At 52.1% G+C, this 137,392-nt stretch overlaps 7 protein-coding genes and 4 long non-coding RNA genes across 21 annotated transcripts in view; 7 read left to right on the forward strand and 4 right to left on the reverse strand.

Moving 5' to 3' along the window:
* HOXC11 (homeobox C11) overlaps positions 1-1,762 on the forward strand; it is a gene marked incomplete at its 5' end in the record, with an annotated part of 2,186 nt that extends 424 nt beyond the window's left edge. The window contains 2 exons of the mRNA XM_082739599.1: positions 1-258; positions 1,501-1,762. The exon at positions 1-258 is cut by the window's left edge and continues 424 nt beyond it. Coding sequence (XP_082595725.1) covers positions 1-258; positions 1,501-1,733 — 491 coding nt within the window. The 3' untranslated portion in view covers positions 1,734-1,762. The remainder of the gene's footprint in view (positions 259-1,500) is intronic.
* A 9,801-nt stretch (positions 1,763-11,563) lies between these two features.
* On the forward strand, positions 11,564-16,784 carry HOXC10 (homeobox C10). Its single transcript, XM_082738827.1, has 2 exons — positions 11,564-12,415; positions 15,663-16,784. The coding sequence occupies exons 1-2, from the start codon at positions 11,668-11,670 to the stop codon at positions 15,938-15,940; spliced, it is 1,026 nt and encodes a 341-aa protein (XP_082594953.1). The 5' UTR covers positions 11,564-11,667; the 3' UTR covers positions 15,941-16,784.
* A 4,705-nt stretch (positions 16,785-21,489) lies between these two features.
* LOC309869607 lies at positions 21,490-26,333 on the reverse strand. Its single transcript, XR_014314284.1, has 3 exons — positions 26,244-26,333; positions 22,394-25,807; positions 21,490-21,574 (listed from the first exon to the last, which is right to left on the reverse strand). It is a non-coding gene; the product is annotated as an uncharacterized lncRNA (long non-coding RNA).
* On the forward strand, positions 21,503-82,076 carry HOXC4 (homeobox C4). Of its 4 annotated transcripts, none has more exons than XM_082740994.1 (5): positions 21,503-21,590; positions 78,906-79,032; positions 79,202-79,318; positions 79,467-80,407; positions 80,901-82,076. In XM_082740994.1, the coding sequence occupies exons 4-5, from the start codon at positions 79,969-79,971 to the stop codon at positions 81,254-81,256; spliced, it is 795 nt and encodes a 264-aa protein (XP_082597120.1). In that variant the 5' UTR covers positions 21,503-21,590; positions 78,906-79,032; positions 79,202-79,318; positions 79,467-79,968; the 3' UTR covers positions 81,257-82,076. The 4 variants fall into 4 exon arrangements, with proteins under 4 accessions (XP_082597120.1, XP_082597123.1, XP_082597121.1 ...); XM_082740997.1 differs by having other exon boundaries at positions 79,963-80,407; XM_082740995.1 differs by lacking the exon at positions 21,503-21,590 and adding an exon at positions 43,908-43,991.
* Positions 21,506-57,222, forward strand: HOXC6 (homeobox C6). Of its 8 annotated transcripts, none has more exons than XM_082741003.1 (3): positions 21,506-21,590; positions 54,976-55,321; positions 56,048-57,222. In XM_082741003.1, exons 2-3 carry the CDS (start codon positions 55,168-55,170, stop codon positions 56,353-56,355), a joined length of 462 nt encoding a protein of 153 aa, XP_082597129.1. In that variant the 5' UTR covers positions 21,506-21,590; positions 54,976-55,167; the 3' UTR covers positions 56,356-57,222. The 8 variants fall into 8 exon arrangements, with proteins under 8 accessions (XP_082597129.1, XP_082597130.1, XP_082597128.1 ...); XM_082741004.1 differs by having other exon boundaries at positions 21,513-21,590; positions 55,096-55,321; XM_082741002.1 differs by lacking the exon at positions 21,506-21,590 and adding an exon at positions 43,869-43,991.
* On the forward strand, positions 26,263-29,935 carry HOXC9 (homeobox C9). Its single transcript, XM_082740998.1, has 2 exons — positions 26,263-27,285; positions 29,029-29,935. The coding sequence occupies exons 1-2, from the start codon at positions 26,748-26,750 to the stop codon at positions 29,271-29,273; spliced, it is 783 nt and encodes a 260-aa protein (XP_082597124.1). The 5' UTR covers positions 26,263-26,747; the 3' UTR covers positions 29,274-29,935.
* LOC309869608 lies at positions 32,457-35,771 on the reverse strand. Its single transcript, XR_014314285.1, has 3 exons — positions 35,721-35,771; positions 32,759-33,263; positions 32,457-32,595 (listed from the first exon to the last, which is right to left on the reverse strand). It is a non-coding gene; the product is annotated as an uncharacterized lncRNA (long non-coding RNA).
* HOXC8 (homeobox C8) lies at positions 35,863-39,967 on the forward strand. The gene is made up of 2 exons (XM_082740999.1): positions 35,863-36,403; positions 37,780-39,967. Exons 1-2 carry the CDS (start codon positions 35,968-35,970, stop codon positions 38,070-38,072), a joined length of 729 nt encoding a protein of 242 aa, XP_082597125.1. The 5' UTR covers positions 35,863-35,967; the 3' UTR covers positions 38,073-39,967.
* Positions 50,507-64,240, reverse strand: LOC309869609. The gene is made up of 2 exons (XR_014314286.1): positions 63,940-64,240; positions 50,507-50,943 (listed from the first exon to the last, which is right to left on the reverse strand). It is a non-coding gene; the product is annotated as an uncharacterized lncRNA (long non-coding RNA).
* HOXC5 (homeobox C5) lies at positions 59,444-61,861 on the forward strand. Its single transcript, XM_082741008.1, has 2 exons — positions 59,444-59,996; positions 60,713-61,861. The coding sequence occupies exons 1-2, from the start codon at positions 59,543-59,545 to the stop codon at positions 60,925-60,927; spliced, it is 669 nt and encodes a 222-aa protein (XP_082597134.1). The 5' UTR covers positions 59,444-59,542; the 3' UTR covers positions 60,928-61,861.
* Positions 82,077-104,397: 22,321 nt separating the features above from the next.
* On the reverse strand, positions 104,398-105,969 carry LOC309868743. Its single transcript, XR_014313827.1, has 2 exons — positions 105,660-105,969; positions 104,398-104,852 (listed from the first exon to the last, which is right to left on the reverse strand). It is a non-coding gene; the product is annotated as an uncharacterized lncRNA (long non-coding RNA).
* Between the last annotated feature and the right edge of the window lie 31,423 nt (positions 105,970-137,392).

The raw sequence follows: 137,392 nt of genomic DNA on the forward strand, positions 1-137,392 counted from the left end.
ACAAGAACAGCGTCCTGCCTCAAGCCTTCGACCGTTTCTTCGACAACGCCTACTGCGGTGGCGGCGACGCGCCTACCGAGCCCCCCTGCCCAGGCAAGGGAGAGGCCAAGGGGGAGCCTGAGACGACCCCGGCCTCGGGACTGGCGTCCCGGGCTGAGGCGGGGGCCGAGGCGGAGGCCGAGGAGGAAAACACGAATCCCAGCTCGTCCGGTTCAGCCCACTCCGCGGCCAAGGAGCCGGCCAAGGGAGCCGCCCCCAGTAGGTAGCAGCGGCCGGGATACAGGCGGGCAGCGAGGGAGGGAGCGGGAGAGGGAGGGCGAGAGCAGGGGGGAGGCGAGGGGAGCGGGGACAGCCTCGTGTTTTGGGTCAGTCCGATTTTATGTGGAGTTTTATAAGCATTCAAAGGATTTTATTATAACCTACAAAGCCCTCTCTCCCAACGACTCGACTTTTTACGATGGAGAAGGGGTGGGGAGGGAGGGGAAAGGGCTCTTTGGAAAAGCCGGGTGAACCCCCCTCCCCGTTATCTCCCTCGGTCTGTGAAATTTTTAAAAGCGCCACCATCGCGAGCGATATTAACTTTGATCGTGAACTTAGAAGAGCATTTAAGGAAGGATGGGGAGCCGGGCTGCCGGGGGGTGGGACGGGAGGAGGGGTGGAGGGGGAGTAAGGGGAGGGCGAGGGAAAGACAGGGAGAAACTCAGAGAGGGGGAGTGGTGGGGGAGAGGCAATGGAGCAGAACCTGAGACCGGAGAGGCCGGCCAGGACTGCTCTGTTTCTTTAAAAAACTATTTTTTGAAATGTTCAAACTATGTGTTCACGGGTCCTTGAGCAGAACCCCAGCAAGCCGGGGGTCATGGCGACAAAGGGTGGGGAGAGCCAGCTCAGGGCTCCACGCGGCTCCAGGGCCGGGGTCTCACTGTCTCCCTGCGGTCCGCGGCCTCGGCGCCGGCCTAGCCCGGTAGCTTGGAAGGCACGGCCCGCCGGGCGTCCTGGGGCGCCAGGGCCCCCGGAAGCGGCTCTCGGGTGTCTTTGGTGCCTACTCGCTTGCTTCCTTCCCGTCTCCCCAATGCTCTCGCCCGCTCTCACTTCTTCGTGCCTGTTCTCCGCGGTCCCCCCAGATTTCTGGAGGAGGGGTGGGTGGGTGCTCAGAGCCACCGGGAGGGCAGTGCAGGAAGGGGCCGAGGACGGCGGCTGAGCCCGCGGGTCCCCGGGACGCACTTGGCCCACCCGACTACCTTCTCCCCCAGACTCCAGTAGCTGAGGGGAGGGGCGGCGACCCCGCGGTGGCCCGGGAGCTGCCGAGCCAGACCTGGCAGGGGGTCCCGGGCTTGCCCCAGCACTGTGGCCCGAGCGAGGAAAGCAGGCCGGCCTGGCGGGAGGGCTGCCTGGCGGTGGGGCTGGTAGAAGGGCCGCTGAGAGCTCGGCGGGCTGGGGTCGCCCGGGTCTCACGTGTCTCTCTCCCCTCTCCTCGCACTTGCCCCCTCCCCTCCCCTCCAGACGCCCCCCGCACCCGCAAGAAGCGCTGCCCTTATTCGAAATTCCAGATCCGGGAACTGGAGAGAGAGTTTTTCTTCAACGTGTATATCAACAAAGAGAAGCGGCTGCAGCTGTCCCGCATGCTGAACCTGACGGACCGACAAGTGAAAATTTGGTTTCAGAACAGAAGGATGAAAGAAAAAAAACTAAGCAGAGACCGACTGCAGTATTTCTCCGGAAATCCTCTGCTGTAACTGCAGACCGGGCCCTTCACGGGGAGGGGGGGGAGGGGAAAATTATTTTATTTTTATTTTTATTTTTTATTTTCTAACTCGCCTTCTTTCCGCGGGTGGAAAACTGGACTGTGGCCAGGGCTGGCCCCCACTGCCGATGCCCGCACTTCTTTCTGGAACCTCCTTCACCTTCCGTCTGACTCGCTGTGGGACAGGGACCGGGCCTGGAAAGAGGGTGAAGGGAAGTGTCTAACCCACAGCGAGTGGACTTCGTTGGCGCCAAGGCCAAGACTCTATTTAAAAGAAAACACACCTCGCGACACTGTCTTGCTGCTCCGATTGGGTGGGGGAGGGGCGAGAGTAGTGGGCGCCTAAGTGAACAATCCTTGAACTAAAAGCCTTCCCTTGCCCCAGTGATAAGATCTGCTAAGACACCGTGTCTTCGAGGGGAGACTTCTTGCGCTCCCCACCCCTACCCCACCTCGCCCCACTGCTAGGGGGCAGCTAAATGTGATCCTGCCTTGCTGTGAAATTTCTGTACCTTCGACCTGGTGTTAGGTGTGCAAAGTCCGTGTCCTACCTCCGTCGGCGCCCAGGCCCCGCCTGAGCCTAGTTGTTCTCCCCGTGACTGTGTAGAGCCCTTCTTTTGAAATTTCTTAACTGGTGCATTGAGGTTTCCTAACCTATTTCCCAGCCGTGCCCCACTCCATGGATTTATAGCTATAGTCTATGCAGTTGTTATCTCCCTTTAAAAAAAAAAAGAAAAAAAAAGATTAGGGTGGAGGAGGCAGGAGGGAGGTGGGATTGGACGCCTCCCCCATGCTGGGGCCTGAATTTTTGTAAATAAATTTCACAAGCGTTTCTTTTTACCCAGAGGGGATGGGGTGGGGAGGGGGAGGACTCTCCTGGAATGAGATTCAAATCACCCATCTCTCTCCATGAGCGTGAGTGCGCGTGTATGTGTGCAATCCCCACCCGGCTTCCATCCCAGAGGGATTGCTGTGAATTTTTTTTTTGTGTGTGGCAAATAAAGATATTTCATTCTGTTCAATATTATGATTTTATTTGACCCTTTTATTAGCCCCTCTCCTCTTAAAATCCTCAGTGCTCCCAAGGCGGAGGAGGAGGCTGGAGGGTAGGGCCCAGCTGGTGAGGACAGGCAAGGGAAGGTGAGGTAGGCCGGGGCTGGTGGGCCTGCCGGCTCTCCCCGCTGGCAGGGGAAAGAGCGTGGCGGTAGCTTCCTCCTGCTCTCGAGCTGAGGACATTCCACGGCGACTCTTAAAGCTCTCCTTTCTCACGTGCAGTTCGAGCTGCGTCCAAACGCCCAGCACCGCTTTCCGTTTAAGTACACGTTTGTTGTGGAGTTAATTGTAACCATCATCGAATTTAAATTTATAGGAATTTTCTTGGCTCCACCACCCTCCCGCCAGATGTCTCCGTCTGTCGCAGTTAAATGTGCAGGGTTGAGGGTAGGGCTTTCGGGTTTTTACCCCCCCTCTATGAGAAGACTGTATTGGAATTTTTATATACAGTTTTGAAGGAGGGAGGGGAGAGGAGGGGAAGCCAGCCCCCTCCCTTTCCTCACCGAGGCTGGGCCCCTTCCCCTCAAGCACAAATGGCAAGGCTCCTCCAGACACAACAAGACCCTATATTGGGGCACCCTGATGTTTGTACATTGGGTCTCCCAGAGTAGAAAGCCCCAGAGATTTGTCTTGTAAGGGGTGGGGAGGCGGTGGGGCACTGAGTAATGGGGTGATCCATGGGGACATTCGCCATACCCATCTATATTTCCTGCATGCTTTTTTCCCCCCCTCTGTAAAAAGATAACCATAGTCCTCTCAAGCAAAAAGCAAGGGCGCTCGGCAGTCTTGGTTCCAAATTCGTTATTTAGGGGCAAAGATTTGGAAACAGTCTCTCTTCTCTTTTCCCCCTCTTTGGAACTGTTCTTACAGAAATCAAAGAAAATGGTGTTGCCAATATGATTCTGTGGAATGACGGGCAAAACGCCCTGATAATGGACAGTCACAACCAGGCTCCGCCGTTGTTTTCGATGACAGGGACCTGTGCGGCTTAGCTATCTGTAATTTGTCAATGTGAGTCTTGAGATAAAATCCGAAAGCCAAAGTGTGCATACAGCCCCACAATTCCCTTGTGTGTCCCCACCCAGGTATTTTAAGTTGGTGTGCCTGTGTGTACAGAAGAAGGAATCTTATATGTACATTTCTGCCCGTGCTGTGGAGTAAGCCTCACCTCACGCACATCCAATGCTTGTGTTCTCTGTGGTGTATAAGCCTTGGCAGTGTTTATGAGTGTCAGCAAGAATGAAGCTGAGGGTGCTCTGTGGGTGTGTATGTGTGTGTGGACGCTCAAGACCTCATTTATGCCCTAGTCATATCAAGGAATATTGACATGCTGGCCATGTTTCCTATAAAATAAGGTGGGGCTAACTCTATTGAGCAAACCTGTTTATAGAGCAAAATGTTGATCTCCAAATGGATTCCGATTTTGGAGAAAAATATTTGAAACCTATAGCTATCCCTTGCCTGCAATATGCAGCCCAAAAAGCTCCCCGGCCCCAGAAGGGATTTCGGAAGGCCGGGGGGATCATAGTGAAAGAAAAACAAAGGCTTTTGTGACCCAGGCCCAGAAACCTGCCTGTCCTTGGCAACCCTCTAAAAAGAGAAAAAAGGGGTCTCTGTCCCCCAAACGAACCCATCTTCTGGCCCCTGGGATGTCCAACCCCCCTTGTGGGTCAGGAGCACTCTGGGCTCAGCCTTTCTGGGTAATCCCCTCCAGCCGAGGCGCTGCCAGGGAACAAAAGATCTTCGTCTAGACGCCGCCATAAAGCACCCCCCGTGCCTCTAAACCCAGTTTCATTTCGCCCTTAACGACCCAGTCTGGCCTGTGTTAGAAAATGCTTCCGCTCTAAATAGTAAACAAACCCACAGCGGATGGTCTTGGCTCCCCCAACACACCCCAGACCCCCATGCCATTACCCTCTTGCTCCACATCTTCCCCCTCTTCTCCTCCAGCTTTTCTCAGCTCCCAGCTCCCCAACCCCCCCCCCCCCCAGTAAATAAACCCGAGGCCGAGTTCAAAGTTTCTTGGAGCTAAGGAGGAATGTTGGTTGTAAAAATCCAAGTTTATAGCGCACGTGGGAGTTTACAAGGGTATTAAGTGGTGTGGGCTGAGAGAGAGCACTCTGGGCCCCTCCCCCTCTCGCTATGGGCTTTAGGGGTACAGAGAGAACCTTGGGGACTTGAAAGGAGAAATGGCTTGGGGCCAGCCTTGTGTTTGGGGTTTCTTTGTCCCTCAGACCCCTGGGTTGCTGAGGAATGGGGATGCAAGGGCCTCTTAGAAGACAGCTCACACAGGCACCTCTGAAAGCAAGCCCACAGGTTTCAAATGTCCCAGATGGAGAGGATGGGCAGCTCTGCTTTGAGAAAGCAAAAAAGTGACAGATCAGGTGTCTGAAAGGTACACAGACATGGGGATACCTAGAGCCCCTTCTCAACCAGAGGGAGAAAAACTAGCTGGGGCTAATTTCTTGAGTGGGCTGAAGGCAGAGGGGGATTTTCTCACCAGAGCAAAGAAGAACTTTGAACTTCAAGAAGTCAAGGGCGCCACCCCTTCCCTTTCCCCGCCCCCTCTCAGGAATCTGTAGGGCAATTCGTTTCTGGGCCACTATTCCTTCAAGGGGGCAGTCCCTGGGGTTTCCTGGTGCCCCAGGGCTGGATAACACTGTTTGCTGAAACTTCTCTGCTTGGAGCCCGCCAGAACCGTGTGCACGCGACTACACTCTTTATTATTCGTATAAACCTTTGGAAAAGGCAACGCCCGGGAAGTTTTTATAACTTTGTTTGGCATAAAAGTTTTACAAGATTCCTCCTCCCCTTTTTAAAAACTTTTAAGTTTTGGTCTTTCCACAGAATGAAAACTCAGGATCTTTAGGAGGTTGTGGGGAGAGAGGTTCTGGGGCCCCGGTGGGGGAAGTGGGGGCTTCTGAAGCGGACTCCGTCTGCCTATGGCAGAATAAGGCTGAAGACTGTCGCCAGTCTTTGCCTGAGGCCCAACTTAGACCGAGCTTTGGGGGCTAGCGGCTCACAGCCACTACAGGCCTGCAAGACAGTGCTGGCCGCTCCGCTCTCTAAGCACGCTCTTGCAGACTCCCAAAGCTGGGCCAGACCTTTCTCTTCATTCCCTCTGTTCTCCTGCAGGAACCATTCTCTCTGTCTCTCTGTCTCTATACACAACACACACACACACACACACACACGCACACACACACACACACGCACAAACCAAACACTCCTTCAACCCACTACACAAAGTGGAAACCCATAACCTTGACTCAGACTGCGGATTTGGGAGAGTTACACACACGGCCTTGCATCTCTGTTTCTTGCAAATTCTCCAGTGGGTCAGAAGAAAGACAGAATTCAAAACACCGAGGAATTCCTGTCCAGAGGTTCCAGAGATTGCAAGACTGACAGAGGAGGGCTGGCGGGCTGCAGTCCGGAAGCTCGGAGAACAAAGGTGCCCATGTGCGGACATGGCTTTGGGTTGCTAAGCCCGCGGGTGGCCCCTCGGATCTTGACCCCCATCTGGGACTGACAGAGCCCCACTCCTTCATTTCCCCTGACTCCAGCCTTGGGGACTCCAGTTCAGCTCAAACTGAGGCTATTTTAATGTTCAGCTCTGGAGGTCAGGACAAAGATTGAGCGACTTCTCCAAAGAGGCGTCTTGGAGGCAGTGGGACCAAAGGTACCTGAGCCCCGGGACCAGGCATGTCAGGGAACCATCAGAGCCAGTAAGAACGTGCCCCCGCGCCAGCTTTTCCTTCCCTCTAATGGCGACTGCTGAGGCCTGGCCGCTGGCCGCTGGCCGCTGGCCGCTGGCCGCTGGCAGCTGTACACTTCGCCTTGTGAGGAGCCGAGTTATTAAGGCTGAAGGCCCGAGAAGGTCAACTCCAAGCCTGAGTAGTAAGGCTGGGAAGAGACGCACCCGAGCCTGGGGCTTTCTCCTCCCTGAGCTATGCATCAGAGAGAAAAACAAGAAAGGCTGGGGAGACCGAAAGTCAAGGGGGAACGAAAGCACTGAGGAGAAAAGAAAAGAGCAAAGAATAAATTGTGTCCTAAAGAAAAAAGGAAGAAGGAAATAAAGAAAACAATGAATTAAGAAAGAGAAAAGGTCAGGAAAAAATGAAGGGAAAAATGTCCTGCAGGAAAAAAGAGAAGGAAAGAAAAAGAGAAAGAGAAAGAAACAAATAAAGAGAAAGGAGGAAGAAGAAAAAGGAAAAAAGGAAAGCAGGAAGAAAGGAAGAAACAGAGAAAGAGGAAAAAAAGATGCAAAATGGATCTTCGGAAAGGAATTTAGCCGGTAAGGGAGGGGGGGTGGTTTCTTCTCCGGAGCCAGTCGGCCCAACTACAGCCCTGACTCCCCACTGGAAACCCAATCTACTGGGGCAACTTGGGAGCAAATCCCTGAAGTGGGGGGCCAGGCTTCCCCCAACCAAGACATCCTCCCATCTGTGTCCTTCTCTCAAAGCTTCTTTCCGAAGTGTTTGCTGTCTGGTTTCGATTCAGGAGGCAAAGTTAAATAACTGGCCGCCTTCGGCAGGGCAAAAGGGCCGTTGTGTTGGCTCAGGTTTATCGGACTTCAGGATGCGGGGATCCTGGGGTGCATGTCTCTTAGGTAGAGGTGAATATTTGTTGCCGTGTGTGCACAATGCAGCACGAGTTAGACAAGTTCGTAAACGGTAAATTCCGTAGCATCTGGGTGCAATCGTGTAGTGTGCAGTGTCCAGATGTGAGAGGGATTCTGATGGCCGGGCTGCCAGGGTGGCTTCAAGATCCTGAGTAGACCAGAGGCACCTCCAAGGGTCCTGGGTCTCCCATGTCTCTCTTGTACCTTTTTGAAAATCTCTATCTTGGGCTTCTGAGCATTCTGCAGTTTGCCTGGTAGTTCAATGTTCCCCACTCAGCCTGGGCAGAGCCCCGTGTTTGTGAAGGAGAAAAGAAAAATTTTCCTTCAAGTTTTGGGATGAGAATGATTTATCTGGGTCTCCAAAACAAGAGGAAAAATGCCTGCAACTTTACTCCCTTGTGTGATTTTGTTTTTCATTTCACTTGGAGAGATTTCAATACACCAACTTTACTATTTTATTTTATTATTTTACCCCAAAGGAAGAGACGCTCTTCCTTTTTTCACTCCACCTTTGGAATTTTCCAGATGATTTCCTTAAACTGTTGGGGAAACTCTCCTCATTTTCCTTGGAAAAATCGGGGTGTTTCTGGGGCACGTTGAGGGCTGGCACCAGGGAAACAGCCCGGTTCCTTTCTGTTCGTTGAGCACTACATTTTCCTTCTTCTGTTTTCACACGGGGACCCCTAGTGCCCCAGCCCTCGGCCTGCCCTCTGGAACCACAGGTCTTCCTAGAATATACTAGGATTGAGCAAGGGGCACCCTCCTCCTCTCCCTGGCTCACAATCCCACAGGCAGCAGGAGGCTCAGTCCCCTGTCCCTGCTGCCCTTCCAGGTTCAGGGTACCAGGAAGAAGCGACCAGAGTGAGAGGGCTCTCGGGGTGGGTGGGATTGGTCAAGATGTACGTGCAGCCTGAGCCCTGCTCTGGCCAGCCACCCCTGGATTTTCACAGCCCCAAGTTGAGGCAAGAAGGGGGAGCTCTGAAGTCTCTCAGCACTCCCAGAAAGTTGGGGAAATGGTTTAACTGGCTGAGCGAAACCACACTGATTTTTCTTGACCCCAATCCAGTTCCCCAGGGGTGCAGGCCTGAGGGTCTTGGCTCTGTTGGGCAGGACCTGTGGGTGCCTGGCAGCGGCAGCAGGCGGGACGGCCGTGGCAGCCCGAGTGCCTTTGAACGCCAGGCCCGGACAATAGGACTGAAACGGCCTTTGCTCCTGGCCTCCGGAAAGACCGAGCCCAAGGGGGCAGGGCTGGAACACACATCCAACCGTACTTTCCTGGACCCGCTCAAATGCTCCCCTTGCCTCGTCCTCACCCTCACGTCTTCCTCTCTTTCGCCTCCACTGGGGCAGAATCCCAAAGTCTGCAAAAAACCAACAAGTTATTCGAGTCTGCGTCCGCGCTTGGGGTCTTGTTTAACAGCTCCGGGGTTGCGTTTATCCTGCGTAATTAGAGGCAAACATTTGTCCCACCGGGGGTCCCACTTAGGCTGATGAATTTGATTTCTTTTTTCATTAATGGGCCGTGTTTATCATACTTCTAATTATTTCAACTTTAAACACTATTCGTTCTAGTGAGGAGGTGAGAGCTGAGGCGGGAGGCTCCTTCTCCCGGGGGGATTATGTCCATTAATAATGGCAAGAATTCTGAAGCAGCTCCAACCCCTCCTGGGGCTGAGGTAAGGAGTGAGTTTGGGATGGAGGTCGGGCTGGTAGGGAGAGACAGGTCCTGAGGCGGAGTGACTCTTCCTCTCCCGTTGGTTCCCCAGCTTAAGTCTTAGGGCTTGCTGTGTTTTGAGAGGTAATCTGGAGTTCGTCTTCTTCACCCTCCGCTACCTCCCTCGCCCCTCCCAGCCTGAACTCAGATCCTTCCCCTGTGAGCCTCTTGGCAACCTTCCACCACCCCAGCCAGATCCCAGCCTGGCTGGGCAGAGGCTCAAGGAGCCCTATCCCAGCTCCTAGCTGCTAACACCGACAGAAAAGCCAGGAAAAGTTAGGGTTGACCAAGCGGTACCTGGGTGTGGAGGAGAGGGCCCAGTAGACCCCCAAACGGGGGGCAAGGGCAGGGGACTGTGACGCCAAACTCCATGGACAGGCACACCAGGCGGGAAAATAAAGGAGATGTGAAAGAGCGGGGGAGGGAACCCCCCCCCAAGGCCATATAATTCTCAATTGCTTTGGTCTTTAATTTCATCGCCCCATAAATGAGGAAATATCAGTTCCCATACTAAATTTTTATCCCCGGCTGATAAATATGACGGGGAATTTTCGTTGGGTCCTCATAAAAGCGAACAGTTTCGATCAAACTGGTGGGGAAAGACTTATGCAGATCATACAAACAGAGTGGCCATAAAGTCTCCGCCGTTTCCCGCGGGGTGGGAGGTGGGACAAATGGTTCCCTGGATTGACGGCTGCCCAGGCTGTCCCAAGTCTCGTCTGGGGCCTAAACAGCCTAACCTTGCCCCAGCCAACCCCTGTGCCGAGCCCACTGCGACCCCTGCAAATGAAAACACAAAACCATTTCTAATCTCCCCTGGCTGGTCCTGCAAGCGAGTCACACATTACACATTTTCTACCAGTGTTCCCGGGGTCCATGGACCCCTGTGGTCTCCTCTCTTGTGCCCTGGCTGAGGGAGTTCCGTGGATTTCTTTCCGAAGTCCTTTTCTAGCAGCCGCGGGCTTGGGCCTCTCTAGAAGCGATCCAGCCTCCGCACTCTTCCACGCCAGGGCGCCCGGAGCACCGGTCCTTTCCCGGCCAGGCTTCAGCCCTTTGGAAAATCGAAACCTGAGGCTTCATCCAGGGGAAAATGTGGGGCGACCGGAAAGACAAGTTATTTTCCAGATTCCGTTTCCTGAGGAAGGGGTGGAGAGTTTAGTTCGCTTTGGGAGAAAGGCGATGGAGAAACGGAAAGAACTATTTAAAACATACCTTGTCCCTTATTTCTCGTTTTCCTTTATTAAAAAAATAAAAACCACACAAAGACGCTGGTTCCTCTTTTCTGTTAAAAAATGCCCCCCAGCTCATTCGTTCTATAAAGGACACTTCCCTGGGTTGAATTTTGTCGCATCTGGTGTCCTAGTTTCCCGTGTGATACGTGACTCCCACAAACCATCCGAGGCCCTGCAGGTTCCCTCTTCCTCTCTGGCAATATTCCTTGTTTTAGTGGGGGCAAGGTCAATTGGAAAGCGAGGAACGCCAAGGCCTGGAGCAAAGCACCCGAAGGGACTCCAAGGCCAAAGCCTTCCAACCCCTGAGATGGTGATCCAGGGGCCGCCCACTCTGCCAGGCCCGGACTGCATTCCGTGGTCGGGGAGCTGGCGCCTCTGGTCTCTGGCTTCCTCCTCTCTGGACCCCTAGATCCACTGGAAACCTCCTTTACCCTCCTGGAGCAGCCCTGAAGTGATGATGACCCCCTCCCTGGTCCACTCCATACTCTGGGGATTCCCCCGTCAACCCGCACAGGGAACTTATAACTCAACCAGCTTCCATTTAGCGAGGTCCCCAAACTGAGCTCCCAGGCCAAGCCCCGAGAACCCGGACGAAGGAGAGCAGAAAGTTTAGTTCTGTTTGGGATTCCTTAACTTTTTCTCCCTTTCTCTGCCCACTGGAGCCCTCCCTCCAAACATCACCCCACACCCCTCCCAAGGGAAGAAACGGGGAAAGGGCACAAAGAGAGGAAAAGAAGAGGTAAAAGACAAGGGAAAAAGTACCTGGATCGTGTCTTGACCTTTTAATTTGAATTTGACTGTTTTGAGCCCCGAGTTGCCTTGCTCTCTCCCTCTCTCCTGCATGTCCCCCCTCTCCGCCCCACTCTCCCCAAGAGTTACAGGCTGGTTCCCGGTTAAACAAACCCCGTTCTCTCTAGAACCCCCCACCCACCCTCCTCCACCCCTCTCCTGCCCCTGCCGCCCCGGGGGCGCTTCCTTTGTTCGCGGGGAAGGGCTCCGGCGCCCCTACCCCGAGGCGGCTGCTAGGTGGCGCTGTTACTCCACGCTGCGCGCTCCGCCTGCCGACAACTTGACCCCGCTGACGTCACGGCCGTCTGAATCATCAAGGCCATTTTCAAATCCCATTGGTCTAGCCGTCACATGGTGAGGACCGAATGCGCGGATAATTATGGAGCTGATATTTCCCCCCCTCCCCTTCTTTTTCCTCCCGCCCCTCCAACCGCCCCCCCTCCCGGATGGGGAAAAAAAAAGATGTCAGCTCCTCCGCTGTAGTATTGCTCCTTAAAAACCCCTCTCTCTGAAAATGACATGCCCTCGCAATGTAACTCCGAACTCGTACGCTGAGCCCTTGGCTGCGCCGGGCGGAGGAGAGCGCTATAGCCGGAGCGCAGGCATGTATATGCAATCTGGGAGTGACTTCAACTGCGGGGTGATGAGGGGCTGTGGGCTCGCACCCTCGCTCTCCAAGAGGGACGAGGGCAGCAGTCCCAACCTCGCCCTCAACACCTACCCGTCCTACCTCTCGCAGCTGGACTCCTGGGGCGACCCCAAAGCCACCTACCGCCTGGAACAACCTGTTGGCAGGCCGCTGTCCTCCTGCTCCTACCCACCTAGTGTCAAGGAGGAGAATGTCTGCTGTATGTACAGCGCAGAGAAGCGGGCGAAAAGTGGCCCCGAGGCAGCTCTCTACTCCCACCCCCTGGAGTCCTGTCTCGGGGAGCACGAGGTGCCGGTGCCCAGCTACTACCGCGCCAGCCCGAGCTACTCAGCGCTGGACAAGCCGCCCCACTGTGCCGGGGCCAACGACTTCGAAGCCCCCTTTGAGCAGCGGGCCAATCTCAACCCGCGCGCCGAACATCTGGAGTCGCCCCAGCTCGGGGGCAAAGTGAGTTTCCCTGAGACCCCCAAGTCCGACAGCCAGACCCCTAGCCCCAATGAAATCAAGACCGAGCAGAGCCTGGCGGGCCCAAAAGGTAGCCCCTTGGAGAGCGAAAAGGAGCGGGCCAAAACCGCGGACTCCAGCCCAGACACCTCGGATAACGAAGCGAAAGGTAAGGCTGCCTGGGCAGCGGCGGCCGGGCTGGGACGCTCGGGTACTTGGTCTTCGTGGCCGGGGCTGGGGTAGGGGGAGGGTTGGGCCGAGGAATGCGATCCCGGCTTGCGACTCGTGTCCGCTGAGCGCCAGGCTGGTGGCGCTTCATTTGGCTAAGGAAGGTAAGCGGCAGAGTGGAAAGGCCGGGCCGCCAGCGGCCGTGGGCGCCGAGACCCGGGAGTGGTGCGCACCGCGGGCAGCCTGCGGGCGACTTGTGCTGCCCAGGGCTGATGACGGCTCCCGGGTGCTTGCTGGCTTTGGTTTGCTTGCTTTACGGCGGTTGCTTGGGGGGCTGAGGTCCCTCGTTCAGGTCAGAAGCTTGCAAAAAGCTTAAAATGGCGATCTTGGGCCAGGGACTGGGGAAGGCTTAGGTGAAGGGGGATTTCGCTTTACTGCGCTTTCCCAGTTGAAAATTGTTTCCTTCGAAGCGCGATTTGTTATTGTTTGTGGATCTGATTTGTGTGTGTGATATGGGCTCCTGCGGTTTGAGCTCGGCCGGGGGGCCTCGGGCAGCGGGGGTTGGGGCAGAAAGAGGTGGAGGTGTAGGGCTAATCTCCACGTTCCTCCCTCCCCAGACGCCTGGCTAGGGGATGGCGTTGGAACAGGGCATTTGGAATGTTGTTAGTTTCTTGTCTTCCCTGTAAAATTTCTTTTTCTTTTTCTAGTTAAATTTAAAAACATTTTTTTTCGTTCTTTTCCAAAAACAGTTTACAAATGAGTGGTTGGGAATTTTCTGTTCGCGTGGCAAGTGGTTTTCTCCTGAAAGGGAGTGTTGCTTTAGTTGAATTTCATTGTGATTTCGGCTGGAGAGAGAAAGCCTAGCCAGAGTTCAAGCTCAGGGTTCAAGATTCACTTCTGCTGCTGGAACTGGGGTCCTCCAGGACCTTTCTCTGACACCTGGAGAAAGAATGTGGAGGAAACGGGAGCAGTGGAGGGAACCTGAGGGGACCTACTTTCCTTGAAAAGTTGGAGCAAAAATCATCCAGAAAGGCCCAACTGGGAGGAGAGGAATAAACCTGTGTCTCCTGCCACTAACTACTGGAGGCTGTGTATAAGTGGGGCTCCTTGGATGCAGAGGCAGATGAGATCCTGAGAGCTGAGCAGCCTGGGGGCGGCCTGGATCTTGTGGTGCTTTGTATATGGATATGGTGCACACGCATGCCTGGCGGCGACCTGTGTCACACTCACACTCACACACACGCGCCTCTCTCATGCTTCGCGCACACTCACGCATGCCCCTGTGCGCGCGCGCACGTGTGCGCGCGCGCGCACACACACACACACACACATGCGAGCGTGTGTGCGCGCGTACTCACACTGTTTTGGCGGGCAAGGGCAAAAGCCTTGCCTTCTTGGGTCTCCTCTGCAAAGGTAGCCTTGGCAAATCAGCCCATAGAGACCCCAGCAGAAGATGTGCACCGGTGTGTTCATGAGGCTGAGGGAGAGAGTGAGGTACCCACACCCAGATAGTCTTCCCTGTGACACATGTGCTGCAGGAAAGCTTAATTTTGTGCCCTCTCCCCAGATCCTGAGCTTTGTTGGGAAAGAATTTTAGGGTAGGAAAAGTTGCATCCTAGCCCCACCAAAAGCAAAGTCAAGGTTAACAAGTCCACCTCCTAACTCAAACTGCCCCCATTCCGGTAGGCTCCCTTTCTCTCTTGCCCTCCCTACAACTTAAGCCCTTCCATCCCACCCAATTCCTCTCAGTCTGCACTTTGCCTGTGCCCTTCTTGCCTCTACTCCCCCCCATATGGTGTCTCCACCAGCCCAGAGGCAAGAGGGTTTTTAGCCAGACTTCCCCATTTTTAATTCCTCCCTTCCCCCAAAACCCAACAATCCCAATGAGAAAATAAATAGGGCAGAGTTAGATGTGGAGAACATTTAAACAATTTGGCAAGAGACTGCAGGTGCAGAGGTGGGAGCAGAAGTAAGGACATTCAGATGTCTTAAACTATAGCCTTAAGTTTGCCTTTTTTTTTTTTTTTCCTGGTGCCTCTCAGTTCCCCAAGGACCCCTGCCTCACTCCCCATCAAAAGAGGATCTAGGAATCTGGCAGTTCCATTTGGCAAAGCAGGGGGGCGGGGGGTGAGAGTACAGAGCCATCAGCAGCCACCTTTGCTGGGTGCCCTTGTTGGGTCTCTGGACTCTGGGCTTTTTCCCTAGAAAGGATGACCAAGGGCTCTCATGCTGCTTGAGGAGCAAGGCTGGTCCATTTCAGCAAGAATGTGTACCAAGGAAAGAAGCTGTCAGTAAGATAATGGGAATTACACACTCTATCTATATCATCTCCTTCTATCAGTAGACACATGTGTACTTATCTGTGTGTGGACATTGTGTAGGAGTGTGCACCTCTACAGGAATACACATGCACACACAGGCATTCACATCTATATAGACTAGATGGAGACTTCCAGGAGGCTGCATTTCCTCAGGATATCTCTCTCCCTTGACCTTAGGTCCTATGGCTAGGGCAGTTGTCTGAGGACCCCTCAGCATGCCCCAGAGCGGTTGCCCCTGACCTCTGCTGCCTTCACAAGCAACCCTGCTTCAGCTATTCACACCAGGGGGAAATGGCCAGGAGAGGAAGAGCTGGCAACGGGATATTGAAAGGGGCAGAGTTGCTCTGTGGCACTTCAGGTGGGAACAAGGGCTGGGGGTCTGGTACAGGGACAACTGCAAGGGCCTGTGGCCACAGGGACTCTAAGGCAAATGTCCCTCTGTCCCTCCACTGAGTTGAAGGGGGTCAAAGCTCTCTGGGAATTGCTCTGGGCAGCAGGGTGGACTCTGCAACTCCGTCTGGGGCCTGGGAAGCACTTTTCCTTCCACTTAGATTTTTCCAGAACTGGAATGGAACCTAGAGGAGGGAGGGCCTGGTGAGGTTGAGCACACGCCCGCCCGGGTCAGTCAGAAAGCTGAGGGAGAGTGGGAGTACTCAGAATCTGCCAGGTCAAGGTGGATTGGGGTCACGTAATTAATAAATGCTCCAGAGGCAAGAGCTTTTTGTCTTTCCCCACGGAAGTCTAGACCCCAACGAAATTCTAAGAGCCCTGAGCCCAAGAACACCCCGCCAGCCAGGCCTGTGGGGTGAGAACAGCTCCCCTCTGCTCCCTCAGCCGCCCCCCACAGCAGACTGGCAAAGGCTGCAGTGGGCTGCGAGGGTCTGCCTCTTCAAGGGATACTTATGTAAATAATGTTATTTTTAACAGAGGAGATAAAGGCAGAAAACACCACAGGAAATTGGCTGACAGCAAAGAGCGGAAGGAAGAAGCGGTGCCCCTATACTAAACACCAGACGCTGGAATTGGAGAAAGAATTTCTGTTCAATATGTATTTGACGCGAGAGCGCCGCCTGGAGATTAGCAAGACCATTAACCTTACAGACAGACAAGTCAAAATCTGGTTTCAAAATCGCAGAATGAAACTCAAGAAAATGAACCGAGAGAATCGGATCCGGGAACTGACCTCCAATTTTAATTTCACCTGAGCGCGTGGCCTCCCCTCCCCCTCCCCTTTCTCCCTGCTCCTTCCTTTCCCCGCCCCCTCCTCCCTTTGTGCCTGGTGCTATATATTTTTTTTTCCTCCCTGAGTATAAATGCAACGCGCCTGCCAAAAAGGCAAAGACCTCAGACTCTCCTTCTAAGGGACCTGTGGTTCGTGCTGCGAAGATGCCTCCACCTAAAGCATGAGAGAAACGGGGTGCCGGGGTGTGGGGTGTGGTGTGCCCGCATAGATGAGGGTGGGAGTGTGGCTGGTGTGTGTGTCAACCCCTCACTCACCCACTCACTCACACACACCATCCTGTCCTCCATGCAAAGTTAAGGTCGAACCCACCCGATCACAGGGGGAAAAAATCAACCAGAGAAGGTCTGTAATCTAGCAGAGCACAGTCAGAATCGCTCCTTCCTTGCTGCATTTCCTCCTTAGGATAATAGACGTTTTGGAAAGTTCGGCTAGTGTTTGTGTGTTTGTCGTAGCGCCCAGCGCCTCCACGAAACCCTCTCCATGTCTTTACCTCCCAGTCGCTCTGAGAATCTGCTTGAAGTCTCGTATTTGTACTGCTTTCTGCTTTTCTTCCATTCTCCCAGCACCCCCCACATAGCCCCCGCCACTGACACCTCAGAAATTCCATCCAGAGGAATACAAAAAAATTTAAAAATTAAAAATAGAACATAGTGAAGCAAAGACAGACTGCCCCCCCCTTAAATATTGCCCTGTCCCTGTCTGGGAGTTGTGTTATTTAAAGATATTCTGTATGTTGTATCTTTTGCATGTCGCTTCCTTAATGGAGAAGAAAATCCTAATAAATTTCCAGAATCGTAATCCTCAAATGGGTGGTTTTTTGTTTTTAAGTGTTTTTTTTTAGCAACACCCCCCACCCCCAAAAGAGGCTGAGTGTGTGGATGTGTGTGTTTTGTGTTTGACTCATCTCCTAGAGCCTTTCTAGAATGTCTCTTGGCGGGTTTAATGTAAGTGAGAGACCATAACGTTGATTTAAATATTATCCAGGTGACCACAATAAGTCAAGGTCATAAAACAGTAATGTCAGGACGGTCTTGGTGCGCGCGAGAGGTGGATTTTATGATCTGCAAATATAATGTGGTGCTGCAGTAAAAGATGCATTTAAAGGTGACTGGAGGAGGGAAAGAGGCAGAGAGCAAACTGCAATCTTGAGGAGCAGACGGATCTGATTGCCTGGGGTGCTGGGCCAGGCGCACCCCACCGCTGCTGGGGGAACCCCAAGAGCCCCCCACCTATCCAAAGAGAGGAATAAACTTAACCACCGGAGGGGGACGAGGAGATCAGCCAACCCCCCCCCCCTCGACAGCAGCAGCAGAAGCACGGGCAGAGGCAGGAGGAGGAGGCGGCGACAAGGTAAGAGAAGCGGTTTCTTGTTCTTCTCTTGGCGGCGGAGTAGGGACCAGCGGTGTCCCCAGGTGCCTGGCGTGCAGCGGGCACAACAGGGAGGAAGGTGTTTCGGGCATCCGAGCTTGCTGAGAGCCCAGGCTTGTCTTGTGGCCGTACTCACAGCGGAGGGCAGTGGCCGGGAGCTCCCTCTCCACCCCTCCCAGACCCGTTGCCGTGGGGTTCGGTGGGTAAAGGGGTAAATTGGTGGTTTTTGGCTTCTTTCTCTGCGCGGGCACTTAGGGTCGCCTCGAGGTCGACACATGGATGTAGATGTCGCTCCGTCTGGTCTGGTCGTCTGCTGGGGGAAGAAGAGGGAGGGTGGGCGAGAGAGGGCTGGAGCTTGAAGCTTAGGTTTCCTGCTTTCTGCTGGTTTGGATCCGAGCCTTATTCAAGCTCTCGGTCCCCACGCTCTCTGGCCGTGGGGTTTTGCCAGGCAAGTGGCCTGATTGGAAGAGGCTCTGGAGCACAAGCGCCTTGGTTTGGCCACCCATAGAGGCAGGGAAGCAAAGCAGAGCTGAGACAGGGAGAAGACCAAAGGGAACCTAGGAGGAGAGCCAGATGGACAAGACAGGGGACCCAGCTCAAGAGTGGAAGGACACTCCAGCTTCCCTCAGGGCCAGGGCCAGAGGCAGGGGAATAGCTCCACGGCTATGCTGGGGGCGGGGCGGGGGTTTGGCGGCTGGAGGTCCCATTTCACCAGAGTTTCCCTGAGCAATTTGCTTAGACCAGAGGCTGTTGAGGCAGTCAGACCCCCTACCCACCCAGCCACCCAAAGTCTACTCTCTAGTCCTTAGGGAGGTTGTGGGGGCGGAAAGGGGGACGGGGCTGAATTTCTTCCTTCCCCAACCCCCTTCCCTTCTCCTCCCGATAGATGCAAAGCCGATCCCGCCCTGCTCGCTCAGCTGATCTGTGGCTTAGGTAGTTTCATGTTGTTGGGATTGAGTTTTGAACTCGGCAACAAGAAACTGCCTGAGTTACATCAGTCGGTTTTCGTCGAGGGCCCCAATCCACCTACCCTGCTCCTTCCCTCCCCAGTGGGACTGCCCTACAGCCCCCTCCCAGGTAGGGCAAAATGGGTACAGACTGAGGAGGACAAGCTGTGACTGGGACTGCAGGACAAGTCTGGGGAGCCCCGCTTCATACTGTCCACTCCTCAGCCTGTCCCAATCCCTGTGACTGAGGGAGAGGAGTTTTCCCAGCAGCTATTGTTTCCTGGGCCCAGCTGATGGAGACAGACAAAGAAAGTCTAGCCAATTCCAAGGAAATTGAGGAATTTGAGTAAGAGGTGGCCTGGTGGGCCCTCGCAGTTGGGCAGCAGGGTGGGCAGGATCAGAAGGAGAGAAAAGAGCACAGAAAGAGAAGGGAGTCTCTGGAAGGGCTAGCTTCTCTCACCTGCCAGCCTCCAAAGACAAAAATCTACCTCCAGTCGGCTGGGGCTGGAGCTTCTCCCTAGACAAGTGGGGTGTCTGGGGGGGCCCCAAGAGTTGGGGAACTCTGAGCTCCAGCTCAGCCACCTCCCCTTCCTTTTCTATAGCTCCATACCCATGAGAAGGGGATATTTAGGGTGTTAGTAGGTTAGAGAAAAGGCATCAAGTCCAAGTAGAAACACTCCCCCCCCACACACACCCTACTGGGAAACATCAGGGCAGGAACCTGGCTCTAGTTTCGGTCTAGCTGTCTGTGGCCCATAGGCCTTGGTCTGTTGTGTCTGTGGCTATCAGGCAGCTGCTTGTCTTTGCGCTTTGTGAAAATGTCTGGGTGAACGGAGGCTGCCAGCGCCCACCATTACCATATTGTTGGGAAGGTTGTTGGCTGATGCCAGGGGGAGGAGGGGAGGATAATGGAGTAGAGGAGAACCCGAGCAAAGTGAAACTTTGCAAAGCTTCTTCCCTTCCTTTCCCTACCTGGCTCCTCAATTCTGGCCCTGGTTGCTAGAGAGAAGGCTCTCAAAAGAGGCTTCTCTGCCTGTGGAGAAAAATGGGAGGGGGGTCAGGGAGAATGGGGAGATACACCCCTGTTCTCAGAGAGACTGGGGAAGAGGAAGCCAAGAGGAGAAGGATAGGCTCCTGGTTCTCTCACTTTGGAATTATTATGATTATTAAAGTATTATGAACTTTGAGACAGGGGACTAAAATTACATCCCTGTAACAGAGTATATACATGGAGTTCTATTTTCTCACAGCGGGCTGCTGGAGGGATATATCTAACCTTGTATATGAGTGTGGGTCCCTTTTTCTATATGTCTGTCTTCTCCAGACTCTCAAAGCCCTAGTATATTTTTACATGCATACTTCGTGTATTTCTCTCTGTCTCTACAAAGAGATGTCTTTTGACCCCAGGGAGGCTAGAGGATTAAATGGGAATAGAGCCTTTCTTCTCCCTGAGTTTGTTAGTCTTTCTGTCTATCCCCCAGCCCTTTGTGGGGGAAAATAATCTCTTTCCTTGAAGGAAAGTGCTCAAATCTCTCTATGGCTCCCGGGGAAATAGGAGGTTTTCAGAGAGCAAGGCCAGCTGGTGCGAGGCAGGCAGGGGCTCCCCTGGTTTGGGAGCCCCTAGCAGTCTCTGAGTTTTCAAGCTGTCAGAAGCACAGGACCAGTTGGAGTGAAGGGAGTCCCAGGCAGGGGCGGGGTGCTCAGGAGTGCCTGGCTAGGAGAGAGTGTCCCTGATGGGCCGAAATTCACCAATGAACGACTTTTGCGCTTTGGGTCTCTCTCTGCCCCCATTTCCATTTCAGAGTCCGCGGGCTTATGGGGGGTTGGCCACAGAGCCATGAGTCTGGGTTGTCCCCCTTCCCAGATCCTGGGGAATGGGGCGAGTCCTCACCCGGCCAAGGTGAGGGCCAGCCTGGTGGCCAGAGTCCACCCCCACGGCCCTGGGACGTAGATTATGGCTAAGGCGATGGTGATTATTTATTCGCTTCGCTGGAAGGGAGTCTTCAGAAGAAACAGCGTGAAGAGGAGGGAAAAAATTATCTCTCTCGTCTGCGGATATTAAGATGGATTTTTATTTCTTAAAGGACCCTCCCCGCCGAGAGCGCATAAGCGTAAACTTAATATATGCTCCGCAGCCCAACTCCAGAAATCGCAATAAAAGTTAAAACCTCCCCTACTGGTTTTTTTTAATTATGATATGGGAAAGAGGAGCAGGATTTATAGAGCTGAACTCCCGGCGTGTGAGTGTTTAAGACTTGCGGGAGACGGAGGAAAAGGCAAGAGCTCGTCAAGGAGAGCCTTGGTCTCTGAGATATCTTGCTGGCTGCTGGGGCTCCGGCTTAGCCCGGCCGATCCTCTGTGGCCTCCCTGGGACCTCGGCTCCCCGGCTCCCCGGCACCCTCCGCCCAGGCCCACGGCCTTGCCTCGGCTCGGATATGCAGCCTTTCTCGGGAACAGGTGAAGGGCAGCGGCGGCTGGGGACGGGGGGCGGGGGGGGGGCTGCGGGTGGGCACTGGGCTTTGTGTAGGTCCCGTGCGGGGAAGAAGGTTTGCAGTCCGGGGGAGGGTCGCGGCCCGAGGGTGGCCCGGCGGACGCCTTGGCTAGGAGGGGTGTCCGGCCCGGCGCGAGAGCTCGGACAAGGTGGATTGTGTGTGGACTTTGGCCGCAGACGGAGCAGAGCGGGCTCCCGGGCGGAGGCCAGCCGCGAGGCGGGCAACCGGATGTTGAGTCTGTAGGAAGGACCTTGAGGTCTGTTTGGTGTTTGGGCTGCCGGAGGGCGGCGGCCCAGAGTGTGGAGCGCGCAGTGCGCGGGGCGCGGCGGTCAGCGTGGGCGAGGCAGCAGGCCCCGCACACCTCTGCAGCTGCCCGGCCGTGTCCAGGGCGTCTTCACAGAGGCCGGCCAGTGGTCAGAGCATGGAAAATAAACGCGGTTAAAGGTCTTTCTTTCTTTTTCACATAAGAGGTCCTTTTCTCTCTCTCTCTCTCTCTCTCTCTCTTTCGGAGATACCTGGATTTGGTCCAGAACAGGTTGCCCGCGGGAGGGCCCCGCGAGCGGCAGCGCGCGAGGGAGGGAGAGAGGGAGGGAGGGCAAGAAAGAGGGAGGGAGGGAAGGAGGGCGGGCAGCGGCGGCTGCGGTGGCCGGGGCTTCCCTCCCCCGGCGGGAGGCGGCTGCCCTGCATCTGTGGCCGTGGGGAGCCGAGGAGCAGGTAACGAAGGCGCTTCCCGAGGCGGGATTGGACCAAGCCAGAGGGACCGAGTCTTCCGGGTCTCTGCCCAACGCCCTGGAGGGGAGAGAAGGTAGGGAGATCGGCGCCCGCCCGGCCTGGCGGAGAGGCCTCGGGAATGTTGAACCTGTATTTGATTTTAGGCTCACACTCATGTTGTGAGTCTGTCTGCCTCCGGAGATGCGGTTTGTCTGTCTGTATGTCTGAGACGTTCCAAACCCTAGGCTCTCCTTCCAAAGGCTGAAAAAAATCGGGAAATTTCGTCGGAATGTACACTTTCATTCATTGGATTCTCTGCAACTCTGCGGGGCTGGCTGCTGCGCCCCCAAGTTGGAAGGGAGCTTTCGTCCAGCTTTCTGGATGCCGGATCCTCTGGTTCCCTCCGCCATGGGCTGAGTTTCCGGCTCCAGGTTCGCGGGTTGCCCTGAGGTCTGAGGCCAGACAGCTCCTAGTCTGGCAGGGAGGGCGGGGGAGAGATTAGCGGCTCTGGCCCCTTAATTGTACTTCGGACCCGTATTGTCTCTCCTTTCGCCACCTCGGCTTCCTCAGTCTGGGCTCCAAAGTCACTGCAAATTTCCTTGCGACACACACATCACACAAAGATCAGGTAACAAGGCTCCCCGAGCCACGGGGGTTTCAGGCAAAGAGCACCCCCAGTTCTGGGGCCGCTCCTCCCTCAGCCACTCCCCAGGCTGGGAAACTAGACCCGGTTGGGGGAGCCGGAAATAGCCCCGTTTGCTGCGGGGCAGCAGGGCGGGGGGCGGGCGGGGATGCAGGCCGTGGCGTTGAGAGGGCCACGTTCACAGGCCCTGGGGGTTTCACTCCTGCTGGGCTTAGGGGCCTGACTCCTGGCGTGTAGGGATCCCGGATACCCACCTGGGGTGGGGGCAGGACGCGGTCTCTCCTCGCGGCGGGCCAGGAGAATTCAGTTTCTGCTTCCAGCGCAGGCCTTAGCTAGGAGGAGTTGTGTGTGGGTGTGTTTTTCCCAACAAAGAGGGATCAGGAGCGAGAAGGGGGGAAAGTAGAGGGGAACCGAGGAGGGGGCGGGGAGGGGGAGAGGGCAGCCGAGAGGTGAAATGAGCCCATTTCAGGGGGAGAAGGAAAATGAAAGCAAATGGAGCACGGCCTCCTCCGCGCGGGCGGGTGCTGACGAGCCGGGGAGCGGGCTCCCTGCCTGCGGCGGCTGGGGACCGGGAAAAGCCTGTTTTAAATTTAATCCGAACTTGACGGTGTGGATTGAACCAGAGGGAATTTAAATCACTAAGAGGGAGGCGCAGGGCGAGGGGAGGGGATGACTCTAACCTGTCTGTCTTTCTGTCTGTCTGTCCTTCCCATGGTGGTGCTATCTTGGTTGTGGCTGCAGCTGTGCAGGTCTGAGGTGATGGAGTCAGGGTGCCCCTCCCCCTTAGGGGGGTCTTCTCTGCCCAGTGAATTCCTTTGGGGTCCGAGGCAAGCTCTAAGAACCAGAGTGAATGCAGAGCTGCTGGCTAAAGCTGGGGTTCCCCCCACCAACAGGGACTCCCAGTGTCCTCAAGTCCCTCGGGTTTGCCCCATCCCTGCTGAGGAAAATTGAAGGGAGTGGTGGGGGTTGAGAGGGAGTGTGGGAATCTGGCAGGAGATTCAGCAGGAGTAGGTGAACCTGGAAAGACAAGCCCCTCTATCAGTGCCCCCACAGCCTTTGTGCCCCCACATCCACAGGCTGGGATTGGGGGGGGCTCAATTTCTGCTTCAGAGCCCTGACCTGCCATCCCACCTCCAAATGCAGAGACTATGGGTACAGCCCACAGATAATTGTGGAACCCGAGGGACCTCGGCCTGGTGAACTCAGGGACTCCCAGCCTCTTCCAGCCCCCCTCCTCCTGGCTGCTGCTGTCTGCAAGGCCTAGGCAAACTGGGGCATTGGTGGGGAGGGGGCTGTGGGCGAGGCCTGCTTCCTGATCCACAGCTGTGTCTGTGCCTGAGTGGGGAGGGTCTGAGTTCACGCTCTCAAACGAAGGCAACATCTCCCATCAGTTTCACGGGGAATTTGACGGCAGCAGGGAGCCCTGGCTGGGTGATCAGGTCTGCCCTGCTGTCGCTGCCTCTGCTGGGTGGGCAAGCAGAGTGGGCAGGCAGCTCCAGAGTTGAAAAGAAGGTAGTGGCCAAAGGGGGTAGGACAGAAAGGGGCATCTGTTTACAGCCACTGTGTCTGACGGGCTCTCCCAAATAGTAGAGGCCCATAGGAAGAGGTCTTTAGGGATGCCTTTCTTCTAGGAAAACTGAGGTGGGGGCACATGGGCCCTGTCGGCTGGCGAAGACGCACAGGGAGGAGTGGTGCATGAGACCTCCTTCCTCATGTCTTCTTTGCTCCTTGACTGGAGCGTGGCTCAGCCCCCAGATGCCTGGGGGGCTGCCTGGGCTGAGATGGGGTTCTACATCCTCCAGAGGCCTAGAGTACCCACCCCAGCAGGTCACCCGGGAGGGGCAGGAGAGGAGGCCTCTTCCTCCTTTGTGTCCGGACAGAAGTGGCCGCGGCGCCCGGAGCCGGTCCCGCGGCAAAGGCCCTGTGAGCAAGCGGACAGCACAATGCCACGGCTGCTCCCAGCTCGCGCCCTGCCTGTCCCGCCTGCCTATCGCCGCCCTTCCTCCCTCCAGCTCTCTGCACGCCTTCCTCTCCCTGCTCTCCCATCTCTTTTCATCTTGCCCCCCCTTTCCTTTAATTCTCCCCTCTCCTTTTCTTTTTATCTCAGTCCTCCGTTTTCTTCTCTCTCTTTCCTTCCTTCCTCTCCATGGGCCTGGCGCCGTGTTGCAGTTGTTATGTCTCGGGCTCAGTCTTTCTCAGGCTCTGTCCCCTGATGTCCTCTAGGTCTCTGTCTGGCCCCGGGCCCGCTGAAGGCTAGCTACACGTCTCTGCTCAGTGCTGCCAGCAGCCGCCCCAGAGCCGGGCAGGGTCCCCAGCCTCCAGGGCTGGGGGAGGTGCTGACGGTGCTGGGGATTTGGAGAAAGCCTCGGCAAGGGGACGGGAGGGAACCTCCTGTCTTTTCCTTGAACTAGTGAGGGAGAATTTTTGATTGACAGCTAACCGGACTCCATCAAGGCCAAAGAGATATTCTGTTTCTTGATGTAATTTGGATTTCCCACGCCAGTCCAGTCCGGGGGAGGGGAAGACAATCAGAGCTGAAGGCGAGGAGGCTGAGGCCCCGGGTTGTCTCTCCCTAGCCAGGCACTTCTCACATACCCCCGTGGGTCGAAATCCCAGCCCCGATAGACCGAAAAGGAAAGAACCGGAGAGGGGGAGGAGCAGGGACGGGGAGGGGACTTGGAAAGCTGGGGTCAGTGCTGTGGGCTGCAGATCTACCCTTCCCCCCTCAACTTTCCTCCCCCCCTTCCACAACACACATGCTACACTCTCTGGGACACCTCTCTCCAGCCCTTCTCCACCCCAGAGGAGACAGGTCGACAGAGATACAGGAGAAAACCATCCTCCACCCCCACCCCCAGCGTTTGGTCCCCTCCTGGGGACAAGAGTGGGAAAGAAGGGCAGGCGTCTCCTGTCTGGGAATCCTTGTCCTTCCCTGCTGCCTCAGAACCTGTGTCTCAGCCTCAGCTCCTGCCTATTTCCCATAGCACAAACTGGGACTCCTCTCTTCTGACCCTGAAATTGCACTCCTCCTTCAAACTCACTCTGCTTTGCCTAGGGTGCATCGTGTCTCTGGGGGACATCACCTGCCCTTCTCTCTACACCCCCCCAGCCAAACTCCCTGCTCCCTCTCTTGCTCCCACAGAGAATTTCCTGTTTGCTAAAAACCCACCTTTACCAAACCACCATGGGACAGTCTGATGGAAAGCCCAGGGCTGGGCGACAAACCCCAAATTCAAGGAGGAGGGTAGCAGCCAACTTATTGGGGGGAGGAATCCAAGTTGTCTGATCTTCCTTACAATCTCACTGCCCCCTCCAGAATTCCTGCGTCCGACCCTGAAGAAATTGCTTTCTCCCATCCCTCCGTTGCTTTTTTCTCGTTCCAAAAACAGCCTACAATTTTATTTAATGAAAGACACATTTATGAACAATCAAATGATCCTCATAAAAATTTTATTGAAGGACGTAAAAACAAGCTACTTGCCCACGACCGAGGTCGCTCTCTCTCGCCTTGCCCGCTCTCACCCTGGCTCTCTGCAGACAGAGCCCTGGAGTGACTTCTTTTGGGGGGGCAGCTTGTCGCAGAGATGGAGTTGGGGGCAAAGGAGGGTGAGCAGGAAGACGGGACGGGTATGCCCCACTTGTGCTGATCTCTCCTCCACTTCTTCAAGCTGGCAAAGAAAGATAAATAGATATAGACAATAAATTTAAAATAAAGGAGCTTGCATATCTGTGCCAAAGCAAAGAGAGGACTTCTGATGATAAAGGTGTATGAGGTCCGGAGGTCCTACCCCTCCCACAAGCAGACCACTTTCCCCAAGCTACCCTACCCCAGATTTGGGGGGCTGAGTTGGCCAGTGGCAGAAGGACGCTCCCCCTTTCCCTCCTTCCCTCCCTCCACCCCAGCTTCCCCAGTCCCCTCCCACCCTCCCTCCCTCGCTGCTGCTGCTCCTCCTGAAAGAAATACATACATACACACTATTTAAAAACGCATTTTTAAAAGCCACGTTCCGAACTGACAATCGCTGATCTCGGCTCGCGCAGAGACTGCGGGAGCGTCGGGGCCGACAGAGACGGATTACGTCAAGAAATAGTTCCTCCACCTACCTCGGCCGGCCTCTCCGCCCCTGCGGGGCTCCTGCGCCCAGCTCGGCCCTAGGGGTCCGGGAACCCTGGCTTCGGGGACTGGCATTTTCACCCCATTAAGAAATCCTCCAGGGTGTGGGGGGGGGGTGCGGGAGGCCATCAGCTTATGGTTGGACATGGGCAAGGGGGTGTGCTGATGAGATACGAGTTGTCCTGAGGGGGTGGCCGGTGCCTTGGATCCAGAGTTCCGGATCCCCAGGAAAACGCAGGTCGCGGGGATCAGCCGAGCGAAGGGGGTGGGAGAAGGGGGGAAAAAAAAAAAAGGCAAGAAAAAAAAAAAAAAAGCCCCTGCGCATTGATCCGCGCCGTATTTTTGGGTAAATACGATCACGTGGGGGCCGGGGAACCAATGAGCTGCGGGGAAAAGGCTGGAAAAATAATTACCTGCCTTGATTGTTCTGTGAGCAGATAAAAAGTACATATACAGTTCATACAATAATCTTATGTATGTAAAACCCTGTTACGATGTCGGCGACGGGGCCCATCAGTAACTATTACGTGGACTCGCTCATCTCTCACGACAATGAAGACCTCCTAGCGTCCAGGTTTCCGGCCACGGGGGCTCACCCCGCCGCCGCCAGACCCAGCGGTTTGGTGCCGGACTGTAGCGATTTTCCGTCCTGTAGCTTCGCGCCCAAGCCGGCAGTGTTCAGCACGTCGTGGGCGCCCGTGCCCTCGCAGTCGTCCGTGGTATACCACCCGTACGGCCCCCAGCCCCACCTCGGCGCCGACACGCGCTACATGCGGACTTGGCTCGAGCCGCTGTCCGGCGCCGTCTCCTTCCCCAGCTTCCCGGCCGGGGGCCGTCACTACGCCCTCAAGCCGGATGCCTACCCCGGGCGCCGCGCCGACTGCGGCCCGGGTGACGGCCGCAGCTACCCGGACTACATGTATGGCTCGCCCGGGGAGCTGCGCGACCGCGCCCCGCAGACACTGCCCTCGCCCGAGGCGGACGCACTCGCAGGCAGCAAGCACAAAGAGGAGAAGGCCGACTTGGACCCCAGTAAGTTGGGAGCAATTTTCCTTTACAACCGGCGCGGGAGGGGAGGGGAGGCAGGGCGGGGGGGGGGAGCCGGATTACAGCCCCTCGGAGCAGCGCAGGGAGCGCGGGAGAGGGGCGAGGGTGAGGGGGCGAGGACTCAATAAAAGCGAATTACCTTGGGGAGCTTTCAGGGGCAGGAAGGTCTGAGAAGGGAGCCCAGGGAGCCAGGTTGGGAGAGGGCTGAGGGGGGCTCCACTCTCCCTGGAGCTGGCTTTGATGAGACACCCCCCACCCCCACCCCACCCCCAGCCCAGGCTTTTTTGGCTCAGTCGCTACTTTCCAAGAAATGCACACAGGGCCAAGGGATGGGGTGGGGGTGAGGTTCATTTTATGGTTTGAGGTGGGATAGGGGAAGAGACAAGGAGGACACTGCGGACAGAGAGGAAATACCCCAGGGAGAAATATCACCCCTACCTCCCAGCCAGCATGGGGGTCCTCACCCCATCAGGGATTCATTGAACAGAAGGTGGCTGGACTTCTCCCCTCCAGGAGCACTAGGTGAGGGGTCTGGGGGATTTCACAACCTGGGAACTTGGAGAAATCAGGACTTCCAGAGTTGGGGAAGAGAAGTGGGGTCCCAGTCTCCTTAAACTTGAGAGCTCTCTTCTGAAGGTCTGCAGGAAAGAGGGTTGAGAACAGGGCTCAGGAATGAGGAATGGAGGGGGAGGCATCTCCCCAGACTGAGAATTATACCCCCCCAACACACACACACACACACACACACACACACACACACACACACTCCCATCAAGGAGACTGGAGCCTTAGAGTATTGCAAAGAAGGGCAGGGGTAGGTTGGGGGGGGCAGGTGGGAGCTTCTGGGCCAGAGAAAGGGGAAAGAAGGGGAAACAGCAGGGGAGGGGGTGCAGCCCCTGGGTGTGAGGAAGTGTCTGGGGAGTCCCAGGAGGGGGCTGCAGGAAATCCTTTCCTCCAGCTCCATAAGGGGCCAGGGGCTAATTATACCCCTCTGAAGGCTTCCCTCCTTGCCCTCAGCTACTCCCATAAACCTGAAATTGGAGGCTTGGCTCCTGCAGAGCCTGTCCTGGGGCTGGCGGGAGGGGGGCACTGGAAGCCTAACAGGGAGGCTAAGATATGGAGAGCCTGTCCCAAGGCTAGCAGCTCTCTGGGGAGAGGAGAAAGTCTTTCCCCATTCTAGCATCACTCTGAGAATTCGCCTCAGCAGGGTTGAACTCGGAGAGAGAGCCGAGCCGGGCACTGAAGAGGGTAGTGAGGGGCTTAGGGACTCTCAGGGTCAGGAAACAGAACTGCTGAAATTTCAGGACTTGGTCGTGGGCTGGGAGGATGGGAGGGGGCAGAGGAGGAGGGAAGTGGGGAGGAGAGAGACCTCACTATAAAAATAAAAAACAAGAGAGAGAAGCGTTTATGGGCCTATGAAACGGTTGGGAATTTGGACTTTTTATGAGCATATTCTCGAATTACTACTCTTGAAGCTGAGGACCAGACTGTAGGGGCTTTGATAGCCTTGATTTCCTCTAGTTTCAGGTGCTAGAAATTGAAGAGGGGGACGATGGGGAGAGGGCAACATGCAAAAGGAGACAGGGCGAAAATTCCCAAAGCAAAACGTGTCCAAATTCAGGTTCAATTATTGCATTGGGGGAGCCTGGCTAAGCCTGGGGGTAGGGTGGCAGGGGTCCTGGGCTAGAAAGGGGCTCCACTGACCCCTGCCTGTGTTTGGCCCTCCAGGCAACCCCGTGGCTAACTGGATCCACGCCCGCTCCACGAGGAAAAAGCGGTGCCCCTACACCAAGTACCAGACGCTGGAACTGGAGAAGGAGTTTCTCTTCAATATGTATTTAACCAGGGACCGTCGGTACGAGGTGGCCCGGGTTCTCAACCTCACCGAGCGGCAGGTCAAAATCTGGTTTCAGAACCGCAGGATGAAGATGAAAAAGATGAATAAAGAGAAAACCGACAAGGAGCAATCCTAAACCTTGCCCCAGCCTGCTGCCTCGGCACAGCCAAGGGAAAAACAAAAAAACCCCGCAAAAATACCCCAACCCAGGCGGGAGAGAGCACGAAAAGAAAAGGAAAGAGCAAGATAGAGAAAAGCCAATCAGCTTAAAAAGAAAAAAAAGGAAGGGGAAAAGGAAAACTCTTGCGATTTGGGAGGGTTCAGTGTTGAGAAATTGGTGTTTTAGAGTTAGTTCTACCCAGCGAGGAGGAGGAGGCGGGGAGAGAAGCCGCGTTCTCTTCTCCTAGCGCAACTGAAATAAATGACACACACAAATGTGATTTTTCCCCTCCTTTCTCCAGAGAAGCCAGTACTTGAATCGCTATATTTCTATTTTTTTTCTGTATCGTATTTGGTCCGGGCCATTCCTCCCCGGCCTGGGGTGCTCTGCGTGCAGATTTTGTACAAAATAAGACGCACACACATACACAGTAACAATTCCCAGCCCAGGAGCTGAGGGGCGAGGGCCCAGACCGTGCTGTAGGCTGGGTCCAGCGGCGCAGGCCGACGCCTCGGGCGTGTGTACATAGCAGTGTTTCTCCTCATCCCCAGCGTCCGTCCTGTAATGTGCTTCTGTTTGTTATGGTAGAACAGCTCTGTGTTAATATATCGAAGTCACTTAAAAAACCAGAAACCCAACCGCATCCAGTTCTCGTTATTTCTCCTCCCTGTGGCTCCCAGGCTGCTGTCGTGGAGGAGGCAAGTGCTCGGTGCCTTTGGGGCCAGCCGGAGCCAGGGAAGGGGCTCCCTCTACTTCGGAAGGGCAAGTGCCTGCTGCTGCTCTCAGGGCAGGGTGGGGTGGGCGTGAGAGCTCCAGGAGTGGAGTGGAGGCTGCTGAGGCCCTGGCCCAGCTTGTGCCTGCCCTGCCGGCGGCCTGTGAGTTTCCTGGTAGCTCCTTGGAGTCCTGGGGTGGGGGGTGGGGGTGGCATGGCATGAATGGTTTACCCTGGCTGTAATTAATTGTAATAATTTATGAGTACACGAGATCGGAGGGAAGAGATAGGTGAAGATGAAAGTTGGGTGCTGGGTGAGGGCCCGGGCTGGATTCTTGCCTGTCTGTCTTGGTGCTTCGAGGGATGGCTGGGAGGGAGGGAGGGTGTGCGGGGAGCAGTGAGGGAGAAGGCTGAGCAGGCCTCAGGGAGCAGAATAGGCACTGGGGATTGCGTTGAGAGTAAAAGAAGGGGGCGAGAAGAGGAAGGGAGAGAGGGAGAGAAGGAAGGAGAAAGAGGAAGTAGAGAGGGAAGAAAGAATGGGAAGGAAGGGGAGAGAAGGAGGAAAGAAAGATAGCAAAACAAATACAATCAGAATTAGATTTAGTTTCAAATTCCCAATTCATTCTCAGCTTCTGTCTCTCTCTTCCTCTCCCAGTCCTCTTTTCTTCTCAGTCTCTCTCTCTGTCTCTGGTGGTTTAGTTTGAATGTTGGTATGGGGGCGACAGGGTTATGCTGAGTGGCTGCAGTGTTTCTGGGGAATGACGTGGCCAAGGCCTGAGGAAGCTGGTCAGGGAGTAGCCAGGAGCGGGGTGTTCCCTGATGATGGGGGTACCCCAGGCACAAGGGTAGAGGCCCGCCTGTACAACAGCCTATTGGGGCTGGTCAGTTGCACTGCACCCAGAGCGCCTTCCTCAGCACCGGTCGTTTTCATGTGCTAATCAGAAGCAGACACGAGCTGCTGGGTATGCCTCGGCCCGGCGCCCCCTTTCTCGGAAATCCCCCAATCTGGAAACTATTAAACTCAGACGTCTTGAAATATAGCGCTTTAATATCTCAGGCTGCCCATTCTGGCGAGGGTGCAGGGTGTTGTTCTGAGTACTTGGGGAATACCACCATAAAAGAAAATCATTGGGGATCCCAGTCCTTCTGCAGCTTCCTCCATCGCTTGGCCTTACAGGATTGGTGAGGTCCTTGGAGGGACCAGCCCCTTCCCCATCATTTGAATCTCCTACCCCCTCCTTCCATTCAACACTCCAATTTCGGGGGCTAGAGGAAGGTAGGATCCTGGTACAAACATTTTGTTTGGATGATATTTTGAGGGGGGCAATCAAAAGTCGCAAACACTGGTTTTCCCAGTGGCTGAAGCACCCTCTCTTTCCCACTGAAGAAACCTCCACCCTAATTCCAGAAGCACTTGTTTTCTTGGTCCTTTTGAAGGGTGCTTTGCCTGTCGTTTATCCTCTTTTCTCAATCCAAACTTCCCCCTTTGGCCAAATATTTCACTGTTCTGGGACCCTGGCCTCAGTTTTGCACTGGGCGGAGGCCAGGGCACCCGTGTCCCTGGGTCCTGACTGCCGGTCCTGACTGCGGAGACTCGGGCTTTTCTCAGCCCAGGCTCCGCGGCCTTTCCGGGCCTCCACCCCGCCCCTGCTCCAAGGCCCTGTCGCCTCCCCTCGTCCGTCAGCGCGGCCTGCTTCCTGCAGCCCGCTGGATCCGGCCTTACTCCGGACAGGAAGGAGGGCCGCAGGGCTCAGGGCTCCGAGGGCCCTGGCGAGAGCGTGGGATCCAGAGCAGGCCCACCCGGCCCAGCCCACTGTTGAGTTCCAGCTCAACCTTCAGCCTGCAGGTTAGGATTGGATTCAATTTTTTTTTAAATTTATTACAATTTGTGAATTAAAATCACAACACAAGATACATCTAGGGAAAGAAACGAAAGCTTGGGGGGGGGCGGGAAGAGGGGCTAGCAAACGCTCTCCTGCCCTAATCTTCCCCTCCCACCTCTCCTCTGCTCCTTTGTCAGAATCACAAAACCCTAAAGGTTGTTCCACTTGGGAAGGCAGCGGATAGGTACATTTCCGCAGCCCCGAAATGCCACTTTTATGGCGCTGTTTGTCTCCCTGCGCTGGATTCTGAATGGGGCTGAACAAAACAGCAGCGCGGAGCTGGCTAGACGTCTGGGCTTAATTGTTTTATGGTTTAAATAAGGTGGACACTCTTTCCTTTGAAATCGGATTATAGGAATGTTTTGTCTATGGCCCACGGAGAACAGGACCTCACTGGCTGGGAGGGAGAGGTGGGGAGAGAGCGCGCGTAAGGGGGGTGGGGGCGGGTTGGGCTACAAACCAGGGGGCAAACAGTCGGGAGAAGGGAGAAGTCAGCGTCCCACCCCAAAGTCCTGCGGGCGGCAGCGGAGTAGGCGGTGCGGAACCAGCGGCAGGGTAAGAAGATCGAGCAGTTTGGGGCGCGCGCCGCGGGCAGGAGGTCTCTGGAGCCTCGGAGCGTGCATCTGCGTGAGCTGAGGTGTTCCGAGCCCAGAAATGCGCCTGAATAGGGGGGAGATCCCGGCAGGTCCTTTGCGCAGCGTCTCTTAATGCGGCAAGGGAGGGTGAAAGAAGAAAATAGTGCGAAACCTTTGAGAAGGTTATTTGGAGAGTTTGGAAAACAAAAGAACAGCGGTCTCGGGGGAACTCCCTTCCAGGGACCCCTCGCTCTCGCACCCATTTGTAAACTCCTTCCTCTCACTTCCCACCTTTGGGCCAAGGCAGGGACCTGCTGGCTCTGTTGGCATTTTCCCGGCAGGACTGCATTGGAGCAAGTGGACGCGAGGTGGCGCTGTTGCTCAATGTTAGAGGCGGCGGCGGTGCCCCTGGCTGGCCTGGCCGCACTGACATTTGAGGCACGGCCCGGAGGAGCGGCGGGGAGAAGGCCCCGCGCCCCGGCCCAGACCGGCCCCGCTGGCTCTGAGCAAATCAATCCTCTCACCTGCGAGGTGTAAATAAATCGCGAGTGGCGGCGGGAGATGGGCCCTCGCTCTGGCGGCAGGCTCGGGAGGCTCAGGAGGGCGGGCGTCGAAAATAATCGCTTTGCGAAGGAGATAAGCACCAAGCAGGCAGCGCGTAATTAACACAAAAAGGCAGAATGACCCGGACAAACGAACATAAATCCGTGGTACCTAGGAGGGCGGTGTAGGCCTCGGGGCGAGGGGCAGAGACGCCCCAGCGAGGATGGCTGCTTGTGGTTCCTTTATTTCCAAGCTCCGGGGGCGAAATCAACCAGATAAGTGTAAAAGAAAAAAAGACAATCCAGTGGGGGGGGGGGGGGAGAAAAAAAAAGAAAGAAAGAAAGAAAGAAAAGGTGAGGGACCCCCCAAAGGGGAAATCGAGTCCAGCCAGGGTTTTTGGGACTGGTGGGCTCTCAGAGCAGACAGTGGTGGCGGCACACTCGGGACAGTCGCATTCCAAGACACAAAGGCCTGGAAGAATAGCTCTGTGGCAGGGTTTTCGCTGGACCATAAAATGTCGAGATATCCCCCCACCCTCTAAAAGATAAGGCGCAGGCCCCAAAGCGGATCTGGCCTGCCGAGCCTCCTCTTTCCAGGCAGGAAAGGGAAAATATTTATGACAGTCCCCCGTGACCCAGATGCTGGGAACCCAGAGCCCATCTCCTTCAGCCTGGTACTCTGAGCAGAGGAGGCTCAGAGAAGGCAGGGCTGAAACCAAGGCTAGAGCTTGCTCTAGCAGTGGAGGAGACCCCTGTCATGTCCCCAACTGTCCTGGACCCTAGGGAGACCTGCGGTGCTGGCACAGCCCTCCTCTGATCCTCCCCTCCTGCTGCTCCAGGGCCAGAGTTCTGAAAGCTGCAGAGTCTGGGCAGTAATTAATTCAGGTGGAGGTGGGTCCCTCCATATTCAAGGGATCCTGAAAGTGTCTTTGGCTGAGGCACCAGTGACTCTTCTTTGGGAATTTGGCTGAAAGTGGCCATTTTTTCCCAGCAATTATTTAGATATTAGAGGGACTTGGGGGCTGGTGTTATTCTACTCCATCCTTTCCTGCACTGCTGTTCCTTCATCCATCTCCAGAGCTGGGCTCTGGCTGGGGAAGAAAAAGATCTGGTTTTCCAACAGCCTCCTTCCTCATCCAATCCTGAGACCCCAGGATGTGGAAAGAAAATAGGGAGCAAATTTTTTCCTGATGCAAACAGCTAGAGATGCACGTGTATTTGTCAGGCTTTGGTTCCCTGTGTGCCTGGGCGAACAGTGTCTGTGAGGTGACAGGGGTGCTTCCAGGCATGATAGTTGAGGGAGCGTGCGTTCGATGCGTTTTGGGGTGGGAGGTGACATATCCAGTGTGTGTGTGTATCCTGAGTGTGCTCCACTGTTGCCCTGTGTGCACCAACCTCACACACTGTGGAAGGGGAGGGCTGGAAAAATCCTTCTAATTCCTCTTCCTAATTCGTATGCACACAGCACACATATTCACAGCTCTCTCACTTTCTCTCTTTTCTCTCTGTCTGTGTTAAGCCCCACATAGCTGTACACGCTTATGGTGTGAGAAGGGTGCTGATGGACTAAGGTTCTTTTATCCATTGAATTACCTTGAATTTACCTAGTCTTGGGGATGGGGGAGGAACCCTCTAGAGAAACTATGGGTAAATATTTAAAGAGTGTCTGTTGACAGTTCCCATCCACATCCTGGCCTGGGCAGCCTGCCTGGGGAAGTAAGGGGTGTAGTGAGGCCAGGAGGCCCCTCCAGGTCGAGCTGGCATGTCCTATAGGGCTAGAGTGTGTGGGTACAAGTAAGAGGCCTGCTCCGGTCCCATCCGACCCAGATACAAATAGTCTCCTGAGAAGAAACATCTTGGATCAGCCCATCCAGAAGTCAGAGACCCGCCAGCTGCCCTGCCCTCTGTCCCCATAAACTGCTTTGCTCTCAGAGCCCCCAGCCAAGCTTCAGGCAGGAGCTGGTGTCTGAAGGGGCCAGTGCAGCCCTGCCTGGGTCTATGCAGTGTGCCCTACCTCCACCCCTCTCCTCTACCCACAGCAGCCAGGCAAAAGGTTCTTAGGGATAGGGGAAGATGGGGCGGCTTCCCACCCTGAGGAGGGGCACATGGAGGGTTGGGGTTCCTGAAGTACTGGGGGATATGCTGTACTGATGTGCTTGCCCCTTCTGAGTCCCAGGCTTACAGACCCCCTGGGGAACCCATCTTTTGGGTTAGGAGACCTACTCTCTCACGCTGGCATTCAACACCCCTGAGGGGGAGGGTCTTATACCTGTTGAGGTAACCTGGATTGACCTGCTGGCTCAGGTATCTCTGTCTGAGAGGAAGGAAAGGGGAAGAGGGGGAGAGGCACCTTCAAATCGGAATGCGCACCTTGGAGAAGCTGGCCCCAGCCATTAGCTGGGGCTGGCTCACCCCCCACCACACACACATATACCACACCCCCCTCCCTCCCCCTTCCTCTCCTCCCCTTCCTCCAGGTCCCCCCAGCCCTGAACCCCTCAACCCCCCGCCATCCCTCCTTCTCTCTCTCTCTCTCTCTCTCTCTCTCCCTCTCCCTCTCTCTCTCTCTCTCTCTCTCTCTCTCGCCTGTCTTCATGTCGTGGATTGATGAACGCGAATCGCGTGTAAGCGCCGCCACCGCCGGGAGTCTGAGGAATTCGCCTGGGCTGTTAAAGGAAAGAGCTAAGTGCGAGAGCGCGAGCTCTACCTACCGACAGTGAAGAGAGCCGCCGCCGCCGCCGCCGCCCGCGCCCGCCGCCGCCGCCCGCCCGCGCCCAGCCCCGGGAGCCGCGCCGAGCCGGCCGGGCCCGGCACCCAGGCGCCCCCCCACCTGCCCAGCCCAGCCCCGGGGAGCCGGCCGGCCCGGGGTTCGCTCCCGGGGGAGGGGACTTTCGGGGGTACCGGGCGGGGGAGTCGCGAGCCAGAGGGGAGGGGGCGGCGGGTTTTCATGTGCCCAGCATGAGCTCCTACTTCGTCAACCCCCTGTTCTCCAAATACAAAGGCGGCGAGTCCCTGGAACCGGCCTATTATGACTGCCGGTTCCCCCAGAGCGTGGGCCGGAGCCATGCGCTGGTGTACGGGCCCGGCGGCTCGGCGCCCGGCTTCCAGCACGCCTCGCACCACGTCCAAGACTTCTTCCACCACGGCACCTCGGGCATCTCCAACTCTGGCTACCAGCAGAACCCGTGCTCGCTGAGCTGCCACGGAGACGCCTCCAAATTCTATGGCTACGAGGCGCTCCCCAGACAGTCCCTTTATGGGGCTCAGCAAGAGGCGAGCGTGGTGCAATATCCCGACTGTAAATCCTCCGCCAACACTAACAGTAGCGAAGGACAAGGCCACTTAAATCAAAACTCGTCTCCCAGCCTCATGTTTCCATGGATGAGACCCCACGGTGAGAAGCCTTTTCTCTTTCCCCCTTGGTCTCCCGCGCTCCGGGGTCTTCCCCCCCTCCCTTGCCTCCTTTTTGTCTGCCCTCGCTTTCCCTCCTGGCTTTGGGGTCTCTGCGGCCCCACCCCCCGTGCCTGAGTGGGTTTCTGGAGGTTGGGAGGTTCAGCTGGGGGTGGGGCACGGGGATCGCCTGGGATATTTGGGGAACTGGGGTGAAGGTGGTGTCTGGGAGCAAAGGGTTAAAAATCGTTTTCTCTACCACTGTCTGTCTGCCTCTCTCTCTCTCTCTGTCTATCTCTTCTTGCTATCCCTCAAGTCAAAGTTGGGGAGATGGCTGGGCAGGGGCCCCAAGGACCCTGAGGTTATCAGCCTTTAGAGCAAACCAGTCTTTCCAAAAGGCAGAAAGCCTCAGTCCAGAACAGTGGCCAGGCTGTCTTGGGGTGAAGTGAGACCCCTGTTTCCCTCCCCTACTTGGACCAGAAGGGTGACAAGACCCCAAGGACAAGTGTCCTGACTCTCTGGGGTACCCACTGCCTCCTCTCAGAGAACTAGCCTTAAGGCTACTACCCCAACTTTGCTTTAGTTCCCTCAGCTGGAGAGAAGAGAGGGAGTCAGAGAGAAGAGAAAAGAGTGCAGGAAAGGAGAGGGGCCATGCAGATTAGAGGGCTCTGGGGTCCAGAGGACCCAAGCCCGAGCTACCCCCAGTCAAAGGTTTGTGGGCTTTCCCTGAGACCTTCAGAGTGGCTCAGGCCATGAGCCCCTCCAAGGGTGGCCCCTCATGGCCCAATTTCGAAGTAAAAGGGGAAGCGAGAAAGCGACAAGTTCCAGCGGGGATGGCCCGTGATTTATTTGCTGGTCTCCAGTTAGCAATCAGGCCAAGCAGTGATACATTCCAGGAGATCAATTATTTTTCTTCCTGGCAAGGCATTAGGCAGAGAGATTCAAGGAGGGGCCAGTGAGCAGAGCCCCCTTCTTTACCCCCAGATCTTTCTCCTTTCTTTTGGGAAACAGACTCTATCCCCAGCTCTGCTCACCAAATGCCACTCTGCACTTGTAAACAAAGCTGCAAGGGCCAGTTTCCTGAGACTGAAGGCCTGGGGTGGGGGGGACTCTGCAGTGCTCCCCCTGGCCCCTGCCATCCCCCAGTTTCTCGATAGACCCCAGTCCCTGCCCCCACCCCCACCCCACCTCCCAAGGTGAAGCCAAACCAAAGCAAGCCCCCAAACTTTCCTGCCCTTGTCAGCTCCCTGCTCCTGCCTGGTCTTCAGGAGGGAGGGGAACTGGGGAGATCACAGGGGGAACTTTAGGGGAGGAAGAATGGCGAGGGGAAAGCCGAGCCCCCACCCAAACATAACCAGACTGGGCTTCTATTCTGTCCAGCTCCGGGGCGGCGCAGCGGAAGGCAAACTTACAGCCGGTATCAGACCTTGGAACTAGAAAAGGAGTTTCTCTTTAATCCTTATTTGACACGAAAGCGCCGGATTGAAGTCTCTCACGCCCTGGGACTGACTGAGAGACAAGTGAAGATCTGGTTCCAGAACCGAAGGATGAAGTGGAAAAAGGAGAACAACAAGGATAAACTGCCCGGAGCCCGAGATGAAGAGAAGGTGGAGGAAGAAGGAAACGAGGAAGAGGAGAAAGAAGAGGAGGAAAAGGAAGAAAACAAGGACTAAGCAAAAAAGAAAGCCCCCCCTCCCTTAGCAACTCCCTTGAAGTTTCGTTTTATGGTAGCGGATAAATTGAGAAGTTTACGACTGTCATTTGCTTTTATAGAGAATAGAATGACACTCACAACTCTAACTACCTGTCAGATACTTGCAGCTCTGGTTTTATTACCTTTGGACTTCCCCCGATCTTTATTTGTTTGGGGGCTGGAGGGGGGGAGACTGAGACACAGCGAAAAGTTCGGACTCTGTCTCAGTCCTTGCCCCAACACACACACTTGTCCCTACCCCCACCCTTTGGAGTCTTGCCTGGATTTTAAGGTCTGAGACCTGGCCTCTTCGCCCCCTCTCACCCCTTCTTGTCACACTCCCACCTCCCTGCTTCTCCGGTATTTATTTTAGAGGGGAGCCCTCTCAAAATGCGGAAGAAGACTTCTGGCTTTGCTTTTATGCTAGGATTAGTGTATTAGATTTACTTCCTTTCAAAAGAAAGGAAACAAAAGTGAAGGAAGGAAGGAAGGGAAGGAAGATGTTTAAAGAAATTTTTAAAATGATAGCAAGGACTATCCCTTCTCCCTCTCTGGGGCTCCCCTACTTAGAAAGACCCCCTTGACTTTCTGTAGAAACCTGACGGAAACCTGAAGGAGATGCGGGTCTCTCCCCTCCCCCCCCCATGGGGTAGATAGGAGCCTGCAATCCCGGCTAAAATCCTACCTAGCCATCCCATGGTCACTTGGGCCCATGCCTTCCTCCCCTTCGCTGTCTGATTTCTGTTGTTGGGCCCAGCTTCCTCTGAGCTGCACTAGTATTAGCGCTCAGAAATCACCATAATCATGAAAATAATAAGAATGATAATAATAATAATAATACTGATAATAAATCTTTAACATACTACCTAAAGGGAACCTGCAATAATCTTGAAAAAATAAAAAGAAATTTTAAAAAATCCTAATATGCAAGAAAAAAAGAGAAAAAGATGAAAATTTAAAAAAAAAGAAAGAAACCTCCAACGTATTTTATCACTACCTATAGAAAGAAATCCTGCTTTGAGAGTATTCGTAATGCGGTTTTGTTGTCGTTTGTTGCTGCTTATTTCACTAAGAAAAACCCAACAACTGAGACTGCCTAGCCCGCCGGTCCTGTGCGCTTTTATTGTGCTTCTAACCCCAGTAGAGTAGAACTAAATTGCACTGAATGTATAGTTAACTCTGTCTTGAATTCTCTGTTTATGCAATGTGCTCGAAAGAAAAAAAAAAAACGTTAAAATATATCTATAATAATAATTTTGGGTCATTTGTCTTTATGTCCAGCTATGAATGTAGATTTTGTGTCCCAGCAGCCCTGTTCCTGGTCCAAGTACTTTGTATTGTATACGTGAGTCATAATAAAAAAAAAAAAGGAGAAAAAATATTTGAAGCTGGAATGACTTGCTTTTTCTCCAACGCCCCCCTCCCCCTCTCCATTCTCTACTCTTCCTTCCCTCCTTATCCTTCTTTCCCAGCCCCGTGGAAAAGGTCTCCGTCACTGATCTGAGTTTGAGGTGGGGGAACTCACTAGGAATTGAGAGGGCAGTCTGGGCAGGGAAGGCAGGTGAAAGGTGGGGGAGGTGCAGAGGTGGGGCAAGAAGAGCAGTGTGCTCTAAGCATGCTCTCGGAAGAACCTTGGCTCCAAACTAAATGGGTTTCTAAATACCAGGATCCCAATGGGAAGGAAGAGTCTCCCCACTTATTCACCTTCCTCCTCTTCAGCCTCGGGCTGGGCCCAGAAAAGAATCTGCCCCCGTACCTCTCCCACAACCAGGCCTTTTTCCTCCAGGGACTGAGGATGAGACCATGGGGGGCTTTCTGGTCTCCACATGCCCCTCATGGTCAACCCTGAGCACCCAGCACAGAGTGGGGAGAATGTGAGGCCCCCGTGCAGCCTGGAGGACTTGGCTGGAGGGAAGATGGCTAGGAGTGGGGGTTAAGGAAGCTTCAGCCTGGGGGAAAGGAAAGGAGAAGGGGAAGGTGAGTGAGTTGCACACCAAGCAGCCTGGGTCCATGTTCTGAAATTCAGATGCCATCAGCACAGGGCCATCCCTGTCACCCAGGCCGCTAGCATCAAACCTAGCCTCTGTTCTGGTGGTTACAAGCGGGCCTGGCTTCACCTTGGCAATTGGGCAGCCCGCCTGCCCTCATGGTGTGGGCCATTGGCCTGGGGGTGAGGACATGGGCCTGCTGAGTGGACAGTCCTCCATCCCAGCCACAGCAGGGTAAAGAGAATCTTCACTGGACTCCTCATTCCCCAAAATAAGGGATTGAAGGCTCAGGGACTCAGGGGGCAAAGGGGTGTCTTACTCCTCCCTGGACATCCTAGGCAGAGCAATCTGTTCATGCCTGTAAAATTCTGGTCAAATAATACCAAATTCCAGAGATACAAGTCATCTGGCTCAGTCAGGAGAAGGGGAAAGGGAAGGAGATGGGATCTTCTGAAGGTCCTTAAAACCAGATCCCCCAAAGACTGAAATATTTTTGAGGCCAGTTCTCTCTCTCTCTCCCCCTGGTCAATGATTTTCACAATCTTAGGCCCAGGCTGACTCTTATTTTGTGTAATTTTACCAGCATCTGGGTCCCTGGCTCCTACGCAAAGTGGTAGTGAATACAGGATTGGGTCAGGCATCCTTGATAAGGGACTCCTGCGGCCTGAGAGAGAGGCTGGCTATTGGAAGCCCAGGCTGCAGGCAACCGGGAACAGCTTTGAACAGCTCTGGGGGAAATATTTAGATAACTGGGGTCCCTGTTGTGAGCCGCTGAGCCAGCCAGGTAACTCTGTTTGCTGCGGGAGGCACTTGCTACCCGCCGCTGGGGAGGCCCGAAAAGAGAGCATTTCGCTCCGACCTCAGGCCTTCCCACGGGCATCCCTTCCAGACTCCGAGGGCCGGCCGCGGGTCGTTTCATTTTTTAACGTGGAATTATGATTGCTATTAATAAACATCGCCGACCTCTAGCCAAGTTGCTTGAACCCTACACTACGTGGCTCCGAAGGACCTCGCTGAATTTCCCTCACACCCAATGCCCCATTCATCCCTGGTCCTGCTCAGCAATGCCCGTGGCCCCAAGCCGGGCGTCGGAGGGCGGGGTGCGTCTGGCGCCCGGCATCGCTTGAGATGCAAAGCCTCGGGTGGGCCAGACCAAGACAGCTCCAGCCGCCCCTTCTTGCAGCACCCGCTCCCCCACCCCTCTGCCCACCGACTCTTTTTTCTCGTTTGGAGAGAAAAGGAGGTAAAACCCGTTTTATGGGGGAACTTAATTGCGAACGGGATGCGCTCTCTTTAGAAACGCGTCCTCCCAAATGCTCCCGCCGTCCCATTACCGGAATGGGGACCATTCGGCGGCAGCAGATAGGACTTTCTCCCATTCTTTACTTTTTTATTAGCCAATCAAAGTGGCTTCCGAAAGCTATTTGTGATTTGTGAAAAATAGTATCTTTCAAAATGCTGAGTTGAAGCATCTCGCTCATTTCGCCTTGAATTTATTATTCTAATCTCAACCGTAGAGATGGGATAATGTAGCTATTAAGTTGGGGGGCAAATTCGTTTCTTTGTGTGTTTTTTTTTTTAAATTTCGGCATTTCTATCTCCCTCCCCACTTCATCGCAGAGGCCAAGGGAGGTGCGGGCCTGCAGGGGACCTGTGGGTGAGGGAGGTAGTGAGTCGTCTAAAGGGCTTTGGGGGGGACCCTAGGATGGGAGAGTAGATTGGCTTCCCCCCAGCCTCATCTTCCTCAAGTGAGATCTCCCACCGGCTGCCTGCCGGCTCCAGAAAGTTACCTCATCCCAATTACACCGAACTCAGGACAGGTTGTGCCACAGACGAGAAGTAAAATTTCCGGTGAGCAGCCCGCAGTGCCGTCCCATTCTCCCAGCAGCCCATTGTGAAAAGCTGGGCCAGAGCTTCCTTGTCGTAATTTTTAACTACCTGTTATAAAATTTATGGGTGGGTTTGTAAAAGAAACTAGGTCTCTGCATCCGGCTGAGGAAACTGCTTCGCTTACTGAAGGAGGAAGTTTGGGGAGGGAATGAGGGACCCCCTATGGCTTGGGGTGGGGCACCCAGCCAGGATGTCCCCACGCAGGCCAGCTCCGTGCGGGATCAAGGGGAGTGCTTTGGGCTTTCAAATCTTCAGCTAATGGGGAGTGTTGGACTGTGACTAGGCTGGGCTGTGACTGGTTGGCAAATAGTCTCTATGGGGGAATTTATTCTGGTCTCCCCCACATTGGATTCATCGCCAAAGTTAGGGGTCTAGAGAAAGGTGGGGGACACCTCAGGTGCTCAGAGTTTGCTATAGAAGGTGAAATTTGGGGAAGGTATGGTAAATTTCTTTTTGTGGGGAGGGCCTCCAAGGTGTTTCCCAGCTGCCCGGGAGGCCAGAATTTTTCTGAAAAAGACAGGTGGGTGTGGGTCACCTGACAAGATAGAAAAGGCTTCAAACTGCCTCACATCCAAATGGGGTGGGGGGAGTAGGAACCAAGATCTTGGGCCTTCATTTTATTTTTAATTCGAAAAAAAGAATTGGGAGTTATCTGCCATCTAAACCTAGGAATTGAGGAGACTTGACACTAGGGATGGTCTTGGAGAAGGATAAATGTAATTTTCTCTGAGAAAGGAGCCTGAGGATGATGGGTACTTTGGGGGTTCTGGAGGCTGCCCCCAACTCCGGTCCTGCTGCCTCCGCAGGGTTACTCAGTAGGGGTCTAAGCGTTTTCAGTTCTTCAGACCGCGGCCAGGTCTGGCTTGGTTATGAGGCTTCCAGCAGCGTGTCCCTCCTGTTCCTGTCTAGGGCTGAGTGGGGGGCTGCCAGGGCTCCCCACTGGGAAAGATGTGGTTCTTTTCCTAGAAAAAAAGGTGGGAGTAGGGAGAGCATCCTTTTTCAGTCCCTTCACCCCTCCAGCCTTCACTGCACCAACCAGTGCCACAAACCTTTGCAAAGCCTCGCTTCCCCCAGATTCAATCTTAATACCCCATTTATTAAGAAAAATATTTAAAATTCGGTATGGCAGAGGGAGGGGGCCGACTCGGGGCCAAAATCCTTCCTTTCCTCCTCTTGCGTCCCCCCTTTGCCCTTTCTGAGCTAGCTTGGAGCAGCCTGGCCCGTTGGGAGTGGGCGGTGGGTGAGGGTGGGGTGGGGGTCGGGGGATGCTCCCTCTCCGAGAGAATTGGGTAAACATGGCGACCGCGGCGCCCATTTGCACACGCTACACAAATGCATCGCATTCCCGGTTGTTTGCAGAAAATTTACAGCTGAGTAATAAAAGTTTACGATCGACTCACAAGTTGGATTGGCCACAAGAAGTCATGTGGATTCCATCCATGAACGTGAACTTTTTATTGTGGTTTGTCCGTTCGGAGCGCTCCGCAGAACAGTCCTCCCTGTAAGAGCCTAACCATTGCCAGGGAAACCTGCGCTGGGCGCTCCCTTCATTACCAGTATTTTTTTTTATTAATCTGATTAATAATTATTTTCTCCCCCCATTTAATTTTTTTCCTCCCAGGTGGAGTTGCCGGAAGCTGGGGGCACCTGGGGAGGGGGGATGTGGGGGAAGGGGCAGGAGTTGAGGGCACCCCTCTCTCCCTTCCCGATCCTCTAGCCCCCCAAGGGGCAGGAGGAATGCGGGAGCAGGAGTTGAGATAGGGAGCTGCAGATGCCTCCGCCCCTCCCCTCTCCCAGCCTCTCCCTCCTGCCCCTTTCTTGCAACTCTCCTTAATTTTATTTGGCTTTTTGATCATTGGGATTATTCTTTTTTATTTTTAAATTTATATAAAGTGTATATGTGTGTGTGAAGCTGAGACAGGCTCGGCAGCGGCACAGAATAAGGGAAGACGAGAAAGAGAGAGTGGGAGAGAGAGAGAGGCAGAGAGAGAGAGGGAGAGGGAGAGTGACAGCAGCGCCCGGTAAGTGTTTCCTTATTGGTTCAAATATGTAACTAATGGTCCGTAGCTGGGTGGCGGTTTCAAGATAAGGACAGCAGCGGCTTGTCTTGGTTAGAGAGGAGAGGGGGGCTGGCGAGAGGGTGGGCGTGCGGGCAATTAGGGGGAGAAAAAGTGGGCGGGGGGGAGGATTGGGTTAAGCTGTGGTAGTGTGGGAAGAGTGTTGTCCTGATGTCACTGTGCGCCGAAGTTGGGGGTCGGGGGGCAAAAGGACTGCGCCTGTGGGGCTCAAGGCCGGGGTCTAGTGCGCTGACGCGCTGCCTGATGCCCATCCTGTCCTTACCTATTAAGAGATCTGTGGCCTCTTGGCTAATGGGACTGGGACGGAGGGGGCCGGGGAAGCTCAAACTCCAGGGCAGGAGACAAAACTGTAGACTGTAACTATTGCCCCCTGAGCAAAGTCAGCCCCCCAACCCCCAAACAAACTTTCCAGAGCCCCCTCCTTGCCCGCAGCCCCCTCCCTCCCAGAGAGCGCCACCGCGAGAGCTCACACATGCGCAGTGCGGGCCCAGAGCCGGGCGGCGGAGCAGGAAGAGAGCGCAGCTACGAGGGCGGCGGGGCCTGTTAATTGGCAATTAGGGGGGAGGCTGTTGGCTGGTGCGCGTCAGCAGAGGAGAGTGCGTTTGCCCACCCCCAGCTCCCGCCCCCACTCGAGCGGACGGAAAGATGGGAGGTGCCCAGCACTGCGGGTGGATGAGTGGGGGTGGGGGACGAGGTACTCAAAAGCCATCTTGTGCTTGGAGAAAAGGGGCAAATCTGCCTTCTCTCACCGGCCCAGAGTCCTTCACCCCCAGCCGCGGCCACTGTACCCGGGACACCCATTGGGCTGCTTCACCCGCCTCGCCTGGCCGCTCTGAGCTAGGATCTGCCTTGTCTGAGGCGGAGGTGGGAATTGGGGAGGCCCCAGGCTGGCTGGAGAGAGGCCCAGGCCTCGCTGGCGGGGCCTCTTGGGTGAGTGGAGGCAGTGAGGACTCAAGGCGCGGCTGGCTCCTAGGGTAGGGACGTCAGAATCAGGCGGCCCGGAGGGTCCTGGGCGCTCGGGATCTTCCTAATAATTGGTGCTAATGGCGTGTTGTATGGTCTTAACCCGACACATATGGTTTCATAACACAGTGGCTTAATTTCTTCCAAATGTACGTGGCCCTGAATGTGTTGCAGTTTGATATATGACCCCGCCCTGCTCCCTGGCCTGGGTCCGAGGCGGCCCCTATATGTGTGAGCTTCTGTTTGTAAAGGGCGATGCACACACAAGCGCTTACACACCCAGGCAGACACACCCCAGAGCTGGGGGAGGGGAGAGCATATTCCTGGAGAGGTCTGTGAGTCTGGGGGCCAGACTCACCTTCAATCCGAGCAAAGAGCTGCCCCCCACCTCCAGTCTTCTCTGGAGGCGCGACTAGGCTTCTCCGCCAAGCCCGAGTGGGGGAGGGGAACGCTCCTCGATTTCCTGTTTAAACCCTGACCCGTCGCCTGGGGGTCGGGGTTGGAGGGTTGGGAGGGAGAACCTGTTTTTATCAAATTCTCAAAAACGTAATTCGACTGCGTTCAAATCAAACCCCATTGGGTCCGAGTTGATGGTGAATCTTCTCTCCCCTCCCCCACAATCCCCTTCCCTTCCTCTCCTGCCCCCCCAAAATTCCCGTTTCATATCCGACATAAAGGCCTCTGAGGTATTCTCCCGGGGGAAGAAATGGCATTTTCTCTCCCTCTTCCACTCCCCCCCCCCCATAGGACTTGTGTGTCGGCAGAGGCGTCTGCCGAGGGGCTAATTTCGCGTTCCTTGTTTACGATCGAGAAAAGCGCTTGGCTCTCCCCAAATGGGCCCAGCCCGCCGCCTGCTCAGGCTGCCGCGCGCTCTCCCGCAGCTCCAGCGCGGCCCAGGGTCTGACGCCCCGGGTGGGTAGCCACGCGGCTGCCGCCAAGACCTCGAGTCTGTACGACCTGAGCAAGGCAAGGGGAGTGCAGTGGGCCAGTGGAGGGGCCCCCGGAGGCCTGAAAATGGGAGCCTTTCTCCTGGCGTTTTGTGGGAACCGCCGACCGGTGAGGTCTCTATTTCTCTTTCGCCTGTATTTTGTCTGCGCCCCCCCCTTTGTCTGCCACCGCCCCCCCTCCCCCGCCGCCAGCCCTGCAGATGGCCGCACTGACTTGGTTGGGGGTGGGGGGACAAGTCTCCTTTGTTCGTCCACCCCCGGAAGAGTTTCCAGAGAAGGCCACTCAGGACAGTGGGTATTCACCTGGAATATTAGAGGGTGCCCCCTCCCTTCGGAGGGGTGGGCCTGGGGAAAGCTCCAGTATTTATCTCGGCCTCCAGGGATCTAAACAGATACGCAGCCGGCGAGATTTCAGGGTGCTCTCTTCATGAGTGACCGGATAACGGCACCATCCTGAGGTGTTCTTATATAATATTTTTATCAATTGATTTTCTGTCCCTTCCTGGCGAGGGTCCTGCAGGCCCCCACGTCCTTCACCCCTTAGATCCTCCTCATGAGACAGAGGGATGCAGAGAAAGTACAGCAGGAGTGACTGATCCTGGTTTTCCAGTTTTCTAGCCTGGCCAGGGGATACACCCAGCCCCAAACGCCAGCCCTTTCCTTCCTTCCTTACTTTCGATTTTCACTCCCTTCTTCCTCTCCCACTCTGGTGCTCAATTAGAAGCACAAGAGGGGCCACCAGGGGCAACCCTCAGCCTCCTTGTAGGCCAGTGTCTCTGTAAACGTGGTCCTCAGTTCAGGATAGCCCTGGCGTGTGTATCTAATAATAGCCAGGGCAGCTGAGAATAGAATCTGGCCTTGGGACTCTGCACGCCTAGGGCTAAATCTGGGCAGATGCACCAAATGTGTCCGTGGGGTTCTGGCAACTCTCCCTGGAGCGCAGGGCCCCCAGGGTTCCCCTCTGAGTCCACTCTTTGGGCACCTCGGCCCTGCCCCTTACAGGCTTTGTCAGTCCTGCCACGGACTGTATTCCGCGCGCCAGTTCCTAGCTAAGGAGAAAATGGGCAGAGCAAGCCCTTTCTCTCCCTGGTCTGACAGTTGTGATCCCTACGAAGAATGCGCCCTTGTTTGGAGAAGGCGGCCTTGTTGGGTTGGCTGTTGTGTTCCAAAACCAGGCTTGGTAGCTTTATACACTTATTATATACGGGCTCAAATGTACAGACTCCGACCTATGCATGAATATATACAGACTCGGATTTCCTCGGTGGTTAAGTGTATATTACCATGCTTGTACTCGCTCAAACACCGTTTTATGTGCATGCAAAATTTTGTTAGATGGAATTGGGCTCAAGGAGGCACTCGGTGCACCAAGAAGGCCCTCTGTGCATGCTCTCCTGCAAACGTGTGCGTGCTGAAATCGGACTACGCGGGTTCCAGGAACCGACTGATGCCACAGTCTTTCTCAAGATCTTATTGCCTTTACTGTTCAGCCAGCTGGGCTGGGGAAATATTGAATCCCTTCTGCTTTCTCTCCACACCTCCCCCCTAGACTTCCCCAGCTCCGAGGCTGTTTACCAGGGGAACACTGTGGTGTTGAAAGTGAGTTTTGTGGGAGACTCTTTTTGTGGGTAAGGTGGACCTTTGGGCAGTTCTGAGCAGTTGGCGAGGCCTGGTGCTTGCCTCCTTGCTGGGACAGTGAAGGAGATCTGAGTGGTTAATAAGGTGGCCTCTGGGCCGTGGTCTGAGGCAGCTGTTTGAAGAGGCTGGTGGAGAAGGCGAGACAAAATGGGTAGGGGTGTGCAGTGAATATCTATCCCCGACTCCGGGCCCTGCTTACCACGAAGCCCAGCTTTGCCTGCGTCGTCCTCTGTGGGGCCGATTAGGGCCTCTCTAGGCTCGCCAACCACCCAGATCTGGTTACTGGTATGACTTTGTTTTAATTCTCTCTGCTACCGAAGAAGCTGGGGAGAAAGCTGACAGGCAGGACCGGAGAAGAGTCTGGGTCTAGCTGCCTGTGGGCCTAGAACCCTGAATGTGAGCCGGGGCTGGGAATTCCCAGCCTCCCTTCCTAGTCTTTCTCCCATCCGGAGCCACGAAAAGCCAGAGCAGGGGAGAGTGTACATATCCTTGAACCGCTCCTGAAAGAAAGTAAGGACAGGAAAGGGGCTACTGGGGTTTTCCTCAACTCCTTAGGCAATCAGGTTCCTCCCAAGACTTTCCTGTCCAGACACGCTGCGGGTGCCGGGACGTGCAGCTTTCTTCCAGCTTTTCCCTCGGGCACTGGGGGCAGCCTCGGGCTTTTGGACCTGGGCCACGCCCGGGTGCTGGGGTGACATTACCCCCAAATTGTGCTCCTCACCCAGCCCACGGCCTCTGCCACGGCGGCTGCGGCCGCCCCTGTTTATTGTGTCTGTGAGTTGTTTACTTGTTTTGTCTGCTGCCACCCTGCGTCAGAAACCCGCCAAACCAGCAAACTCACCCAGGAGAACAAAGTGCGGCGCTCTCCTGTGCTCCCTCCCCTTTCCGGCACCCTGCTCCCGCCATTACCTCCTCCTTCACTCTCCTTTTCCCAGGGGAGGAAGCAGAAATTGTCCTAAAATAGGGCAGCTGTTTATGGGGTTGGGGGAATTATGGGGACACCATAAACCTCCGGGTGTCCGGGTGGTAGAGAGACTTAGAGCTGCCCTCCCCTTGCCTTGGTCTTTTCTTCCTTCCCCCCTGGCAACTGCTTGCTTAAGGGGGCCACAGTCATTGAGAAAGCTGAGTCCCCCTCACCCTACTCCTCCATTCCTTTCTGCAGGAGTTTTCCCTGAGACACAGGTTGTTGGGTTTTAAATCAGAGTAATGTTGGCAGATTCATAAAACTAGATAAAGCATGTCGTTCTCCCCTCGCCCTCCCTTCTCCTCAGCCCCCCAAAATAGCAGTGAATTTAAGCAAATCCTACAAAATTAAATTGCCCCTTCGCTAAAGATCCTATAAATCTCCAATCCCGCCAGGTGTAGAATCGAAGAGGCCGCTGTTCGCCTCTAATTTTGCTCCTGGCTATCAAATCTAAAAGAGTATCATCGAAGTAAGTAATATTCTTGTTTCTGAAATTAATTCCCCCCTCCCCGTCTCTCTCTCTTTTCGCCAGTGCAGATTAAATGGTTCTCTCAGATCCGCAAACAATAAAGGACGAAATTATTTATAGGGAAATGAAGATGGTGTTTCATTGTTGGCTTATTATTCCAGAACATAATAACATTTTATTTTCAAGGGGGAGAACGTAGGCTAGAGGAAGAAATGGGGAAAGGAAAAAGTGTGAGGAGAGGCAGGGCACCCCCACCCCAAACTCCTACTGTATATGACTTAATATGACATTTACAATTCCCTCATGACAACTCTCTGTGACGTCATAAATGCCCTGCACTTGAATTTTAAAATTCTCTTAAACCTCCAAAGTAGGGCCAAGCAGTGCTTAGTGTGGAGGGGTAAAAGAAAAGCCAGGAAGCTGGGGGTCCTTTGGCCCCATTTTGGGGGGCCAAAAATATTCTAAATATTTTAGATTTTCAGTTTTTTCCTCCTGGGCCAACCAGGGCCACTTGCTTTTCCTCCCTGAAATGTCACTCGGCATCTGAGTTTCCCTCCCCATTTCCAGTGGGGATGAGATACTCTGTCCAAAGGCTCTCTTGCATGGCCTCTCCTCAGCTGATATTCAGCTGTTTGGGACAGAGGTGGGATGCTTAGGGGCCCGGTCTCCAAAAGCCAGAAATGATTTCTTCCAGAGATGAGCCCAAGGATCTCAGGGCTGAGTGGGATGGTGGGACAGAAATGCTTGGGATCTATTTTACTTTTTAACCTTCAGTTAGTGAAGTGAATTGAGAAGCTAATCAAATGCCATTGTGGGAGTTTGTGTCTGCTGGTGGTAATAGCATCAACTGTAGAAAGGTCAGGCAGAAGTCTGGAAAGAGAGAGGGAGGAGAGAAGATATGAGGGGAGTGAGCAGAGCCTCACCGTGCACCTTTCTTCTCTGTTTAATTGCATATAAAGCAAAAACAGCTTGGGTAGCCTCTCAACCTCTTAGCTAAAGAGAGAATTTGCCAGCCCAGGCCTCAGAGGTGTTTGGGTATTTGGGGGCAGTTCTCAGGCACTTGACATGCCCCATCTGGCCTCGTCCTCCTTCCCCCCCTCCCTGCTGAGCCCCAACCCCATTCAGCTGGCCAGCCTGGGCCCTATCCCCAGAATATAAGCACCCCCAAATGGGATCCATTTCCGGGTTGAATGTGTCAAATTTCACCTTTCTCCAAGTGTCTCCATGCCTGAACTTTGAAAGGAGGAGGAACATTCTGTTTTGGAATGCAATGAGTATGGGGAGGTATGTGCTCAGACAACTTCCCCCACCGTATCTATAAGAAACTGGAGGCTCCTTGGGTGAGCCATGCTTTGGTGTTCCCAGGCAGACCCAGTTCCCCGCATTCAGGTTCTCTGGCGGACTTGGAGACTCTCTTTGCAATCCTTTGACTCTGGATTCTGTGGAGATCAAAGGAACTCCTACACAAAACACTGGGCATTTGGAGTAGGATTTATTTTTTAATTTTTAAGTTAAAAAATTCTAATCAGAAGCCAGTTGGGCCAACTGAGCAGTCGCCCTAGAACAGCAAAACCTTAACCAAACAGTGGGATTGTAAGGTGAGCTGAACAATTATTGAAACTGCAAGAGGGATTTCAGCCTTTGCCCAGTGGCACAAAAGGGGCTGGTGGGGCCACCGCTCTCCCCCTGCTCTTGAAATCAAGAATTGGCAGGGGTGAGTGGGGCAGCTGCAGTGGCTGCCGGGCAGCCAAGCGCCCAGGCCGAGCGCTGAGTCCTGCGGCTCCCGTGTCCAGGTCCTTGAGCAGCCTCCGGAGGCGCCGAGCTGTGGTTGGTGGCGCCGGCAGCCAGAAATGGAGTGTGTATCTGTGTGCAAGGCTGGGTGGGTCACAGATGTCTGCACAGAGTTGGGGGAATCTAGGAAAAGAAAGAAGATTGGCAGAACACAAACTAGCTAGGACTCCTAGAAAAGATTGTCCCCCAATAAATATTCCAGATCTCAGCCCTCTCACTTCAGATACCCTTCCCCAAGCAATTAGTATATTTCCTAGAGCAAAGTGGAAAGCAAAGGCAAGAGGAGGCCTGCCCAGGAACCCCTTCCCAGCCAGAGTCCAGTCACACCCACCCTCTCCCCAAATGAGAGCTGCACAGGCTCCCAGCCCCTGGCCTGGAGCAGGTTAAGGCTGGGGCAAGCGCGCTTGACTCATTCTGAGAAACCTTCAAGTGCCCAGCCTCCAAAGCACCCCTTAGCCTTGGGGACTCCTGGCCAGGGACTGCCCCCCATGCAGGCCCATGGCGTCTGCAGTTAAGTTCCTCTCCTATAATTAGCGCTCATGAGAAGCATGTGTTTTGGACTGGGGACATAGGGGGACTGGAGCAGCAAGAAACAACTTTCCCCCTTTATTCCTTTTCTGTGTTTTTTTGAATTCTCTTTTCGAATCCCCTAATTACAGCTCCGAAAGCGAAAATCTGCTCTTGCCGCCAAACCCCCTCGGAATGCCTGATTCCAGAGGCCCAAGGGGCAGAGCGACTCGGAGACCTGCGGGCCTGATGGGGGTGTTCTCTGACTGCTCTAGGCTTGTTTTATAGAAACAAAGAACAAGTCCCCCCCTTCCCAAGACTTGTGCATATTTACAGAGCTCAACTGCAGTTTTAATAAAACATCTGTTCTTGCTTCTGCTGATGAGTTTCCATAATTGTTTTCAGACAAATTTAACAGGAAAATATAAATATATTTAGAAAAACCCAAGTCCCATCTATCCCCCCATTGACATTCGTTGTTTCACCCAAAAAATAAAATTAACATAAAATGAGAAGAGGAAAATATAATCCAGTGGAGGGAAGATCGGGCTCATCTGACCTGCTCTCCCCCCTTGGAGCGAATCCTTCCAGCAATTTCAGCTGCATAATTAAAGATCTGACTGAAAGAAGGTGGCTTCTTTTTTCAGGAATAGAAGGTGATGGGGGAGAGTATGTTGGAAATTAATTTTGCCAAAAATCTTTAAGCAGTGGGGGAATTTATTTGTATTTCTGCTTCCCCTTTTCTCCCCCTTCCAGCATTTCTGCCTTTTTCCCCCAGCAGCTGGTTTCTGTTCATTATAAATCGGCGAGACCTTTCAGTCTCTGCCCTCTGTTTAGGGACGTAATAAAACACTTAACTTTCCGGGGCTGAGACTTACATTCTGCTCCTCAGGTCGCCCACCCCCCGCGCCCACTACTTTCAGGACCCAAAGGAGACTATCCCCAACTTTGGGGCCCCTTTCCCCTCCAGACTTTGTTTAGGAGGGGCTCAAGGAAACCCAGGCATCCTTGCTGGGGGGCTGCAGCACACGCTTCCCCAGAAGCCCCTTCTTTCTCCCAAGGTCCTTCCTTCCCCCACCTCCCATAAAAGAGATTTAAAAATACATAGAAAATCAACACTCATTGAAAGTGAAACCTCATTAAGACATCCTATCTTCCATCATTCAATTTGTTGTACATTGCAACAATTTAATATCTTGAAGGAAATATCACTGACATGATTTATCCCTCTAGCAATCTCTCTGAAATGGGGGGGGGGTGGTGGAGGGAATTTACTCTCTCTTCCGGCCTGTTCTATGTGTTACACTGCTACCCTTAGGGCAGAAATGAGGCTGGGAACTCTGAGAGCGGCTGCTAGTGTCCAGGGGTGCGCTGACTTGTTTCTTAGCTCAGCCCCCTGGGTCTCCCCCCAACCCCCAGTTCTTTCTCGATCTACCTCTTGCCCTCCAGGGGGCCTGGAGCCCCAGCCAGCTGTTGAAAACCTCTGTCCAGGCATGCCATGAATTGGAGGACAGCTGGATTCTAGAGCAAAAAGCAAGTCACGCTGGTGTCTGTGTTTAGGTACCTGCCATGTTACCCCAAACCAGACAGCTCATCCCCAGATTTCTTTCTTAATTTGGAACCCTCCTCTACCCTTTCACTTTTATCTCCTTGAGCAGAAGAAAGTATGGTCCAAGAGGGGGAACCTTTATAGTGATAGGGGTCTTTCTCCCACCCTTTTAAATACCAACAAATTTCCCTCCTTTCTGAAGGAGTGGGGCTGTATTTTTAAAAACCAACACAAATTGCCCGGCAGGAAGACTCTTCAATCCCCCAAAGAAGCTCATGTATTAGCTAACATGTTGTCTCCACCAGCTCCTACACACTGTCTGCTTTTGGGTTCGAAACTTTATTTTTCCCCCCTAGCGACACTCCAGGGAAACCTTAACGTTACAGAAGATGAATAAACGAGTTTTTTCCCAGCGTAGTCCCGTTTATGGCTTTATTGCTACCCATTGATTACTCCGCTTTGTTACACAGAAGGAAAAGATCATAAAATCCGGCGACATCCGGGTTCTTGTTATAGCCAGCCCCCCCCCAAAATTGGTGAAGAAAAAATATGAGCTTCCACTGCTCCCTTCGCTAGCCCCACTGCCCCCTCTTTGTCAGCTCAAAGCATTTTCAGCCTATATCACGATATCAAATTAAGTTTGGATTAATCAGGAGAAAAACCCCATCTGCACACCTTCCGCTGTTTCACTTCACCCACTGCAGCTCCCTCAGAAGCCTGGAACTCAGCTGCCTTTTCCTAATCTTCTCTTCCTTTTTCTCAGCCTCAAGGTGGAGAGAAAATGGGGGTAGGGGTTGCTGGGAGGCCCCACTCAGCCAGGTGTGGCTTGTCCTTGAGTGAGAGCTCCCCAGAAGACCTTTGCTGGAATATCCCAAGCCTCAGAGCTCAGGTCCAGGGATGCCTCCTTTGGCAGGGCAGGGCTTCTGACTTGTGCAGGGGCTTGAGCCTGCCAGACGCTAACTGTCCTTCAGAGCTCCACCAGCCTTCTCTTTCTGCCTGGAACCTATGTGAATTACCCCACTGGCCCTCGCTGGCTCCAAATCATAAATTCTCACCAACATAAACAGGAGTTGATGTGTCTAGAAAGACTCTCAGAGTTCTTTCTTCTTCCTTTCTTTCTTCTTTTTTCTCTCTCTCTCCCACCTTTTACTTCCTTCTCTCTTTTTTCTGTTGTATTTTTATATTTTCCCTTTTAGGGAAAAATGCTGCAGGATTTTCCCCCAAAAAGGGTGTTCTGAGAGGCAGAAGGGGGCTGAGAGGAAGAGGAAGCCCATGCATAGCCCCGTTCACTTCAGCTCTGCCACCGTGTCCTGAAGTCTCATCCTTACCCCTTTAGACCTCCTTGCTCCCTATATCCCCCTTCCACCTAAGACTCTCAGCCACACTTTCCTTCCTCTGAGCACTATGTTTTATGCAGTTTCTTCCTACTTTTGATTTTTTTTTAATTATCGGGGAAAAAAATATTGGTTTAGTGATGAGGACTCAGTCCATGGAGGGTCAAACTAGGATTTCCTGTAGGCTTTCTGGGGATTCCCCCCTGAGCTGGGCGGTGGGGGTGGGGAAGCTCATCCCATAAAGAAATCAGGATGTAATTTTAGAAGGGGGGAGATATAAAAGATGAAATCAGATAGAAAATAGAGGGATTTCTCCAGACCTGTCTCTGCACAGCACAACAAAGTTAGCTGGGGCTGAGAGATTTCCTAGCAGGGCAGCTCTTCTTCCCTGGGCCTCAAGGCCCTGCTAATGCCAATTCACCCTTCTTCACCTCCAAATCAGTTCCCTAACATATATATTTTTAAAAGAAATCCAAGTCTTACTTTCAAAGCACACACTTAGTCTCAACTAGGGAATCAACAGAAGCAGAAGCGATTTTTTTCCCCCTTCTTGACATCTGGCTTGCGATTGGCTGGAAGAGGGTCAGCTGACTTTGTCATTTTGTCTGTCCTGGATTGGAGCCGTCCCTATAACCATCTAGTTCCGAGTACAAACTGGAGACAGAAATAAATATTAAAGAAATCATAGCCCGACCAGGTAAAGGCAAAGGGATGAATTCCTACTTCACTAACCCTTCCTTATCCTGCCACCTCGCCGGGGGCCAGGACGTCCTCCCCAACGTCGCCCTCAATTCCACCGCCTATGATCCAGTGAGGCATTTCTCGACCTATGGAGCAGCCGTTGCCCAGAACCGGATCTACTCGACTCCCTTTTATTCGCCACAGGAGAATGTCGTGTTCAGTTCCAGCCGGGGGCCGTATGACTATGGATCTAATTCCTTTTACCAGGAGAAAGACATGCTCTCAAACTGCAGACAAAACACCTTAGGACATAACACACAGACCTCAATCGCTCAGGATTTTAGTTCTGAGCAGGGCAGGACTGCGCCCCAGGACCAGAAAGCCAGTATCCAGATTTACCCCTGGATGCAGCGAATGAATTCGCACAGTGGTGAGTTTTACAGCTCCGAGATATAAATTAAATAAACTGAACTGGCTTTATGACCGGCTTCCCTAGAAGAACGGGCGGAGAGAGTTTTTTATGGCCCCATAAAAACAATCACGCTCGTCTCCTCGCCGACGCCGAGACAGGGCCCCCTCTTCTGCCCCCTCTGCTCGCCTCCCGCTTGCTCGCAGGGGCCTGGCCCCCTCGGCCCCTGACGGGTTGGAGGGCTCCAAGGCAAGCTGAGGGGGCAGGAACAGGGCAGGGTATGAGGGGAGGGGGTAGGAGATGGGGGAGCCCCCCAAAGTCGAGTCAGGCTGAGGAGAAGGGAGGGGGGAGAGTAGCGGGCAGAGAAGTGGGGAGAAGTTTTCAAGGAGCTAGGGTGCTTGGGGGAGGTGGGGGAGCCCAGTTGTTGAGAAATAGGGCCCTCATCCCCAGTGTTTGGGATTTTTCAAAAACCAGTTTTTACACTTACAGCTTTCTGCTTGGTTCTTGCCCCCCCCCCACCATTCTTTGGGACACTCACCTACCAGCACATGGTGGGGAACTGAATGAAGTTGGGATCCTGGCTGTACCCCCAGTGGGGGTGGGGCAGGGCAAAAGGGAGAAGGCTGGAGTCCGAGGGGGCCGTGAGCTGCTGGCCAAGTTGGGAGGGTCAGGACTTTGCTAGGCTAAATCGTCTGTGGAGGATGCCTCGCTGATTGTTTTTAGTGTGTTTTGTGCCCGGATCTCTAGGGGTCGGCTATGGAGCGGACCGGAGGCGCGGTCGCCAGATCTACTCGCGGTACCAGACCCTGGAACTGGAGAAGGAATTCCACTTCAACCGCTACCTAACGCGGCGCCGGCGCATCGAGATCGCCAACGCGCTCTGCCTGACCGAGCGACAGATCAAAATCTGGTTCCAGAACCGCCGGATGAAGTGGAAAAAAGAATCTAATCTCACGTCCACGCTCTCAGGGGGCGGCGGAGGGGCCGCGGCCGACAGCCTGGCCGGAAAAGAGGAAAAGCGGGAAGAGACAGAAGAGGAGAAGCAGAAAGAGTGACCAGGACTGTCCCTGCCACCCCTCTCTCTCTTTCTCCCTTGCTACTCCCCCAATTCCCTCCTAATCACACACTCTATATTTATCACTGGCACAATTGATATGTTTTGACTCCCTAAAACTAAATTAGGGAGTCAAATATGGACCTGAAAGTCAACTCTGGACCCCCTCCCTCACCGCACAAACTCTCTTTCACCACGCGCCTCCTCCTCCTTGCTCCCTCGCTAGTTCGTTCTCGGCTCGTCTGCAGGCCCTTTCCCTTGCCCAGGCCTTGGGGGCTCCGTCCCTGAACCTCGCTTCAGACTCCACAGATTTCCCTCCAAATGAGGACTTGGCCTCCCACCCCCTCGGCGCCTCCACCCCCGCCCCTGCGCAGAGAGCCGGCTCCCGGGCCGGGGCCTCCGCTCCGGGGCCTCAGGGCCCGGCCTGGCAGCCGCGGAGGGCGGGAGGCCCAAGGAGGGCGCGTTGTGGCCCCACAGCAACCCCCAGGGCCTCCCCGCAGTCCCACACCCGGCCCCTCTGCCCCAGCAAATGCCCAGCCCAGGCAAATTGTATTTAAAGAATCCTGGGGGTCATTATGGCATATTACAAACTGTGACCGTTTCTGTGTGAATATTTTTAGCTGTATTTGTGGTCTCTGTATTTATATTTATGTTTAGCACCGTCCGTGTTCCGCTCCCATCTTAAAAGGGGAAAAAAAAAGAGGGAAAATTACAAAAAGAGAGAAAAAAAAGTGAATGACGTTTGTTTAGCCAGTAGGAGAAAAAAAATAAATTAAAAAATCCCCTCCTTGTGTTACCCTCCTGTATAAATCCGACCTCTGGATCCGTTCTCGAATATTTAATAAAACTGATATTATTTTTAAAAGTTTATATCGGGATTTCTGTTAATTCGCTCGTGCGCCGGCCTGGGATAAAAGTTGGAGCCGGCTCCGAGCGCTCTTGCGTCTTCCCGCCGCCTGCAAGACCCCTGCGCTCGCCTTTCCCGGGAGCCGGGCGCAGAGCCGGGGCCTCCCTGTCCTCTTAGTGAACGCGCTAAGGGGCCTGGGAGGGCTCTCTGGGCTTCCCAGCGGAGCAACACACTCACCCCGCAAAAAAAGGCCGCATAGGATCTCGTTGGGGGTGTGGGAGGGGAAGCCTGAGGTCGCTCGAATTGGTCTCCAAACCCACAGAGGCCTTTCTTCTTGCCTGTGGTAGCCTGGGGTCCTCGGCTTCTGAACCCCGAGCCCCCAAGGGCCAGAAAAGAAGCCTTGGCCAGGCACCAGGGTCTCCCCCGTCCACTACCCGGAGTGAGGAAGGGGGCGCCGCGGGAGCAGCCCCCAGCCAGCGCCAGGCCCAGGCCGAATGTTGCGAAACGTGGCGGAGGCGGAGAGCCGAAGGGAAAGAGAAGACCGCGGGATTTGAGCCTTTCCGCAGGGACTGAGCGATTCAAGGACATCTCGAAAAAGAAAGCCTGGAAACTGAGCCTGCTCTGGGACTCCTGACGGGGCTGGGACAAAATTCCTTCTTCCTCACAGCCCCAGTCGCAGTCTGGTTCCTTACTCCTTGGCCTCTAAAACTCGGCGGGTGAGGAGCGCAGCCAGACCCTAACCCTGCCCCTGCTCAGGCCTTCTCTCCTGAAGCCCAGCCAGAGAAACCTGAGTGGACCTAGGGAGTGAGGTAGTTAGGGGGTCTCCCGGAGGGAAAAAAATCCGCCAGAGTTTTCCAGACCTTCCAGATCCCCGCCAGCGCCCCCTCCAGCGCCTCCGCCGGCGGGGGGGGGGGCACAGGAGGGGGGTTTCTCCTGGCAGGGGCGGGGATTTCCTGGGGAGAGGCAGGCAAGGAAGAATAAGACCTGGGGCTAGGGGAGGGGGTTCGGAAAGGGGCCGAATGGCTGCGGAGCCCCTGGCCACAGGCTGTGAAGGTTGCCCAGGCGTCTGCCCTGCCCACCTCCTCCATCCCCCACCCCCAGCCAATCTTTTCCACGCCTCCAGATAGCTGAGGAATTGCTCTCCTGTGGACCTTCTGTATCTAGGTCCCTGAAAACCTGTTCCAGAGGCCTTTTCCAAAAAGGGCACAAATTAGGCCTTTTCCTCTGTCTTGCTCATATAATATTTGTGGAGGCTTCAATCTTGCTTCTCCATGCCCTCAATTAACATCTATTTTCTGTCCCAAATATCTGCCATCAGGGTCATACACAGGGATGCAGAGCAGTCCTCCAAGCCCATTGTGTCTGGTTCTACACACACACACACACACACACACACACACACACAGAAAATTGCCTAGTTGCCACTCTGGGGTCCCAGTATGGTGAGGTTTACTCAACTCCCCCAGGATCCTCACCTCCAGGCCCATCCCAGAGTTCCCAGTACTTTCAGCTTCCTGACTCTCCCCCCTATCTAGTTCTGTCCACCCAGGACCCCCTTCCTCATAGCATCCTGTCCACCTCTCCAGGGTCTGGGTTCACTTCCCCATGCTAACAGTCACCTCCTCAGCAGTAGCAGGGCCTTGGGGCCTCTAAGGAGAGCGACCTCGATGCTTGGTGTAGAGAACCTGAGGTAAATCCTTTGGGATCTCCTACTTGGCCAGGGGCCTCCCTACCCAAATCTCCTTTCCTCAGCCATTTTTGAAGATTGAAAGGTTCTGGGGGTGGAGAGACAGGGCTATCCGTTAGTTTTTGTATCCTAAGCAAGACCTCGTCTTTCCTTAAAATTAAATACAGTTTAAAAGGCCGTTTCAAGGGTTTGTTGCAGCCGCAACCAGCGTCTCTACAGGGTAGAAAATCCAGCGGTCTGAAGGCGACAAGCCAGGCTGCAATTCCTCAAAGTAGGCACCAGGTGTCGCTGTGGGCTCGTTGTCCCGGCTACCCCCCAATTCCAAGAACCATTTTTTTTTCTCCCCCTCTCTCTCTCTTTCTCTCTCACTCCCTCTTCCCCTTGGTTGGGCTTTGCCAACATATCAAGATGCGTTTCGCCGGCTTCCATCACTAACCTCCCGGAGGTCATCAAGCCAAATTTATGAGTGGCCGCTCCAGTCACGTGACTCTATTTAAGGCTCCCTTATTTGGGAAGAGCGCATAGGATAAAGAAAGAGATATCTCCACCTATAAATTGTGCACTTTGGAGAACAAAAAACCCCTCAACTTCAAAGAGTCACAAATCACCCTTAATCAAAAAGGGTGCAGAAATTTTTTTTGGGCCCTCCCCGCCATGAGCTCCTACGTAGCCAATTCATTCTATAAGCAGAGCCCCAATATCCCTGCCTATAACATGCAAACTTGTGGGAACTATGGATCGGCCTCAGAGGTGCAGGCATCCAGGTACTGCTACGGTGGATTGGACTTAAGCATCACTTTCCCACCGCCTGCGCCTTCCAACTCTCTCCACGGGGTAGACATGGCTGCCAACCCCCGGGCTCACCCCGACCGCCCCGCCTGCAGCGCCGCGGCCGCTCCGGGACACGCTCTGGGCAGAGATGAAGCGGCTCCTCTGAACCCCGGGATGTACAGTCAGAAGGCGGCTCGCCCAGCGCTGGAGGAGCGAGCTAAGAGCAGTGGGGAGATCAAAGAGGAGCAGGCGCAGACAGGGCAGCCCGCCGGACTGAGCCAGCCACCGGCCCCGCCACAGATTTACCCGTGGATGACCAAACTGCACATGAGCCACGGTAAACTTTAGGACTTCATTTTGCGCGCTCGGGTCCGCCTGGGTTTTATAGGCCATGCGGGGCAAATAAAGAAAAAAAACCTGCGGCCATAAATTTTACGATCCAGGCATCAATGGCTCGTAAAACTGTCCACTAAAAGGCTTAGAGGCTGTGTGCGCCCAAATTTACGACGACATAATTGGATCATAGGAACAAAACGTGTATAAAAGGCAATATTCAATTTTTGGGGGAGAGGGAGGGAGTTAAAAAAATAGAGGGATCTGAAGGGTGAGGAGCGCGGGGCTCCAGAGCGGGGATCCCCCCGCGGCTCCCTCCCTCCCTCCCCTGTGGAGCCGGCTCAGCCGGCGCTGGCCGCTCCGGAGGATTCCAGCGACTCGGGAGGGGCGGGAGGGGGGTCCCCGGTGCTCGGATCTCGAGGGTGCTTATTGTTCGGTCCGAGCCTGGGTCTCCCTCTCCCCCCAACCCCCTCAGTCCCTCCGGCTGCTGAGTGAAAGCTGCGGCGGAAAGTTTTCTGCCTGGGCAGAGGCGCCTCTCCGGGGGCTAGACTGGGCTTGGCTGGGCTGGGCCGGGCCCGCCTGCGGCCCGCTGGGCCTGCCCTGCCCTGCTCGCCTCCTCTCCCTCCGGCGGCGGGTGGGGGCCTGGGCCGCGGTCGGGGCGCTGGGGCGCTGCACGCTATTCACCCCTTCCTGGCTTGGGGGGGGCGCTTATATTTCCAGAGACGGACGGCAAGCGGTCCCGAACCAGTTACACGCGCTACCAGACTCTGGAACTGGAAAAAGAATTCCACTTTAACCGCTACCTCACTCGCCGCAGGCGCATAGAGATCGCCAACAACTTGTGTCTCAACGAGAGACAGATCAAGATCTGGTTCCAGAACCGCAGGATGAAGTGGAAGAAGGATTCCAAAATGAAAAGCAAAGAGGCTCTTTAGAGGCAGCGGGGAGGCCCGCAGATAGCACCCCGAGCCCGCTTTGGTCCCCGCGCCTTTCCTTTTCGGTTTTCCTCTCTATATTTTGGGAGCAAGGACGGGGGCGGCAGCACCGGCTCCGGGGCCTCACAGACAAAAGCTCTTTTCCTTAGCATTCCGCATCCCCACCGACCCCAGTTTCCCGAGGGGCTATCCGCGCTGCCCAGACTCCCTCCAGTTCTGCTCAGCACCGGGGGAGGGTGGCGGGCAGGGCAAGCTCCGCGGGGGTTCCCCAAAGGGCTGCGGGAGCCGAGCTGGTGCTGAACGAACCCGGGCCTGGGCCTCCTCTTGGGCTTTCAGTCCCATCGCGGCCCTCCGGTTTAAGGTGGGCCCAGCAAGTGTTCCAGGACCCGCGGCCCGACCCTCCGGCCTCCCCTGTCCTTTGTTCCCGTATTAGGCTGGCCAGGCGGCTGAGGGCTGGCGAGAGTGGTTGTGCTTGGCGGAGTCTGGCCCCAGACTCGGGGTGCTTCGTTGTAGCGACTAAGCTCCATGTTTGGCTTTTAAATGATTTGCATATGAAAGGGGGAGATGACTGGAGGTCCGCCTAGGGCCCCCTCAGTGGCTCTACGCTCTCCAAACCTTCTCACCCATCCCTGAGCCCGGTAACCTTTCCAGCCTGCGCCCCCGCCCCCACCCGCATGCCCTCTCAGGTCCCTCCGCCTCAGACCACTAGCTAGCTCAACTATGGGGGTTCCCTGCCACTGGACCCCAGCAAGCAGTCCTAGGTTTCTTGGCTGCCCACGAGTCCCTGTCACAACTCTCTGTGCCCTCCTGCCCCATCGCTGTTGTCCAACTATTTATTGACTCCAGGTCTTTCCTGAAACTATATTTTGTCATATCAAATAAAGACAAAGAGAGAACAGGACTAAAGATGCAGCAATGCCTCTCTGTTTGGGGCATGTATTGGGTAAAAGTATCTAAATGGGCTACAGAGTACAGGGGAGGCCCACAGCTTCTCTGCCTCTTTTGAAAAAAGAATTTTTAGGAGCTTCGAGAGGGATTGAGAAGAGGGTGGTGAAACTGAGCTCCTTCCCAGATCCCTGGTTCCCAGAAGGGCCTTTGGGGAAAGGGGAGGGCACTTAGGTGGTGTGTACTGGCGTTTTCCATGCTGTGGCTTGTCCAAGGCTTTCAGGCCTCTGTACCCCACTCCCACTTTGGCTGGGTGAATCTGAGGCCTTTAGACAAGCAAGCAGACCACTGCCTCCCAGAGCTAATCTGCAGGGCCCGGAGGCTCCATGGTGCTCAGACTCTTGGGTCCTTTTGGGCCTCTGAAGATCTCTCCCAGGCCTAGGTGACCCATTTGGTCCCAAGAAGGATTCTCAGAAGGAGTTGGTACTGCTTGGCGAAGGGGTCTGAGGCAAGTTAAAGGAACTGTGTGTTAGCTTTTTAAGGTACCGGGGGAGATGGGAGCGAGGAGGGCAGCCTACAGTGAACCTGCCTGGCTGGCAACGTGCAAACCAGTTTCTCCCACTTCTAGGGCCTAAGGCTATGCAGGACAATTAGCTGGGAAAGGAGCTGTGTAGACTGGTGCCGGAGTCCCGTCTGTTTGCCATCATTTGTCTCAGTCTCTGGGATTTTGTGTGGAGGGGGAGTGGACTAAAGGGAAGGGGAAAAGGCAGATAATTCAGGTGGTGCTGAGGCCGGCTGTGGCCCATACTCTGCTCTGCTCCGGGCCTCTGGAATGGGATGGGGGAGGAAGTACTTTATAGGAGAAACAAATGTGGGAAGGGTCCATAAAACTTTACTGCATTTCCTCTCCTGCCTCCCACAATGGGGGTGATTTCCTGGAGCCAAGCCTAGGCCCCCCACACTGGGGGAGGGTGCGGTTCAGGAGCTGGGCTAGAAGGCTGCTCTTACAGCCAAGAGGGAAAGGGAGCAGAGAGACTCTGGGGAGGGGCAAGGGGAATATTTATGATTATTAATGCTGATGCTCCTTGAATTTATTATAAGGACTGACTTCTCTGCATCCCACTGCCTAAGCTATCCATCTGTCATTTTTTTTTTTTTTAAACCCAGGAGTCTTTCCTCACCCCGTGCCTAACACGTAGGAGGTCTCAACAAATGTTTATTGATCTGTGCCCATTGCTGTGCCCTTCCTTTTGCACTCAGGCCAAGTTAGGGCACCCATTCGGTCTCTCCCTGACTAGCACACAAGAGTCTGCCCAGCCTAGCACCACCTCGGCTCCGCTCTCAATCTCTCTCTCTCTCTCTCTCAAATAAAATGTGTAATTTTCTTCAGGGAGTTATTTTAATTTTTTCTCCATGCTGAGTAAAACTATTGGGTGAGCGGTGAAGCGTGGAGAAGCACTGACGTCTCCAATGGGTAACGGTTAACTAAAAAAGAGGCCACGGCGCCCGCCATCACACCCTCCAGCATCCCGGGCTGCAGAGGCCCTGAGCTCCCTCCCCAGGGGATGCACCGCCCCAGGGGTAGAACCAAGGGCTGGGCCAGAGCCAGGGCCCAAGTTGTCAGACCCGCCCTGCAGGGCCCACCAGCCCCTCTTGGCCCAGAATGCCTCCTTCCTGCAGTGTTAAGGCCTCTTTCCCTGGAGGAGCTGGAGGGTTGACTCAAGTTTGCCAGACTTGGGTGGAGGCAGCCAAGCCGGCCTGCCCCCGCCCCTTCTGTCAGGGTGCAGGCCTGCCCCAGGCCCCGGAACTCTGCTTCTGTGGCGTCAGCTGCCACAACTTTAGCAGAGGGCTCCGACGTACTCCCCTACCCTGGGACTAGGTACGGCCCAGACCCTCGCTTTCTCCCTGAGCGGAGTCTTCTGCTTTGAAGCCTGGGGTGGTTCTCCCACCAGTCAGCCTCCTGGAATAATCTGCAAGCATCAGGATTTAGCCTTGCCCTGGGAAAGTTAGTGGAGGGGCTTCCAAGTCCCAAGCAGAGACCATGGAGCCTGACTCCCCACTTTGCCCAGAAGCCCACCCCCTCTGGCAGCCAGGAAAAAAAAGTGGGGGAAAGAAGCCGTGACTTACCTTCCCGGGGGAGTGGGAAGAGGGGGACATGACCCACTCTGAGCAATTAGAGGAGAGAGGAGGGAAAAAAAAAAAAAAGGAGGAAAAAAATATCAACACAACCTCGAAGGCGACAGGTCCTTATGGAAATAAGTAAGTAAGTAAATAAATAAATAAGGATCCACCCTCTCCCCCCTCCCCACCCTGCAAGGGGGGTATGGGGGTGGGGCAAAGGAGGAGCCCAAGGGCTTTTTAGTGTAACTGAGCATTAGAGAAATACGCAAGGCTTCTATGTGAATTTAGGAGTTTGAAACTTTTGGAGGTTATTTATGTGAATGGCCCGAAGGCAAGCCCGTGAGTGGCTCTTGGGGGACCACGTGATGTCATTAAACCAAGTTTTATGGTGTAGGGAGAGCTGACAAACCCACAATATATTTACATCATATATAATCTTAACTGTCCAGCCACGCAGCTGCTGGTGAGGTTTAATGCTAGGACAGAGGGCCTGGCAGTTAGAGGGGATTACGGCGCTGGGGATGATGGTGAGAGGTTACATCTTCGCAAATGAATCCCAGGCGAACGCTGTAAGTTAATTTTCTCTCTCTCTGACCCTTTCTCCCGTTTACCTAATCCCCCCTCCCCATGATAGAAGGCAGTTCCCACTCATTAAGGGGAGGGGACGAAGGCCTCCCCAGGCATTCCCAGGCTAGGGTGGAAGAGTAGAAGCCGCTGGGAGGTAGGAGGATGGGGGAGCTTGTCTCCTCTGACCAGTCTCCCCTCCCTGCCCTTTATTTACTCCAGCTGCGAGTCAACTGTGGTAAAGAGAGGCCTGGGTTCTTTAGAGCTCTGCCAGTTCTCCCTGACCCTCTCTCCCTCCTCAGTTGGGAAGAAAGACTGCGGCAGACACATGGGTATTTGGTGTTTGTAGGAGTGTGCCAATTCTAGGCGCAAGCGCAAAGGGCCTCTGGGCTCCCCCCCAGACCAGGGAGGGTGCCAGTTCAGCCCTTGGGCCAGTGGCTCACAGTCTAGGCAGGTCAGGCAGCTGGAGAGGGAGGCCAGGAAGGCAGGCTTTGGGACTTCTGAGTCTCCAGGGTGCGACCTGAAATTGCAGAAGCATCTTAAAGGAAGCTGGCTGAGCCCAGAGAGCCCCAAAGCATTTTCTCTTTCCTCACCACCAGGCCTGGTGGACAGCTGTCCCAGCATCTGTAGTCTGGGGTCTTGGTCGGCCTGGAGCCAGGGTAGTTTCATGCCTCCCTCTAGCTGTTGGGATCTTTCCTGGCATTCCCAAGCCCTTGCCTGAGGCAAAAGTAGGCCCAGGAGGGACTACTTTTAGGAGTATAAATGGGTTGGAGAGTGGAGGCAATGTTTTTCCTAGACTGACCAGGAAAAGCCCCCCAGCTCTGGGGAGAGAGTGACCTCCGGGTGGTGGAGGAGCCATCAGGGCCCGATATGGACATGGAGTTCTTCTGCCAGTCTCAGGCTCAGGCTCCCTAACGGTGTCTAGGAAGGAGGCTTCTAGCATGGGAGGCAGGTGTCCTCCACACCTGGGAGCGCAGCCCCCTCCCCATGCAGCACCCGGAGCTAAGCCAGGACAGCAATGACATAGAAACTCAGTCTTCTTGAAGGGGCCGACAGAATCCTACTGAATCTGGCGGGATTCGGAATCAGGAATCAGGGCGGAAGGTGGGCCCATGGAGGGCAACTGGTTCAGGCCAAAGAAAAAGGAGAAGAGTGGCGGGGAGAGCCAGGTCTGCGCCTTCCCAAAAGGGAGGATTGCTGTGGGGATCCAGGGCACACGCTTTTGTGGAGAAGCACGGTTGAGGACGGGAAGAGGATAGTTAGTGTGCCCCTGCCACCCAAGGGGACTGAGGAAGAAGCAGGACTCAAGCAGAGACAGAGAGACCAGGCCCGCTCTGAGAGAGTGAAGGGGAAAAGAGACCCAAAGACACCACTGAGCCAGGCGATCTCCAAGCCCAGCTCTAGCGGGCTCTCGGGCTCTCGCTTGCATAAGCAGCGCTGAGGCGGGACTTGGGGGACTCCCTGAAGCCATCCCTCTGGGGACCCCTGTCCCAAACCATGATTGGGCCTCCCTCGGTACCATAGTCCTCCCTACTCCTTTATTTCCCAGGGAAGCATGAGGATCCCAGAGGATTTCCCCAGGAGCCCATTCAAAAATTAACTCCCATATTCTTCCTTTCTCATAATTAGCCCTCTCCACTCTCCCCTCCTCACTAGTCTGTGATTTGCGGGGAGTGGTTCTGGAAAATTTCCATTCAAGCCTCAGGGAGATGGGAGTTTTCCTTGCTTTCTAACTTGACTCTTCCCCTCCAGCCGGCTCCCCAGGGCTTTAGGGAGCGAATCTAATGGTCTTCATCCAAGAATTTAGCTAGGGCCAAAGTTCCACACCCAGGCAAACTCAGCCTTCCCATACCCCTGGGTAAAGCGCAGTCCCATTCCATTCCTCTCCGTGGAAAAGGGTGTGTGTTTCTGTTTTATAGATTTACACAGCGTCTCTTGGGGGTTCCTCATCTCTTTTTCTGTTTCTTAGGCTCAAAAGTTCCATTTAAATATCACTCCTTCTTCCTGCCCCAGCAATACTAGATCTTCCTTCCTCTCAATCTGTCTGGGCCAGTTTTTTGCTATTTTGTAGAACAAATACATAAAGACAAATATAGATAGAAGAAAGACAAATATAAATTGGGCCTGAGATTCTTGCTTTTTCCACCCTGCCCCCACCCCGTACTTGATTTTGGGGTCTTCCTGGAGCGGGAGGAGGGTGATCCATCAAGTGCCAAGGTGCCCCAGTCAACCCGGGAAGCTTTTAATTTTGTTCCTAGGTCTTTAACCCTGGAAAAGGTCAAACAGCCAATCAGAAATGCGGTAAGCAGGGTCACATGGCCCCCACCAACCAATCAGCCAAAAAGTACTTGGGTCTCTGTCTCGCCCTTCCCCTCCATTCCTCTTCCTCCATCCCTCCCTAATCGTCCTCTTTAGCTCCTGGATCTGCCCTATCTCAGATAGGAATGGAAACAACGGTGCTGAGAATATTCTAGCCCCTCCCTTTGTCCCTGAACTAGTTCTAGGGACTCTTTGGCTTGCATCCTGTAGTTCTAACCATGTGCCTTGGCCTCGAGGTCAGTCTCAGTTGTACAGGGATCTGAAGTTGTGGGAGTGTCCTCTGGATCATTCCCATTTTCTTCGGTGAGATCCTATCCAATTCACAGGGCTTTATAGACGTGGACTCTCGATCAGGGTGTACAGTAGGTGTGGATATGAAATCCAGTTCTGAATTCAAATTCTGATGGCGATTATCCCCTAAACACTTACCTTGTACCAGTTTCTATTCTCTTCTGATCCTCCTGGGGACAGGTGGGGGCGAGTAGAACTTTTTTAAAATTTATCTCTCTGGAAGTGCCCCAGAGCCATTTGCTTTGTCAAATGACCTCTGATGTGCGGGAAGGGAGCAGAAGTGGATTGAAAGTTGTGTTTGGTACCTCTAGCTTGTTGAATAACTTTGAGACAGTTGAAAGAGTGTTTTGGAGGGATGCCTGGGTGGCTCTGTCAGTTAAGAGTCTGCCTTGGCTCAGGTAGTGATCCCAGGACCAGGTCATGATCCCAGGGTCCTGGGATCGAGTCCTGCATTGGGCCCCTTGCTCAGCAGGGATCCTGCTTCTCCTTCTGCCTGCCACTCCACCTGTTTGTGCTCTCTCTCTCTCTCTGACACATAAATAAATAAAATCTTTTCTTAAAAAGGGATTTGGAAAAAAGGGTGAGCACAGAAAATCAGGACCCTCCCCTGATATATTATAAAGAGTTGATGAATTTAAGTCCCTTTCCTTTGCATTCTAAATAATAATAATAAATAACTAAGTGATGATCCTGTGTTCTGGCCAGTAGCTATTAAAGGACACAACCACCAAAGGTGTGGCTTCCTGTGTTTGTGTTTACATGGGTCAAGTCAGAACAAGCAGTGGGTGGGAAACTATTTCTGAGCAAGAGCACCTGATGGCACAGAAGCTGTGCACGTAGGACAGAAGTGCTGTGTTTCCTGAACACCTGGGCTGGGCCCTGAGCCAATCCACTCGTGCATGGGTCCAGACCCAGACATTGCTCCCTCCAGTACCCTCTGGTCTCCAGGGCTTTGTTCCATGGTTGATTTTAAGGTTGAGTTCCCCTTCCCTCCCCTTCTCCTCTTGCTCTTCTACCTTCTTGAGCTGACTGAAGGGCAGGAGCTCTGATGGACTGTACCACCCAAACCTCTAAAGTCTCTTTAGGGGCATCAAGGGTGCAGGGGTGGAAAGAATAAGCCAATATGAACTGGGCTTTGACAGCATGCTCATTGGTCTTCTGGGTGGGCCTGATTTTGGGACAATGCATAGGACAGATGGAAGGTTTGGAATGAGAAGTCAGAGGAAGGGCAGCTCCTCTCAGAAACCAGAGAGCCCCCACTTTCTAAGTCAACTTCAACCATACTGCACCACTCACCTCTTTCATCTGTTAGGATTAAAGCACACACATTTATTTTTCTCTGGTAGGTGGTGAGGTAGTCTTTGAGACCAACCTTCACCTCCAGTGTGAGTTTCTCACATTGGAGTTTCTAAATCTCATGAAGGGTAGAAAAAGAAAGATGGAGGCTTGTTTCTGTCCAAACAGGCACTGGGAAGAGAGATGGTATTGCCTCAATTCCCTCTAATATCCATGTGAATTTTATCTGTCTCTTTGACTCTCCCTTTCTGTGTACCAAGTCTTTGGGCTGAGTTCTTGAACTGAAACATCAGGATCCTAGACTTCAGTTCTCTGTTTTCTTTTGCTGGGGGTGCATGAATTACTCTGAACCTCCTGCTCATGGGAATGGAGACCCTGGAGCTCTTTGAGATGGAGAAAAGAGACAATCCAGATTTAAGATCCCGAAGCTAAGGCTTTCTGGATTAGTTCAATTTAAGGAAGGAACTTCCTAAACTGCTGGAGGGCCAAGAAAATCACAGTCCCTTTTTTTGGACCCTTGTAACCCAGAAGAGTGTGTCTGCATAATCCCTTGGCTGCTTTGATAGGGCTCTAGAAGCTCAAGTTGTCTAGACTGAGGCATTGGGGTGATTGAGATCTCTTTGTCCTTGAGTCCTACAGAACCCTGGGATCCATCTTCTTCTGCCATTCCTAAGGGTCACGGAGGGGCAAAAGGAAAACAGGAATACCTAGGAGGATTCACTCTGTGTGTGTGTATGTGTGTGTGTAATGGGGGTGGGTGGGTGGGATGCAATTTGGGACTTGAGATAGTTGAGCAAGGCAATCCAGGACTTGTTCAGCCTCTGATGACCAGGCCTTAAGATCTACAATGAGAAGTTGAATAGGAGAATTATGCAGGAAGGCAGCTTTTTCTCTACACCTGACACACATACAGAGAAAGTTCCACCATGATCTGCAGCCCCACATGGCCTGGGTGGACTATGTGGGCTCAGCTACTTGGTATTCCTTCAGGACTGCAGGTGTCATACAGTTCTCAGAGAGGTAGGACAGGCCGGGTTCTGCCCTTGAAAGTTCCCTATATCTCCCAGCCCCCTGAACTAGAACACCACACTGGAACACACAGAAGTATATATATGTGTTCAAGTATGGTATGAAAGAGAATCCCTGGCAGGATACGGTAAACCAGCTGACTTGAGCTAACTTCCCATTCATTGTCCTGCCCCATTTTTCCCATGGGTTCAAACTGGAGACCATTTCTCTTCTCCAGCCCACCCCTGCCCCCTCAACCCCTGGGGGAACTGTTAAATTTCCTCTCTTCTGCCTCCCTGGAAAACCAAGACCCTGGAGCAGCCCCACAGATGGTGGCACCCAGGCTCTTGATGACCTTTAGTGTCCTGTTGTTCTGTTGGGTTTGGGGGGGGGGGTTGGGAGACAATGTGGGACTACAAGACCAGACCCCTTATCTGATCAAATCCTCCCTTTACTTGCTATTGTAGACTCAAACTCAAACTCAGGGCTGCTTCTTTGTTCAGTGGGGAAAATTTTCATCTAGTAAATATTTCTTTAAAAAGTTAACTTTTTGGAAAATCCAGTGTGTGTGTGTGTGTGTGTGTGTGTGTGTGTGTGTGTGTGGTTTGTGTGGTGTGAATGAAGGGAGTAAGGGTCAGGTCCCTCATTTTAGATTGTGTCTCTCCCTGTCCTCTGGGTGGAGGATGGGGGCGTGGGCTGAGGTTTTATTGAGGGTGCTTTTCCTGTTGGGAGTAGAGATGGGGTCATAAAAGCCTAGAGGAGGCTGTTTTGATCTGGTGACTTCTCAGGAAGTAGCATCTGAGGTTTTGCTTTGAAAATCACTCTCCCCCAAGCTGGCCAGCTAAATTGGATTGCACTTCCACAAGCCCACCTGGGGCCCCTCCTTACCTCCCTTTCCCCAGTAAACCAAAGGAGAAAAATAAAGAAGTCCAGAGCTTTCTAAATCCGATGCCTCCAATAAGAAAAGGGCTCCTTGGTGATTTCTTCCCCCTCAAAGTTTAAAAACCATGCAACCTTTCGTTTTTCTTTTTGTCCACACAGACCTTGGTTCCCCCCAACCCCTCAATTTAAAAAGAACTAACATAGAAGGCAATCAGCTTCTGAGCCTGATGATAGTACTGTGACTCCTGGGGACTCTACCATAACTTCTGGGTCTGCTATTCTCCTGTGACCCCTTTTCTGAGCCCCAAACCCTTTCTTTGGAAGGTGGGACTTCAGGTATATAGAAAACTCTTGAGAAGAGATATTGGGAGTGAGGCATATATAAGAACCTATCTAGAACTGAATGAATGGAGGAAGCTCTCTACAGTGACCAGGTTTTATGTAATTAAATTATGTGTGTGTGTGCCTGAAAGCCCACAGCCTTCTCACATCTCACGGTAATCACATTATCTCCAAACTAAACCGTATTTTACCTGAATAGCTCCATTTTGTAACGTTAATGAGTCTTCCCCCAAAGACACCCCAACCTCCCACCGGTCCCTCCACCCCCAGCCGTGGGCTAAGGAGATGAAGGGAATGGAAGTAAAGAGCTCTCTACCTTCATCTCTATTAGGGACGCTTTCAGGCCTAGGGACCAGGGCTCTTATCTATCACTGGAGAAATGCCCCCATATGCTGGAAATGAGGCCACAGATTATATGTGTTCTTGGGCCTCTTAGACCTTATGCAGGCTCTAGTTTACCCTCATTTGTTCCCCAGAGAAGTCTGGACTGGAACACCCCAAGCCCACAAGCACTAGAAAATCTCCTTCATTCCTAGGACTCAATGCAAATATACCTATCGTTATAGAGAGCTGATCAGTCCATGAGCAGTCCAATAGCTACCCTTGTGAAAATGTATTTATAGGTCTATCTATGTCTATATAACAGGATGTATGTTTTATTTCACTCTCTACTCCACATTTAAATGCAGGTGTATAGATCTTTAGATTTATAGATCCACAGTGAACATACCAGTCCTCTGTCGAATTCCTGTGTGTGCATTACCAATCTTTCGGTAGTGGTTGGATGTATACGCCGGGATGTATTGGTACAGCTCTTGCTAAACATCTAGATGAATATTTGGGTTTTTTTCCCCCCTATTGGAAAGAACTATGTGTGTGTTGCTCAATCTCTATTTTGAAAATTTTATCTAGATTTATGCAAGGGCCTCAATGCGTAAAATAGCTACATATTGAAGCTACATATTTGGAGATCTTTATGGTCTTTGCAGTTTTGCTGCAAACTTAAACATTTAAGCATATGTTTAGAGATGGTTCCATGATACATATATCTATATGTAGGGGCATAGATCTCCCTCTGAAAGGATTTAAACCACTGCATCTCTCTGTCTATCTCTGTGATCAATAGAGACATCAGGCAAATGGGCATGGAGAACAAATACCTTTTGGATGTTTTGCTTATTAAAGTGAGTGATTCTGTTGCTATCTCTAATGCTATCTCCAAATCTAGTCGAACTGAGTCCTCTGCCCCCTGGAAAAGCCACTGTAAGGACTATAGCCTCTCTCTCCAGGCTGTCCCTGTGCCCTAAATTCCCCCGTCAGTCTCCCCATCCTGCAGTACCTCTCAAGACAGCCACTAAGGAGAAGGGAAGAGAAGAAGGGGAGAACCCTTCAACCCGGCTCCTCTTGGCTCTCAGGGTGAAGAGACTGACCGGGGCGTGAGAGTCCTCCCCAACCCCAACTGGACCTTTGGATTTGGGGGAAAGGGGTGATTAAGTCCTCGACCGGTTTTTGGAGGGTGCCCAAATGGTGCCAGGGTCACCGCCCGACCCCTAGGTGTCCCCTCCCCGGTTGTTCTTGGTACCCAGGGCCCAATTAAGCGGCCGCAGCGCTCCCTGCAGCCACGCTCTTATCGGCCGGGATTGATGCCTCCGCCGCTCCTGTATATCATTTCCAAGATTTTTTCTGTCCAACTCCTCGGCTCCTTTGGCTTCCGCGGCTTTGACTAATGATTGCTACAGATGCCAACGTCTCCAGAATCCTAATAGCCAGGCAGGCGGACTCTTATTTACCCGGCAACATTGCTGCGTGGGGGTTGGGGGGAAGGGGGTTGGGGCAGCAGGGGTTAGGGTGCTGTAGGTCCGAGGACAGGGAGAAGGTTGTGACCAACTCAAGTTTCACTGAACTTCTTCCCCAATGAGGAAGACATCCCAAGTCCCTCCTCTCCCCGAGGGGGAAAATATCAGAAAATACTGCTAATAGTAACTTTTGCTTGCCTCGGTGGAAGGGATCAAAGAATAAACAGGACGTGGGAGAATAATCAGAGGAATGTTTATTAGTTGTAAATAGACGAGAGAGCGGAAAACCAGCGGTTTGGGGAGGAAAGAGAGTGTTTTCTTCCGGAGGGAGAGAGACGGGAAAGAGGTCAGCCACGGCGGGCTCAGGGGCTCCTTTTCTTTATTCCATGGCTCACCCATCCCCTCCCCTCCCCAAATCCACACTTCTTCTAAATGAAAGTTCCTTCCCTCTTCCCCGTCCTTCACCTCACCTTCAGTACCTCTGGCGCAGGGGCCGCTGACCCGCGTGTTGTCGGACGCAGGTGCCCGCAGCCCAGAGCGCTGGGGCTGCCAGGCCGAAGGGCCTCTGTCTGGGGCCGGGAGGCAAAGGCAGAGTCCGCGGCCGGCTGCGGGCTGGGGGGCCGCCCGCCCTGCGGTCCCGCTGGCGCTCAGGGGCTGAAAGTTGTGGACGATTTTGCTGGTCCTGGCGCTTGTGGCCCTCCGGCGTGGGGCGGCTCTTTGGGGAAAGCGGCTGGAGCTCCTCGCCGAACCTGGAGCCCGGCGTGGTTCTGCCTCGGGTCCCCATCCAGACCTTCTAAAACACGCCATATTCGGGTGAAGAGAAAACACAAAAACGCGGAGCAGCGCAGCTCCGGGCCCAGGCGTGGAGTGATAACTCAAACACGGAACATTTTTCTATCAGAGGATAATGGAGCACAAAATAATTCAGGAAGGCGAATGGGCAGGGCCCGAGTGGCAGAGCCCGGCGGCGTGGGGCGGCTGCAGCCCGGGCTGCGCGCCGAGAACCGTGGGAGGACCATTTCGTTGGAGTGTAGGGCGAGGCAGCAGCCCGGACCGGACCCAGGCCACCCGAGGGGCAGTCTCTAAATCACGGCCCGTCAGGAGGACTCGGAAACACAAAAAGAGAGCCGAAAGATTTAAACAGTCGGAGGCAGAGGCGTCCCGACGCGACCAAAGCGAAAATCAATCACGTAATTAAACCGGGGCGAGGGCGAGGCCCGAGGCTGGGGGTCCAGGGTTCGGAGGAGGCGGCCAAGGTGCGCGCCGAGGCGGGCGAGCGGCCCGGGGATGGGGGCTCGCCCGCCGGGCCGGAGCGCGGAGGGGCTGCGGGCAAGTTTAGAGCGGATCGCAATGGATTCCCGCTTGGCTGGGAAGAACAGGCTGCGTGTCTTCTCCCAAGCCAGATCCAGAAGCTACCGATGGCCCCTTCTCCGGGCCCCCCATTTTTATGGAGCTGTGGTGCGGGGTTAAGGGTTGCTTCCCATTGTCCAGTGGTGTCAGGGATGTGTCTAGGGAAGTTTGTCTGGGAGCCCAGGGGGAACCAAGATGCTGCCTCTGGGTTTGAGGGGATGGAAGGGGTTGGCACCCCAGTTTCAGGCGCTTGCATAAGTGACCTGGGCCTTGATTGCCCCAACTCAGAAGTCAAGGCAACCTTTGGAATGACTCCCATCTGTGGGCCAAGACTGGGAAAGTAGGGGGCAAATGGGCTTTATTAAAGGAGAAACTCGGGGCTAAACAAACTGGGCCCCTTTGGGCAGGGAAGGAGAAGGGACAGTTCCTGGGAGAGGAAAATGAAGCACATTGGGAGCTCTGTTTAGTGAGGGAATGATGCTCTTGTTATTATAGAGGTTAATAATGGTAATGATCTTGTATGGCTGGGTCAGTCCAGAGAGACCAAGCTCTCCACAGTCCTTTCTCACAGAGGTTTTTCTGGATAGTCAAGGGGGCCCCAACTTGGTTGTGGTTGGGGAGAATAAAATAAAGACCTTCCTTCCCTTCCCCTGCCCTTTCCTCTCTGACTCCTTGAGGACTCCAGAAAACAAGGGAATCTTATAAAAAATCTCCATCACTCCCCCACCCCCATTATTTTCCTCTGTTCTTTCCAGCTCACTAAAATGCACTGTCTCCGGGTGGTGGGCTTTCCTGGAGTGCCTTTCTCATGAAGAAAGCAGTTCTAAGTCCCCAGGAATTCTGTTCTCTGACCCTGGAGGAGAGACACCCAAGATTTTCTTGCCTACTCCATAGAATTCTCCCTCTTTCCTTAGTCTTTCCCAGTTTCTGCCTTTCTTGGTTCTTGGTGCCTTCTCCCATGGTTCCGTGGCAGCTCAGAGGCCAAGAAGAGATTGGGCCATTTTGAGATGCCCTCGTCAAGCCCCCAGAGGGTTCCCAGCCTCCTATCATTTCATTAATTCTGGAAGCACAGGCCAGGGAGCCCACCATAAGCTACTCCAGAGCCAGCCTAATTCCTAGAACTTTCAAAACTACATTTCACCTCCTTTAAAAGTAAAAGTCCTTTCCCCCCTTAACAGGAAAGTTAAGGTTACAAATCTCCAGCAGTGCAAGCTTCCTCCAGCCTTAAGTCAGAATTTTTAGCAGTAACAACAACAAGATTAATAATAAAAAGAATTAAAGCTTGCATCAAGAGCAGAAAGGGACACCCTAGCTCAAGTTTTAAAGGGGATATAATCCAGCAGCCTTGGATGAGAGTGGGGGTGAGTGAGGCCAGGATGACCAAGAAAGGGGGTAAGGAACCCAATCTCTAACTAACAATTTCTCCAGCATAAAAATGAAACATCAAATTCGTTAGCCCAGGGCCTTCATTTTTCCCCTTCCACATTATAACTAGTTATTGAACTCGCTGGAAGATCTAAAGGCCATTTGCGAAGAGACAAATTTCAATGGAGTTTCCCCATCAATAACCCCATGGCAGTGACCTATTGGAACAAGTCAAACACCCGAGGTGAAATGCAGGTCACTCTGTCTAACCAATATTAAAATGCGGCCACTTTTTAAAAAGCCACTTTAAACGAGATTTGAGGAAAATTGAATTCCAAGGAAGGCAAGGCAAGGAGGGGGAAATCCACGAGAGGACCTTGCCTATGGTCTCGGAACAAACAAGAGAAATTCATCTTTAATATTTTAAAGGGGGGCAAATTAACATTCCATGATTGCTTTTTTTTTTTTTTTGAGACTATAAGCGATTCCAGGAGGAAAAAAAAAAAGGTTTAGTATTTTCTGGTGACACGTCCAGGTTATTAAAATCATTTTAGACCAATTCATTACTTTTACTGACAAGAGATTTAAGAAAAAATCAATTAAGCATTTGCATATTCTTTTGCATACATTACCTCTGCCTGCTGGCGTTAGAAAGGGACAAAAACACACATATAGACATACATACGCCGCAAAAAAATGAGATAAGAGTCTTGCTTTACTTTGGGGTTTTCAGGATGCTTGGAGAAAAAATAAAAATGGAGGGAATTACTTGATTGCATACCATCTAATAGTCCATTTATTTGAGGAAGAGGAAAGCGAGGTGTTGCGATTTTTTCATCTCTAGCACAATAACAAAACCACATCATACACCCACACAAAATCCTGCACTTCCGAGAGTGGGAAAAGGAATGACCCTCATTTTCCTTCTCTTTGCCCTCCAAATCCTGAGTTGGTTCTCCCATTTATTTTTCTCCCTAGGAAAATCCAGGGAGTCTGAGGGGTGAGATTTTAATACAGCACAGAATGTGTGGAGCCGCCGAGGTCCCCCAGCCGGCAGCTTGTTACTGGGGAGGGGAGGAATATGGGTTATCCAACGGTCAGTATGGTAATCTGGGCACAATAAGGCCTCGCACACAATGGACACATATTTTTCTTCAGCGGTGTCAGAAGGGAAGCGCTTTGTACTGAAACGTGTTTCCGAAAGAGAAACCAGATAGAGATTTAGAAAGGAGATGGGGAGGGTGGCATTCAGAGAGCGTTTGGAAGCTGGCAAAGGGTGGTCAGAAAAAATAAAAAATAAAATAAAATTGGGGTAGAGAGAGGTGGAGGGCAAGCGGGGATGGAGATCCTTGGGCTGGCAAGACAAGAGCAGCAGGGCAAAGCACAAAAGGAGAGAGGACCAGAAACTAGGACTCATCACAGGCAAGAGCTGCTTGAGTCCCCCCCCCCCATTAAGCCAATGCTAAGTGCACAGGCTCTCCAGAGGGATTTTATTTCTGTGCTTGTAATAATATCCAGGTGAAATTGTTTGCATGTATGTGTGTGGTAGAGCCCAGCTGGCTTGCTATTTTCCCCTTGTGATCGGCGACTTCCTTGCTATTAAGGTATAGGCACCCCAAAAGGGCTTTTGGACAAATGATGTAGATGAATGTGGGCCCATTTGGAGGAATCTCTCAGATTTCACTTCCTGGAGGTGCATGTTAAGTTAGATGTGCAAACCTGGGATGAGAACCCCACATATTTATGGCTGCACAAGGAGGCATTTAATGTATTAATAAGTATTAACAGTATGTATGCATATGTATTTGTTATGTGTAATAACCAAAGACAGACTTGACATTCAGCTGGAGGCCACTGAACTCTCTGTATCTACTTAATATGTATTGGCCCAAAGTGGGTTTCCTGCTCTGGCTCCCTTGACCCACCTGCAGGAACTTAGAATCCTGGGGAGTGGTGGCAGAGGAGGGGCGACGCCTTGGGAGGAATTCCCTAAAAAGCCCAAGAAGGTGAAGAGATGGAAGAAAAGAGGGTTGGGGGAAGGGCGGGGGGGCAGGGCAGGTAGAAGATGAGTGTGAGGGCTGGGAGCAGAGGAGCCAGGCCAAGACCTCACCTTTCCTGGGAAAGAAAGAGTATTCTGGGTGAGGATTGGGTAGGGCAGCCTGATCCAGGTGCGGGCCTCAAGGGAGGTTGGGGGTGGGGCTGGAAGGCTATCTTCTTCAGAACCCTCCCCCCAACCCTACCTGCCTTCGGGAGCTTTGGCTTTCCCTGGGGCCAGTCTGGGGCTGCAGTTCAGACTCTGTGTAGAGCAGCATTCAGCATTGGTTTCCCTTTGCCCTCTTCCACTAACTTATAATTAACCCACCCCTACCCCCAACAATTACAACAAATAAGTCACCCTCCCAGGCTCCAAACCACTATCAACTGAACCCCAGCCTCTCCTCCCCAGTTTCACATTCCTCTTTCAACCAAACTGGCCAGTCCTCACAGGCTGATGGTCCCAGACGGGAATGGGCAGGGACCCACTGGGAAATTTGGGACACTTCTCTGAGAGACGGTGCACCCCCAGGGAATTCCTGTTCCCTCGACCGCCTGGTGGTAGGGGCACAGGGCATTGTCCTCCTGGGGACAGAGTATCCAGGGGCCCCCAAGCACTGGCTCCTGGTGAGCCGGGGGTGAGCAGAGACTCAGCATTGGAGGACAGAGAGTGGCCAGGGGGCCCAGGCGGTTCTCATTCCTGCCCTCAGGGTGAGCCCTAAATTTTGACGTGGGGACCCCCTCTCTCGCATCCCTAAGGTGGTGAAAGACAGGTGGGGAATCTCCCGCCTTCAGTCTCCCTCTCACGAGGGCTTTTTTTTTTTTTTCCTTTTCCCCTCCTCATTCCCTTAATTGCAGATGTTCTAATTAAACCCTCAAATAGTTGTTATGCCGTTTTAAAAGGTACTTATTCAAGTGTCAACCAGGCTGGGCTGGGAGGAGGCAGCGTAGGGCGGCGAATTAAAGGTAGATTGACTAATCACGGCGGCGATCATAATAATAAAATCAGAGGGAAAAAAATCACATTACGACTTTTCGTGGAAAGGAGGGAGCAGGCAGCCAGCGGCCGCCAGCCCTGCGCCGCCGCCGCCGACACAAAGAGTGCGGGCGATTCCGCGAGACTGATTTATGACGTTTTACAGCCCTATAAAAGCTGTAGCGACGAGGCAAGCGCTCCTACCACCGCTGGCAGATTTAGTCTAATAAATAAAACATAAACAGTTAACTTTATGTGTCACTTTTATTGTTATCAAGTAAAATATAGCCGAGCCCCGGCAAGCTATGATTTTAAACTATAATTGTTATCAAGTACAACAAGGGGACCCAGCTCCCTCCCTGGGTTCTCCCTTCTGCTACCTCCCCCCAACTCTGAGTTATGGGATCAGCTAATTGGAATTGGTGGCATGACGTGGCCACCCCTGGCTGGGGTGGGGGTGTCAGAAAAAGCAGCCCTGTCTTGCCCCCTCCCTTCTCCGTGTCCCCGACACCCACCATCAGGGTATTCCCTGTGGGTGGGTGGCAGAGAGGGGGAGCTGGTAGGAATGGACCGGAGACCCCCACGGCCTGCCCAGCCTCCCCCACCTTGGTGAGCTCACCCCTCAGGTTTTGGAAAGCAGCCTGGAGCTGGCCCCTGGGAATGTGTGTTTACATGTAAACATATGTGTTACATGGATACGATCCCTGGCCGGAAGCAGGCTCTCCCGCACAGGCCTCCCTCTTAACTAGGTCGGCCTTCTGTGGAGATGAAGAAAGAAGAGCTTCCAGGGCCTTGGCTGGGCACCATCTCCTGGCACTGACTTCTGGAAGATCTCTCTCCTCCTTGCCCCACGTCCTTAAGGAGCCAGCCTTAGAGGTAGTTGTCAGAAAGCCACAGGCCAGTTGGATTGAGAGTAGAAACAGCAGCCAGCAGTAGAAGAGTTCCTCTGCTCTGCGGCTGGGGCAGGGAGGGTCAGTGGGTACCAGGGGAGGAGGACAAGGCTTCTGAACTCTGCTTTTGCCAACCACTTCCTGTCTCTCTTCAGCGGGGGCTCAACCCCCAGACCTCCAGAAATGACGTCAGAATCATTTGCATCCCGCTGCCTCTACCTGCCCGGTCCAGCTGGGACCCTGCCTCGCCGACCCCGTGGCCATAGGGTTGGGTGAGTGTGTATGGGGAAGGGGGATGGACTCTGGTATCCTTGGATGGGGGGCATCCCAGGCTCTTCAGCCTCCTGGGCTCAGCCTGGGCCCCTCCCCATCCAACCTCCACTCCAGTCCTCCTCATTCAACTTCCTCTTCCTGCAAAAGAGGGGCGCTGCCCAGTGACCTACACAGACCGACACAGGATCGCCATGAATGGAGACCTCTGGAAAAACTCAGGAGACGAGGCCCATCGGGCCCACCGGAGGCCCACGGGGAGACTCTGGGAGGGGGCTGAACCACAGCCTCCCGAAAGCCCCCCAAAGCCCAGGCTTTGGAAGGGAGCTGGGGGCTTCCCATCTCCTTTTGCAGGGGAGGGCTGTCAGTCGGCGGGGTGCGCAGTGGGGGTACCTTGGTCCCTGCCTGCTAGCCCCCCATCACCACCCCCACCACCCCCAGCACCACCACCACCACCACCACACACAAAAAAAATTGGATACATTTTGAATAAAGCGATTCGGTTCCTTATCCGGGGACTGGGTTGCTCCGTGTGATTGGCCGGCGGAGTCACATGGTGAAAGTAACTTTACAGGGTCGCTAGCTAGTAGGAGGGCTTTATGGAGCAGAAAAACGACAAAGCGAGAAAAATTATTTTCCACTCCAGAAATTAATGATCATGAGCTCGTATTTGATGGACTCTAACTACATCGATCCGAAATTTCCTCCATGCGAAGAATATTCGCAAAATAGCTACATCCCTGAACACAGTCCGGAATATTACGGCCGGACCAGGGAATCGGGATTCCAGCATCACCACCAGGAGCTGTACCCACCACCGCCTCCGCGCCCTAGCTACCCCGAGCGCCAGTATAGCTGCACCAGTCTCCAGGGGCCGGGCAATTCGCGAGGCCACGGGCCGGCCCAGGCGGGCCACCACCACCCCGAGAAATCACAGCCGCTCTGCGAGCCGGCGCCTCTCTCAGGCGCCTCCGCCTCCCCGTCCCCAGCCCCGCCAGCCTGCAGCCAGCCAGCCCCTGACCATCCCTCCAGCGCCGCCAGCAAGCAACCCATAGTCTACCCATGGATGAAAAAAATCCACGTTAGCACGGGTAGGCAACTTTGCTTTTTGCTCTCCCCCTCCCTCCCCACTTCCCCAGCGCTCCCCACCCTCCCCGGCCCCCTCCGGCCCCCGTCCTCCTTTCTCTCCTTCCCCCTCTCTCTCCAGGAGCGACTCTGGGTTAGCACAATTGAACTGGATTTACGAGCGAGAATGGGTAATTACATCCCCCATAAATTTTATGGCTTAGCTACTCTGGGCAGTCCGAGCCATGTGCTACGATCTGTTATGTATGTGTGAAAACTATGCTCGCTTTCTAAGGGCGCATAAATAATTCAGTGTCGTTACAATGAGGATTCCCCTCTTATTACACTACAAAGTCTCCAGCTTCCTTCAACTTCTTTATAACCCATTTAGCTTGATGACTTTATTTCCACCACCCCCTCCTCCTGTTCCACAGAGCTGAGGATGGGGTGAGGGTGGGGGGCTGGAGCCTGCTGCCTCTGAACCCCACTATTTGCTTTTCCCCTCCTCGTCCCCCCCAGTGAACCCCAATTATAACGGAGGGGAACCCAAGCGCTCGAGGACAGCCTACACCCGGCAGCAAGTCCTGGAATTAGAGAAAGAGTTTCATTACAATCGCTACCTGACCCGAAGGAGAAGGATCGAGATCGCCCACTCGCTGTGCCTCTCTGAGAGGCAGATCAAAATCTGGTTCCAAAACCGTCGCATGAAATGGAAGAAGGACCACCGACTCCCCAACACCAAAGTCAGGTCAGCGCCCCCGGCCGGCGCTGCGCCCAGCACCCTCTCGGCAGCCACCCCGGGCACTTCTGAAGACCACTCCCAGAGCGCCACGCCGCCGGAGCAGCAACGGGCAGAGGACATTACCAGGTTATAAAACATAACTCACACCCTGCCCCCACCCCATGCCCCCATCCTCCCCTCACACACAAATTGACTCTTATTTATAGAATTTAATATATATATATTTTTTGGTTCTTTTCTCTCTTCTTTCCACCTTATACCTTGTCAATTCCAAACTGACTAAACAGATAAACAAGCCCTCTGCCCTTCTCTCCCTTCCACTGTTAAGGACCCTTTTAAGCATGTGATGTTGTCTTAGCATGGTACCTGCTGGGGTTTGTTTGTTTGTTTGTTTGTTTTTTTAAGGCCATGGGGGGGGTATTTATTTTTTAAGGGAAAAGCTGCAAAAATTATATATTGCAAGGTGCGATGGTCTGGTTTGGGTGAATTTCAGGGGAAATGAGGAAAAAAAAGGAAAGAGAGATTTTTAAGCCAATTCTCATCCTTCTCCTCCTCCTCCTTCCCCCCTCTTTCCTTAGGCCTTTTGCATTGAAAATGCACCAGGGGAGGTTAGTGAGGGGGAAGTCATTTTAAGGAGAACAAAGCTATGAAGTTCTTTTGTATTATTGTTGGGGGGGGCCTGGGAGGAGAGGGGGGACGACAGCAGACAAAGCTAAATGCATTGAAGAGCCTCTCAGAGCTGTGCAGTTTGAGGAGCCAAAAGAAAATAAAAATGAACTTTCAGTTCAGAGAGGCAGTCTATAGGTAGAACCCCCACCCCACCCCACCATCGTGGTCATTGTGTTTTTGGACTGAATTTACTTGATTATTGTAAAACTTGCAATAAAGAATTTTAGTGTCGATGTGAAATGCCCCATGATCAATAATAAACCAGTGGATGTGAATTAGTTTTACGTCAATGTCTGATGGTTTCTTTTTATCCCCCTCCTCCTTCTGGCCTGGTAACATCCCACCTTCTCTATAGTTGCCTAAGTTTACTCTAAGCAAACACACAAATCTTAACTCTCAACTCCTTCTCCAACCTCCTTAGGTGCACCAGCAAGGGGATTTGGACAGGGGATCCTCAAAAAAGGGGATGTGGAAGATTAGTGCTGATTTCCCCCTTCCCTTCCCTGAGTCTGCCAAGAGGCCAGACTCTCCTGGGGGTCTTTAGAGTGGAGCTGGGAGGGTCTCACTTTTCTATAGTTAGGCACAGTGTCTTCTTTTTGTTGATTTCCCTCTCCCTTCTTCTCTTTTCTCTCTGCTGAGTAGGCCTGCCTTATTTGCAGACAAGAAGGCAAGTTAAGGGAGTGGGAGGAAGAGAAGAGTTTTTTTTCATCTTTTAGGACTCTTTTGGAATGAAGGATTAAGGAAGATGCCCCCTCAACCTGCCTGTGCTTCTTGAAAGAAGGAAGATTTTGAGTTGGTGACTCTGGAGCAGCAAAGTGACCCGTCAGGGTGGCTTCTCTGTTTGTTTAGACTTGGAAAGAAGGGTGAAGTGGAGGCCAGAGGCGTGGGAGGCCCCCTTGCTTGGGTAGGCCTCAAAGCCTGATGCCTGGAGATAATGAAGAACTTTTATTTTTTCCCCTAACTTTTATCATGGACCTGCCAGGTGTTGAGAAAAGACACAGGGACTACCCCTCTTCCTATAAGCTCCCAGGTCTTGGCAGGGCTTGGAAATAGCTGGAAACAGGCTGTCTGACTGTTTAAAGAAAAAAAAAATTAATTTGTTTCCTTGGGGATTAAAAAGAGAGAGAGAGAGAGAGAGAAACAGTAGCAACAAAAACTGGCCCGGATTACCTGAATAATTAATTTAAGCCAAAGGCTCCCAAATCATCCTGATCCTCAAGACCAGGCCCTAAGCGGGGCCTGCTCAAATTTTTGCTTGCTTGTTGGAAGAAGTGGGAGTGGGGGCTCAGTGGGCTTCTCAGACAATTTATCTAAATTTCAGAATAGAAGGCACCAGAAGTTGAAGAGGGAGGGCAAAGAGATCCAGGATTTGTAGCTGGGGATACCCCTATCCCCTCTCCCCAAATTCTGGAGGGAAAGGTAACAATGGGACCAGTTGTGAAAATCTGTTGTTCGGTGTGCTTTGGATTTATTTCCTCTCAACAGGAAAGGTGCTGGCTGGTAGGAGTGGGGTGCGTGTGTGTGTGTGTGTGTGTGTGTGTGTGTGTGTGTGTGAGAGAGAGAGAGAGAGATATCACTTGGTCCTGTAGGTCTACTTTCTTCTCCCTCAGTGGTGCCCTGGAGATAGCAAAACATGCTGCCTGCAGTGTAAGCGAGCAGGGCCAACGATTATCTGGAGTTATTTCATGTAATCAAGTGAATTAGGGGCCAAATCTGACTGTAACTCCTAGCATCTTGAGGCAATTGACTTTGGGGCAGGAAAAGGGGGGTCTAACAGTGCTTGGGAGAAGGGAAGGAAGGACTGAGGGTTGGACTTAGGTGTCTTTGCAACCCAGTAAGGAAGTTTATATGGAGGAAGAGGGGAAAAAAAAAAGAAAAGGAACTTAGGATCTATAGTCTTTTCTAACTTTCCTCCTTTGGTTTTAGAGGAATTTATTCTCTTCTCTTCCCTAAAGTGGAAGAGATGAAAGTGAGGAGGAAAATGACTATCTTTTCTTTCTCAAGCTTCTCCCTGAACTTGCCGAAAGGACACTCTCGCCCAGGAAAGCAGCAGGCGAGGATTGGGATGGTTCTTTTATTTGCCTTCTTTAGGGAGTTCAGTTACTCCCTCCCGTCTAACGCATACACACTTAGCTGTTCTCAGTGCCTCTTGGTGTGACAAGGGGAAACATCAGAAATCCCTAATTCTTGACAAATGAAACAAAACTAAACCCTCATTCGTTTGAGTTTTTGAAGATTATGGCCTCTGGCCTTCCCTCCAGTGGGCTCCATTCTCTCCTCTTTCCCGGGAGCGCTCCTTTCCTTGGGCCTGACCACCCCAGAATGGGATCAGGGTGCGGGAGAGGGACGGGGTGGGGTGGAGTGCGGGCGTGGAGGGCCGACCTGAGCCAGGCTCCTTGTTCCAGCAGTCTGGGTCCCCCGCTGGGGCTGCTGCTCCATGCGAAGCTGCCACAGCCTCATTGGGAAGCGGAGGGTTAGAGCTTTTATCGAAGTTGAGTTGGGTTGAGCAGAGGGGAAAGGCTGGGGGGTGGGGGAGGACTCAGCCCAGGTTCACGGGGAGGACACAGCATTTTCTCTCCCATCGCCTTTATATTCGGCAGCGCCTCTGACCTCTCCCCCACCCCCATCTCCGACCCTCCCAAGCCAGGCTTTGCTCAGCCCCTGGTCTCCAGATACGATGCCACTGCTTTTGAAGGGCTGGGGATTTCTTGCCCAGAGTAATGGGAGAGGCAAGGCGCATGAATGCCTGCTAGCGCATTGTATCTCTCTCTCCAATGGCTAAGTTAAAAGAAGACCGGGTGAAAGCGGCAATCTTCCAAGGTCCTTCTCTCCAAGCACCAGGAGATCCCCACAGGTCACAAATCCCCTTGCCATGTAAGTAGTTAGCACTCGATCTGCTCAGGCCGAGGAGCATAGCAGTTACAACTCTGTCTCTGTTTGCCATTCCATTTTTAGCTCAACTCCCAATCTTGGGGAGGGAAGGCGGGAAATCCAATCACGAACAGCGGGCTTCTGCTTGGGGAAAATGGAGTTTCTGTGCTGAGTTATGTACCTGGGGAGTGAAGAAATTTGGCTCAGAAAGAAGGTGGGGAGCGAAAGTGAGCCTGGGGAGCGGGGGAAGGACTGGGGAACTTTATTTCTCTGAGGGCATCTTGCTGCTGCTTTGTATGAAGTTTCCTACAAAGTTTGCTCTGCAATCTGTGCATTAGCTTTTTTTTTTTTTTTTCCATATGCGTGGACTTAGCGGATTGCAGTTCAGAGCTGCCTTCCCGCTGTTAGATGGATGTGTATGTGTGTGTTTGGGGGAGTGGAACGGAAGATAAAACAAGGGGTTCTCCAGAGCTTGGGACGAGGGTACCCTCTGCTAGGCACCATTTCTCTGCTTGTCCAAGATAAGAGAAGACAGACTCTGAAGGGGGCCCTAGAGATTGAGGGTGCCATGACCGGGAGGAGCAGCGTGCGGGGGGAAATTCCACCATCTTTTCCTCCAATTTTTGCCCGGTGCTGGGGGAGCGTGCCATTGCCCTCACAAAGCTACTTCTCATAGTTTTCCACAGTTTCTATCTGGTACCCCACTTTCGGAGAGCTAATTCTAAGAGACCCTTCATAGGCTTGGAAAAAGAGACGGAGGATTCCCCCAACTCCAGTGGCCACCAGAGCAGAGGGAATATTTATTACCTCTCTGGACATCATTATCTAAGAATACAATTTTATGCACTTCCTAATCTGTTAGCTTGATTTATCTGGGTGGGCAGGAGCCCAAAACAAATATTTGGGGGATTTGGTAGGAAAAAAATCTTTGCCTCTGACCAACCTTTCTGACTGAACTGATCGCCCCCCTCACGCCACCAACTTGGCCTGCTTTTTCTACCCCCCCCCCCATATAGCTAACTCCATTTAAATTTTTTCTCTGCAGCCTGTGGTATCAGAGTTTTAGTTGCCTCTTGAGAATGAAAAATGGCTGAGCACACTGTTCGAGCCAGAGACCTGAAAGGCTCCCCGCAGCCACCCTAAAATCCCTGTAGCTCCAGATGTGGGCTTCTTTTTTGGATTTGGTAGCAGCCAGGAGCCCCTTGGAAGACCTGGCTCTTGTCTCCAGTCCTCAGGGTTTATCTTCTCTTCTCTCTGGGGCCAGCCCCGTGGCTGGGTCCATCCTGAAGCGGAGCATACATCCATGCACACAGGGGCGAAGGCCTCTGCAGCATCACCTCCATGCTTCCCAGTCCCTGCAGATCCGCCTAGCTTATAGATTAGGAGGCAGGGAAGACAGGCAGAAGGGTAGGGAGGATGTCCCACATTTGAGGGTGAACAGGGTGATGCAGTCTAATACATGGAAAGGACTATTTTAAATTTCCAGTTCCCGTCAGCAATTGCCAGATTTCCTAAGATGTAGGGTCCTCTAGCGTCTCTTCCACCAGTGGGGATGGGGTAAGGGTCAAGCCCAAAGAGGTGTCACCTTTACCCACTCCTTCTTTCTGACCCTCTCTGCCCAGTCTCCGAGATTGGGAAAGGGAGATATATTTGAACTTCCGGGGGACCAGCCTTAAGACGGAGTGTGGAGGAGGCACTGCCAGACTGTGCGACCCTAGGTTCCCGCCGCCGGCCCCTGGCTTCTCAAGCAGCCTTTGCCAGAGAATGGGGCACAGAGCGGCCGCCGCCTCCGGGGGTCCCGGCTCCCTTCTAGAGCGACCAGGGTCTTGAGGATAGCGAAATAGGGCCAGCCCGGGCAAAGGTGAGGTGCGAGAGGCCGGCGGCGGCCAGGCGCCCCCTCCGGGTTCCACGCCACGGCCGCTCCGGGCGCCGTGTCGCCTTCAGCTGGGTCACGACCCCGGGCTCCGCCCGCGGACAATAGGGCTCTGGGAGGGGGCCGCGGGCTGCGCGACCGGCCCAGCGGGTTCACTGCGCGGTGAACTCTGCTCCACCTCCAGGTCTCGCCCTTTAAGAGCCCAAGCTCCCCTTTCTTTGCCCTATTCCGCCTTCAATTTTTTCCCCGTAGAATATTGAGCACACTCTCCATCGCTCCTCGACCGAGAAATACCCCACCGTTACCACCACCAAATCGGATTCCATTTTCTTTAGAAATGAAAGCATAGTTTCCTCCGGAGTTACAAGAGCGGGAAATGGGACCCTCTCAAGGTTTTTGTGGGCACGCAGAGAGAGAAGAATCCCAGGCTATCAAACCAACAAATGGTCCTCTCCATCACAGGAATTCCAGGCCCAGAATGGGGCCTCCCTGCACCTCCACCCCAAATCATAGGAAGCATTTCTTCCCTCTGCCCCTGGCCTTTGTCTCTGGGCAGCAGATTAGGATCAGGGCTGTTAACAAAAGGGGAGACCTTGCTCTCAAATCTGATGAGCAGAGACAGGACTTCGTTATCCACTGGGGGATAGGGTGGGTGGGGGGCAAGTAACTTGGGAGGTGTACCCCAACCAGTTTGTTCTTGTTCCTCGATCTCTCCCCATCCCAGTGATTGCCCCGCCCTTATTTTTGACTCTGTCCCTTTGGGCAGTAGCACAGTGTTTGTAACTTTGTGCATGTGGAGTCTTTCCACTCAGCTAGAATAGATCTTGGAAAATAAGGTTGTAGGATATGGTTGGTTCTAGCTCTAGGCAAAAATGGCAGGCAGTTTGGGGAGAGAAGAAAATGGGGGAGGTATGGAATATTCTCCAACGACATTTGCTCCCTGCCTTTCCCCAGCTCCCCACCTCAGCTCTATCTTTGCCAAGCTCAAAGGTGAGATGGAGAGATGCTCCCCTGCCCCCAACATGCACACCAACTTGGGAACCTTTCTCCTTGGACTCTGTCTGACCATTTCGACCCATTTTGGATTGTGACTGCCTGTACCCCTGCCTGTCTTTGCTTGGCCATCTCCAGGTCTCTGCCTGGCATCTCTATCGCTCTCTGTGCTAGGTGGTGTTTCCTCACATCCTTGCTCCTCTGCCCTTCTCATCCTGCAGTGATCCTCTGGGATGATCCCCAGCCCCAGTGTTCCTCCTGGGACTCCCCTCCAACTGAGGAAGAACCAAAAGGTGGGGGCAGAATCTGGGAGGGACAGCTGAGGTTCAAAGGTTCCCATCTGAGCCTCCAGTCCAGGCTACTTCAGGCCGATAGGACCAACCGCTCCAGAGCCAGCAGCATACAGAACAAGGTTTTACAGCCTGGGCAGATGTCGGCTTAGCCAAGTCACCCGGATTCCCCTTTATCTCCTCCACCAAAGAGCCTCCAATCCCCACCATACCTTTGTTCTCTTTCCTTTCCTCCCACCTCCCCCTCCTTTCCTCCGTTTGATCCTGCCTTTCCCCCTCAAATTATTTCTTTAGATCTGGAAGCATCTGTTCCAGCCTGCCCCTCCCCCCACACCCTCCTTTCCTCCTTTTCCTCCTCCCTCCACTTCTGGGACTCAAAGAAGCCCCCAAATGGAGGGCCTCTGGTGTCTGCTTTGTTACCCCAGGGCCCAGACACCGGTAAGGCCAACCCTGGAGAACCCTCCCCAGCCTCCAGGCACTTGCATTTCATTCTCCCAGCTGGAGAGGGCCCTGGAATTGCAGTTTGAGTCTTGGTCCCCAGGAACCAGTCTTTTCTCTGACTGGGACAGTTACCACTGAATTCAGGGGAAAGCGAGGAATCTGAGGTTGAAGGGTTTGGTGAAGAATTACTTAGGTAATTGCCCCAGTTCTTTGGGGGCTGTTTTGGGCTCCAGAGTTTGAACATATCTACATATCCTGACCATAGAGGGGAGAGGGCCTTGGCAAGACAGCCTGCCCCTTCCCTTGATGGCAAAGTTGTTTTCTGAGCCATTAGAACACCCCCCAACCCCTCCCAGAATTCCATAACCCTAACTGAGGAGACCAAGACAGTGTCTGCACTGTGCATCTTAGAGGGCCTCTTTTCGCTCTCCTCCAAAAAATAAAAAAGAAACATAAGCAGCAATATATGGTCTCCAAAGCTTAAGGAGAGGGTGGTAAACCCAGTCTGGGTAAATAATAGAATGTCTTTTCTTCTCGTAGTCAATCCAGTTCAGTCTGAGTCTAGATAATTCAGGCCAAGATAATTCAGACTCTTGAACACTGCCTGGTAGACCTGGCTTCAGCAGGAGCCCACTTTCTACCCCAGAGTACCAGGCTGGAATGAATCCGAGGTCCTCGCTCTAGCGCTCACAGTTGAAAACTGGTAGAAATGAATGAAGTCCTCTCTTCCCTCCCTTTCCTCTAGCTCCATCCTGAGATTTCGCCCTGCCTGGCATCCTGCTCCCTCTTCTGTCCTTGAAGACTGGTGGTTGGCCAAGAGCCCCAGATTCATGCTCCCTGTGGCTCTGCCACTCAGTTTCCATGGCAATGAGAGGCAACTGAACTATTCCCCCTACCCTTCAACTGGTTGGATAGACCTGTATCAGCCAGGACGTTCTCTGGGGGAACCTGACGGAAGAAAGATACAGGAGACAGGAGTCTGTATTTTGTTAGGGCATCTTTGCTAATTAGTCAGGATGGAAGAGAGAAGGACTGGAGAGAGAGTCCCTCTCTGGCCTATAATTTCACACAGTCCTTTCTCTCTGCACATATGTTTACCCAAGAAAACACCCTCAAAACTCACATGACAGATTTATGCTAGGACCTCATCACATTCGTTTCTTCTGTTCATATCTGCATGGGTACGTGACTTTGTGTGTGCTTGCACACTCGCACTTGTGCATGCGGGCATGTGCATGTGAGTAGAGGTAATGTGTGACAGAAAAGAACATCCCAGCTAGAGCTCCTGTGAAGTAGGCTCTTTGACTTCTTCCTAATGTCCCTGGTAACAGAGGCTTCTGCTGCCCCCTCTTTCCCCCATTTTGCTCCCCAAGGCTTGCCCCTTTATTGAGGATCATGTGGCCTGAGGACTCACCCTTGATCCTGCAACTTGGCTTCTTAGGCCCAGGGTGGCTCTAAAAGAAGGAGGTGGGTGGGTGGGTGGGGGGGTCAGAGGCCTCTGGCAGATCAGATTCCTCACTTAATACTTTCACTTCTTCAAAGTTCAATCAAACATTTCCCTAGCCCGCCAGTCTTCATGACTCTGCCAGTAGGCAGGGCCAAGGAAACCACTGCCACCACCACACCAGCAGCAGGGACAGCAGCATGACTCTCTCCTGGGGTTGGTAACTGCCTTACAGTGGTACTGGAGGAGTCAGTGCGCTAACTTGGGAAAAGCACGTCCATAGTGCTCAGCATACAGGAAGCTTTCAGTAAGTGCCATTCTTCCTTCCTTCTCCTCCTCCTCCTCCTTCTTCCTATTTCTATTAATAATAATGGGTATTTTCTTAAGCAGTTACTATGGACCAGGCACTGTGCTAAATTTGCTATCTCATTTGAGCCTTACAATATGGCTATAAGGAAGTTGTTGTGGATCCACTTTTTACACAAGGGGAAGCTGAGGGGGGCCCAGGAGGCTAGCTATAGACCACATTGGGAAAGCCAGGATTCCAGTCAGACTGGCCTGACTCCAAAGTGGGTGCTCTGAACTCCTTCAGTTCTTTGCTTGTGGCAGACGGGGCACTGGCTGTGAGGATGGGCTGAGTTTAGCAGGGAGCGCCGGTGAGATGCGGGACTGAGTGCAGGCAGGACCTACAGTCACCTGGGTTTTGCTACTTGGCTTAGCAGGTTCTTGTTCTCATCAACAGCAAGCTGTAACCCAGTGGTTCTCAAACATTCTGGTCTCAGGATCCCTTTATGCTCTTAACCATTATTATTAAAATCTCAAAGAACTTTTTAAAATATGGGTTATATCTATTGATATTTACCTTATTAGAAATTAAAACTGGCGTGCCTGGGTGGCTCCGTGGGTTGAAGCCTCTGCCTTCAGCTCGGGTCCTGATCCCAGGGTCCTGGGATCGAGCCCGGCATAGGGCTCTCTGCTCAGCAGGGAGCCTGCTTCCTCCTCTCTCTCTGCCTGCCTCTCTGCCTACTTGTGATCTCTGTCAAATAAATAAATTTTTAAAAATTAGGAAAAAAAAAGAAATTAAAACTGAAACCTTCTAGGAATCTTTTTAAAGTCATAATAATGAATCCATTACATGTTAACGTAACTAACTTTTCAGGAAGAATAACTATATTTCCCAAAACAATTTAGTGAGAAGAATGTCACCATTTCACGTGGAGGCAAATCTCTTTAATGTCTAGCTTCATAGAGAACGAATGGATTGTCGTACCTGTTTCCACATTCAATTTGTTGCAATACACTGTTTTGGTTGAAGTATATGAAGTGCATAAACTCATGCAACTAAGTAGCTGGGAGAGGCAGGACCTCTCGCAGAGCTCCTGAAAAGGTTTCCAAGAATCCCCAGGGATCTCTGAACCACATTTTAAGACCCATTGATGTAACCGTCGAAGCTAACCAGCAGAAGCTACTCCCTAACACTTATACTGGATACTGTATTAGCTCATTAGTGGTGCTTCTAACTCCAAAACTTATCATCATTTCACTTGATTCCATGCTGTATTTGGAATGTGTCATCCTAGGCAACTTACTCAATTTTTCTATACCATAGATTAACCGACAGAAAGATAGACATATACATACGTAAATGTGATGTATGCCGTATATATTCATTGTTTTTTAGTATGAAAGTGTGGAGTAAAATACAAATTTATAAATAAAATGGACTTCCTGTGTTTAGCATTGTTTGAGATGGCAGCTTAGCTTTTATTGTCAGTCTTGTGTTTCTGGAGGGGAAACTGAGCGAAAGAGGGTGATGTGACTTGCTGAAGATGACATGCTCAGCAAGTGGTGGACAGTAGAGTCGCACTCCTGTCCTCTAACTTCTAGACCTGTACTTACCCACTCAGAAGCATTCTCTCTAGAGACATGGCTATGTAACATGTGTATGGAAGGTGGATGTGGGTCAAGCACAAACTCTTCCTGGAAGTATGAGGTGATTGTATTTATCCGAATATATTTATGTGTGAGAGGAGAAAACTCTCTTGTACCTGCGTGCAGAGATATAGTTTTGTTAAGAGGTACAAGGCATTAGCCTGACAGTGTTTTTCCCTCCTCACCAAACTCTCCATGTGTCTGTGGTCCTAGGCTTGATCTGTCCATTGCCAGGAATATTTCTTCCTTCTAGTTCTCCTGTTGGTGTGTAAGGTCTCACTGTGGGTGTGTTAAGTGCCCAGATCTTCACATGAGCACACAGAATGGGTGTCACAATCTGATATACCCTTCTTTATCTTCCCCCGAACATCATGTCTCACACATCTTTTCAAAATAAGTGATCTACAAGTGTCCAACCAAGGGAAGCATAGCTGTGTGAACCGGGCTGTGTCTCTGTGTAGATGCAAATGTAGAGCCCTTGGGTATCCACATACTTGTCTGGGTAAGCCCCATGCAAATGTATGAGCAACTGGAGTCTCAGTTCTTTCATTAATCTGATAAGTATTTATGCACAAATTCTATGTTTTATGGCTGTGGAGGCTCATGTTTATGCAGGATCCAATGAGAAGAACCTTCGGTAGGAAGTCAGGCTGCCTGAATTCTAGTCAGAGCTTTCTGTTTCCACTTGCCATAAGCAACTTCCTTATCCAGTGAGAGCCTCCACTTCCTCAGCCACATAATGGGGGGTAATAATTATCATCTCAGCTACGACTCTGGATGGGGAGTGTACTGAGGAAATAGAAGGAGATGACTGAGTGAACAAGATCCTTTTTTTTTTTTTAAGATTTTATTTATTTATTTGACAAAGATTACAAGTAGGCAGAGAGACAGGCAGAGAGAGAGAGAGAGAGAGAGAGAGGAAAGGAAGCAGGCTCCCTGCTGAGCAGAGACCCTGATGCGGGGCTTGATCCCAGGACCCTGAGATCATGACCTGAGCCGAAGGCAGAGGCTTAACCCACTGAGCCACCCAGGCGCCCCAAGATCCTTTTTTTTACTACCAAAAAGCTTAGGGCATCTGGGAGTTGCAGAGAGTTAAGCCTGCTTCCACCTGCCTCTGCCTACTTGTGATCTTTCTCCCTGTCAAATAAATAAATAAAAAATCATGGGGCGCCTGGGTGGTTCAGTGGGTTAAAGCCTCTGCCTTCAGCTCAGGTCATGATCCCAAGGTACTGGGATCAAGCCCTGCATCGAGCTCTCTGCTCAGCAGGGAGCCTGCTTCCTCCTCTCTCTCTGCCTGTCTCTTTGTCTACTTGTGATCTCTCTCTGTCAAATAAATAAATAAAATCCTAAAAAAAATTTTTTTAAAAATAAAAAAAAAATCTTTTTAAAAAAGTCCAAACACAATAGTAGAGAAAATAATTTAATCAAGCACTCATATACCCATCACCTCACTTTAACAATGATCAACACATGACCAATCTAATTTTATCTACATTGAACCCAACACTACCTCATATATTTTAAAACAAATCTTAGATGTTGTGTCATTTCTCCTATGAACAGTTCAATAAATACCTCTAAAAAATAAAGACATTTTTTGTATAACATACCCACAATATCACTATCATACCCACCTAAAAATTTTTTTAGTAAAATTTGTTAGCTTTTAAAGATTGGTGAAATGTTATTAACAATGCAGATCTGCTGACTCCCTTGTGCTTCATGCTCAGAGTTGATGAATGTCAATAAGGGAAAATGAGTAGAATAGGGAGGAAAAGATGCGGTTTCCTTTTTTTATTTCAATCTTGAAATCCCACTTCACCTCCAGACACTCCCCTCAACTCATTAGGTCCATTAGAAATGGGCTGACAGGGGACCCTGGAGGTCTAGAGCTGATGGAAGCAGCCAAGGGTCTGCAGGCCCTTGGAAGATACTGGAGACCTCATTTTGGAAGAAAATAGCTGTTGAGCCAGAAGGAATCTGAGCAGAGGGCCTGCCCAACCATTCTCCAGCATCAGATTTCATCCTTGGCTTGCCAGGCAAACTTCACAATGTCTGAAGTCTCACTGGAGTTACTGATATCCAAAGACATGCAGATACGTACATGTGATAACATCCCCTTACAGAAACCCAAAAGGAGATATGCACAGAGGCACAGGCAAATCCACTTGCCTGTACACAGACCACGTACAAATGCAAACATGTGAACACTCAGAGACAGATGCAAATATATAAGTACATATCAGCAAATTTAGCCACGTGGGAAAACACAGAGACACAAATCCAAACATTCAGACATATTTGAATATGCAGGGATACAAATGATGTTCTGAAACAAAAATACAAAAATCCAAATACATGGAACGCCTGGGTGACTCAGTTGGTTAAGCAGCTGCCTTCGGCTCAGGTCATGATCCTGGCATCCTGGGATCGAGTCCCACATCAGGCTCCTTGCTCGGCGGGGAGCCTGCTTCTCCCTCTGCCTCTGCCTGCCATTCTGTCTGCCTGTGCTCACTCTCTCCCCTCTCTCTGATAAATAAATAAAATCTTAAAAAAAAAAAATCCAAATACAAGTCTGGATGCATGCAGATATCTATTGGGCTGCTTTTACTCATCACCATTTAATAGGACCAAGTCCATTCTAGCTGGCTCTTTCCCTCTCATCCCATCAAACGGGTCAAATATCAGCCAAAGCTACAATCTGTGTCACATTCACTCAGATATGCACCAGAGACAAGTCATCCCAAGGTCCTTCCACTGCCCCTGGCAGCACAAATTCTCTCTCCACCCAGTCTTCTCTCCCCAAAAGACAAGGCTAGGGGTACTGTGGCATGGTATGTATGCGTGTGTGAGACCATAATGACACTCATGTCTTTGTCCTAGGAAGTCTGCTCATTAAGAAGGGGAAGGGAAGGGGTACCTGGGTGGCTCAGTCATTAAGTGTCTGCCTTCAGCTCAGGTCATGATCCCAGGATCCTGGGGTAGATCCCTGCATTGGGCTCCCTGCTCAGCGGGAAGCCTGCTTCTCCCTCTCCCATTTCCCCTGCTTGTGTTCCCTTTCTTTCTATATCTCTCTATGTCAAATAAATAAATATAATCTTAAAAAAAAAAAAAAAAAGAAGGAGCGCCTGGGTGGCTCAATGGGTTAAGCCTCTGCCTTAGGCTCGGGTCATGATCTCAGGGTCCTGGGTCCTCTGCTCAGCAGGGAGCCTGCTTACCCCCCCTCTCTCTGCCTGTTGCTCTGCCTACTTGTGATCTCTCTCTCTGTCAAATAAATAAATAAAAATATAAAAAAAAAAAAAAGAAGGGGAAGGATACTGGCCATGTACAGACTCTAAGTCAGCTCAGACTGTCAGGGGAACATTGCTTTGCCTACACTGTCTTATAGGTAGAGGTGGACTGATTCTTCACTAAATTGGTTAACCCAAGTGGGTATTTTGGCATCTTACAGACATGGCCTGAGACTTCTTTCTCTGGGCTTGAGTGAGGCTATGTCAGTCATCTGGGTTTGACTCTCTTTTTTTTTTTTTTTAATAAGATTTTTATTTATTTATTTGACAGAGGGAGAGATCACAAGTAGGCAGAGAGGCAGGCAGAGAGAGGAAGGGAAGCAGGCTCCCTGCTGAGCAGAGAGCCCGATGCGGGGCTCAGTCCCAGAACCCTGGGATCATGACCTGAGCTGAAGGCAGAGGCTTTAACCCACTGAGCCACCCAGGCGCCCCATGGGTTTGACTCTTTTAATGAATTTACCAATCCGTTCAAAGAATAAAGGCGATGGTGCTAAGTGGATCAGACTGTGGTTGGCTAGGCCTTGCATGGCCACAGAGTGATTCTAAATCAAAAAGGGTGGCCAGAATCTGACAATTAAAAAAAAAAATCCATCAATTAAGTAGAGATAACCAGTGGGGCTATTTGGCACTATGTTCACCGGAACCAGTCAACTGACTAAAATGTCCTCATTTCATCCAATTTTCGAGAGATGTAGCCACAGCCACAGTATCTGAGTCAAGGAACCCAAATATGTTTGTGTTGAAAGCTGAATCAACACTGGCATTTAGGGTAGGGAATGGGCTATGTAAGTGACTGTACATTTTTGGAAGGACAAAGCTGTGGTGCAGGGCTGTGTGTATGATTGGATGAGGACAGGTATCTGGAATTGTGCCCATTAACAGCCAACATCACTGACAAGGAAATCAAAATTGTTTAGTATAACCAGTGCTTTCCCTTTACATGGAATCATGGGATGTTAGGTATAGAAGGGACTTCTGAGCTCATGTGGAAACTGAGGCATGGGCAGTTTTAAATGTCCAAGATCATCCAGCAAATTATCAGATATTTGAGATATACTTAGGTACTAAGTGTCTCTAGGAAAACAATAACAAAGTACCAGAGACCAGGTGGCTTGAACAATAGAAATGTATTTTTTCAGAGTTCAGGAGGTTTACGAGTCCAAAATCAAGGTGTTGGCAGGGTTGGTTTCTTTCTTTTTGTTTCTCTAAGATTTTATTTATCTGAGAGAGAGACAGGGAGAGACAGAGAGAGAATGCACAAGCCAGGGGAGGGGCAGAGGGAAAGGGAGGAGCAGACTCCCAGCTGAGCAGGCAGCCTGATGTGGGACTCAATCCCAGGATACTGGGATCATGACCTGAGTTGAAGGCAGACGGTTAACCACTTAACTGGCTGAGCCACCCAGGTAGGCAGAGTTGGTTTCTTTGAGGGTCTCTCTCCTCATCTTATAGATGGTCTGCTTCATATGGTCTTGGCTTCACGTAGTCTTTCCTCTATGTCTGTGGCCTAACTTCCTCTTCTTATAAGCAGACCAGTGAGACTGGGTCAAGGCCCACATGTATGACTGCGCTTTGCTTAGTTACTTTTTCAAAACCCCTATCTCTAAATACAGTCACCTTTGTGGTATTGGGGGGTTAGGATGTCAACATATGAATTTGGGGAGGAACATAATTCAGCCTATAACAGACACCAAGACTCTAGGGACTCCCAGTCCAGTGCTGTTGTGCCCATATCAGACTAGTAAGAGAGCTAGTGGATTTTGTTCCTGAATTGGTTCCATTTTGTTTTGTTTCTTAGGGATGAGGGAGCAGTTTAGGGCCAACAGGAGATTTAAAATTGCTTCCCAGGGCAAAGGCCCAATGGGAAACTGAGTGAGCCCTGCCTGATGAATCTAGGATTCTATACTATATTATAAATATAGTATATATTTATATGAGAAGTATACAGTCTATATATATATATATATATATATATATATATATATATATTACTATATATATAGTAATATAAACTACATATATAGTTTATACTACTGACTGTTAGATATATCCATAAGTAAGCAACCAGCTATTTGGTATATAGGAGAGACCAAGGTCTAAGTCTTGTTTCCTAGAGGTAGAAGACAGACGACCACCACCAAATACTGGGAAAAGTAACAAGAATCTTCGGCTTGGAAGGAACTCTGTGAGGTTAACTTGACCATATCAGGGGGATGAGAATTTACCTGGTTCATTCAGACTTGACAGATGTCTGAAGACTCTCAGGGCTGGCAAGTTCTTCCTTATGGATAATCAGCATTCCTCAGAAGCTGCAATCCGTTCCTTGACCTTCAGTCCTCAGAATTAGACAATAAGACAGGTTTCTTTCTTTTTTTTTTTTTTTCCTTTGAAACTTGAGGAAGTTTTAACAGCATATTAAGGAAACATGTCTATTCAACACAGCCTCTTTCCTCATATGAGACTGGAGGGTGGGGAAACCAGAGGTAAAAACAAAACAAAACAAAACAAAACAAAACAAAACAAAAACCAACAATCGTGCTTACCCCTTTGCTTGCTGCCTGAGACCTTCAGCCCCTCTCCAGGCCCCGGCCAGCTCTATGGAGTGGTGCAGAAATAAGGGGAACAGAGAGGTCGTCTAACTTCACAGAAATCACAGGTGGGCTCTAGTGGGATTAGGGAGCATGGTAAGGGTATGTGACCAGGCAGGAGAGCCTACATCATCGTGATGGCTGTTGGCGCCTGTGCTGTATGCCAGGCAAAGCCAGCTTGGATCCTGGGATTTAGAGGGAGCAAGTTAAAAAATATCTAGCTGAAGGGCAAAGAGAGGCAGATGCTGCATGGCCTTAGGGATCGAAATACCTGGGTTCTGGTCTCTGTCTGAGCCTCAGTTTCCCTTCCTTCACAGTGAAGTGGTTAGATTAGGTCATCACTAAGATCCTTCCAGCTCTGAGCAAACACTAGAGGATGCTGGGGGGCAGGGAAGGAATACTCTTTGTAGAAAATCAAATGATGGACTATGTGTCTCCGTGAACCAAACCAGGCACAGAAAACTCTCCATCTTCATTCCAGAGTTGGTGGGGGGTGGGGGAGAGGGGGTGTTAGCTGTGGTGTCTCCTCATTTGACAACTCAACCTTTTCCACAGGGTCCCTGCAGGCGCACAGTGGGGAGCTGTTTCCCTGAGGGACCCTGCCCCTGAGGGGAGGAAGGCAAAGACAAGATGGGGCAGGACGATGGGAGGGTATATGCCTGATGCTAGCAGTCAGGTAAAGGCAGAGAAATGAGCCCCCTATCTGCTTAGTTTCAAATATCAGAATAAAGGGATCCAATTTTATAGCTTTCATCTGAAGTTAACAGATAATGAGATGCAGGATTAGCATTATGCAGTGAAGCAGTTTAAAGGCCCTGGGAAAACTCCGTTTCCCCCTCCCCAATTATCTTGCCACTGAAATGCCTTGAGTCCCACCATTAGAGCACATGGTGTTAAGTGTAGTCCTCTGCTGATCACATCCTTTCACATACAAAAGCACCACTGGGTGCTTTATCAAGCAGGGATAGAACCAGAAAGGCAGTGCTTGGTGGAGGATGCTCCAGGAGTGAGGGGTTCTGAAGATTAATCTCTAGATACTTCTCCAGTTGAATGTCACGAGAAAGCTAGACTCTGCCTGGGGAAGTGTGAACTCAAGGACTCCTCTAGAAGGTCCCAAAGGCCTGAACTATGGGGATATTTCTAGTCTTGGGAAAGGGGTAGGCTCCACGTGGTGAGGGTAATCCTTATGTGAGAGATCACAGGGGCTGCCAGGAAAACTGAATTCAGAGAGACGAAAATGCCAAGAGCATACATGCACTTGGATTGGCCACTGTAGAAGCCCAGTGTAGAAGTGAGCCCCCTTCTGCCTGGCCACAGGATGTAAAACTATTTCAGGAAAACACACAAACACACACATACACACACACACACCAGTTTCATTTCCATGATTATCTGCTTTTTAGCTAATCCAGGGGCATGACTTGGAAGAGTTAAAACACAGCAGATGGGGAAATCTGGTTCGAACCTGGCTTTGCAACCTTGGGCAGGTGACTTAACTTTTCTCAGATTACATTTCCTCCTCAAATTTAGGATAAAGCACCTGGCATATAGTCATCTTTAGAAACAGAAGTGATTGAAGTTATGAATTATTGAGGGGGCTTCAAGACACTCTCCATAAATTGGAACTAAGTCATGGAATGAATTACTGCCGTGTTTAGAACAAATCAGAAGCCCACATCTTGACAACTCATGCATAATGTTCTTTTTACCTGGATGAGTCTAGTTTCTTTCCAACTTTATTTTATCTCTCAAGATCTGCTAATAAATGGTACACAAAATGTTCTGGGCTCCTCTAAGCAGCCTGGAAACCTTAGGTTTGGGGTGAGGATAGCTTTATCCACAGACAGATTGGATGGCTGCCTCCATGAAAAGGGTTAAGAAAGATTATAAACTACCCTCACACAAATTTATGTCATGCTGCCTGCCACAGGTCTGAAACTCCACCGTTATGGCTATTTCCCTCGATCTGAGCAGTGGCTCCTGAAGACCTACACCAAAAAGCGTGGTTTCCCAGGAGAATATTTATGCAGACACCCTGGTGGCTTCTTAATCTGGCTATCTGGTTTTTGCCCAGTAGAGGTTAGAGTGGGACTCCAGACAAGTAAGTTTTGATAGGACTGGGGACATGAAAGGGCCAGAGGCAGACAGTGGAGAATATGGGCAACAGAAAAGCATGAGGATTATAGAAAGAGGAAAAGACACCAAATGGGTTATGGGACCCACCAAAAATGTCAGCTATGCCAACTGTGGTTTGGAGAGCTAAGAAGCAGATTCAATGCTAACATTTTATATTGACTCTTTATAGCCAGCTTATCTTTATATTGACTCTACCTGGCTCTCGTGTTCTCCAGCCTTGACTTGCTTCTTCCCAGGAGTGATGTGTACTTGGGCAGAGAGATGGAAAGCTGAGCTCAGTGCCAGGGTAGTCTGAGCAGCAACACCCCGGATCTCAATGACAGGCCAAGAGGCTCCGTCTGTGATTAAGCCTGTCATGTTATTGGCTGTAGTTCTCTGCCCTGGGTTGGGGCAAAGGAAATGAGCAACAACGAGTGTGCTCTGCAGATCCCTGGGGCTCCAGGGGGCTTTTTAGGTGGTCGGAGAGACCAGTTAGAATCTGTCATCCAAAAACGTGTCTGGCTTGTGTTTTCATTATAATCTCTGAGAAGATATGGATTCTTCTTTAAAAGTGAAAAGAAATGAATATTTTAAAAAGTATAGCCATTATCATGATTATTCACTCAGGAAAAAATATGTTTGTGAATATGTATGCATCTGTAAATTTATATATATATAGATATATACACACAAGCACCTGTCTTCCTACCTTCCTTCCTTCTTTTCCATTCTTTTCTCGTTGCTGAAAGAGGCCAGTGGGATATCTGAGGCCCGGCCTCTCTAAAGTCTGGCCTGAACAACATGAAAGCCCCCAGTATGGATGTTTCCTTTGCAGGACCCACATACTCCTACACGAGACTTCGATGTTCTGGCATCATGGCGGCAACCACCCCCTCTCTAACCCATCTGCCTCTAAACCCTATGCTGGTAATTTCTGCCCCCAAAAGAGCAGTCAGAGAGGCAAGAGTTTGGTTCCTCCCACACCATCCTCATCATTGCTATAATGTCAGGGAAACAGCACTAATACCCAGAACTCTCTGGGGCTCAGCTACTGTCCTCCCCAACCTTTCCTCCCCCAAATGATGGGGAAGCTTTCTTAACAGGGATGGAAAAAAACTGCAGACAGGAGAGGAGAAGTGGGAAAGCGGAGATTGTGCTAAACAGGTGTAAACACAGGGAGGGGCTCTGTAAATGTTTCCTCTCTGAGAGGGGGACTTTGTGGATGGGAGGAGGAGGAGCTGAAGGGTGGTAATTAGCTTATTACTGTTTCCCCCGGGTGTTGTGAGAATTCCTTAGGAGACACTTGTAAAAAAGCAGAGGGAAGACAGTAAATACACATCTAATGATATGCTAAATAAATTATTATTGTTATTATTATGACTATTATCATAACAATTGCAACTTGCTCCTTGCATCCACTTTTCCACTAGAGATGGGAATTGGTCCCCCTACAGCCAGGCCTGCATGCTGCCAATATGCCCCCATTCTCCACCACTCCCCCAGAGACTGGTGGAGTAGCAGGGCAGTGTAGACCAGGCTTCCATGAACAGCCACTCCTAGATTCTGCAGGAGAGCAGTTTGGCCCAAGCAAGGCCTGGTCCTGGTGCCTGCTCTAGTAAAGGTACGAAGAAGGGCAGAGAACTGCCTGACTCCTAAGAAAAGGCACTCAGGGAGGGCCAAAGCAAAGGTAGACAACTGGAAATGGGTCACAGAAAGAAGGGGGAAGTATCCAAATTAGAGGATCCTCAACCCAGAGGTCTCAGGCTTCCTGGGCTCTGCATCATCCCAGTCCCCGTGAACAACACTGTGCGTATGTATATTTTGCTGGGGAGAAGGCAGGTTGTTTTTATCTGCTTCTCAAAGGTGGTTTGGGACCCAGAAACAGCTAAGAGCCATTACAGCCCAGACAAAGGGACCCAGGACCCTTTAGGATCAACGAGGTAGGGTGAGGGTTTCTCCATTTCCTGTCTTTTGGCCAAGGATAATCATCATCTGAACCCGTAGGTTCTGAGGTCTATAGCAGCTGCCCCCAACCTACGCCAATGTGGCCAGAGCCCAGACATCTGCCTGGAGTCCTGCTTCGGGCAAACATATGTAAATGCTGCCTGCTCCCCCACCCCCCTCTCCCTCTAAGCATTTCTTTAGGGAAAGTACCCACCATCTCCGTGGGCATTAGGCGTTCTGGGGAGGGAAGAGGGCGTGTCTCAGGAGGAAACGGTCAGAGTTTGGGGGACTAGAAATGAGGCTCCAGACATGGGCAGAATGTCCCTAAAGACTCTTATGGAAAAAAGGAACCAAATCTGGGAGAGTCTTCCTGCTCCAAGCCTGGTGGGAGAGGGAAGGCCAAGACCCTCACTGGATAGAGAAAGTGCCCATCCCACCCAGCTCATTGCCCGTGACCCGCCCATCCCCAGAGTCCCCTCTTCCACAGGGACCAAAGCTTCAGGGAATGTTGACAATTTTAAAAAGAACTATACGAAATAACCCAATTAGGAGATATTAATGAATCAGAAAATTTGGTAAGTTTTTCCAGTTAAAAAAATTTCTTAAAACCCTCAGTCATTCTGATGCCTTCGGTAATATCCCTGGAGCCTGGCTGAGGCACAAGGCCTTTCCTTCTGCCAGGGTTCTTGTCTAATGCTGATTTATTTTTGTTTTATTTATGTATTTCTTAATGGACCAAGTAGTGGTTCCTCTTTGGGCCTCTCAGGCTGACGGGCAACACTTTCCCAGCTCAGGGCCCAGCTCCGGTTTAGTTTTCAAACACTTGGGGGTCTGAGGAGCCAGGAGGCTGGGGTGGGGGTCTGAGGTGTTCCAGGGAGGTAGAGCCTGGCTCTGGTGCTTATTCCACCTCTCACTCCCCCATTTCAGCTCTGGCTGCTCTCCACTGGGCACTAACCCCTGTCCATGGGCTCCTGCCGGGGCACCTAGGTGCCGGTTAGCCCGCAGCAGTGGCCCACAGAAGGGAGATGGCCTCTGCCAAAGGCAGCTGCTCTGATCGCCATTCAATTGACCTCAGGTACCAGGCCACCCCTCTGGGCCAGGCAGCAGAGTCCCTGTTCTGGAGAAGCCCTGATCCGAAGGGCAGAGCTGTGTGGAAGGTGACACTTGGCATTTAACCCCAGGCCAGGGCTCTTCATTCCCTTCCCAGCATCCTAGATATCTAGTGGCCGGCCACTGATGTGGAGTGTAGGGAAACCTCCGCAAACCAAACCATTGAGCAGAGAGGTTTGTGACTCCCTGTTTTTTTTTTTAAAAAAAAAAAAAAAAAAGAACTGGGACCAGGAGAAAAATGTCTTTTCTCCTGGGATGGCTGGTGGCAAGGGAGGAATTGCAGAGCCTGGAGCCTGTGGTGCCTGGAAGGAGGCTGGTGAGAAAGCCGGGTAGCTGTGAGCTGGGGGGGACCGGGAATGAGCTCTAGAAGTGTCAATCCACGTTCCCCACTTATTGAAGTCAAATTCTCCCATAAAGGCCCAGGGCAGTGCTGTTAGAGAGTTGGAGGGTATAGCCTTCTGTACCCAGAGCAGAGGGAGCCCCAAGTTGGGGAGCAACAGAGAAGGAGCTGTCCAGTAGAACAGAACTAGGCTCCAGGGGACTGGGCCTCAGAGAAGGGGGGTGAGGAAGGCTTCCTGAAGCTCCCATCAGAAGAAGCCCAACCCTTGAAAATTTATCCCTCAATCCACCAGGCTCCTGCCACACAGGCCCCACACAGGCCCCCCCAGGAGTACAGGAGGCCCAGGTGAAAGCGAGCTTTATTTTGCCATAATACACTACCTGGCTTTCCTGGCCCTATTCCCAGAGGCAGCGGCAGTGAAAGTACACCCCCCTCCTCGCCTCTGAAACCTACTCTTTGAGACCCCGAAACTAGGATTCAAGAGCAATGTGCCCAGAATGCTGGAGGGGCTAGGTGGCAGCTGCCCTTTAGTGCCCCAAAGCCCACCTGAGGGTCTGCTCCCTCAGCGGAGAGCTGGAATGGATCTCTAGGTCATAGTACTGTTCACTGCCTACCCGTCCATAAGACCCAGTGACCATCTGCACCTGCTCCTCACAAAACCAGTCCCCCATCTTCAGGTGGCTGCCCTGTGTGTGTCTACCCCTTTCCCGCCTGTCTGTTCCAGCCATGCCCCAATCACCTTCCCTGCACCTCTTCTCCTTGAGGCTGCCTATGTTCTGTTTACCCTTCAGTCAACTCCATCCCTCTGCAAGTAAAGAACTCTGCTAGCTGATTTCCTAGATGGCCAGATCCTGCTTTTCCATTGCTTCTCCGGCAATATTTCCATGAACAAGTCTCTCTCAGCCCCTACGTATAAATATGTCTGTACAGAGATAGACTGGTCTGAGCCCCAATACACACACATCACAAGGTAATTACACCCTTATATACATACAGATATCTCCTCGGAGTTATATTCGCCAAGTGTCTATAACTCTACAGAGAGATAGCAGCATGTACATATAGGACTGTAATTACTTATGTCTATTTTTATAACTATGTAGTTATAAATAGATATGCCTATATATAGTGATAATAATATAGAACTATCTCCATATCCATATATGGCTCTGAGTGAATGTTCTAACTACTCTATATCACAATCAATAAGTATATATCTCCTGATCCATAATTCCAACCATATACATTTATCTATATAGCTGCTCAGAGATATAAATCTGTCAGGATATCAAATGTCCATAAAACTGGATGGCTATAAGAGAGTCGTATATCTCCTCATATATAAATCTGCTTCTGTAACTATTGTATATGCACAAATACAATGGAAATAATTATATTTTCCTCCAGCATAAATCTGTAAATACAAGCACAGCACATTTAGGGATGGTTAGAGATAGAGCAATATTTTCTAGACATCAGTCTGTCAATAGAACCACCAGTGCCTCCAAACAGAGAGAGTTATAGTGGGGGTTATAAATAAAGTCTCCAGATGAGAACGGATCAGTAGAACTAGAAGTAAACACAGCTCTAAGCTGGCCTGCCTTCTCCTCCTCCTTCTTCTCCTTCTTCTTCAAGATATTCTTCAAGTGAGCACGCTTTACATATGACAGGGTGCAGAGGGGTCTGGGTACAGCTATTCCCCACCCCAACACACAAGGAGGGTTGGAGGTAGCTAGGCTTTGGGAAACCATCCAGGAGTGGCTGGGGGGCAGTCCAGGAGCCCCCATTGTGTTAGTCTCCAGGTGGTTGAGAGATCCGGCAAATGGAGAGGCCTAAGGGAGAAAAATGGAGAGTCTGGCTTGAGTCACTTTGCCCCTTCTTAGGCCCCCAATCCTTGCACCAGGGAAGCCCGACCAGGCATCTGAGTGTGGCAAGGGCAAGAGGGGCACGGAGACCGGCCCGGGAGAAGGGGGCTGCGGGTGGGCGGGCTGGGGAGGCCGAGATTTAGCCCCGGCCTCTCTGGCACCTCATCGCCCAGGGCAGCCGCCTCGCATCGGCGGCCGCCTGGAACCCAGGATCTGGGCTATGTCCGCTCACCCTGCGCTCAAGAGCTGCGACCCGGGTGTGTTTCATTTTATTAGTATTTTGTCCAACTGGTTATCACAGTGTTCCCCCTCCTCGTGTGGTGTTCAAATGCAAGTCTGCCCGGGTTCCCTTTTGAATCTTTGTGTGTGCTTCGGTCTTAAAGAAGTGACTCAGTGGAAAGTGTAGGTCTCCGTCCCTTTCAGACCAGATGGGTCACCGGCTGTTGAAAAAGAATCAAAACCTCTGAAAAGGTTCGTGACTTAAATCTTTTAAAAGTTCTCACGCTTGTTGGTTATGGTCATCCCCCCCCTCTTTTCTTTTCCTTTTAAAAAGTTGGCTAATTTGTGGTTTTTATATTTATTCTTGGATTTCTTTCTTTCTTTGCTTTCTTTTTTCTTTTTCTTTCAGTACAATTGTTTTTAAAGGGGGGTATTTCGTTAGACCCGAAACTGTGGGGAGGCTTTCTCTTTGGCGAGTGTCCTATCCCTACGCATCTGCCTCTCCCTCACCCCAGCCACAATAAATACATTAATATGATTATCAGAAAATTGTACCTGGAGAAAATGAGGTGGACGTGGAAGAATCCGGGATCGTGGTCTTCGCTTCCTTTATGGCAATCCGCTCGCTCCAAGCCCGCGAAGGAAAATTCAGCGCGCCTCAAATCCTTCCTCCTCCTCCTCCTTCTTCTATTCTTTTTGTTGTTGTTGTTGTTGTTGTTGTTGTTTGTGTGGTTTGAAAAGCCCCTAGAAAGGGAACTTTCCCTGGGCCTACCGGAAACCCCGGCCCTGCTCTCCCCTCTCTCGGGCGGCCATAAATGTTTTTCTGCTTCTGTCCATACCCGGCGGCACGTCCTCCCCGGGCACTTCTGTTGCCCGAGTGTTTAGGACCCTGGTTCTGGCCATCGCCTCATCTGCCCCCCCCCATCCTCCCCCTCACTGTGACCCTCTTTGCTTGCCCTCCTCTTTAAAACAAGGGCTCCAGAGGCTCCCCAAAGCCACAATTCACCCCCATATGTGGGATCCCTCCCCCGATCGCACAAAGCAAAAGCCGGAGAAAACGTAGCAGGAAAGGGTGGCCTCCGGGGGCTCTCCCTCTCCTCCTCGGCCAGAGGACCTTGTCTGGAGAGGGGGTTCCTAAATCCAGCCCTCCAAGGGCTTAGGAAGAAGCTAACTTCCTTCCTTCCTCCCTTGTCTTCCCCTCCGATGCTGTGATCCCGACTCCTTCCCCGGCCCCTCCTCAAAATATCTCCTCTTGCATTTTATTGTTATCCTGCTAGGGAGGGACTGTTAACTACTGTTTTATTGTTATTTATTATTTATTGTTTTTATGATTGTTGTTAGAGATTTGTTCGCAGGGTTCAGGGGACAGCCACCAGGCCCAGAGGGAGGCCTGCTTGTCACACAGGCACACAGGCGCGCGCGCGCACACGCACACACACACGCACACCTAGCACAGTGTGCACACCCGCAGATACTTGCCCACGGGTGCCTGCTAGATGCGGCCCCCGCACAGCAGTTCATAGGAAGCTTTTCCCCCAACCCAGCTCGCAAACGGCACACTGCCCACGCACACCAGCGTCCAGGCGCAACCCCCACCCCAGCCCCAGCCCAATGCCCCAAACCACACACCCCGAGCTTGTAAGGAAAGCAAAAGACTTAGGAACCCACTTGCAAAGATCCCTTCTCTCCCACAATCTGGAGGGGTGAGTCAGGCCTCTGTCTCTTTCCCCCAGTCTCTCTCTCCTTTCTCTTTTTTTTTCTCCTTGTTTACAGCTTCAGAGAGCTCAAGGCCCATAAATCTTGAGGGGCCTACAGAGCGCAGAACACATTTGTATGCATCGTTAGGGCTCGCTAATACCTAAGCCCATTAACGAGCGTGTATGCGCGTGGTTTCCGGTGTGTATTAACTTATAGTTAAATTCTGGAGGAAAGGGCATTGTGAATTAACATATACCAAATCCATCACCGGCTTTTGTCATATCATATTAGTCAGCCATGGGTTTGGGGGAGCGGGTTGCCTGAGTCAGGGTGTACCCACCCTCCAAACTTTCTGGAGCAAGTCTGAGGATGGGTTTGGGGGAAGAGGAGACACCTCTACCTCCGCCGGGGTCCTTCAGATCCCCCCCCCCCCCCCCCCGCCAGAGGCCGCACACCTGCGGGATGGTGCCGGGAGACGGGTCCCGGAGGCCGGCGGCGGAGGGAGGCGGGCGAGGGGGAAGGCCTCGCTGGCGGCAGGACGGGACTGTGCTGGGGTCGCTTGGGCCGTCTGGTTTCCGCTTTCGAATAAAAAGGAGAGAAAAGGCAAGCGGGGTCGCTAAACTTTAATTAAGCCAAAGAGGAGACGACGGGGGGAGGAAAAAAAATACAAACGATCCGAGGAGGAGGATCCCGAAGGCCAAGGAAAGGAAGCGAGGCCGATGGGCGCGGAAAGCCTGGAGACTTCTGCAGAGGGCTAAAAGCTGGGCCTTTTTTCCACCCTCCCTAACCCGCCGGTCGAGGAGGTTCATTCTAGCCCTCTGATAAATACACAAATACATAACATTTAAGACAAAAGATTTTTGTTTTTAAGAGAAAGGGGGAGAAAAGGAAAAGAAAGAAAAGGTTAAAAGGAAAAGGAAAAGAAAATCCTAATTATATGGCATGTTCCAGCCAGGTGTTCCGGGTTCCAGCGACTCAGATCCTACTGGAACCCTAAGGATCTGTATAATTGGGCCCGTACAGACAGAGATGAAAGATGCCAGTTCTAAAGAGAAAAGGGAGAGTGGAAGGTCCATCTCTTGGGGTCCTGTAGAAAATGCCGGAGACAAGCTAAATTATTGTGTCCATGTGCATCCCGTTGCCTATTTAAATACAGCAAGCCGGGCGGGGAGGGGGTGCGGGGCTGGAGCTGCAGAGCCGAGTGCGGGCGGCGGGAGAGAGCACGCCCCCCCCCCCCCCCCCCCCGCCTGCGCGAGAGCAGCTCGGGGCCTCCGGGCGAGGGTAGCGCGGGCCAGGGCCGAGCGGGCCGGGGGCGGGGGCCAGGGGGCCGGGGGAGGGGAAGCGGAGGCGGGCCCTCCCCGGGCACTGTGAACTTTAGCTGGGCCGCCGCCTGTCAGCCCCAGAAAGCGTTAAAGGTGCAGCAGCCCGCGCCAGCCTCCGCAGCCGCCTTTGTACGCGTGATTTATGACTTCAATCTTGGTTCACCGAGAGTTCACACGGCTTTCGCTGCTGTTGAAGGTTAAAAGATGGTCTTCGCTTGACAAGTGGGACTATTGAAAATTCCTTCTTCTTCAGATTTTTTTTTTTTTAAGAAGCTAAGAGCGGAGACTCAGAAGAGAGAAAATTTGGGGGGGGAGGGGACAGAAGTTGCAGGTGGAGGCAAATGGTAGATCAGGAAAGTTTGTCCCCCCTACATTTAGGATTTTTTCGTAGCTAGGATTTGGGAGTATGTTGGGGAGCCAAGTAGAGAATAGGAGAGGCTAGGGAAGGGATTTCATGAGCTCTGGAGGTCAAAGGAGTGGCATTCTGAAAAACGCAAGCCGTGCTTCCACAGTTAGTTATCTGGATAATTTGGATCACAGCTAACTGGTCCTCCTCTTGAGAGCAAAAGTGGGGCCAGGGAAGGAGCTTGGAGGAAAGGGTGGATATGTGTTCATGGGAGTAGATGCCCACCAACAATGCTGCCCTGACCCCCTCCCTAGCCTGGTAGCAGGCTTTCAAGTGCGGCCCGGGTACCTACAGGTTTGGAAGAGAGTGCGGTTAAGTCCCAACTGTCAACGCCCTTCATCCTGAGTTGTCGCCTGACATGCAGATTTGATGCAATTGCTAAGGCTGATGGGAAAGCCATAGAATTGGGACTGGAAGCTCTTTCTAATGCTAGATCCCCTGGGCCACTGGCCGCTTGCTCCTTCTTCCTTCTAGTATTTCGAAGAAAGTGGTTCCACAGCAGAGATGGTGGTCAAAGATCTCCCGGTGGCCAGAAGATAAGGCCCCTTTGTGGTCTACAACATTAAGTATTTGGAAGAAAAAAAATCTCTCCCTGAGCGAGAGAAAGGAGATCTCCTGGAGCTGTGAAGCTCTGAGTGGCTCTTTGAGGTTCCTTTAAGATATTTAAAAATCCCACTGAGGTGGAAATTTGGGCTTGTGGGCAATGGGGAGGAGAGCAACAAAGAGCTGGGTCTGGTGATGGGCATGCCTGCTCAGCCCTGTTTAGACCCCACCACCAAGACTGATGCTATGTACAGGTCTTCTCAGGAAGTTAGAGTCAGCCCCTCAAATCCAGATTCTTGAGCCAATGGCATCCCCACTAGAAGCGGTGCTCCCTGTTTCCCTTCCCCCCTAGAGTTGGAAGGCCTTCCACCACTATGAGGGCTCCTAGACAATCCCTGTAAGAATGGAGGAAGGAGAAGGAGAAGAACCAGAAAGATGGGACACCCATCTCTCCCTGACACCCAGTGCCAGCTCCTCCCATGGGGCCCCCTGCTGAGCAGGCAGAAGGGAACAAAGACCCCAGAAACCCAGAGTCCAGGTCCTGAGGTCTCTTTGGCAGGGATGACCCTCTGGCCTCTGGAAGAACAGAGGAGAAGTGTGGGCCTGTGTGTGGAACCCTGTGTGCGGGTTAGCTGTTCGAAGGAATCAGCCAAGTACACTAATGAATCTCTTCCATGTTCTGGTTGGGAAGCAGAAGAATGAACTTAAGGGCCTCTAGAAGTAATAGCTGCAATGAAGTCCCCTTCCCACCCCTTCTAGCTGAATTCCTCCCTGGGAAATAATTTCAGCGGGCTTGTGCTTATCTGCAAGTCTGGGGTAATTATGAATTATTAATTCATAATTAAGACTGTTGATTGTGACCATTGCTCTCTAGTGGGCTCATTTATTTCCTTCTCCTCTGTGAAGCACAGGGTAGCCTCTGTTAGCCCCTGCCCTCAGAAAAAGCAAACTGAGGCCTGGAAAGCAGCCCTTGAACTCGGCCCCTATGTGGAAGGGTGGCCTCACTACTGGTCAGGTCATGCTGTACCCCCACAGAGTATCTTCACTCAATAAACCTCCTCCCACTAATGCCAGAGTTCAAAGTGCTTTGCAGGCTTGGCTCCTAGAAAGGTAGAGTGAGGACTGCTGATGAGACTCCAGCCAGGGAAGCAGCTTGGCCAAGTCTGGGAGGAGACAGCAGTTCAGGCCTCTTGGCAGGACTCCCAGGGGCAAGAACCCAAGTATTGTGGCATCAGGGGTGGGCCCTCTGCCTTCCCCTGCCGTAGGAGATGCTGGTCTCCCTCAGCCCTCTGGAGACCCCCCACCCCAGTACATACCCGGCTCCTTTTGCTGACCTCCCTTTCCCCCCACCCCACTCCCCTTCGAGATATACCACACTCTGGGATATTTGGGGGCGGGGAAATGGGATCTGCCAGTTGTTTCACATCTGTAAGGGCATAGAGAGGGAGAAAATTGTATCCTGTGAGATAATTTCCATCTGAATCCCTGCCTGCAGCTCACCTCCCTCTGCACTAAGACATTCTCTTCATCCCCTCTTCCCTCCTTCCCTGCCCTCTGAAAATGCTGATGGGGACCTGACCAGGGTCAGCTCCCACACCTGCATCTAGAGAGACAGAAGTAAAAAACCGAGGGACAGGGTTCAAACCTCTTACTTCCCCTACTATTCCTCAAACCCAGATCAACACCCCAGTCCAGGGCCCTCTCCCCACTTCCCGCAACTCTGCCTCATGGAAATAAAGCCCTTCCCCCCTCCCTGAGGCCAGGACCACTCTAAGAATTTTGCTCTAGGAACACCGCCACCTTTCATAGGACATTTGGGGACCCAACTCCCATGCCTCTCTCAGTGCCTGTCTGGTCCAGAGGGAACCATTGGCCCCGCCAGCACATGGCCACTTCCTGTCCCAGTGGCGCAGTCCATGGAGACTTCTCAGCTGCCATCCCAAACCTCCGCACCCTCCTCCAGTCACTCCAGCACCCTTGCGCTCCCACAAGCCAGAAGGCAGGTAGGAAGCCCATCTAGAGAGTCCCCTGGAGTTGGCGAGCATATTTTAATTTACTGTTTGATGGCAAATAAAGAGACCTTGGGAAAAAGGGAAGGAGCAACTGTGCCTGGTGACCTCCCCACCCGCCCCTCCTCTGGACATTGGCTTTCTCCATGAAACAGTGAGCTGTTGTTCTTGGACAACTATTCCCCACCATCTCCGTTCGAAGGGTTTGAGTTTCACCCTCCGTTCACCCCCATTAATCACCCCAGCAGCTAAACATCACCCAGCCCCCTCTGGCCCTTTCTCTTCTTCTTGCCCTTAGTATTCATGGCGGGCTTTCCTCACTGTGGAGTGCCTCACAAAGACCCCTCCTCCGACGCAAGGTCCCTCCCCCTTTCCAGCTACCCAGTCCTCGGTGGGCACCGCTCACCTTCCCCAACCTTCTGACTGCCAGCTTCCACTCTTGAACCCCGTTCCCCAGCTTTTGCCCCTGCCACTGCCCATTCCCTCCCCACCCCCTCCTCCTGGTAGCTCATGGCATCCCCACATCCCTCTGCCGTCTCTCCCACCCACCATCCTCTTTCCTCCCTGTTCCATCCACATGTATCCTTCTCCTTATTTCTCTTGTCCTTCCCCTGCCCAAGAACTTCCTTAGGCCCTTCCCATCCGAGCACTTCCCTTCCAGCCTGGAGAAGCTGAGAGGCCGAGTAGCCCAGTGGTTAAAACCACAGGCTTGGGATTCAAATCCCAGGATCTGTCACCTGCTAGTCCGTACAACCTTAAGCAGATTACTTAACCTCTCTGAGCCATCCATAAAATGGACATACCGACTGACCTTATAGAGTTGTTGTGTAGATCAGATTAAATTTTATTTGCATAGATCCGAGCATTCAGCAGGGGCTTGATAAATGGTAGCTATTAATATTAGAGGCTTCTTGTAAAGGAGAATAAAGGATGCTCTTCAGTTTCCAATAAAAGTGAAGGAATTGGCCCCTCCACCACCTGAAAGGGAGGGATAAAAGTTACATAGCCTTGCAGATAAGCAGGGCCCCTTCCCCAGGCAGCCATCTTCTGTTAGCCCTTGAGGGGGGTGTCTCATCTTTTGCTGCACATTGGAACCCTCTGAAGAGCTTGAAAAAAAAAACACTGATGCCTGGATTCCACCTCCAGAAGTCCTAATTTGGTTGGTCCAGAGTGGTGCTCAGGCATCTGACTTGTAAAAACTCAGGGGAGCCTGAAGTTGAAGGACGGGCCGGAGGAGGTGATATGGAGGTGAGAGGCCACTACTTCGCCCTTGCTTTGTGCATCAGCAGAGAGCAGGAAGGGAAGGATGCAAGGCCTGGAACTGCTTTGTGTTGTGGGCACTTCCTCAGCCCTTGCCTACCTGGCTTCACTGGGGGAGGGTGTCATTTAGGATGGGCTTCTCTGGACCCCTCAGAATTTTAGAGACTCATCTTTTCCACTTCTTACCATTGCTAGGATTTTGAAAGGGGCCACCCCAAGAGGAAATAGGGAATTGGACAAGACCTCTCAGGGGCCCCTTTCTCTTCAGAACAGCATATGGTCCCAGACCACCAGTGACAGCGGCCAAGGCAGCTGGTAGGGAAATTTGTAGTTACATAGTAAATGGAATTTCTACCTGGTTGCTACAATAATAGGCCAAGCAATTAGGATACAAGTTTCCTGGATCTTTTCCTATATTTCCAAAAAGATAAATCACCCCCAGAAACAGAATCTGCATATTGTAATTAACTGATAAATATTTCATGCCTGGTTCAAACTTTCTCCTCTTCTATTTAATGGCCACAAACTTGAGCACAGAAGAAACAGGGGAGTGAGGAGAGGGAGGGAAGGGAGGCCCACATAGGCTTTGGGGAGGGAGAGACTGTCTCAGCTGCTGCTTTATTTACTTTCCTCCTGTTCCTTTAAGGAAACATTGCTCACCTGGAGAAAATTGGGTTCCAGGTGGTTGAGGGTGTGATGTGGGCCTGTTGGCCTCAGTCCTGACCTCCCCCAGGAGAGGCCAGTCTCTGGTGACCCCAGGGCCACTGGGAGCAACAGACTTTGGACTCCAAGGGCCCACTGTTTGAATATAAGTGCTGTTCTGCCATTTATTAACTGGTTGGCTTAAGACAAATTTATTTAATTTTCTGAAACTCAGTTTCCTCATCTGTGAAATAGGCATGGCCATCTTTTCCTTGTAGGGTTGCCTGTGCCAGCACATTCTCCCGTGCACGCTAACTATTATTATCAGTGGGAACAATTTGTAATAAATAGTCTCCCCATTGCCTTGTACCCCTTCCCTTGCCCTGTTCCACCCGTGTGAAGGGCACCTAAGTAATGGGACGCTACTGTGAATATGACAAACGCCTATCTCATTCAGAAGAGCCCTCTGAAAGGAGTGTATTATTATCACCATTTATTGTTGTGTTATGCACATGCGGGGCTGGGACCTGTGAAACCTCTCAGTATCTTCCCAGGGGCTAAGTGCTGAAGAGCACACACCGTGTAGTCTTCTGGTTGGGCTCTGCCATTTCCCATCTAGCTGTAGATGCAGCATAAGCTACTTCAATTAACTGAAGTCTCAGTTTCTACATCTGTAAATTGGAAATATTCAGGGTACTTACCTGGAAGGTCACAGTGAGAAATGCACATACAGGGCCTGGCTCAGTGCTGGCACACGGTAGGCGCCCAGTAAACATTAGTCAGCATCCCCGTCATCCTGCCATCGTCATCACCATCACCATTACACCACCAGTGACTCCCAGGGCCATGGTGGTGGCTCCCAGCCTTTGGTGGTGTTGGGAGGCTAAGTGTGTGTGAGGGTTCTCCACAGGCCACAGAGCAACTCTCTCATTAACTCCCCCTTCCCCCACCCCCACACTTCGGTACCCAGGACTTGGGAAAAAGGACACTAAACAGATTATGACTCCATTTGGGGAATTAAATCAAAACTCAGGACTAACTCAATTTGGCCTCTGACGAGAGAGAAAGGTTAAAAGGGAGTAAGGAGGCGTCTGGGTGTGCTCTCAGAATGGTAATTGCTTCTGGATCCTTGCCCCTGGCCCCTTTGCAAGGCCAGCGCCCAAAGGGGTTCCCTTGGGGCAGAAGAGGACTAGAGGAGCCTTAGAACTATGTGTCCCCTGGAAGGAGACACATAGTGTGAGGGGGTTGGGAAATTGTTCAAGAACATTTCCCCAAGAAGGATCCTCTCCTCACAACCCTGAGTCAGGCTAGCCAGGGATTGAAGGGGATCCCAAGACCAGATGGGGAATGAGGCTTAGGCGGCTGGGCGGGGCCTCAGTAGGACGGAGGAGGAGTCCTGCTGGAGGAAGTCACCTCCCTGGTGACTCTCTTTAAAGAGGACTAAGCAAGGCTGACATTGCCATCTCTCACATTCAGATATATTTCTTAGACACCCCAAAACATTATGACACACATCCATGCGGAAACATATATTATGTATCTGGATAGCCACCCAGCTGTCATTCAGCTTGGTACCTTGGCCCGGATTATTCCGAGCACTGTGAACTATAAATAAAATCAATCTCGAGGTGAGCGTGAGGGTAATTAACCCTCAGTTATTTCCGCCTTCCCTGCTAACACTCTCCATCCGCGGATAGAACATTATTTACCATTATGCAGAAGGGGAAACTGAGGTTCAAGGATATGAGCCAGTAGCTTGTTCGGAATCACAGTTGCAGTGTAGGATCCAAGGATGATTCCAGAACAGAAGCCGAGGTCTCCGAATGAGATAGGGCAGGGAAAGCCCCCACCTCAGTCTTGACCCCGAGGCCTCAGGCTTCCCCAGAGCCGGCTGTGCTGGGGGCAGCGCTACGGAGGGAGGGACTCCCGGGCTCGCCAAACAGGGGGCCTCAGGCGAGAGCGTCGCCAGCGCGTCCTCATTCCGCGATTACTGTCAGGGGACCATCCATCAGCGCCGCCCAGAACGCTCGGCCCAGACTGCCCGCCGCCCGCCGGGGTCTCTCCAGATCGCATTAGCGAGGGGCGAGGGCGCGCTGCGGCACCACCGTGGGGCGGGGGACCTGGGCAGGCCTGGGGCTGCTCTGGAACGCTCCCCTCCTCCCAGATCCCGCCCTGGCATCCAAGGACGTGGAGGCGCGCGCTAGGTCCGGTGAGTGGCGGGGTGGGAAACCCAAACCCACAGGCTCCAGCGAGGGGGCCCGGGTGAGACTGGGGGTGGGGGGCGTGCGGGGAGGAACGGCCAGAAGCAGAAAGAGAAACACCTGGGAAGGGGTAAACAGGAGCAAACTGTCTGGCACAGGGTGGGGTTAGGGGGTGCTGAACAGGGAGTGCAGAGAACGGGGCTGCTGGGGAGAGAGGGGCTTGGGGGAGGACTGGGGAGAAAAGAAGCGGTGCAGGAGGAGATAATTTGGAAGGAACAAAGGAGAACAACCAAACGGGTTGGAGGGAAGCTTAGAGATAAGCTATTACAGCCCCTTCACTTAACACTGGGAGAAACTGAGGCCCAGGCAGGGGAAGCCCTTATCTAAGACCCACTCCAGCTGCTGCAGGCTGGCTGGGCTGAATGGCTCACTCATTCAGTCAAGGCTTGGGCATTGAATATCTGCTCTGTGCTAGGATTGGGGCTGCCTACATAGATGGGAGACCTGTTCCTGCCCTCTAGAAGCTGCAATCTTTCCTGGGCTGAGAGCAGGGTCTGAGCACCCAGAGGAGTTCAGGAGGGGTTCTGGGAGCCCCACTTCTTCTGGCCACTCAGCCCCCCTTGCTCTCTGCTGTTCTGCTTCCTTCCTGCCATGTGGCCGCTCCATAGAAGAACCCCATCCTTTACTTTCCACAGTACTCCCCTGGAGCTGAGATAGGTGCTTGGAAGTTTGGCCACCTTGTTCTGCCTCCCATGGGCCACAGGCTAGACCTGAAAGCCAGGCCTTTATCGCCAGCTCATTAGTCTTCCGGGGATGGGCAACCCCATGCACCACCGCACCACCACAGTGAGATCGAAGCAAGCTGGTAGGCGGGAGGGAGGTCTGTACACGAAGCGCTTCCATGTTCCGCAGCCTGGAGTCATCCTTTTGTTGCCACTCTAAAGCAGCTGTCCTTCCTGAGGACACCAGGAGAATACAGCTGACACCATCTTCTAGGGAAGGACTTGTCCTCTTCTGTCAGATTCTCTAGTGCCCTATGAGAGGCTTTGTGCCACTCATGTGAGCAGTTTCAGAGAACTTTGTCATCACCCAGAGGGTTTGTGGTCTAGACACAGATGAATTGACACCTCCCTGGCTTCCCCCAGTCCCTGCCAGCATCATGGAGTCCCCACATCCTTTGCCACCCTGGACCATCTCCTTTCTCCTTCCTCCTACCTCTGGGAGAACTGAGTGGTTCCCTCTAATCTCCCACAAGCTCTCTCCTTAAGCCTGTTCCCTGATACAGAAAGTGCCTCCTTATATCCAAACTTGTTCCCTCCTTCCCCAAGGAAGGACCTATTCATCATCCCTTTGTCCATCATCATCCCTTTGACTTGACTTGGGATTTTGTCATGACCAAAGCAGAAACGATGCATCTTTTCCACAAAAATCCCTCTCTCCCAGTGATTCTCGCCCAGTTCTCAGTAGCCAGGCAGGGAGTAGGGACAACCTTCCTCCAAGGGCTCTGGAAACTTCTCTTTCCTCTATCGGAAACAAACTCCTATATACTCTGAGGTTGTGGTGGTTGTTTTGACAAAGGGAGCAGGAGTGCCTGGAAGACACAGTTGGGTAAGTGTCCAGCTCTTGGTTTCGGCTCAGGGTGTGCTGTCGGGGTCACGAGAGTCCCACCTTGGGCTCCACGCTCAGCATGGAGTCTGCTTTTGATTCTTTCTCCCTCTCTCTCTGTCCCTCCCACCCACTCTCTCTCAAATAAATAAATACATTTAAAAAAAAAAAAAAGGGACCAGCTTTCATACACAGCCCAGGTTGTATTTATAAGAAAGAAAATGGGAGTTTCCAATCCCAGAATCTTAGCCTCTGTGCCAGTCCCCAGAGTGGTGTGGGGCTGGAGAAGGGAGAGACATGAGCAGAGCAGGACATGAGCAGATTCTCAGGGATAGGGCCCCTAGAGGGTAAGACACTCCTGAACTTCCAGATCAAAGACCCACAGACAAATTTCAGCATTACTCCTTCATGCAGGCCAAGCCATGCCCTCAGGATCTAGTCTAGTGGAAAAGCCTGGCTCTCTCCGCAGCCACTGACACTTTATCCAGAGGAAGATGTCAGGAGCAGGGCTGGGAGCTGAGAGGTTGGGAGTAGACAAGAAATTCTTCCAAGGGCATGTAGATGAGGGGGTGGAGCGCCCAGCCCAGCAAAGCATCCAAGGAAGGAGGCCTTGGCAATAACTCTCTGTGTTTCCGTACTAATTCCACGTACATTTTCTCATGTGATCCTTTGTGCGGGGTTCAGCGTTGGCACAGAATACATGCTTGTTGTACAAATGGATGAATGAAGAGCCGTGGGAGGAAGGTCACGATCCTCAATTATAGATGAAGAAACAGAGGCACTGAAAGGTTCAATGACTTGCTCAAGGTCACATGTCTTGTCAGGGACAGGACCAAATTGCAGGGGAGAGCCTCTTTGGTGGTCGATGGAGGTGGCAAGGCAGGAAGGGAGGGAATAAACTATTAGATATACATGGGGGCAGGTGGGGTGGACAGAGGAGAACTCCATAAAGACGAGACGCTCTGAGAAAGATGACATTTAAGACCATGCACATTTTACGATGCCTCTTTGAAGGGTGATTTGTAGCATATACACAGGTCTGCAAATAACATGGACAGGTCAAGGGGGAGAACAGATTGCTGAAAGACCAGGAGAGACAGCCAACTCCGAGAGTCTGGACACCTCACCCCAGATATTTGCTAGCCCCTAAATGCTGTGTGACATCAGACCAGCCACACCCTTCTCTGAACCTCTAGAGAATGAAGATACAGATAAGGAGGTTGCACATGGGCCAGAAGGGCTGAGTCATTGTCCTCAGGGTAGCAAATGCAGGCTTTGGGGTCCCACTTCCCTGGACCTATTCTTTGTTGTTGTTATTGTTGTCAGTTTTGTCTGATTTCATTTATTTTATGTTTTTTGAATAGGAAATACATGTACGTGGTTGAAAACTCAAAAGGCACCAAAAGTTGTATGGTGACAAGTAAGTCTCCCTCCTGTCCTCAGGACTCCCAGGCCACCTGGGTCCTCTCTTCATTAGAGTTGCACTAACCGGGGCACCTGGGTGGCTCAGTGGGTTAAAGCCTCTGCCTTCGGCTCAGGTCATGATCCCAGGATCCTAGGATCGAGGCCCGCAATGGGCTCTCTGGTCAGCAGGGAGCCTGCTTCCCCCTCTCTCTCTGCCTGCCTCTCTGCCTACTTGTGATCTCCCTCTCTCTGTCAAATAAATAAATAAAATCTTTAAAAAAAAAAAAAAAAAGGACCGCACTAGCCACAGTCTCATATCTGACTCAAATGTATTTTCTCCTTCTCCCAGCTTGTCCCCTGAAGGCACCACGAAGCTGAGTTGAGCACTGAGGTTTTGGGGAGAAGTGGTAAAGGGACACACCTGGACCGGTGGGGCTCTGGAGTGCCAAATATTGTCAGTGTCTACCACTGCCCCCACCCTTCACCCCGCTGGAGGATCTCCAGCTCCCAAGGCTCCACACCTTCCCTCTACTACTGTTGCACCATTGGGAAGTCTTTCTTGATGCCTATCTCCAATCCCTTCTACTTTGGGTGCAGCCCAGGATTTTTTGTTCTGCCCTCTGAGGTAGTGGACTTGGTTCCCTCCCTTCCCCACCTCCCTCCCCACCTTGAAGACTCTGAATTCCTGGTGCAGCCCTCATTTCCAACCCCTTCATGCTTGTCTGACTCATTCCCTTGGTGTTATTAGCCTCAAGTACACTTTGGCCATGGAGATGAAAGCCAAGTCTTCTACCAGCTTCAGAGGGGTAAATCCAGGCCTGTCCCTAGGGCAACAGAATCTCCCAACTTTTGCTGATGCTCTAACCCAATCTTGCACTTGGGCCCGTCACTTTGACTCCCAGGTCCTCACCCATGACCTATATGACCTATAGTGAAATCAGGCACAAGTTAACTCCATGCCTGGGATGGCCTCCCCCTGTCCTCCTCTCCAGACTCCAAAGGTTAACCTCATTCCTCATTCCTCATTAAGCAATTATTATTGAGCACTATTCCAAGTTCTTGGGATGCATCAGTGAACAAAACAGAGAAAGACCCCTGTCTATGAGAAGTTTGCATTTTAGCAGAGAGAGACAGATAATAAACAATATATTTATTGAATAAGTAAACTATACTGCATATTAGAAGGTGATAAGGCTTATAGAAAAAAACAGATCAGGGAAAGAGGGCTCGGAATGGTGGAGAAGTCTGCAATTTTATTTATTTCCTTATTTATTTATTAAAAGTTTATTTATTTTAGAGAGAAATTGTGTGTGTGCGAGCTAAGGGAAGGGGCAGAGGGAGAAGGAGAAGGCAAGCAGACCCCCCGCTGAGCGTGGAGCCCAACTTGTTGCGGTGGGTGGGTGAGGTCAATTTCCAGACCCAGAGATTATGACCTGAGCTGAAACCAAGAGCCAGTCACTTAACCGATTGAGCCGCCCAGGCACCCTGGGATGCCTGCAATTTTAAGTATGTCAGTCCACAAGGTCCCATTGAGAGTATAGAATTTGAAGGAAGACTTAGAGGTGAAGGGGTAAACAAGCCCCACGGATATTTTGGGGAAGATTATTCCAAGTGCAAGGAATGGCTGGTGCAAAAGCCTTGGGACAGGTGCATGTCTGGCAAGTGTGTGGAGCCTGGAGGCCAGTATGACTGGAGTGGAGTGAGCAAAAGAGAGTGGGAGAGGATGACACAGGCAATGAGGGGCTGGATGGTGCAGGGCCTTATACAATAGCCTAAGGACTCTGATCTCCATTCACTCTGAGTGAAGCAGGGAGGAAAGACATGCCAGGACTTAAGCTTCAAATGGTCCTTCTGCCTTTTGTATTGGGAATGGTTTGTACAGGGCAAGGGAAAACACAGGGACACTTGTGGAAAAGTTATTGCACAAGTGCCCCTGAGAGGCAAGTGGCTCAGACCAGGTAGCCGCAGACATGGGGACAAGGACCTGGATTCTGGATTCGGTGACCCTTCTCTAGAGCTTCCTTGGCTTCTGTCCCTTTGCTCTCTTCACATTCTCTCTTTTTTTCTAGGTTGTGTGTTTTCTTTTTTTTTAAGGACTGAGGGCTTCCTGAGGGTGGGGCTCCAGTCCTGTCCCAGGACCTGCCCCAGCACTCAGGGTAGGGCCCCCCCTCGAGAGGCAGACAGCCCAGGGCTGCCTAGGGGCAGGCTGAGTGCAGGGCAGCCTAGCAGCAGTCCCCGGTCGCCTCACTGGCTTCCAGAGCTAACGGGAGGAGGCTGCTGTCTTTAAAGAGGGTGTGATGGACAGTTATTGAAGGCACTCAGCTGGGGGGCTCTGCTCTAGTCTTCATCTGAGCTGCCCTCAAGGAAATCATAACCAGCTCTTAAAAACATGTTAAGACCAAAGCTGGTGTGTGTGTTTGAACAACGCTTCAGACAGCTACTTAACACTGGGGGCCTCCAGGCCTTTGATTCCTCTACCCCTCGCCTTGCCCTCTCCCCCCATCCGGCTGGTGTTTATCCGCCAAGACGCTGTTTAAATCACACTGGTTTCCTATAAACATTTCACTTGAAATGCCCTCCGCTGCTCCAGAAATTCATCTATCACCAGCTCGGGGGCGGGGGTACTTGAGGAGCCTCAGGGTGATGGCTCCCCATCTCTCTCCCCTGCCCCCCATCAGCCCTCCTCCCCTGACCCATATTCTCAGGTTTCACACCATAAGAACCACTTCCCCTCAGTGTAACAGGGCACTTAGTGCCAGGATTATTTACAACAGCTTCGACGGCAACAGGCTGCGAGAGCGGCCCAGCCCGTGGACGCGTCCTCTTGCAAAGCTCAATAAACGGAACTAGAACACTGCTTACCACCTGATGCCTGGCCTCTGGTGTGTGTCATTTTGGCTTTGGGGGAGGATGTGGAGTTTGGGGAACAGAGGTCTGGCAATTGGGTCAAAGCTGTCCTCAGACTTGAAAGGGTTTAGAAGTCAGGGCCCTGTGTTCCCTGTCTCTCCTCTCTGGCCAGGAGCTTCCTCTAGGAAGGGAGCCACTCGTGGGGCTTGTTCTCAGGCAGGTTGCTCTCCCCTGCACAGCATAGTGCCTGGAGTCAAGCTGAGGAAGGAGTCTGGCCTGGAGCGGAGATGTAGGCGGCTCTAGGGCTTCTGCTGAGGAAAGATTTTAATTGGCTCAACTTGGGTTAGCATGGAGACAGAAGGATGGATGCATTCACTTCCTGAGGACTGAAAGCTCCCTGACCATCTGATCGTCCTCGCCCCCAGCTGTAGCAACTCACTAGTTGTCCTAAGTGGAAGGCTCCGCCTGTCTGGGCCTGGAGGATGGTAACCCACTTAACGGCTCCTCACCCCATCTCTTACTGGCCAGGGTCACATCCACGAGGGGCGCTATCCAACCTCTTAAGTCCTTCCCAAAAGCCCAATCCAACCTTCCCCAGACACTGGGGCCCCTCCACCTCCTTCCTGTGCCTGCTCGCTGCCTGCCACGTGCCTCCTGGGTGAGTTCAGGGAGAGCCCTTGTGAGAGACTTCTAGAAGGGAGAGAGGGACCAGGGTGAAGCCTAAGGTGGGACAGGCAGGGGAGCAACCCTCATCTTTGGGGTCAAGCCATGCTCCCTTTACAAACCAAATGAAGAAAAAAAGTTCTAAGGGGAACATATGACTCCATAAAATAAAGGGACATAATTGGGAGCGATATCTAATTTATCTATTGAATGCCTCCTACGTACTCTTTTATCACTTAGATGGACAGAATATAATTGGTGTGCTGAACGCCATCAATCTCAGGGCCTGGGCTTCCTGAGCTGGCTACACCTATTACTGTCAGATTATGACACTGTAATACCAAGATCAATGACATTTTAAATGTGCTCCAGTTATGGGCAATTGCTGACAATAAAAACAGTGACAAATTGATGAAACTTGGGCAGCGATGATCTGGTGTCAAAAATAAACCATAAATAATCTGCTTTCCAAACTGGGAGAGGTGCCTGGGATGCCGGCTGAGGGGGGAAAGGCCCAGGGGAAGACAGCTTATCCCCTCACAGCGTTTTGGTCACCAGGGAAGCCCTGGTTGCCTTGGGAAACTCCCTCCAGGCTGGGCTGCAAGGCCCAACAGGAAAATGAAGAGGTGGTCTTTGGTCATGGCCTGGTGTCCTTTCAGAGAAAGTCCTATCACTGAGACTTGGGGAAGGGCCTGCAGGTGATTCCCACAAGATTCGCACAAGTTCGCCAAGATGCTGGTCAGTGGCCTTTCGGGATGCTAGCTGAACTGAGGAACTTGGGCTTGGCCTGTCACAGAGTAGGACCTAGCCAACATTAAAGCTGGGACCATGAGAGTCTCTCTTCGAGGAGGGACTGGCTCTGTCCACCGAACTGCTGCCCCTGTCTCCACCTGCCCCAGTGCTCTTTCCAGGCCACTTGGCTGTCCCCTCCCCCATCCCTTTCCAGGAGATGCTTGGTGTCTCTCTTCCAGGAAGAACTTCCCACAGATGACGTGTTTTGGATTCTGGGCACTAGTGCAGGTGGGAATGGGTTAGGGGGAGTGTTCATCAGGGGATTGTGGAGGAGAGATAGGAAAAAGAACATGAAAAGTAAAAAGGAACTTAAGCTATGGCTCCTTCTCTAGTTCTGACTTGTGTTAGAGGTTTCTCAGTGAAAGGGAGCTCCAGGTCTTCATCCAGCTGAACTATTTTGGGGTACATTAAAGTAAACCCTTTTCCAGTTTCGGATTTTTAAGCTCTGGCCATCCTTCATAGTTTTGCTCTCATACATTTCCCTCATTTTCCTAATTCCAATTTCTGACTATGGGTATCACTGCTGAGACTACTATTACAAGGGTTACTACCAACGGGAAGCATTTTTGGAGCAACTCTTACATGCCAGACTGTTCCAGATGGTTTGTACATATTACTTTTTAATCTCCACAGCAGCCCAGTGAGGTATTATTTTTCACATTCTAGAAAGGAGGAAACAGGGACGCCTGGGTGGCTTAGTCTGTTAAGCATCTGACTTGACTCAGGGTCCTGAGTTCAAGCCCTGCAGTGGGCTCCATGCTGGACAGGGAAACTATCAAAAAAAAATTAAAAATAAAAAATTGAAAGGAGGAAACAGAGGCTTAGAGATTTGGCAAACCACTTAAGGTGGCACAGCGGGTAAGGAGGAGGGCAGGAGAGCAGGAGACATGTGTAAGATGTTGGCTCTTAGGTTCATTTTTACTCCAGTCCCTCTCACAGACCTTCTCGTCCTCTTTTATATATGAGAACTCAGAGGCCAAGGAGCTCCCTTGAGAACCTAGAGTTAGTGAGGGACCCAGCCAGCCCTAAACTTAGCTTTTCTGACACTTCCTCTCGGCATTATACCCATGCTCTTTCTAGATGCACCACAACAGCCTCCTTAGCAGGGATGTTACTGCTCACTTAGCCAGGGGCTCCAGCCTTGACCCCTGAGGCAGTAGGGGGCCGCAGTTAGCTTGGAGTCAATCAGCCCGGTGTTGCTTGACCCCTATGGGACCTTGGGCAAGCAATCTCACCTCTCTGAGTTTCAACCGGCTGTAACAGTTGAAGGGACAATGTGGGGGCACCTGGGTGGCTCAGTGGGTTAAAGCCTCTGCTTTTGGCTCAGGTCATGATCCCAGGGTGCTGGGATCTGCTCAGCAGAGAGCCTGCTTCCCCTCCTCTCTCTCTGCCTGCCTCTCTGCCTACTTGTGATCTCTGTCTGTCAAATAGATAAATAAAATATTTTTAGTAAATAAATAAAAAGAAAGGACAATGTCTATATGGCATCTGGCGGGGATCCTGGGACACAGTAAGTGTTTGCTAACTGGTAGTCATTAGAGATGTTAACTCTGACAGTGGCAGAGAAGTTTGGTGAAATAAAAAATCCAATGAAGAAACGTAGAAGGTCACACACTGATGTGATGCTCATTTGGGGGGCAGGTGCCCCAGGGCCACAGGGCAGTGGCTGCCTGGTGGATGTGTCACGGGGTACATAAGAATCCTCTCTGAGTCCCACAAACGTTTCAATGGCAAATAGTTTAAAACATCATTTATATCAACACACGCAAAATGTGCTATTAATAAAATGCCAAGTTTGCATAATTTTAAAGCTAAAACTTAAGGCCTCAAGAGAATTTGTCCCTTGGCCAGGCCCCTTCATGCTAAGCTCCCAGGCTGCTGGGGTCCATTCACTCCCTTCTCTCTGATATCAAAGGGACTTTGGCAGAAAAGTTGGAGAATCTTTATGTTAGGGGCAGAACCTGGACAAGAGCCAAGATTTCTAACTTTGTCACTCTTTAAAAGCAAAATATACAAACCACACTGCTGTCCCCACCTCCCCACTGCTTAACCTTCAAGTTTAGTATTCAGAACATGAAGCATTCGGTGTAAATTTACAACTTATTCCTGATTCCCTCCCGTTTTATAATTATAGCCGAACCACTAATCGTCAACCTTGTGAACTGCATACCATATAGGAGGCTGCAAAGCATAACACTTATTATTGTTTGGACCCAAAGCTTCCTATCACTTAGATCATTTAAGTTTTATGGCTGTGGAAGGAATTCAGCCATCTAGGTCCTACTGACCCTTCCTTGCTTTACCTGCGAGGTGTCTTCTGCAGGTGCCTTCACCTTCTGCAGGTGCCTCTGTTGGCCCAGACTGGAGCTGCCCAGGGCTCAAGGCTTCCATGCTCTCGAAGGGCCCTGGAGTGGCCTGTCGCTCACTGCACATCCACAGGACACACACCAAACTGGGGCTAAGTGACTAGTTCAGCAGCAGGCACCACAATGGCCCTCTGTGGCTCTACTTTCTAACTCCTGATCTTTCCAAAGTTTTACTTTCTTCTTCTTTTCTTTTTCAAGATTTATTTATTTGATGGTGGGGGTGGGGTTGCAGAGGCAGAGAAAATCTTAAGCAGATTCCACGCTGAGCCCAGAGCTTGGCACGGGGCTCCATCTCAGAACCCTGAGATCAAAACATGAGCTGAAACCAAGAGTCAAGTGTTCAACCAACCTTGCCACCTAGGCACCAGCTCCCTGCAAAGTTTTACTTTTTTCTTAGTGGCACAACTAATATATGTCGATTGCAGAGAAATTTAACAATCCAGACAGTGAAAAGGAGGGGAAAAAAATCCGAGTAGTTTCTCCGCCAAGGAAGAAACTTGGTTAGCTTGGCAAATCACGTGACTTGGAGCAGCCATGTTGAGTCTCCACTTGTTTAAGTCACACAGTGTGACCCTCTGAAGGTTTAGAGCTCTGCTCAGTGTGGGGGTTGAAGGAGACGGTATTCTGCAGGGCATACTGCTCTGATAAAAGTCAGAAGCCTTTCCAGGTTCAAGGTGGGAGGAAACTGGTCACAGCTTGGTTTGAGGATCATTAGGGTGGTCCTTTGATGACTCTAGCATTTGGATCCAGAGGATGAGATGCCTTCCCAATGGATCCCAGCACCCCTTAAAATGGTAGGCTCATGGAGAAGTGGGCTGACTGGATTCTGGCCAGCTCTTCTAAGATTTTACCCTCCAACTACTCCATTTCTTCATGATATTTAAAATTCCTTAAGTGAAGAACAAATCCAAGTTGCAAGCACTCCTAGGAAAGGGAGTCTAGTGACTTGGATCTACAACAGCTCCTTTTCTGAGAGAAGGAAATGCATTTAAACAAACAAAACTAAAGTGACGTTCTGGTACCCCCAAAGGAGAGACATTGAGGATGTGGAAAGCATTCCTGCCCCAGAACCCAGGGATGAGGTAGGGAAATGCCATTAATTATACTCGGGACCCAAAGAACTCTGAGGCCAAGCTATGGAAGTCTCAGATGAGGGCTGGACAGATGGACAAAGATGGATGAAGATGGAACAGGAATTCAGTGCTGGGGTACAAGGAAGGGTGAGCTTGGGAAGTCTTCTAGGGGAGGAAAGTATGTCAGAGGAAGAGAAGGACAAGACAAATGGGGGGCTGTTTAAAGATGAATTGGCAGGGGAGGGTGGGTGGTGCAGGGGGTGATGGGGTGAAGGGGGAAGGGGGAAGTAGTGGCTTTGTAGAGGGCAGCCTTTCGAGGTGGTGACCAGAACTCTGGGTTTTGAAAGCAGGAAAGCAGGCTATATTTCACATCCTTCCCTGAATAGAGAGATTGGATTTGGTCAAGAATAAGTCCCTAGGAAGCAATTGTGAGCACCCTGCCTGTCCATCTTATTGATGAATATGGAGTGGGAGCAAAGTTGGGAGTGTGGGCATCTGACAAGGTCTTTATGATTCTAGAATCACTTATTACACCTTCTTCCTTCTCCTCTGCCTCTGCTAATGGGCTACAGGTACCCACCACACAAAGGGCAACAAGGCAGTCGTTGTGGGTAATGCAGAAGCTGGGCGCTAGCCTCCTGATGTTCTGAGGAAACTGGAGTTTGAATTTGGGTTTCAACTATTGACATGCCCCTAGCAGGACTGAACCTTTCCCTTTGCCCCCAGTCTCTGCGTCCCTCCAAATCCTTCATAGCCTTCAATCCTGAGAGCTGGAAGTCTGGTCTTCTCCCTGCCATCTACCCATCCTGTGTAATGCGGCCCCCTTTTCTGTGGCCCAGAAAGAAAGCTTCTCATTCATCTTTCCCTGCCATCCATCTTCTGTACTGGGACCCTCATATTGGATACTAGCACCATCATCCCATCAGTCTCACTGGGCTCTGACTCTGGGAGTCAGTCTGGATGCCTCCGCCCCCACTCCCCATGCACCTCTCTGAGTCAACACGTATCCAGGGAGCATGTTTGAGAAGTCAAGCCCTGTTCATGGTGCTGAAGAACAGCGTGTACAGCACAAACTCCTGCCCTCCACCCCCACCCCGGGCTTGCCATCAGTGACCTCTGGTGTGGATTCTACCTCCTGAACATCTGTAGTCCCCTCTTCCACTCTGACCATCCTCAGCCCTCCGCTGTCATCTGGAATTTTCTGTTCGGTAGCCAGAGAGATCCTAAAAAACCCAGATCTACCTTTGTTAGTGCTTTGCAAAAACCTTAAATGAAGACTTTTTAAAAGTGTAGCATGAGGGCCACCTGGGTGGCTCAGTCCATTAAGCGCCTGCCAGGATCCTGTCTCAGGGTCCTGGGATCAAGCTCTGAGTTGGGTTCCTTGCTCAGTGGGAAACCTGCTTCTCCCTCTGTCCCTCACCCTCTCCATGCTCTCTCTCTCTCTCTCTTTCCCTCTCTCTCTCTCATGCACATGCACATGCTCTCTCTCAAATAAATAAAATCTTTTAAAAATGTGGAGTGAAAAAATCAAGTTGCAAGTTATATTATAATAGTTGAACAGCTTTTTAAAAAGCACTGAAGCGGTGTTATTCATGGATATATGTATGTGGTGAAATATGAAAACATAGATTGGACGAACAACCCCAAATTCATATGCTGGTGCATCTGGGAGGAAGGAGAATGGTACTGGGAAGGGGGGAGAGGGAGCTCCAGTTTTATCTGTAATGACCTGTTTATTTTTAAAACTTTAGAGCAAAGTTGACAAAAGGTTAATAATAGTATAATAAAACCTTCAGTCTGGATAGTGGGTACAAGACTGTGACATTATTCTATTTTCTGTATTACAGAAAAACTTGTCAAAATACCTCAGGGGTCCCTCACTGTCCCCCCCCCAACCCCCATAGCCTGACAAATTGGCCCGTCACCATCTTGGACCAACCTCTTCTCTTTACACCAGAGGACCTGGGGTTCCCCAAAGAGACCACAGGTCCTCTCACCTCTAGGGCTTTGCCCAGGCTCTTCTCCTGAATGCCCTTTCCTGCTCTGCTGCTTCGCCCCTATCCTTCCAGACTCACTCAGCGGGGTGGTGAGGTGGGCTGGTGTAGGGAGCTGGTTAGGACTGGGTAGGTGGAAACATTCTGGAGAGCACAATTCTTTCTCATCCTGGTTTGTATGCAGCTGCAGCCAGAGAGACAGATCACTTGTTTCTGTTTATTTAAAATCTGGTTTGTTTCAAAACTGTTATCAGTAAGGAGGATGTGGAAAGAGTAAGACCCTCCACAGAGCCCTCCTGCCCTCCAGGCTTCCCAAACAGCCTGGCCCCAAGGCAGAAGATTCTCAGCAGAATTAGGAAAACTGATAACCTCCTTCCCTGGTCTGGCTCTATGGGGATTACCGTCTGGCCCTCCCTGCAGCTGCTGGAAGAGCTGAATTAGCTCAGGCCAGTGCCATCCTGTGCCTAGAGGAAACATGGCCTGGGCCTACTGTGCCCACAGCTCCTGCTGGGATGCCAGCCAGGCACACAAACTCTGAACCCGAACATGCTCCCCCGACCATGCTGCCCCTGATGTCTGCATCCTTTGAGGTAGGGGTGGTTTTGCCTCTCCTGCCTCCTCCTTGCTTCCCCTTTCACAGAATAGGGTGGACAGCTCTCCCATGCATCCCTCCACCCGCATATGGCAACCATCCCTGCCCAGCAGAGCATACCTCACTCTGAATGATCTCTGCCTGCTGTGTTTCTATCTTCTGCACCAGACCGTGATCACCGAGGCCAGGGATGGAGTCAGGCTGTTTTGCACTTGTATCTCGAGTGCCTGCGGCTCTGCTGGCCTCATAAATGCTCGGCACTTTCTCTGAATGAGTGGATTGTCTCCCCTACAGGACTGTGAGCACCTTGTTGACAAGGGCCAGGTCCTGATTGCCTCTGGGTCCTGAGGGCTTCCTACAGTGCTTGGTACATATCTGGTGCTCAATAAATACTTGTCAATTTGTGTGACCAGACCTCTGTTTCTCCCCTTATAATCTGGGTAAAGGCAGAGAATCTTTGCTTCTCTCTCCCTTCTCCCCCAACTGTGTCAGGGCTGGTGGATGAAGCTGTGGAGCCCTTTCTCCCTCCAATGACCATATATCGGAACCTTCTAATGGTACAACAGAAGGTAATGGCTGAGTCCCTGGGTCCAGACATCTCTCCCATGGCCTATCTCAAGTACAGGAGGACTGCTTTGGGGGGAAAGGGTGCTTCAGGGCCCTTCCCCACTCACTTCAGTCCCAACATTATCAAAGATCCATTGTCTACTCTAAATTCTTCCTGCTCCCACACAAGTCTTGTTTCATCCTGACCTATTTTCAGAGAAGATGTGTTTTAGCCAGGTGTACCTGTTCCTCAACCCCAAATAAAATACAGGATCTGTCCTACTTTGGGACCAGTGTTTCCCCTTCTGGAACTTTCTTTTCATCATTCTACTTCCAAATCAGTTCTCCTCCAGGAAGTCTTCCTTGACTGAGCTAAGCATGTTTTAATTTTCACCCCCTTCACCCATTATTCTATTTCCGAACAATATTTGTAGTTTATGCTTGTTCCCTATACTGTTCAAACGTGAGTTCTGTCTTCCTAACCATACTGTATAAGTATGCACTAATTTATTTTATTTAAGTAAACTCTACCTCCAACAAGGGGCTTGAACCTATCACCCTCAGATCGAGAGTCAGCTGCTCTAAACACCCCAAGCATGTACTATTTTAAAAGCAGAATGGAGGGACACCTGGGTGGCTCAGTCAGCTAAGTGACTGACTCTTGATTTCCATTAGGGTCATGATCTCAGGGCTGTGAGATCCAGCTCCAGCTAAGCATGGAGCCTACTTAAGATTCTCTCCCCACCTCTCTCTACCCCTCTCCTCTTCACCTTTCTCTCCCACTCTAAAAAAAAAAAAAAAAAAAAGTAGGGAATAAAAGTAGGTAAATAAAAAAATAAAATCAGGATTGATAGGTGATTATAACAAATTGACAAGAAGAACAAAATACAGCACCAAAAAGAGAGCAGAGGAGGATTTTCCTTTTGTTGCTTTAATGTAGAATTTTCATCTTGGTTCTTACAAGCTCCTTAATAGCACAATGAGGAAAGAATTTGACTTCTGCAAAACACTTTACGACACATGGAGTATGTGTAAGTACACAGGAATGAAGACCGTGTCTTTTATTTGCATTATTTTTTCTATTCTTCCACTTCACGGGATTGGCCCCAAGTGCTTGGCTTAAACCCTGGGTGTTAATTGGTCGACTTAGCTTTGGATTGTGGTCGACTGAGATCCCCAGATTCTTTCAAGCTATTGAGTTCATGCCCTGCCATGCGGATGTAGGTGGGGGAAGGACCTTTAAGTGTGACTCATGAGAAGAGAACAGGTTCTCTCAGGCAGCCGGTTCCAGGCTGTGTGTGTAGGGCGGTGGGGGAAGTGGGGAAAGGGAGAGTGGAGACAGACATACATACTGAACTGGCAGTTGGGGCAAGTTTGGGGAGTGGAGAGGGGAAGAGAGGAGTCTGGGCCAAGGCCAGAGGTGGCTCCCAGGGGAGTCCTCAGAGCCGGCCGCCGGACGTCGCTCCATCCTTCCCGCCTGACGGATGGGTCTGCTGCTCAAGCACAAGCTGTCAGGCCAGGCCGCTGCCAAGGCAGAACAGTGGCGCTTCTGTGCGCGCTGCTCCGCGCCTGGAGAGTGCAGTCGCCGCGAAGGCCGCGGGAGTGATGGAGAAAGCAGACCGCCCGGAGCTGGAGCCGCGAGGGGCGGGGACCCGCAGCCGCAGGGTGACGGGAAGCAAGGGCCACGGGATGCCAGCAGAGGGGGGCGGGTGGAGAGTCCTGCGGAGCCGGGGGTGGGTAGTGGGGGGAATCAGCGCTGGGCGGGGTGGGGGTTTTGGGGACTGCTGGCTGGAAGAAAAGGCCGAAGGAAGGACGCCCCACGAGGGCTGGGGTGAGGAGCTCAGTCCTCCGGTCTGACGCCCCTCCTCCTCGGTCACCAGAGCCATTTACCCGCAGTCGCACGTCGCTTTTTTCCCGGTCCGGCGCTCAGAAACCTTTCAAGCTCTTCCCTCCCCTTGGCCTTCGCCCCCTCGGCGAGCACGTCCCGCAGCCGCACCGGCCCTCCGCGCTCGGCGTCCGCAGGCTCCCGGCGACATCCCCGCGCCTCGCGCCCGGGGCCGGGCTCCTGTGGGCTCTGCCATCCGCCCCTGGCCCGGCTCCGACCCCGCCCGGCAGCCGCCTCCCCCTCAGCGTTAATTAAAACTTGCGAGATGGAGAGGCTGGCGCGGGCGGCTCCGTTTTATTTGCAGCATCTTTCATGCTGCTGACGATCGTAAAGGGCTTTAATATTGAAATATGGGCCATTTTCCCAGCTCCAGCCCTCGCCGCGCGCTCCCCACACCCCCACACCCAGCCACCCCGCGCTTGATGAAAGAGCCCCTGCAAATCCATTAAGAAGAGATAATTGAAAACTCCGGGGTAATATTTAAGGCCGCGCGCCGACGCAGGGCGGAGGGCCCGGCTGCGCCCGCCAGGCCCAGCAGTGCGGGACGCGCCTGTCCCCCGCGCCCTTCGCGGGCCTTCTTGCTCCCAGCTCTCTGAAGGACCTGCTCTCTCTCCCTCGGCTCTGCGGAAGACTTCCAGTTCCCGAAAGAGTGACAAGTCATATGGGCGAAAGATGGCTCTGGAGCCAACGTGCGCGCCGCGGAACCAGCACCTGACCCCACCGGTCCAGCTCAAACTGGAAACATCAGCGCTGCTTGGTGCCTCTGGGCGTTGCGTTCCCCTCCGCTTGCAATGTTCCTCCAGCGCTTGTCCACGAGGGGAACTGCGGTCCTTCCATCCAAACCATCCAGAGTACTGGTGCACCTGGGGACGAGGACACAGACTTTACCCCATATGTTCTCAATTCTCCACAAAAAAAAAAAAAAAAAAAAAAAATATATATATATATATATATATATATATATATATATATATATATATAAAGCAGCTCAAATATCTTCCTTTTATGCCTCTCTCTCCCATAAAGATGAACTACCTGTTGTCCCTCCTGCGCATTACTCTCCCTTAGCACATTGGGTTGTCATTACGGTTTCAAGTCTGTCCCTCTACAAGGCTATGACATCTTGAGAACAGGGATCAAGTTTAATTTCCCTCCATAACCCCTGCTCCTGGCTTGGTGCCAGGAACATAACATATGCTCAGTAAATGTCATTGAATTGGATGCTGCCTGGGTCCCTAGAGGTCTCCAGGGTTTCCATGCAAGCAAATGGGGGGAGGGTAGGATGGAATAGGGGCAGGAACTATGAGGCTGGGTTGGGGGTCAAGTTTGTTTCCCACAGTAACTGGCTCCAGGATGTTCCCAGAATGGAGCAAGGGGGTGGGAGAATGGCTTAGCCCCCCATTCTATGCTGTGGTGTAAGCATCCTTAGGTTCTCCAGGGGCGAGGGTGGGTGGTTCTTTATTCCTTTTGGCTTACTCCCTCAGTCAGGTCAGCCTCAAAGTTCTTGCGGTGAGTGTGAGTGTGTGGGTGTGTATGTACACACCCACATAGATGCCCATAATTTTTTTTTGGTGGGAGAAGGGGAGAACAGGGAAGCAGAACAGATTATCTGAAGACCTACCTGTGCAAAAAGCATGAGTGGTTCAGGCATTTCTATCGATAACTAGCTGGCCCCCCACCTCTCTGCAGGGCTCTTCCTGATCGCCCCTCTTGCCCCAGACTTCCCAAACACAGCACCCAATAGCCTGCCAGGAGTGGAACTCACAAGAAGGCACCCTTGAGGGAGGGGCTAGTCTGGCTCAACTTCTACCCCCACCTCTTGTTGGTCCCCTGGCCACAGCTGCAGGCACCCACTCTGTGGGGCCAGGATGAGGCCCACGCCCTCCCAACTCTCCAACTTAAGGACTCCTTGGATCATAGAACAGGAGAGCTAGAAGAGGCCAACAGAACATGAGGTCTAGCCCCCTCCTACTACCCACGGGGCAACTGAGGTCCAGGAAATATTTGTATATGTGGCCGTTGGTGACAGAGCCAAGGCGATCATCCCAGACAGTTAGTGGCAGAGTTAGAATTAGATTCCCAGTCTCTTGTCCTACTTAAATACACACATTAGTATATGAAGCACCTTTCACAAACATTATCTAGGGTGGGTTTACAATTCCCATATACAGATGAGAAAAACGAGGCTCAGGAAGATTAGTGATTTGTCCAAAGTCCCACACTGGTAAACAACAGATCCAGGATTTGAACCCCTGCTTGATTGGCTCCAATTCCAGTGCTCACTGTGAATTTCCCTGCCCTCAACACACACACACACACACACACACACACACACACACAGTCAGGTTGGGCCAGCTTCCTGGACATTCACTTTTCATCCCTGGGACATCTGCAGTCAGAAGTCTTTTCTCTCTTCAACCCACCTCTTCCTACCCAGAACAATGCTCTTTGCCCCAGAAGAAGGCAGTGGGGCTGTCCCTGCTACGGTCCTGGGCACGGGCTGTCATGATCTGAAGCCACGCAGAGCCTGTTCTCCTGCACACAGCCCTGCTCCTGTCCACGGCCACTGAGGCCTCAGCCATAAATCCCCAGGTCTCAGCTCATAACCATTAGCAAGCGATTGGGCTCATCAGGACGCGTTTATGAGACTCAGGTCAGATAAATGGATTGCCGGAGGTCGGGAGCAAGGGATCTCCTCGCCTTGCCTTGCTCCTGAGGTGTCCCCACCACCCAGAGGCCGGCAGATTTTATTTGACTTACAGCTGCAGGTAGAAGTGGGGGTATTGTTGCAGTGGGGTGAAGCTGTATTTCCCAGGTGTGGCAAAGGGCCAGGAGATGTCAAGCCTCAGAGAGCTCACAGTCGTTGGGGCTGGAGACACACACACACACACACACACACACACACACACACATAAGCCCATGCACACTCTCACATCCCAGCTCAGATTACATCCAAACTGTTCAGCCACCACTACCACTACCTCCCAGCACACTCACTTCAATGATGTCCTCACACAGCTCCACCTTTGAGGCGTTATCTAGATCAATGCTATTCAAACATCACTGTGCAAACGAGTGACTAGGCATTTCATTAAAATGAGGATTCTGACTCAGTAGTTCTGGAGTGGAACCTGGCATTGTTTTACTGATCAGCTCCCCGGTGAAGCCCATGCTGCATCTCCAAGGATTTTATTTTTTCTTTTAAGATTTTATTTATTTATTTGAGACAGAGAACAAGAGTGAGAGAGAGCACAAGCAGGGGGAGTGGGAGAGGGAGAAGCAGACCCCCTTCTGAGCACGGAGCCTGACATGGGGATTGATCCCAAGACCCGGGATCAGGACCTAAGCCAAAGGCAGATGCTTAACCCAATGAGCCACCCAGGCATCCTGCTGTATCTCCAAGGATGTTAAACAGTGTTCCTACGTATTGAAGGGCTGGGAGTTTCAGAACTTGGAAGAGATGGGGGTGTGTGGTTTGGAACACCCCTCTCCTCTGGGTGATTCTGCTATGCACACCCAGGCGACTGAGCCAGTTCCGGAATGTTGTTCCCCCTTTCTTCTCACAGCTCTCTCTTGTCCTTCAAATCTGAGCCAAATGTCACTTCCTCAGAGAAACAACCAACCACCCAATTTAATGGGTCCCCACTGCACCCAGTCTGTGATTTCCTTAGCCCTCTTTAGAGCAAGTACCACAATTTGCACCTACCTATTTGCCCACTTGTTTTGGTCTGCCTCGCCCCTTTGAAATATAGGGTCCCTGGGTTCAGGGATTATGGGCAGGCTCTGTTCATTCATGAATTCTCAGCACCCAGTGACTAGCATATAGTATATACTCAGTAAATGTTGCTGAATGAATGAGGCATTTTCGTGTTGAGAGGTGATGGGGGAAAGAACATCTGAATAAGGATGGGAGGCCAAAGGCAATAAGAGAAAGCTTCTTGGAGGAAGGAAAATGGGAGGAAAAGAACATTGCGTGAAGAACTTTGGAGACATGACCAAAGGAAAGGAGGGAGACAAGTGCTTTTGGGTAACAGATTGGCCCTCAGGTCCCAGCTGACATAGCAGGGGAGGGGAAAGGGCCTGGAGGGAGAGGTGATGGGGCCAGGGCCAGTGCTGCAGGGTCTTAGAAACCATGGCGGGCGGCAGGAAGGCATATGGTCCTCCTCGAACATCATGGGCAAGGTCCTTCGCTTATTTCTCCTTTCCCATGCCTGCCAGATTCTCACTGAGCCCCTCTTCCATGCAGGGCACTGTGCCAGGTACTGCATTTACAAGGATGAACACAGTGGCTCTGGGTCCTGCCCTCATGGAGTGCTCAGTCTATCAGGAGCGACTGACATTCAACAAATTGAATTGTTTGAGCTGGGCTAAGCCATCAAAGGAAAGGTGCCTGATGAGGGGTGTGAGGGATAGTGGAGAAGTTTCCCTATGACATGACAGTCACCCCAAGTCCTGAGCAGGGAGGCTCCGCTTACATCCTGGGCTTTCTGCATTCCTATGCACTGCCCCTTTAAGAGGCGCGTCTCTTTCCTGAGCAAAGGAGGTTCCGGGCAAGCAGCCGAGCCTGCCAAGGTTGTGGGCTATAAATCAATGCTGGCACTCCCTTGGCAGTGGGCGCTCCTCTGAGTTGCCCAGATGGCGGGCAGGCCTGTGGCTCCAGGGGCAGCCAGGCTCACGAGAGGGGGGAGGCGGGCAAAGTGGGGACACAGCTGGGCCCTGGGCCCCGATGGCAGCTGTCCACCTCTGTCTAAGGGCCTTGGGCCAGAAAAAATGCCAAGGTCCTTCTATGCCCGTCACAGAGACCTTCTGAGTCACAGGCTGGCACTGGCCTTTGGGGTCACAGTCCTGACCCTTTCCAGTGATCCAAGCCTCACAGACATCCTCTGAGACCAAAGGCCATGGGGTTTTCCTTCTGGGTGACCTCTTGGAGTCATAGTCTGTTCTAGCAGCCAACCTGAAAGTTCTGCCAGTGGTTTGACCCTCTTCCCTCTTGCCAAGGCGTAGCCAAGGCCTACTCGTTAACTCTCTGAAGGACCACAGCTTCCTATTTGGTGGGGGCTTTGGGACTGTGCTGACAAGTCCCCTCTGCCCTCACTTTAAGCCTCCCAGAAAGACAGGGGAAGATTTCTCAAGGTCGGCTGCAGAGGGTGGAACTCCGCCCTCTTGGGGGTTGGCATCCCTCAGCCACCCTCACAGGTGCTGTAACAGAGGGAACATATGTCGCTTCCACCCCAGAGGACAGTAACAACATCTCAGCCGCCACAGCCCCACAGAGCTGGGCCCAGCAGGCCTTGACAGAACTGGAAAGGCAGCCTCTCTTCTGGGCCTGGGCCTGGGCCTGGGTTGTGTGTGGAAGGGTGGAAGCAAAGCCTGGAGACCCTTCCCACAAAGGAATAGACAGGCTTGACCGCTCTCCCTTCTTCCCCCACTCCCAAATAACCAACATGTATCTAGCAGAGTGGAAAATTCCTGGGTTGTAAGACGTGCTAGAGATTTCCAGGAGTGTTCTTGTCCTCAGATTCTCTTGTGAAAAGTCAGAGCTTGCAAGAGCTTAGAAATCGTCTCCCACATGCTCATTGTACCAATGAGGAAACAGACCCAGAGGAGGAGATCCAGGTCTTTGGGCATTCAGGCTATGTCTACTATACGACACTTGCTTCCTGAAGACTCCCTGAGCCACCACTTAGCAGAATATATTATGCTCTAGCTGTAATAGAGCAGATTGAGGTTAGACAACAAGTAGGACTTTCTCAGAAAACTAGATTATGGAAGAGGCTAAGACAAAGTAAAGGAATTGAGCTCTCTGAAAGAGTAAGGTGGGAGCAGGGAGGGATGGAATTTTGCACAAAGGAAATCTAGAGAATGTCGGAGAAGGAGACTGGCATGGAGCCTGGACAGGGCGGCTGAAATGTGGGGCTTCTGGGGTTTTTCTTTGAAGACCTCTGGCCCTCACCTGTTCCAGGCTTCTGGGAATCTATGGTAGTTTAAATTCGGTCCTTACCTTGGCTGATTCTCTTGGCTTATTTCTTGCTCTCCCGGGATGGCTTATCTGGCTGCCAGAGTCATTTGCCGTCTCTAATTTGTGTTTAAATTAAAGTTCCCACAAACAGGGGCTTAATGTGCTGTTACCAAGAGCTCCCAGGCCCCCCACAGCTCTGGGAAGTTGAGGGGACTGGGGGAAAGAGGCCATTTTGCACACATGGAGGCTGTGCCCATTGGGCATAGGGACCTGGAGTGAGTCATCCCACTGGATGGCTCTGGTGCTCCTTGCTATCTGCAAAATGGAGGTATCTCGGGGCAGGGCGAGGCAAATCTTACTCAAGACTTTGGTGACCAGTAGATGGGTCAAGGGGCTCCCTGGTGGTTGTTCATCTTTTTTGGGGACCTTGGAAAGAAGGCAGGGGGGAGGTAAACAATAAGAAGAGGGCAGAGGGGAGAGA

This window comes from Mustela nivalis, assembly GCF_964662115.1.
Source record: "Mustela nivalis genome assembly, chromosome: 7".
Classification (NCBI taxonomy): Eukaryota; Metazoa; Chordata; class Mammalia; order Carnivora; family Mustelidae; genus Mustela; species Mustela nivalis.

What these genes read in the sequence shown, in the direction of transcription:
- HOXC10 (XM_082738827.1), top strand. Translation starts at nt 11,668, where the DNA reads ATGACATGCCCTCGCAATGTAACTCCGAACTCGTACGCTGAGCCCTTG. An exon ending in CTCGGATAACGAAGCGAAAG is followed by an intron (nt 12,416 to 15,662) that starts GTAAGGCTGCCT and finishes TATTTTTAACAG; the next exon opens with AGGAGATAAAGGCAGAAAAC.
- HOXC9 (XM_082740998.1), top strand. Translation starts at nt 26,748, where the DNA reads ATGTCGGCGACGGGGCCCATCAGTAACTATTACGTGGACTCGCTCATC. An exon ending in GAAGGCCGACTTGGACCCCA is followed by an intron (nt 27,286 to 29,028) that starts GTAAGTTGGGAG and finishes TTGGCCCTCCAG; the next exon opens with GCAACCCCGTGGCTAACTGG.
- HOXC8 (XM_082740999.1), top strand. Translation starts at nt 35,968, where the DNA reads ATGAGCTCCTACTTCGTCAACCCCCTGTTCTCCAAATACAAAGGCGGC. An exon ending in TCCATGGATGAGACCCCACG is followed by an intron (nt 36,404 to 37,779) that starts GTGAGAAGCCTT and finishes TATTCTGTCCAG; the next exon opens with CTCCGGGGCGGCGCAGCGGA.
- HOXC6 (XM_082741000.1), top strand. Translation starts at nt 54,922, where the DNA reads ATGAATTCCTACTTCACTAACCCTTCCTTATCCTGCCACCTCGCCGGG. An exon ending in GCGAATGAATTCGCACAGTG is followed by an intron (nt 55,322 to 56,047) that starts GTGAGTTTTACA and finishes CCGGATCTCTAG; the next exon opens with GGGTCGGCTATGGAGCGGAC.
- HOXC5 (XM_082741008.1), top strand. Translation starts at nt 59,543, where the DNA reads ATGAGCTCCTACGTAGCCAATTCATTCTATAAGCAGAGCCCCAATATC. An exon ending in CAAACTGCACATGAGCCACG is followed by an intron (nt 59,997 to 60,712) that starts GTAAACTTTAGG and finishes TTATATTTCCAG; the next exon opens with AGACGGACGGCAAGCGGTCC.
- HOXC4 (XM_082740994.1), top strand. Translation starts at nt 79,969, where the DNA reads ATGATCATGAGCTCGTATTTGATGGACTCTAACTACATCGATCCGAAA. An exon ending in AAAAATCCACGTTAGCACGG is followed by an intron (nt 80,408 to 80,900) that starts GTAGGCAACTTT and finishes CGTCCCCCCCAG; the next exon opens with TGAACCCCAATTATAACGGA.